The following is a 138,924-nucleotide window of genomic DNA, read 5'->3' as shown; positions in this document are numbered from 1 at the left end:
GAAAATCAATTTAGCACCGGGCATGGTGGCTCACGCCTGTAATCCCAGCACTTTGGGAGGCCAAGGCAGGTGGATCACCTGAGGTTGGGAGCTCGAGGCCAGCCTGACCAACACGGAGAAACCCCCATCTCTACTAAAAATACAAAATTAGCCAAGTGTGGTGCTGCATCCTTGTAATCCCAGCTACTCGGGAGGCTGAGGCAGGAGAATTTCTTGAACCCAGGAGGCAGAGGTTGCGGAGAGCCGAGATTGCACCATTGCACTCCAGCCTGGGCAACAAGAGCAAAACTCCATTTCAAAAAAAAAAAAAAAGAAAAAAAAAGAAAAAAAAAGAAAAAGAGAGAATATTAGTTTAGCCACACCAGCTTTCTTTTTATTGATACTTGCCTGACCATAGCACTTGTAATATTATTATTTTAAACTCCATAAATTAAATGTTTATAATGATGATATATTTATCTAACTACAATAATTATATATTTGTCTAACTAGATATTATTTATCTAGTGAGAGTGTGTTTAGAATTATCCACTCTTAATGATTTCCTTTTTAAAAAATTTTTGTTTATTTTTATTTTTTTGAGACGGAGTCTCACTCTGTAGCCCAAGCTGGAGTGCAGTGGTGCAGTTTGGCTCATTGTAGTCGCTGCCTCCTGGGCTCAAGCAATTCTCATGCCTCAGCCTCCTGAGTAGCTGGGACTACAGGCACACACCACCATGCCTAGCTAATTTTTTGTATTTTAGTAGGGGTGGGGCTTCACCATGTTGCCCAGGGTGGTCTTGAACTCCTGAGCTGAGGTGATCCACCTGCCTTGGCCTCCCAAAGTGCTAGAATTACAGGCGTAAGTCACCATGCCCAGACACTTTTAGCAATTTCTTTATTCACTATTCCTTCTTTTATTTCAGCCTCTCCCTCTGTGATCATTGTCCTTCTTCCTGAAATAGATCCTTTAAAAGCTACTTGAATAGTAGTTTGGCTGGGTATAAAATTTGGGGTTCTCAATTGTTTTCCTTGAGTTGAGGTGTGTTGGTAAACTCTTAATTGTTATGTAACATAAAAATATTTCTAATTTTCCTTTATTATTGAAAGATCATTTTTCTGGGTATAGAATTACAGATGGACAGTTCTTTTCTCTGGAAACTTTGAGGTCTTTAGTGTCCCATTGTTGTTAAGAAAACCACCACCATTCTTTTTTGTTTTGGAGACAGAGTCTCACTCTGTCACCCAGGCTGGAGTGCAAATGGCATGATCTTGGGTCATTGCAACTTCCACCTCCCAGGTTCAAGTGATTCTTCCATCTCAGCCTCCCAAATAGCTGGGATTACAGGTGTACACTACCACACCCAGCTAATTTTTGTATTTTTACTAGAGACGGGGTTTTGCCATGTTGGCTAGGCTGGTCTCAAACTCCTGACCTCAGGTGATCCACCCACCTCTGCCTCCCAAAGTGCTGGGATTACAGGTGTGAGCCACCATGGCTGGCCAACACCATCCTTTTATAGAGAATCTTTCTTTACTATTGTGGCTGTTGTAAACAGATTTTATTATCTACAGTATTCCTCAATGTTACTGTGACGTAACTATGTAGTTTTACTTTCATTTATTCTGTTTGGCATACCTTATGTTTTTGTATCTTCTGTGGATACATGTTGTATTCATTTCTGGGGTTGCTGTAGTGAAGTATCACAAACTGAGTAGTTTATACAGCAGAAATGTATTGTCTCACAGTTCCAGAGGCTGGAAGTCCAAACTCAAGGTGTCAGCAAGGTTAATCCCTTCTGAGGCTATGAGGGAGGATCCTGTGCCTCTCTCATTAATTCTGGTAGCCCCAGGTGTTCTTTAGCTTATAGATGAAATTCTCCCTGTGTCTTCATGCCTTCCGTCTGTACATGTCTGTCTCTGCATCCAAATTTCCCCTTTCCATAAGGTGTCAGTCACACTGGATTAGGGTTGTCAATAAAAAGAGTCAAATTCTGTAAAATATTTGAAGGGATTTATTCTGAGCCAAATATGAGTGACTAATGGCCTGTGACACAGCCCCAGCAGATCCTGAGACATGTTTCCAAGGTGGTTGGGCTACAGCTTGGTTTTATACATGTTAGGAAGGCATAAGACATCAATCAATACATGTAAGATGTACATTGTTTTGGTCTGGAAAGGTGGGACAACTTGAAGTGGGGGCTTCCAGGTCAGAGATGGATTCAAGGATTTTCTGGTTGCCAGTTGGTTGAAAGAGTTATCTAGGCCAGGCTCACGCCTATAATCCCAGCACTTTTGGAGGCCAAGATGGGAGGAACACCTGAGGTTAGGAGTTCGAGACCAGCTTGGCCAACATGATGAAACCCCGTTTCTACTAAAACTACAAAAATTAGCCAGGCATGGTGGCACATGCCTGTAATCATAGCTACTCCAGAGGCTGAGGTGGGAGAATTGCTGGAACCTGGGAGGTGGAGGTTGCAGTGGGCCAAGATCACACCACTGCACTCCAGACTGGGCAACAGAGCAAGACTCCGTCTCAAAAAAAAAGGAAAAAAAAAGAGTTATCTAAAGACCTGGAATCAATAGAAGGGAGTGTCTAGGTTAAGATGATGGGTTGTAGAGACCAAGGTTCTTACTATGCAGATGAAGCCTTCCAGGTAGCAGACTTCAGAGAGAATGGATTGCAGATGTTTCTTACCAGACTTCAAGAGTCTGTTCTATCAGTCTTAATTTTAATCTTTCTGTTTGAATGTTAATGCTGGTCACTGTGCCAGAATTCCAAAGGGAAGAGGGCATAATGAAGCATCTGACCCCTAATTTCCATCACGGCCTGAGCTAGTCTTTTAGGTTAACTTTGGAATGCCCTTGGCTGAGGGGAGGATCCATCAGTCAGTTGGGAGCTTAGATTTTTATTTTTGGTTTACAGGATCTACCCCAATTACTTCATCTTACCTTGATCATCTGTAAACGCCCTATTTCCAAATAAGGCCACATTCACAGGTACTGGGTATCAGGACTTCAACATCTTTTGAGAGACAACTTAACCCGTGGCATGTGTCTTTCCCAATTCTGGAAAATTCTGGCATGATCTCTTTGAATATTTCCTCTGTCTCATCCTTGCTACTCCCTCATTCAGAATCTCCAGATAGACGTATGTTATATGTTGCCACGTAATCTTCTATGTCTATTAACATGTCTTTCACATGTTCTATTCCCACCATGTTCCTGTGTATTGCATTATGGGTAATTTCTTCTCATCTTTCTTATAGTTGACTAATTCTTGTTTTAACTGTGTCTAATCTGCTGTTTAACTCTTTCATTGAGGTTTTGAAAGATCTTTATTTTCAATCACTATAGTTTTCCATATGATGCTTTTCTGACTCTGGCTGTATTCCATGCCATTTTGCTCCTTTTGCATCTTCCAGTACTCTGTCCATCTGTCATTTTTTGCTGGTGTTGCTGCTTGATAACTTTTGGGCTGGGTGCGGTGGCTCACGCCTGTAATCCCAGCACTTTGGGAGGCCAAGGCAGGCGGATCACGAGGTCAGGAGATCGAGACCATCCTGACTAACACGGTGAAACCCTGTCTCTACTAAAAATACAAAAAATTAGCCGGGTGTGGTGGTGCACACCAGTGGTCCCAGCTACTTGGGAGACTGAGGCAGGAGAATGGCGTGAACCTGGGAGGTGGAGCTTGCGTTGAGCCGAGATTGCACCACTGCACTCCAGCCTGGGGCAACAGCGTGAGACTCCGTCTCAAAATTTAAAAATAAAAACTTTTGATGTGAGCTCATATTTGCCAGGCTCTGCTGCATGGGAGCATTGAGGGCCCTGGATTGGAGATGCTTGCCTTTCTGCTTCTGCAGGGGTCACTATCAACCCACAAAACTTTGAATGAATTTCTCTAATTCTTTATTTAGAGATTCTATTTTTTTTTTTTTTTTTTTTTTTGAGACAGGGTCTCACTCTGTCACCCAGACTGGAGTGCAATGGCATGATCACGGCTCACTGCAGCCCCAACCTCCCAGGCTCAAGTGATCCTCCTGTCTCAGCCTCCTGTGTAGCTGGGACCATGGGTGTGCACCACCACAGCCAGGTAATTTTTATATTTTTTGGTAGAGGCAGGGTTTCATCATGTCACCCCGGCTGGTCTCAAACTCCTGGGCTCAAGCAATCTGCCTGCTTCAGCCTCCCAAAGTGCTGGGATCACAGGTGTGAGCCACTGCACCTGGCCTACTTAGAGATTCTTTAATGGTCTGCAGTAACGTGAATGCCAACCCTGAGACCACGTGAAACAAGGGGAGACTGAGGCGAGATACACCCAGGTGGGCTGAGGCCTCACTTTCATCTCTTTACCTGTAGCTCGGTAAGACACTGGTTCAGCAGTTCCAAATGAGGCTAATGAGATAACAAGTTGATATCAAGTCCTGAGATCCAGAAGCTGCCCTTGATAATGAGGCCAGGCAGCACCTGCTGTTCCAGGGTCACCTAGACGTTCACTTCTCCCTTTCCCTTTGAGAGTGCAGAACTCAGGGCTGTGGTCCTTCTCCCTACTTTAATCATGTTTTCTTAGGGGAGGAATGCTAGGACCAGATGCAGACGAGGAGACAGAACAGGAAATCTTAAAGGTTTTGTTATACTTCCTGGGAACCTACCATACAGCTGACAGAAAAAAAACCATTATCTTTCTATGCTGTTAGCGGCTACCTTTATATTTGTAACATGATACTTGACTTTCAGAAGTCTAGACTTCATCTCTCCACCCTTTTGAACAGCAAAAAGGGCTTAGAATGTTTTACTCCAACTGCTTCCTTAGGGATTCTGGCTTTTATTCCTTAGTATTTTAGTTTTCCCTTTAGGTGTAAACTTTCATAGTCATTATAACTTTTTAACATTCAATGATTATTTAGATTTGCCACATATTTACCAATTTCTCTACTCATCATTTCTTCTTGCATACCCCACTTCCTTCTGAATTCCAAATTAAAGGGTTTTTTCTTCCTAAAGTTTATTATCTTTAAGTGATTCTTTCATCATGGTTCTGGTTCTACAGTGGTAAATCAGGTTACCTGGTAATTTCAGGTTTTATTGTCTGAAAATAGCTATTCCTCCTTCACTTTTTTATTTTTATTTTTATTTTTTATTTTTTTTTAGGAAACAAGGTCTTACTCTGTCGCCCAAGTTGTAGTGTTGGAGTGTGGTACTGCTGCTTGATAACTTTTGGGCTGGGTGTGGTGTGATCCTGGCTCAGCACAGCCTTGACCTCCAGGCTCAAGCCATCCTTCCACCTCAGCCTCCTGAGCGGCTGGGACTACAGACACAGCTAATTTTTTTATTCTTTGTAGAGACGAGGTCTCACTATGTTGCCCAGGCTGGTCTGGAACTCCTGGGCTCAAGTGATCCTCCCATCTTGGCCTCCCAAAATGCTGGGATTATAGGCATGTGTCACTGTGCCCTGCTCCCTCCTTCACTCTTGAATAATACTTAAGTTGGGTATTGGCTGTTATATTCTTACAATTTGAGGATATTGACTTCTGAACCATAATGTGACTATGGAGAAATATGCACAAACCTAACTGTTGTTCCTTTGAAAACAGTTTCTCTTATCTCTGTTTGCTTTTAAGGTTTTCTCTTTGTCTTTGGAATTCTGCAGTTTCAACATGATGTGTCCAGGTTAGGTTTATTCTTATGCATTCTGCTTGGGACTTGTGCAGCTTAAACTTAAGGATTTATGCTTTTGGTTATTTCTGTAAAGATCTCAGTCATTATCTCTTTGAATATCGACTGCTCCTATTTCTTTATCCTCATGCTGTAAAACTCATTAAATATATTTTCATTCTATTTTCCATGTCTCATAATCTCCTTTGACATTTTACATGTCTTCATCCCATTCCTGCATCTGCCTAATTTCTAATGATCAACCTTCCCATTTGCAAGTTGTTTCTTCAGCTCTGTTAATTAGTTGGTCAACTTTCCCTGAGGTTTCAATTTTTCACTACAGAATTTTCCTTCTGACCCACAGCCAGGGGATAGATAAGTTTCCTTGCCTGTTCACTGGAGCCACAAGTCAAGTTTATCTGGCCCCTTTCCCTGACCTTTCAATACATATCTCTGAGCAGGATTCTCAATTTCATCTCTCCCCTCTCCCAGCATAAGGCCTCATCCCCTGACTTGGTGGCTGGAACATCTTGGGTGCTTAACCAGTAGGGCTATTTCTGGGCCCATAAACGTCCCAGAGATACTGCAGTGTCAGCTCCCGGCCCATCCTGGCTCGCAGTTCCCACCTGCAGTGTCAGCTCCCCGCCCATCCTGGCTCGCAGTGCCCACTCCATTTCTGGCATATGGGGATTTCCCTTTCTTGCCTATAATGATGTCTAATTTTGATTTCACTTTTAGCTAACAATTCTAGCTGTTTCAAGGGGTAGAGATTAAGCAGTGAGGGTGAGGGGCTGAGAAGTTGGGAGAGGATGATTGCTAAGAGGCAGAAAAGACATACATGATAGATTTGGGTAAACTCACAAGTCTCAGGAGATAGACATTGGCTCTCAGGCCTGCCAGGACCACCAGGATTAGGGTGGAAATTATTCAGAGAATAGAGGATCTGAGAAGAGAGCCGGACTTCCTGTGCTGGTTTCCCTCTTGAGGCAGTGGCTAATTCTCACCTGACATGAGAGTCACGTTTGGCTCAGCTAAGAGACTGAGCATTGAGTGGTTGAAGAGTTCAGTGAAACTTCACTGTATTGTGTCTCGGGGGAAGCAAAATTGAGCCCAGGACTTCCTTCAAAGGAGGAGGGTGCTGCTAAACTCTCCTGGCTTGCAGTTGAGACCCCAGAGGGGTGTGCCCTAGAAGCACGACAAAGAGGTAAATCAGAAGGCAAAAAAGAAGTGGAACAAGTCTTACCATGTCTACAGCCTGTCCTAGACAGCTCAGGCCCAACTTGACTGGTGATCTGTCCCTGCTCTGTGGCAGAGGACAGGGTGGGTCCTCTCTGATGGCCACAATGTCATCCAGAGATTGTACTTTTTTTCCCTAGTCACAGTGTGTTGTTTTAAATCAAGAGTTACCAGATACATTAAAAAATATATAGACCCAAGTGTAAAAGCAGGGGATGAAACTGTTGGAACTTTGAAATGACTCTGATGACTGTGCTCTGAGAAATAAGTGACGAGATGGAAATTTTCACTAGAGAAATGAAATCTAGAAAAAATCAAATAGAAACTCTAGAACTAAGGATAAAATAACCAAAGTAAAGAGTGTGCGCCGGGCGCAGTGGCTCAAGCCTGTAATCCCAGCACTTTGGGAGGCCGAGATGGGCGGATCACAAGGTCAGGAGATCGAGACCATCCTGGCTAACCCGGTGAAACCCCGTCTCTACTAAAAAATACAAAAAACTAGCCGGGCGAGGTGGCGGGCACCTGTAGTCCCAGCTACTCGGGAGGCTGAGGCAGGAGAATGGTGTAAACCCGGGAGGCGGAGCTTGCAGTGAGCTGAGATCCGGCCACTGCACTCCAGCCTGGGCGACAGAGCGAGACGCCGTCTCAAAAAAAAAAAAAAAAAAAAAAAAGTGTGACAGATGGGTTAACAGACTATTAGTGGACAGAACCGAAGAGAGGATTAACGAGCACGAATTGAGGTCAGCAGCCAACAGACGACTGAAGCACACAGAAAAAAATGCACGGAAAATAGCATCAGAGACACACAGGATGCAGTCAACAGGCCTACCACATCTGTCACTCGAATCCCAGAGGGGAGACTGCAAATGGCGCAGAACAATATCTGAAGAGAAAATGAATGCAACTTTTCCAAAACCAATGAAAGACATACCAACTGCATGTGCAAGAAGTACTACACATTTCATGATAAAGAAATACAAACATACTCCTAAGCACATTGTAGTAAAGCCACTGAAAACTCAGTAACTAGGAGAAAATCAGTAACAGGAGGTGGGGCACAGTGGCTCACGCCTGTAATCCCAACACTTTGGGAGGCCAAGACAGGAGGACCCTGTCTCTAGAAAAATAAAAATAAAGTAAACAAATAACAGCCAGGAAAAAACAAGATGCCACCTTCAAAGAGGCAACAGTGAGGCTCTTGACTTCTCCACGTAAGCACTGAAGGCCGGAAGACAATGGAACAACATTCTCTAAGCACCAAGAGAAAATAATACCAACTTGGGGTGCTATTTCAAGCGAAAGAGAAAGGCAAAATAAAAACATTTTCGATCACCCTCCCCAGTGAATTGAGAGAATTCCTCACAGCAAACATGCACTAATAAACAAGACAGATCACAATGGAGGCCTTTGGAAACTGGTCCTGGATGGAAACATGGAAATGCAGGAGGGAAAGAACGAGAGAGCAGCAGAGAAGAAACACGCTGGTGCGTTTCGATGCACGCCGGCTGCAGAAAATGATAAGATATTGTGTGGTTTAACATATGTGCAGAATTGAAATGCCTGAGAATGACAGCACAAAAAGTGGGAGAGAGGCCAATGGATTTGAAGCATCAGAAGGGCAGAGCGCGGTGGCTCACACTCGTAATCCCAGCACTTTGGGAGGCCAAGGCGGGTGGATCGTTTGAGGTCAGGAATTCAAGACTAGCCTGACCAACATGGTGAAACCCCGTCTCTACTAAAAATGAAAAAAAATTAGCTGGGCATGGTGGCACATGCCTGTACTCCCAGCTCCTTGGGAGACTGAGGCAGGAGAATGGAGTGAACCCGGGAGGCGGAGGTTCCAGTGAGCCGAGTTCGCACCACTACACTCCAGCCTGGGCGACAGAGCAAGACTCTGTCTCAATAAATAAATAAATAAATAAATAAATAAATAAAGCGTTAGAATGTCTTTACATTGTCCAGGAAGTGATGAAAGTACACATTTACATTAGGCCCTGATAAGTGAAGGATGAATTTTATAATTGTAAATGATTTTATAATTGTAATTGTATAATTGCCAGAAAGTAGTAAAAGAACAATTCATATTAGACCATAATTAGTGGAGGATTAATTTTATAATTGTTTGAGTAATTGCTACTAGTACAATAAAAGTATGACTAACAAGCAAATTGGAGGATGTAAAATAAAAAATTTTAATCCTAAAAAAGGAAAAAAAGGGAGAAAAAAGAACAAATAGCAGATGTAATATAGCAGATTTAATCCTAAGCACATTGATAAATATAATAAGTGTATACTAAAAATACTCCAATTAAAAGAAATATTGTCAGACTGAATATTTTAAAACAAGCCCCACAAGAAATTTCGTTAAAAGGATAGAAATTCTTTGAAGTGAGTTGGTTTAAATAAATAAATAAAAGGATGGAAAAGATAAATCATGATAACATTAACTAGAATAAAAGCTGGCATGACTATAATAATATGAAACAAAATGGACTTCAGATAAAAAAATAATTACAGAAGACTTCATAATGATAAAACGGCTCATCGACCAGTAAGTTAATAATTCTAAATTGTATGCACCTAATAGCATAGCTTTGAAATACATAAAGAAAAACTTAAAGGCTGGGCGCAGTGCCTCACATCTGTAATCCCAGCACTTTGGGAGGCCAAGGCAGCAGATCACTTGCGGTCAGGGGTTTGAGACCAGCCTGACCAACATGGCGAAACTCCCGTTTCTACTAAAAATACAAAAATTAGCCAGGTGTGATGGCGCGTGCCTGTAATCCCAGCTACTCGGGAGGCTGAGGCAGGAGAATCGCTTGAACCCGGGAGGAGAAGGTTGCAGTGAGCCAAGATCACACCACTGCACTCAGTGAGACTCCATCTCCAAAAAAAAAAAAAAAAAAAAAAAGAAAAGAAAAGAAAGGAGGAAAGAAATTCCCTTATAATTGATAGCTTAAGGAAGAACTTAAAATTACGCCACAGGCCACTCCTGCTTCTGGCCATGAGCGACAGGAGTACAGGATGGGTTCGCCTTCTCACCTGGACCAGTGAGAAAACCAGACACGAGCTTTGCTGCAGGAGGGAAGGCAGGGCAGTCGGGCTCACCTCATTCCTTTCCTTTCTTGGCATCACGGTCCTGTGCTGCCTGCTGTCCAGTGTCTGAAAACTGCCATTTCACATATTTTGTCATTTTCTCACTGTTCAAGGTGAGAAGGCAAATCCATCCTGTACCCGTTACTCACGGCCAAAAGCAGAAATGGCCTGTGGCATGATTTTAAGTTCTTCTTCAAGCTAAATCATGACAACCTTCTCAGTAAAATTTTATTTTAAGCAGAATTTTATATTTGAGAGTAAAAACAGTTTACTATCCTTTTTGGTCATGATTTGACTGGCCATCATTTCTTTGAATTTTTCTGAAAAATTTATCTGAAAAAGAAACCATTAATTTTTGCATGGAAAAGGTGTGGGCTTCATTCTGTCTAACGGTTTCTTATATTTGTCACTAGCAAGATTAATTGGACACAAACCACATGTGTGCTTCACTCACTCCTGCAAATGACCCAAGACCCAAAGCAGGCCCTGAGCCACCGAGCGCCCCGTGTCCCACAGGGATCTCTCTCCTCAGTTCCAGTTCCCTGACTGCATTCTCCAACTGTCACCTGAGCGGCTCACCCACTGACCCCACATCTGGACCACTTGGGCCAGGAGCTGGGCATGTCCTTGGCCCTCTCTGCCCCTCCACCGGGGACGCAGCCTCTTCAGGTTCCACCCTCTCCACGTGGCCCATCTGCCCTCCACCGCCTCCTCCCGCAGCCCCTGTGCCCTTACTCCCAGTCAAAGCCCTCCTCTCTCTGACCAGACAAGAAACGAGAGAAGCTCGCACTCCTTAGGGGAGGTCCTGGAACGTTGAGCCCACCAAAACAAATCTCTGCCCACTGGCCCCCTGGGCCCAGCCCCACCCTAAGGCCAGCGCCCCCCTGAACCTTCTGCAGGCGTGAGCCCTGGGGTGTATGTTCAGGCTGACTTTCCAGTGGGCCCTGGGTCTCTGGGAAGGCCCATTGAAGGGCCCCGCTCAGAAGGCCCTCAGGGGTCTGCTGCCCAGACTAAGGTCTCAGTGACTGGGCCAGCAGTGACCACCTCAAGTGTGGCCCTGGGAGTGGCACTGAGATGGTTCAGATGGCAAGGCAAGGCGTGGAGGCCCCGAGTGGCCGCATGAGCCTGTGGAGCCCCGTCCTCAAGTTCTTGGTGGGCCGCTCGGCTCAACCATCCCCTTGCAAACTCAGATGCGTCCCCAAGGACAGGCAAGGGTGGCATCATAAAGGCAGTCCACCCAGGAACATCTGGCGATCCACAACCATCACAGGGAGTGGAAGGATGAGGGGCTCGGAGCAGCTGGACAGCTGGGCTGCGGAGGTAAAAAGCCCGCCCTGCTACTCCCGCCAGGGTCTCAAGGTCAGCCTCACTGAGGACCTGAGCCGCTGCCTGGTAGCCTGGCAGCCCGACAGCACATCAGTGCCCGTGGGGCCCGCCCTGTGGCTGAAGGTGGACAGCGACCTCCGACACCTCCAGTGACCCGGGTGTGATGGGTGCCAGTGATGTGACGCAATGACGGGCAGTGGGTGTCCTCCAAAGCCGTAGCAGGGAGAAGGAACTGCGGCAGGAGGTGGCGCTCACCGCACGGCGGCTGTGTGCCTGCTCACTGCCTATTTTTATGCAGGATGAGCGAAGTTTTAAACAGCGCTCTCGGCCGGGCGCAGTGGCTGGGCTCACGCCTGTAATCCCAGCACTTTGGGAGGCCGAGGCAGGCGGATCACGGTCAGGAGATCGAGACCATCCTGGCTAACACGGTGAAACCCCGTCTCTACTAAAAAATACAAAAAATTAGCCCGGCGTGGTGGCGGGCGCCTGTAGTCCCAGCTACTCAGGAAGCTGAGGCAGGAGAACAGCGTGGACCCGGGAAGAGGAGCTTGTGGTGAGCCGAGATCGCGCCACTGCACTCTAGCCTGGGAGACAGTGAGACTCCATCTCAAAACAAAACAAAAAAACAGTGCTCTTGGATGCTGTCTCACTGAAGAGTTTTCATAAATTAGTTCTTCTGTTTCTTAGGAGTCAACATCTGGAAATGCTGCTTTCTAGCCCAGGCCGCCCCCTGGTGGCAGCATCTCTGAATTGCAGCCTCCCCTGGTCTGTCCTACATGCAGGGCCCCACCCATCCCAAACACCATGGATAGAGAAGCAAGGCCAAGGTGACAGGCTCCAGCGTGCTGCCATGTGATAGAAGAATGATTTATTAGAACAAATTCCATGACAAATCATATAAAATAACCATTTTCCGAAAGACAGCCACAAGACCACCTGAGAACGAATGTACAGTGAACCCTCCGAGAAGCCTGGCAAACAAGGACCATTCCCAGGCAAAGGCTGGAGGGGGAGGAACAAAGGAGCTCAGCATGGGGAGGAGCAGGAACTTGTGAATTCAAAACATTGCACTGCCACTGCTGAGGGGTGGGAAGGAGCCGTGGATGAAGAGTGACCACTTCATGTCCAGGGGCAGGCAGGGTGGGCAACTGAGGCATGCAGGGGTGGGCAGCAGCCCGGTGGGCCGGACTAGCACCTCCTCCATATAGACAGCAGGCTCTTGGGGCGGGGACCAGGGGGAGACACCTGCCCCCCCGCCCCCCCCCCCACGTAAACATCAGGTGGGCCGCAGGGCTCAGAGGCACAGAACCCGTACACCCAACCCCAGATCAGCTAAAAGTAAACAGGGGACACAAACCACCCATTTCCAGCCTCCAGCCCCCAGCGCCGCTCCCCCACAGCTGGCCCTGTCCAGGTCCGACTCTCGTACCAATGCCAGGTGGGGTATGGAGCTCACCTACGCCAGTCTGGTCCAGGTGGGACACCCCCCACGTCCATCCCCACCAACCACGGCCAATGGGCTCTTTGGCTTAGAGGCTCTGGCAACACGGGCTGCCCCAGCAGGGGCCACGGCAGAGAGGCCAAGCTCTGCTCACCTGCCATGTTCCCAGCTGAAAGAATCCTGAGAAAACAACAGTTCCTGGGCCCGTCCCTGCCCCCATGCCCACTTGAGGCCTGATGGCATGAAACCAAAGGGGAGGGCGTGTAGTGCAGGCCAAGCTGTGAGCTTCCGGAAACCTGGTTTCCAGTCACTTTGGTTGTGCACTCACCCCCGCCTGAAGGGCTGCCACGCACCCGGCTGTGCCCAGGCCCTTGGAAGCCCAAGTACAGAGGCCCATAGCCCCTCACAGGGACATGCCCCACAGTCCTCATGGTGCAGCATGGAGGCGCCTGGACTAGCCGAGTGCATGGGAGTGGGGGGGTATCTGTACCTGTGTGCATGGCTCAGCTCTCAACCAGCCCCTGGTCCACACCCAGGAGGGCTCCACGGGACAGCCCCAAGCTCAATGGGTTTGGCAACTGTGTTGGCACCAAAGGCTGGAAGCAGTGGGGCTCCTGCCTATAAAAGGCCTGGGTCCAGGTGGGAGCCACCAGGGCAAGTGCCCTGCCATCTTAGATAGTCCCAGGACAGGTGAGCCTGCCCCAGCTCCATGTCTGGCACCAAATGACCCCACAGTCGACCTCTCTTCCTCTGCATGGCCGCAGGCCAGTACAAAGGGGTATGGCAGGTTAGTGCCTGGTGGAGCCAGTCAGGCCTGGAGGGGCACCTGCAATGGCACCAACAACTCTTTCCTTTAAAGCTAAAGACAAAAATAACAGTGATGAAGAGGAGGTGGGGTAATGCCCTTGAGGGCTTGACCTTGGCAGCAGCCTGGCCAGGAGCTGGGCCAGAGACCTGTAGGGGGTGGGGCGGGGGTGGGGGTGGCCACAGGGCTGGACAGGGTGAGTAGGGTGCTGGCTGGGAGCTGACGAGGGAGCAAGGGCGTGGGAGGCACCCGCCCACGGGGATATGGCACATGTGGGGGTCTTCAGGGAGAACCACCTGCGGCCAGGCAGGCGGGCGTGCGGCGGACGGGAGGCAGAGACGCACACGCACAGGGAAGCCAGCCTGGCCAGGTCCGGGGCCTAGATCAGGAACCTCTCGGCATCAGGGAGGAAGGTGGGGTCCGGGAGGCTGGGAGGCCCACAGCTGACCCGCTGTGGGAAACTCCTCAGCGGCAGGGCTGGCAGCAGGGCCTCAGCTGAGGCGGGCGAGGGTGGGCTCTGGGCAGCCACACGGCCCTTCCCCAGCCCCGGCTGTGCAGAGCTGGCCAAGCTCCTGTTTCCTGTGAGCAGGTCCAGGCTCCCACTGGGGTCCACGATGGCATTGATAACTGGAGGTGGGGAGGGAGGGTCAGGCTGCGGATCCAGTTCACCTGCTGCCACCCTGTGAGTCAGGGTTCCCCACAAGGCCCTGCCAGCCTCCTTCACTGTCCTGGGCTTGGGCCACACTCACCTTCCAGCTGCTTCTGCACCCGCCTCAGTTCCTTCAGGATGGAGCTGATTTCCTGGAAACATGGCAGGAAGGGAGGTGGAGTCAACTTCTGAGGCCACAGCCCCGCCCCGGGGCTCTGGGTACAGGAGCTGGGACAAGGTTTAGGGCCAGCCGGGCAAAGTGAGGCTGGCTGGGGGTGGGCCCAGGGGCACCGGGCCCCGGCGCTCACCTTGTTAGATGTCTTCAGGATGGGCACCTCGTTCTCAGCGTTGATCCTGGCTTCCAGGTCCTCCCAGGCTCTCCCTGTGTTCTGAAAGAGGATCCTGTCCGAGGCAGGGGAGGCAGAAATGGGGGGACAAGGACAGGGATGACAGAGCTGAGGCACAATTCTCCAGACCTCCTCTGCTATGGTGAAGTTCATCCCACCCCACCTGGGCCTAAGGGGAAAACTGAGGCCTGATGCATGACCTGGGCTAACGGGCACCAAATTCCCATCTGTGTGTCTAACACTGGGCGGTGGGGAGGGCTGGGCCCAGGATGAGGGCTAGGAGAGAAGGGGAGGAAGGGCCACCCTGGAGGCGCTGGCTCCTCTGAGTTCAGGGTCTGCCTGCTGGGAGCCGCATACACGTGCACACAGGAGGGCTGGCTGCACGGGTGCACACGAGTGTACCCATAAAACCACTGCCCTTGAGGGATTCAGCCAGGCCTGAGTCTCAGCTCATGCAGCTCTGTTGGTGTCCGGGCATCCACCTCAGCCGGGAAGCTGACTCACTTCATCTTCTCAGCAAGGTGCTCCGTGTTCTCACGGATGGCCTGCGACAGCTGGGACACCGGGTTCAGCATCAGGTTATCAAAGATCACCTACAAGAGCCCGGCATCAGCATGGCCCCTGCCCTCGAAGAGCCCTGCCCTTGCTCCCCCCGACACCCAGCTCCGTGGCGGCAGTGGGCACCATGCCTCCTCTCGGTTCCGAGGCCGTGTCTTGTTGGCCAGGGCATCCTCACAGCTGTCATTCATGTTCTGGTCAAAGTCCCGAGAGTTCAGTGAGCCAGGAGGCACCTTCTGGAAGTTGAGGCTGGCCTCAGGGATGCGCTGCACCAGCTGCAAAAGGGAGGGCCGGCACCGTGGGCCCCGGGCAGAGGCTCCTGCCAGGCTGTGGCCAGCTGCACCTCCCTGCTCCGGCCTGGCAGGTGGACACAGCACACCCACCTTCCATCTGTGCAGGGTCCCTCCTGTGTCCCTGCCCCGCCATGAAGGCAGCTGGGCTGGGGATGACGGCACAGTCAAGCCTGACTCAAGCGCCGCGAGCTCCCCAGACCTTGAGCTCTCCGGTGGCCGTTTGGGGCGCTGACCCAGGGGGACACGCTCCAGCTCACCAAGGGGGCATGCGCAGCAGGGCCTCAGCCGAGGCATGCAAAGGGCTGTGGGGACCTGGACTGACCTTCCTCGAGGGTGGCTCTGGCACAGGGGCCTCAGAAAGCCTGGGGCTCACCTCCTCCCGGGCAGAGATGGTCGAGGCGGGGGTGCTGGGCATGGTGCTGAGGGAGGCGCTGTGGGCAGGCCCCGAGGAGCCCAGTGTGTCACCGTCCCCAGCCACATCATGGATCTCCCGGGCTAGGATGGCCACGTCCTTCACCAGCGTCTGGCTCAGCCTGCAGCCGGCAGGAAAGACGGCAGGTTCTGCACAGAGGAAGTCGGGGCAGCAGGGGCCAGACAGGCCTCAAAGTCCCTCCCAGCTCCCAGGCAGCTGCCGGCCAGAGGTGGGGCCTGGGGGAGGTGCTCCCCAGCCTGGCCCCAAACACTGGCCTAGCCACTGGTTACACAGGCACTGGCCATGGCCCTACAGGGAGGCCCAACTCCCCTCAGCCACAAGGAGGGATGGTGAGGGGCTGGGATGGAACCTGAAAAGAAGGGTGCACGGAGACCCCTGCTGGTTCTGGGGCAGGCCACACCTCCTCCCTCTCTGGTCCCCCAGGGCCAGCATCACAGCTGCGGGGCCCAAATGGGATGGATGGGACTCAGCCATAGAACGTGTGGGTGTCACGGGCGTCCAGCTCTGCAGGCAGAGAAACTGAGGCAAGGAAGGGAGTGGGCTGAGGTCACAGCAACTAGAGCCTGGCACTCCTCACACTGAGGGTAGGGGCTGGGCAGAGGGTGGGGCAGGCAGATCCAGAGAGGCAGGGGACCCCTTGCAGGTCAGTGAGGCCAGTGGCAGCTCAGCCTAGCCCCCTGCTCAAGCCTTGCCAGCTCAGTCCCCCTAGGATGTGCCGAGGGGGCACAGGCCTCCACCCTGCCGAGGTAACAGACATTTCCCAGTGAGGACAGGGGCCTGCGGGGACCTGAGCAGCTCCCTGCCCTCTGCTGGAGCACACAGCCTTGTCGCCTCTCCTGCCGGCCCCTTAAGCACCTGGGCCACCAGCAAGTCCTGCCCCACTTAGGCCTTCAGCCCAGGCCTTGGGGACCCGGGGTCCCTGTCACTGTCAACCACCCATCCTCATGGGGACAGGCCCTACCCCAAGCCTCCTTGGCCCCCACACTGGCAGTCACCCAAGGAACAGACCACCCTGAGGACCCTCCCCCTCCCCTTGCCAGATGCTGGCACGACCAGAGAAACAGCCCCAGCGCCCTCTGCCCAGATGGCCTTGCGCAGTCCACTGGCTGCCCTGGCCTCACTCAGGACTGGGTCCACCCTTCCACATCAAAACAAAACATGGAAGCCATCCCTACACCTCCGGGTGACACCAACTGGCACGTGCCCCTGGCCCTCGGGCCCCTGCCCAGCACTCTCTGGCCTCCTGCCCCTGGCACATCGCATGCTCCAGCTCACCCACTGTGGAAGGCAGAGAACTCCAGAAACTCACATGGGCCCCCCATGTCCCCTTCTGCTCTCAGGCCTGGAAACCCCCTTCTCACCCAGGTGCAGTGTCTCTGTCCAGAGCCCCAACCCTATGCCCACTTCCTCAGCTGTTGGCAGCCTTCTTCCCTACACTCCTATCAACACCTCAAGCATCCCAAGAGCCCTGTCCCCAGTCCCCATCATTCCAAGCCCCCCAGGTCCTCCCCACCAACTTCATGCTGCTCACAGCCTCAGGTGCCTGCGCCTCCAACCCAGTGTGGGCCACTCTCTAAAGGCTGCCTGCTCCTGGCCACCTCCTTCCAGGTGCCTCATGGGCTTCAAGCTCAGCATCCTCCACAACAAACACTTGCCATCCCCCTGGTCCTGGGACCTCCCCTGCCTGCCCCACAGCCTTTCAGGGCCTGCCTTTGCAGTACTGACCACTGCTTGGCAAAGACCACTCTCACTCCCACCCAACTCCCTACCCCATCCTCCCCAGTGCCTGGCCTGGAGAGGGCCCTGTTACTGAATGACCACATGAAGAAGTTCATTTCTAATAAAAACCATTGAGGAGGCCCTCCACCTCCTGGGAAGATCTGCATCTACCCACCCACTCATCCATTCATCCATCTACCCACTCATCCATCCATCCATCCACCCACTCACTCATCCATCCACCCATCCATCTACTCATCCATCCATCCATCCACTCACTCATCCATCCACCCACCCACTCACTCATCCATCCATCCACCCACTCACTCATCCATCCATCCACCCACCCACTCATCCATCCATCCATCCATCCATCCACCTACCCACTCACTCATCCATACATCCGTCAATCCACCCACTTATCCAACTATCCATCTATCCATCCACCCACCCACCTACCCACCCACTCACTCATCTATTCATCCATCCACCCACTCACTCATCCGTCCACCCATCCATGCACTCATCCATCCATCCACCCACTCACTCATCCGTCCACCTATCCATCCACTCACTCATCCATCCATCCACCCACTCACTCATCCATCCATCCACCCACCCACTCATCCATCCATCCATCCATCCATCCACCTACCCACTCACTCATCCATACATCCGTCAATCCACCCACTTATCCAACTATCCATCTATCCATCCACCCACCCACCTACCCACCCACTCACTCATCTATTCATCCATCCACCCACTCACTCATCCGTCCACCCATCCATGCACTCATCCATCCATCCACCCACTCACTCATCCGTCCACCTATCCATCCACTCACTCATCCATCTATCCACCCACTCACTCATCGATCTATCCACCCACTCACTCATCCGTCCACCTATCCATCCACCCACTCATCCATCCATCCACCCACTCATCCATCCATCCATCCACCCACTCACTTATCCATCCACCCACCCATCCATCCACCCACCCACCTACCCACCCACTCACTCATCTATCCATCCATCCACTCACTCACTCATCCATCCACCCATCTATCCACTCACTCATCCATCTATCCACCCACTCACTCATCCGTCTACCTATCCATCCACTCACTCATCCATCCATCCACCCACTCATCCATCCATCCATCCACTCACTCACTCATCCATCCATCCATCCACCTACCCACTCATCCATCCGTCAATCCACCCACTCATCCATCCATCCATCTATCCATCCACTCACCCACCTATCCACCCACTCACTCATCTATCCATCCATCCACCCACTCACTCATCCACCATCCATCCATCCACTCATCCATCCATCCACCCACTCACTCATCCATACATCTGTCAATCCACCCACTCATCCATCCTTCCATCTATCCATCCACTCACCCACCTACCCACCCACTCACTCATCTATCCATCCATCCACCCACTCACTCATCCACCACCCATCCATCCATCCATCCACTCACTCATCCATCCATCCACCCACTCACTCATCCATCCATCCACCCACTCATCCATCCATCCACCCACTCATCCATCCATCCATCCATCCATCCACCCACCCACTCACTCATCCATCCATCCATCCACCCACCTACTCATTCATCCATCCATCCACCCACTCACTCATCCATCCATCCACTCACTCATCCATCCACCCACTCACTCATCCATCCACCCACTCACTCATCCATCCATCCACCCACTCACTCATCCATCCACCCACTCACTCATTCATCCATCCATCCATCCACCTACCCACCCATCCAACCACCCATCCACCCACCCAGAAACCTATCCATCTACCCACCCACCCGCCCATCCATCCATCCACCCACCCACCCTCCTATCCATTCATCCTTCCATCTATCCACCCACCAACCTCTCCCATCCATCCACCTATTTATCAACCCACCCATCGACCCATCCATCCATCCACTCCCCAACCTCTCCTATCCATTCACCTATTCATCTACCCACCCATCTATCTACCTACCCATCCACCCACCCACCCACCCACCTCTCCCGTCCATCCACCTATTTATCAACCCACCCATTGACCCATCCATCCATCCACCCCCCAACCTCTCCTATCCATCCACCTATTCATCTACCCACCCATCTATCTACCTACCCATCCACCCACCCACCCACCAACCTCTCCCATCCATCCATCTATCCACCTATTCATCTACCCACCCATCTACCCATCCATTAACCCACCCAGCCACCCACCAACCTTTCCATCCATCCTTCCATCCATCCATCCAACCTCCACCCATCCATTCATTCATCCACTTATTCATCCATGCAGCTATCAACCTGTCCATCCATCCATCCTCCATCCAACCACTTACCCACCCAGCCATCTACCCACACAGAAATCTATCCATCTACCCACCCACCCACCATCCTATCCATCCATCCACCCACCTACCCACCCAGCCATCCAGCAACCTATCCATCCACCCACCCACCCGCCCATTCATCCATCCACCTGCCCATCCATCCATCTACCCACTCACCCACCCACCCGCCTATCCATCCATCCATCCATCCATCCAGCTAGCCAGCCATCTGCCGTACCATCTATCCACTCAAGAATGGAGCTCCCAGCCTGGTCCCTGCCCTCAGGGTGCTCTCACTCGAGAAAAGGCACCAGCACTCAGTGGATTGACCCAGGGGATATACTCTGAATGGGTTGCTCACCTGGCGATCTCCGCAATCTCTGCCGTCTGCACGATGAAACCATAAGGGTCAGGTTCCTCCTCATCATCGTCCGTGTCCCGGGGACCAGGGACCCGGGAACGAGCCCGACTGGAGCTTCCAGCCCTCGGGGTCTGAGTGGCTGTTGAGGTGTGGGAGCGTGTGTGTTTGGGGGAGCCGTGGCGGGAGCCGTACTCCTCCTCAGAGGTGGACGTGTAATCCGAGCCCTGCTGCCGGCGCCGCGTGTCTTGGTGAGTGAATTGGTTTCAGAAGCAAGAACAGAACAAAGCAGCACTCAGCACCCTGTGGCAGTCCCAGGGTCCCTGTGGGCGAGGGCTCAGTGCTGCAGGGCTGGGGAGCGTCAAGGCTGGTGCCCCAACCCAGTAGCCCTTCATTGAAACATCAACAGCTGCTGAGCTCCAGGGGCCACAAGGCCCCCACCAGCCCAGGGGCACATGCAGGGAAGGCAGCCTGGTGCTCCCAGGCCAGTGGCTGCGACCCGGGAGCAGTCTGCACCTGATTAGGTGGGAAACCCCCTTACAGGTGGTGGGAAAGCAGTGCCTGGCAGATGCCAAAACAGAGTAAACCTCCCTACCAGGACTTGCTGCGGCCCAGGCTGGACCAGACAGACAGGCAAGGACCAGTCAGAGCCCGAGCAAGGCCACTGCAGCCCCTCCCTGCTGCCTGCTTCAGTTTGTCAGGCCCAGTGCTTCAGGTTCCGCCCCTGCTGGGCGGAGTCCTAGCCTCCTCACCAGCCCTGCTCTGAGAGCCCGGCAGCAGCTGCGCACCTGCACCATAGGTGGGGATGACGGCCAGCCGCATGCTTGGATCAAACATTACCAGTGCACCACGTGGGGTAGGGATGGCAGGCTCCACAAAGCAGGGGTGACCCTCGGCCCCAGCCCACCCCTTCCTCCAGCGAACCCTGCCTCAGCCTCCAGCCACGCGCAGGGCCTGCCCAGTGCAGCCAGCAGTTGGGGCGGGGCCATGGGAGGACCCTGGGAGTTGGGGAAGAGGCTCCACTGGGATCATGGGTGGGTAGGTGGGAGCACAGGGCAGAAGGCAGTAGCAGCAACACCTTGGCCTCAAACCAATCCACTCGCAGGACAGCTCAGCTCCCTCGGCGGGCGGGGTGGGCCCCGCTCTGCAGACGCGGATGTCTGGCCACTCCAGGTAGGAGGCCAGCTCTGGTGGCCACAGAGGACCATCCCTGCTTGCTGTGCCCATGGACATCTGGGGGGCAGGGCTCTGCTCACAGCCCTCCCTCCCTCCCTGGCCATGGGGCCTGCGGACTCAGAAAGGTGTTAGAGCAGCTACCAGCAGGGGGCACAGGTGTACCTGGCACCCTTCACTGAGCCACAGTACTGCAGCAGAGATCCACGGGAGTGCCCTCCCCAGGCCTAGGGCCCCAGGCTCATGGGCAGATGGCGTGGGGACCGTAAGGCACCAGGGGCCTGAGCCAGGAGTACAGAAGAGTGGTGAAGACCCACCCTGGGGGATGGAAGGCCCCCACCACGCCAGAGATGGTTAGGGTGTTCAACCCACATCAGGGCACTACGGGCCCTGCCCTCAGCCATGCACATGTGTGTGTGTACGTGAGTCCAGCAACACATCTACCCCAGCTTTGGGAACAAAGGCTCCTCTCATGCCAGGACCAGGGGCCCACAGCCAACACTCAGCTGGCATCCAGGATGCTGCAGACCTACTGGCAGCTCTGCCTTGGCCCTGGCCTCCCACCTGCCCTGGCACTCACTGGAGGTGTATCGAGCGCTGCCCGAGCGGGCTCTGCTGAAGGGCTGGCGGGGACCCGTGCTGGTGGCTGTGGTGGCAGCCTTCCTGGCGACAGCCCGTGCTTCGGCCATGGTGGGCTTGCGGCTGGCACAGCACAACTCCACACTGCGGCCAGAGAAGCTGGTGCGGGCAGGGGCTGCCTCGGGGTCACTAGTCCCTGTGAAGGAGCCGGCCCGCTTCCGGGGCATGGCCAGGATGTCCAAGCGCGACAGCTTCTTGGCCTGCTCAGCAGCTGGCCGGCCCACAGGCTCAGGGTTGCCCAGGGATCCCCGCTCACCATCCGCGGCCTCAGTGTCTGAAGCGTCCCCCAGCCGGGCCCGCCTCAGCCGGGAGGCCCGTGTGGGGCGAGGGGTGGACAGGCTGTTGGAGCGGGTCAAGGCCTGCGGCCCCTTCTGGGAGCTGGCTGAGCTGCGGCTCTGCTCCTCCCGGGAAGCGGGGGATGGCGGTGGGGCTGCTGGTTTCCGGCGAGACCCGAGCCGTCCTGCCCCGGTGGCCTCAGGGGTTTCATGGTTGGAGGCCATCACCTCTGAGCTGGGTGGGTGGGCGAGGACAGGGCTACGCTCCTCACTGGGCCAGTCCAGGGACCCCCGGGGCCTGTGGCCACGCCTTATGGCTGAGCGCCGTACTGGCTCTCCACGGCCCATGTCCGTCGGGCCAAGTGGGTGACGCTGTCTCTCTGAGGGCTGCTCACGGGCACTGCTCAGGGCGGTGCCTCCTGGGTCCTGTGCAGCTGGCGGGGATGGCGACATCTCCTTCTGTGCCCGCAGGGGCTGCGGGGTTGTGGGGCTGGGTCCGCTCTTGCCACTGCGCAGGCTGACCGTGCTGGCAGTGTCCACGTCCGAGTCCCCAGACATGGCGTCCTCCGGCGGCCTTGGAGTACTGCCCCCCTCACACTCGGCGTCCACAGAATTGGAGAGGAGTCGGGCCTCCAGGGCCGCCAGGGCCGTCTCTGTCTCCTTCAAGATCAGGTGGGTGTCCTGGGAGTGGAAGTCCATGCGTGCGGCCCTGGTAGCAGCCAGGTCCTGTAGAAGTGGGTGGCTGGAGATGTTGGGGGGCTTGCCGGGCGCTGGGGGACCACTGGCTGGCTCCTTAGTGAAGCTCTCTTGCCGGAGGAAGGGTGGGGCAGGGCCATCGGGTTCTGGGGACCGTCCAGGCCGTAGCTGGATGACCATTCTCCCATTGGCACTGACATAGATGCCATCCCGTGCTGGGGGGCTGGGCTGGGCTGCCTGCCCTAAGCCCTCCCCATCCCCTGGAGCCGTAAGTGGTTTCCTAGGTAACACAGCATCCCCATCCTGGTCCCCAATGAAGAAAGAGGTGGGAGTTGACTCCCCGGGGGCCCTTGGTGAGCACCGACCCCTGCTCCATGTGGGCCCCTCCTGGGGGCTCCTGCGTCTGCTGTCCCGTGGCTCCACCCCTGGCTCAGGGCCTCGGCCCCCGTCCGAACCACTGGCATCGCTGAGGCTGTCAGGGTCCAACTCCTCCTGGCCGAAGAGGCGGCCGGGCTGCTCACTGCCCAGCTCCGGTGGCCCAGGCCCACTCCTCCTGCTGCTCTCCGGGCCCGCAGGGCTGTCGGCCCTCTCACTGGGCAGCTGAGGGAGCCGTCGCCGCGTGCGCACAGGCAGGGACCCCTCCGGCTCCCCGCCTCTACGTTCCAGGCCATCCTCTGTGGAGCACAAAGGCAGCTGCTTACAGGGCTGCTGGTCTGCAGGCCCTCCATGCACAGCCTCCATGCACAGGAAGAGGTAGCCTGTGTCCGTGGTCAGTGGCCTGAGCCCCCAGCCTGGCCCCTGACTCCCCTGCAGCACTGGAGCCACTTACCTGTGAGGCCCGGGTCTGAGTAGCTGTCAGCCAGGCTGGCCCAGCGGGACACCCACTTCTGACCCCCAGGGGAGCCTGGCACCGGGAGGCCCTGTGGAGAGGAGGGTGGGAGTGTTTCCACGTGCAAGCCCAACGGTGAGGAGCAGGGGGTGCCAGGGAACAGGAGGGGCATCCAGAGCAGCCACCACCAGCCCCACGCATGCACGCCACCCTGGGCCTGCCGCTTGAGCGAGCACATGCCCCCGCAAAGGCAGCCAGGGGTCCCAGTTGCCTCGCCTGGACTTGCTCCAACGTGACCCCTGCTGGCCCAGCCCAGGCAGCCCCACAGAACTCAGTTCCAGGTTGGCAGAGCAGCCGTGGCCCTGTCCTGACCTCGGAGCCCGTTTTGCCCAGGACCTCAAATCAACACTGGATCTGACACCTGGTCCCGATCCCTCCTCGTGGAAGCCCCCGTTCACCCTCCAGGTGAGCGTGCCCCCAGAGGAAAGTCCAGTCTCGCCCCATGAGGGGTCTACTGTCCCCAGGCCCGGCTTGGACGCTGCCCTCTCCCTGCCCAGCCCCTCCTTGGGGTGGCCATCTGTGCTTGTACCTGGTGCTCCGCCTGGGGAGCCGCACCCAGTGGCCGGGAGGCAAACTCCTGCAGGAGCGCCATCCGCTGGGCCACACCCCCATCACCAGACTCATCTCTGTCCCCTCTGATGACTGGGCGAAAGGTGGCCGAAGATGCCCTGGAGAGTTCAGGGGACTCCAACACCCCAAAGACCTGCCAAGAGGAAATGGTCCCAGGCACTGAGGGCCAGAGAAGCCCACTTCCCAACCCTCCACTGACACCGGCCACCCCCAAGCCATGGGGAGAGCAGGGACCTGGTTGGCCAGAGTGGCTGGTGGCCAGGACACACAGCCTGGCTATCAGCGGGACATGCGGATGGGATATAGACCCAGCCCTGGGAAGGTGAGGGCAGGGCTGTGGGCAGCACCCCAGGCTCCCTCCTGCCCAGCTGGGCCAGAGGCAGGAGCCAGGGCTGGGTTGGAGCAGGACAACGTCCACCCACCTCCACCCTGGTCCCCATGAGGGCTCTCATCCGCCGCCGGGCCGCACCTGGTCGATCATCTTTCGGGCCTCCTCCACTTCCGTGTCCTGTGCCTCGGTCTCGATGGTGTATGTCCCTGCGTCACTGAGGCTGTCGTCCTCCTCCTGTTTCCGTGCCTTGGTCAGTTGGGGGTCGGTAGGGGCAGGCGGTGGGGTCGGGGGACCCACAGGGCTGGTCCCACGGGGTGTCAGGGGAGCGGGCAGCACGGGAGGAACCTTCTCGGGGCTGGGCCTGGCGGCCGGGGAGCTCTCCCGCAGACACTGGGCCATGAAGTCCTGGGCCAGGCGGGAACGGCGCCCCACGCTTCCGAAGGGGCGGGCAGGGGTTCGGGAGGCAGGCGAGGGGCTGCCCAGCCGTTCCTCTGTCTTCTCCCGCTTCAGCGAGCCGGCCCTCTGTGGCCCCGAGCTGCGGCCCCCCGCCTGGACTGGGGCTGGGACACTGGGGCGGTCCCTATCGGCCGGTGTCGGGCCACGGCGCTTGTCGGCCTTGGGGTCCCCAGACGGGGTGTGCGTGAAGGATTGGGACCGCTTCTTTCGGGGCGTGTCCTCGTCGAAGAACTCGATGACAAAGGCCTGCTGGTTATGTAGTAGCTCCTGGGGGTCCCGCTTGATCTGCCTCTGCAGCCGCACCTGCTCCCCGCTGGCCTCCAAGGGCACCCCGGTGGCTGAGGCCGCCTTGGCCAGGGGGTCCTCTGAGTCACTCTGTGTGCCATCCTCGTGCTTGTGGCCTGGGGGGGACAGGGGACCCCACCTTGTCAGCCCAAGAGAAAGGAAACAGCTGTGGATTTCAGACAGCCTCATCACCCCACGCCTGAGCTGAGTTGACAGAGCACCCTAGCCCTCAGGGCGCCCCCACACAGGGCAGAGAAGTACAACGGGAAGACACAGGACCGGACCCCTGATCAGGCAGGTGGCTCTTGGGCAATTAATTGAAAAACGGGAAGTCAACCCAGCTGAATGGGCCCCTCTGCATGGCAACGGTGCAGACCCAGCCAACGCCTGGTCCCCTGCCTGTCCCGGGACTGGCACGGCCGCCAGCTGGGCACTCACCCTTCAGAGTGCGGGTGTGGACAGGCAGGTCGCTCTTGGTGCTGTGGCGGTCGTCCCCAGGGCCAACCCGGTGCAGCAGGCTCGGGTCATTCTGCACCAGCCAGTCGGCCACCTTGGTCTCAGCTGACACCATCTCGCCAGGTGTGGCCTCCTTGCCCGGGGGCCGCCGCTGGCGCAGGGAAAACTTGGTGATATGGTCCTTGATCTTCATCTTGCCGGGGCTGCAGTCATCAAACTCGATGGTGAAGGACGCGTGGCTCTGCACCACAGGGGCCGCTCCGACCCCACCTGCCTCTGCATCCTTCGTGGGCATCTCGTGCGCCGACACGTCGGGGGGCTGCGACGGCTGTGGGGTCTCCTTCGTGGGAATCTCGAAGTAGCTGGGCTCCCGCCGGAACGAGCAGCCCTGAGGCTCAGCGGGGGCACGGAAGCCGTGGAGCTCCCCGTCCTGCTGCACCGGCCCCTTGGGACGCTCTGGTGTGGGAAGATGTCTTCAGACCCGGCCTCGGGGCAGCCACCTGCTACCACCCTCCTCAGCCAGGACCATCAACTCCACCCAAGAGGGGGAGAGAGGCCCCATGTCCCCTGGAGTGGGCTCCTCAAACCCAGGCCATCCCCTTCACACACCACCCTCTGGGAGCCCTCAGGGTCTCACCAGCCTGGCCCCAGGACCAACCTGGGTAGGGCTCTCCCTGGCGCTGGGCGTCAGGCAGCGTGCTACCATCGTCCTCACCCCACCAGGAGGGCTGCCCGTACAGGGGCGTGCGGTAAGAGGCTGCCTCTGTGGAGGGAGCAGGAGTTCAGACCCTGTGTTGCTGGGGCCCCTAGTGTGAAAAGCAGAGAACTGGCACCCCAGGATAGGCTGGACTCTGGGGCAGGCCCCGGCATCGCCTCCCAGCTTGGCCTTGTGGCAGCCCAGGGCCCTACCTCTGTGGGGAATGTTGACTACCTAGAGTTCAGAGGTGGCTCACTGGCCCCTCCCTGCCTGGCCCCACCCTCCCCCACAAGTACTTAAAGGCTCCCTGCCTGCCTGGCCCCTCCTCCCTGCCTGGCCCCTCCTCCCTGCCTGGCCCCTCCTTCCTCCCCTCCGTGTGCTCAAAGGCTCATCCCCTGGGGCATGGTGGGCGCCCCCTCCAACACCATCCTGCAACCATGCCCTAGCCTTCGACCCCAGAGCCCATTGAACAGAGAGGACAGGAGGCCAGGGGGAGCCCACACCTGGGTCCAGCCACCTCCAAGGCTTGGTAAATAGTTCAGGCCACAAATGGGTGGCCCTGGGAGTGGGCAGCCACTGCAGTCTACATGGTCCCTGTGGCGTTTTAGTTTGTTTGCCTTAACAACCAGAGTGAAATTGTGTATTTCAGATGGAATCTGACTTCTGACTCCCTCTGCGAAGCTGGCAGCCCAGCCCTTCCCGATGGCATCAGTGAACAGAAGCAGCGTCCAGTGCCCTCAGGTCAGGGCGCTGGCCCTCATGCCCACAGTCTCCTTCCTGGGCCCTCCACTCAAGCTCTATCTATACTTGCTGGAGCCCAGGGGGCCTCTGCATCATGGCCACCAGCTGCTTACACTGCTGGGTGGACAGAGAGTTGGAGGCCGGTCACCTGTCAGGAACCATGGGCACACTGCGCTGGGGATGCAGGGCCCCTGAGAGGTGTCACACATGCCTTATCCCTCCCTGGGAACTCACCCTTGACCCAGGGTCACGCCCAGGGGCTGCTGAGGCAGGGGCATCTGCTACCAGGCAGTCTCCCCTCTGCTGCCGGCCCTGAACCCCTCCTTGGTCCCCAAAATGTGCTGCCCTCGCTCTAACGGAGCCAAGCAGCCAGGCTGCCCAGCTGGCTGCACCTGTCACAACCTCCGGGACGGCTCCGCACCGCCGTCACCAGCTGCGTGTGTTTCACAGCCTGGACACCGACAGGTGCCCCAGGGAGCTCAGATGGCTTTCTGGAAAGCTTCCCAGTCCCCAGCGGTCTTCCATTCTGGGCAGGCCTGCGTCCCAACCAGACGCCGGCAGCTGCGGCTGTACAACACAGATGTGTGGGCTGACGGCGGAACACGGCAGACGTGGGGCCAAAGCTGGGGGCGGCAGGGTGACCCTTCCTGGACCAAGGTGGGAGCAGGAGAAAGGGCGCCCGGATACACCCCTGCTAACCAGAACTCAAGTCATACACTGGGGCCTCAGGCTTGGATCCCCCACCCCGACCCCTCCACACATGACCAGGCACTTTCTCACTCTCAGCTCCTTCCCCTCCCCTTGTGCCCACTGGACCGATGCAGACCCGGACCCTCGTGCAGCTGCCTTCCTCCCAGACTTCTGCCCACCCGCTGCACCGACTGCCGAAGGCACATATCAGGTCTCGTCAGAAACCACCAACCCCTGAGCCCTGCTGGCTCGGTCCGCAGAATCGAGTCCAAATGCCTGATATTAGGGAGCATAGCCGCACCCCCCCATCCCCCGCCTGTCACCACGAGGGACACAGGGTGCCCAGCTGGTGGTCCACCAACCCCACAAGAACTGTGGGCCCAAGGGGTGCAGGCATGCACAGGTAGGTGTGCACAGGGGTGAGCAGTGTGGGCGTGCATGGGTAGCTGTGTGTGTGGGGTGAGAGGTGAGGGATGTGGGTGTGCACGGGTAGATGTGTATACAGGGGTGGGGGTGTGAGTGCACAGGGGTGAGCAGTGTGGGCGTGCATGGGTAGCTGTGTGTGTGGGGTGAGAGGTGAGGGATGTGGGTGTGCACGGGTAGATGTATATACAGGGGTGGGGGTGTGAGTGCACAGGGGTGAGCAGTGTGGGCGTGCATGGGTAGCTGTGTACAGCAGTGAGGGGTATGGGCATGTATGGGTAGGTGTGCACAGGGGTGAGTGGTGTGGGTGTGCATGAGTAGGGTGTGTATAACAAAGAGGGGTGCAGGTGTGCATGGGTAGGTGTGTACAGGGGTGAGCGGTGCAGGCATGCACAGATAGGTGTGTGCAACGCGTAAGGAATGTGGGTGTGCAAGGGTAGGTGTGCACAATGGGTGAGGGGTGTGTGTGTACAGGGGTATGTGTGTGCAATGGATGAGGGTACGGGTGTGCACGGCATATGCATGCACAGGGGTGAGGAGGGCAGGGAGGCAGGTGCAGGGCAGAGGGCCTGGCAGTAGCCCTGTGTGCGCGTAAAATTGCTCCACACTGCCTGGGCCTACCTGTTCCTGGTCTCCGGTCCCCCTTCTCTGGCCTGGGGTTCGAGGCCTCGCAGTACGGTGTGTGTTCCGGCAGCGCCTCGCTCCTCTTGGGTGCCAAGCCCTTCACACTCACCTGCAGCTGGCTGGTGTACTTCTCGTGCTGTGGGCAGGCCAGGCGGGGTGAGGTACTGGGCCCAGCCTCAGGAGGACCCCACTGGGGTGGACCCAGCCTCTCCTCTCCATCCACAGGGCCCAGCTATGACTTTGCATGTCACAAGCTCTCCCTAACGCTCCCTAAAAGAGCAGACAGAGCCTCAGCCTGCCCAGGTCACACAGCTCGGGTCCAGCTCAAGCCTGGGGAGGGGCAGCTTCCAGGGGAAGCAGGGGCTTGCTTGGGTGGGGCAGGGCAGAGCAGGCCGCAGTCATCAGAGTGGGGGCCGTCGGGTGGGCAGCAGGGCCGCTTGTGCCATCAGACAGAACCTGGCTCCCTTAGGCCCTGCCCCTTGCAGGCTGGGGGACCCCATGCTGCTCAGAGATCATCCAAGGAGTGGGCTAAGCGCCCTGGCCCCACAGGGCTCCTGGGGTGCTCTGAGCCCAGCCCTGAATCTGTGCTCCATAACTCCCACACGAACAAGTGAGGGCGAGGAGACGCCCCTCCCACCTAGGACCCTCGCGCCCCCACAGGGGCCCTGGCCGTGTGTGTCCCCAGCACACGGGGGAAAGGGCACTCAAGGATGCCCACCCTTGAAGGCTGCCACCATCAGCCTCCAGCACCCTTCCTTCCTGCCTCTGGCCACCCCCCGATGGCGGTCTCATCAATATGCTGTGGGCAGCTTTTACCTCCCAAGGGGCTCCGACAGGGCGCCCGGCCAGGGTGGGCTGCGCGGGAGGAGATTGGAGAGACTGACAGGAACTCGGGGGGCCTTGGTCATGCAGCGTAAAACCCTTACAAACCCTCAGCCTAAGACCTTCAGATTTCAGCCTGGGAGACCTCAGATCCCCTCACCCTGAGAAGCAATAAATCCTCTCAGCCTGAAGTGACCCCAAATCCTGCCACCTTGAAGGACTCAAATCCGCTAAACTGGAGGGCACTTAATCCCCTGGGCATGAGACCCCAAAGCACCTCCTCAGCTTCAGAGACCTCAAATCCCTTCACCCAGAGGAACGCCAAATCCTCTAACACGTAGATCCTCAAATCCCCCGAGCCTAAGGAGCCCTAAATATCTCACTCACAGAGAGACCAAATTTCCCCAGCCTCAGAGACCCTAAACACTGTATAGAGACTCTTAATCCCTTCAGCTTCAAAGACTCCAAATAACTGTAACGTCAGAGAATCTAAAGCCCCTTATGAGACCCCAAAGCTCCTTAACCTGAGAGACACTCCCGAAAAGATGCTGGGGGGCTCAGGGGCTCTATACCCTCCTGGCCCTCTGAACGGGGCCCTCTGCTCCCAGGGAGGCTCCTGGCCCCCGCCTCAGCCCCCCTGTACTCTCCTGCAGGGTGATCCCAGCAGCTTCCTGGGCTCTGGCCACCCAGCTCACCCGATGAGCCGTTTGTTCTGTGAGCCAGAGCTAAACCCGCCGGCACCCAACGCCGCAGCTCACAAAGCCCAGGAGCTGCAGCAGGCTGACCATGCAGCCCGAATCCTCCCAGGCCCCTCCCAGAGCCCTGATCCTGCTGCATCCACAACAGTGGCGCCTGCATCCCAGTGCCCCCGCCATCTGTCACTGCAGCAGGCTGGGGGTAATGACTACCTTCCCACCTGCCAGACTGGGCCATCTGGCAGGGCAGGACAGGCTGGCCTGATTCATGGCACCCACAGCCTGAACGGGGTGCCCCAAAGGCCTGGGGAGTGTTTGCTGGGGAGATGGCAGTGGGAGCATGGTAGGGAGGATGGGGGGCTGAGCCCTCGTGGCTGAGTCCCCCAGGCTCGGCCAGCACTAACCTTGAGCGCCTCCTCCGGGACTCGGTGCTGCACACGCTCCAGCACATACATGTTGGAATGTGGACACATGTTAAGGCGAACACGCAGCAGAAGAGCCAGGAGCCCAGCGCGGAAGTCCACGCCCAGCAACAGGTGTGCCAGCTCAAGGGCCCATCGAGGCAGGCAGAGGAGGGGCCTCTTTCTTCCCGGGGAGGCACAGCCATGCCCACCCATTTGCTCAGACAGTCCCAAGGTCGGGCCAGGACTCGGGGCCCCAGGGAGTGGTCACCAGTTCCCCAGACCCCACATGACCTCAGGCTGGGTGGGTGAGCAAGCAGCAGGTGCTGGTGGCCAGGGTGGCCACGGGGGGCCGGGCTGCAGGGACTAGTATTCCCTGGGGTGCCCCGTCAGCAGGGGGAGCCCAGCCCTAGGGCCATCCTCCATGCTCTGTAACCCAGCGGCCCGAGCGGTGACAGCCCTGCTTCTGGAGTAACAGAGCGACCATGGCCCTGGGGACTGAGGAGAAGCCCAGGAGGAGGGGCACTCAGGGGCAGGATATCGTAGCCGAAGCGGATGACGTCATTGAGCTTCAGCGTGACGTACTTCTGGTCCGGGATGCGCATGTCATTCACAAATGTCTGCAGGAAAACAGGTGGCAGGGTGGTGGGGCGGAGTGGGTGGGTGGCTGTGGGCAGGGCCGTGGGGGCACCAACGCTCTGGCGCCCACGGTGAGTGATGGCCTGTGCAGAAGCCCATCCTGAAACCCCCTCCCCAACTCTAGGATGGCTGCTGGAGACACCTCAGGCCACTAACGGCCCCATCGGCAGCCCTGAGGGCCAGGCCCCAGGATTCCTGCCTGAGAGTGCAGCCTGGAAGCTAGAAGCCTGGATCTCCCTCAGGGGGTTCGGGCTCACCTCCTCCTGAACCCTGTCCTGTGCACAGGGCAGCAGCCCCACCTCAGCCCACCCAACACATGGGCTCCACGGTGCCAGAGGGAGCTGCTGCTGTCTTGAAGAAAGGAAGCACTGAGGCCTGGGGCCGGGCTCAGCCCCTCCCTGGCAACATGAGACCTCCCGAGGGGACGGGGTCCAGAAGGGGCATAAAGGAGGGAGCTACTGCCCCTGTTCCCTCTGGAAGGGGCTGAGGTGGCTGGGGGCGGGTGACTTGGATGTCATCTCTGCTGAGGAGTGACCCCCTGGAGGGGTTTCCAGCCTAGACACCTCCCCGCTGCTCCCCTAGCCTCAGACCCCCTGGGCCTCGATGCCTCCTGCTGGACACTTTCCAGGCCCTCTGAGCCCCACCTGCCCCGGGCCTTCCCTGGAGGGCTCACCACTAAGCCCCTCTCCACCATAAATTCCACAGCCACCAGCCAGGGCACCCAGGCACTGGGGCCCACCCACCACTGCAGGGACCGTGATGGAACCCTCCAGAACGGAAGTCTTTGAGCATCTTTGTGAAGTGGACTCCAAGAGATGCTTCCTCCCACACAGCCTCGCCGTGGCCCCAGCTCCCACCTTGGCCCTATAATGCCCTTGGGAACGGAAGAGGCAGGCCTGCCCTGTGGTGCCCCTTAGCCAAGGGTCTGACGCCCCCCTCCAGGCTGCCTGCTGGCAGGGGTGTCGATGCACCAGTCCCACAAGCAGGTGGGAGGCAGGTCTGTGGGCATCACAGGCCTCAGAGGTAGCCAGCCATGCAGGGTCCAGGAGCACGGACCAGGCCGGTGCCATGCAACCCGGGCCAACAGCCCCGGGGACCCTCTCAAAGCCCATGCAGGTGACGCAGCCCACACAGGCAGAGGAGTGGCCACTGCTGGGCAGTCATTCAGGGACAGCCACTTCATCAGACAGGCATGCTGCGGGAGGAGGGAGCTCAGGACAGACCGCAGCAGCCTGAGACCCCCTGGCCGGAGCTCCTTGAGGGGCTGCTGAGGGGCTGCTAGGGCCCCCCAGCTCAGGACTGCAGAGCGCAGTAAAAAAAAAAACCTCCCAGGACACGTTGGAGTCCGCCAAGCTCAGCAACAGACAGAGACACCCAGACAGTGACCTTGGGGACAGATACACGCCCCACAGAGAGGGGCCTCCATCCTTCCTGCCTACTTCTACCCCATATCCCATTCCTTTCACCTGACCCCCACCCTGCTCTTGCAGCCAGGGGTTCCCTCCTGGTTACCTTCCTGCCCCTGCCACCCCCAACTTACAGAAGAAAGGATCACATGGCCCCACCTATACCCAGACTGGGTACCCAAGCATAGCTCCTTCCATCTCAGGGGCCCCATTTCCCAGCCCAGTGCTTCCCTCCCCATCTGCAGGGCCCACTCTCCCTGTGAGAGCAGCCTGACCCTTGGGGGGCCTGAGTCCCCGCCAGGGGGAAACTTCTGGGGAGGCCTGGGGGCCTCTGCAGGTGGGGGTGGGGCCCGATCTGGGAGAGGGGCCGGATTTTGGAGAGGGGCCAGGGCTGGAGGAGGGGCCAGGGCTGAGAGGGAGGAGCCAGGGCTGGGGGAGGGGCCAGGGCTGAGAGGGAAGGGCCAGGGCTGGGGGAGGGGCCAGAGCAGGCAGAGAGGGGACAGGGCTGAGAGAGACGGGCCAGGGCTGGGGGAGGAGCCAGAGCTGAGAGGGAGGGGCCAGGGCTGAAGGGTAGGGCTGTTAAAAGGCCAGGCCAGGGCCTCTCACTCACCCCATTGAGGCTTCCCAGGTCCTTCACCCAGTGCTCGTCCCTGTCCTGGTCGTAGTTGATGACGGCATGCTGCTTGTCCACACTGCGGGACTGGGGAGACACACAGTCGGCCCTCAGGTGCTCCAGGCAAGGAGGTGACACCCAAGAGGCAGAGGCACCCCTGTCCCATCCCCTGCCCCAACCCCTGCCCCCAGCACAACACCAGCAGTGGCCCCCAGGCCTCCGACCACAGAGGTGTGCCCACCCCGTCTCCAGGGCATGATTCACCAAGATGCCAGGGCCATGTCCCCACCCTCTGCTGCCACCCCAGGCCTCCCCCAAAGACCGCCCTCCCCAGTGCTGCTCCCCGTTGGGCCGTGGGAGTGGTGGGAGCCCTCTGGTCATCTGGCACATACTGTTCCCTCCCAAGGTCAGGTGGCAGCAGCCAGGCTGGCAGTGAGGGGGTTGTCTCAGGGAGCCCTCCCCCACTCCTGGCCCAGCCCCACAGGGACACACACAACTCTCAGCCAGTGTCCACACCCTTGGTGCTCCCACCCCTCAGGCTGGTCACTCTCAGTCTGCCATGTTCAGGCCACCCTGGCAGCTGGCCATCACTGCCCCACCACTGGGCACTGTCCTGAAACACTGGTGTGGGGCCTCCCCCAGCAAGGGCTAGAAGCCCTCAGGGCAGGGCCTCCTTCCTCACTCAGAGAGGAGATCGCACAGCAGGGGCTAGCTGGGGGCACGGGCTCTGATGGCCCAGCTTGACTGTGGCCTCCGCAGAGGCGCCAGGGCAGGGAAGCTGCAGCAGGATGGGGCTGGTGGTGGCCAGCAGCCCTGAGAGCCAGCCTCACGCTAGTGCCACTGCCACCCAGGAGTAAAAATGGGCACTCAGAAGCCCTGGGTGCCTGGCTCAAGCCACGGTGGTGGCGCTGCAGTGGAGGACCGGGTGCGGAGGGGTTGGGGGGGACTCCAGTGGTGGACCGGGTGTGGATGGGTTGGGGGGGACTGCAGTGGAGGACTGGTGGAGGACTGCAGTGGAGGACCAGGGGAGGACTACAGTGGAGGACCGGGTGCGGAGGAGTTGGGGGGGACTGCAGTGGAGGACCGGGGAAGACTGCAGTGGAGGACCAGGGACGGTGACTGCAGTGGAGGACCGGGGGTGGGGTTGGGGGGGATGGCAGTGGAGGACCAGGGGGAGGACTGCAGTGGAGGACTAGGGACATACTGCAGTGGAGGAGGACTGAGCGGGGGACTGCAGTAGAGGGTGGCGAGTGGGGTAGACGGGGCCCACACCTCCTGTCAGGACCCTGGGTCCCCCGAGGAAGTGGGCAGGGATGCCAGGGGGGTTTAAAGGGGAGAGTAGGGTCCTGGGTGCAGCCATCCCTGAGCTGCCTGCCTGGACATGGCCCATGCTTTCCCGGGAACCAGGTGAGCAGCTCCACCTGCCCCACATGCCCTCCCTGGGAAGGCGGATCCTGGTGGGGCTCCTGGTGCCAGCTCACCTGCCAGCCAAAGCCACAGGTCTCTGGTAGAGTGGGTCTGACCTTGACAGCCACCACCCACCTCCAGGTCCACCCTGTTCAAATTCCTCCTCCGAAGGTGGCACCCACAGCTGCATGGCTCCTGGCCACCCCAGCAGCAGTCTCTGCCAGAGGGGAAGGGGGAGGATCCTGACCGGGGGGGTGAGGCCAGACGTCGCCTCCTCCATTGGGCTTCCCACCTGTCACCGAGGCCTCCAGACACAGGTGATCCCCAGCACTCGCCTCCTCCAAGATGCCCGTCCTGAGAGCCCCTCCCCAACTCCAGGATGGCTGGAGACACCTCAGGCCACTAACTGCCCCGTCGGCAGCCCTGAGGGCCAGGCCCAGGATTCCTGCCTGAGAGTGCAGCCTGGAAGCTAGAAGCCTGGATCTCCCTCAGGGGGTTCGGGCTCACCTCCTCCTGAACCCTGTCCTGTGCACAGGGCAGCAGCCCCACCTCAGCCCGCCCAACACATGGGCTCCACGGTGCCAGAGGGAGCTGCTGCTGTCTTGGAGAAAGGAAGCACTGAGGCCTGGGGCTGGGCTCAGCCCCTCCCTGGCAGCTTGAGACCTCCCGAGGGGACGGGGTCCAGAAGGGGCATAAAGGAGGGAGCTACTGCCCCTGTCCCCTCTGGAAGGGGCTGAGGTGGCTGGGGGCGGGTGACTTGGATGTCATCTCTGCTGAGGAGTGACCCCCTGGAGGGGTTTCCAGCCTGGACACCTCCCCGCTGCTCCCCTAGCCTCAGACCCCCTGGGCCTCGAGGCCTCCTGCTGGACACCTTCCAGGCCCTCTGAGCCCCACCTGCCCCGGGCCTTCCCTGGGGGGCTCACCACTAAGCCCCTCTCTACCACAGGCGCCAGCAACGCAGGTCTTCCTCTTGGCAGCCCTCAGTCAGCCTCCTTCTCCACAGTCCCCTTTTCCTGCAGGCCCCAAGGCCTCTCCAAACCTTCCTTACCCCACCCAGGCCACAGTCAGGCTTCAGGCAGATGACTCCGCCAGCTCTGGGCATATCACATCCTTGCCCAGGCCTCACCTTCAGTCCAGGTCCCCTCCCCTCCCTGCACCAACCTTCCCCACCCCACCCAGCCTCACACCAGCTTCTGGCTCCTTTGACGCAGCACAGGGTCCTGTTAACACCCACAGCCCAGCTGCCCTGCCCGCTCCCAGGGCTGAGCCTCCCCCCACAGCCAGGGCTTTCTCACCAGACCGGCTCCTGCCAAGCCCCTCCCCAGACTGCAGGAAGCACTGGAGACACATGGGGAACCCCCTTCCAGAAACTCCCCTCTTCAGCCAGAAGCAGCCCCTCACTTGGCCAAGCCTGCAGCCACCCATGAGAAGTGACCCCCGGCCCAGGGCTCAAGACTTAAAACAACAGAAACCGGGGCCTGTGGAAGGAACTCGGTGCAGAAACAGCCAGGCAAACACAGATGTGGGACGTGGCTGGAAGACGCCCCAAACACATGGATTTTGGGGAAAGTGTCTAATAACGTGCACTCACTTTAAAATAAAGATGTTTCCAAAGCTCACGTCTGACGCCCTCTGTGGCAACAGCCTGGCCAAGCTGTGCTGAGTGGCAGTGGCAGCAGCCAGGGCTCTGGGCACACCCTCTTGCCAGCTCACCCGCGTTTCCCATTGGCAGCCACAGGCACCCACAGCAAACTGGCTGGATGTGCTGGGCACAGACGGCCAGGGCCTGCTTAGGCTGTGGTCTCTGGGTCAGCATGCAAGAGTGCAAATCCCGGCTGTCACACACGCTCACAGAGGACACCTCCCCACAGACATGCAGCACACACACGCACAGAACACACATACACAGATGTGTGTACCTACAGACACGCACATGTACACTTACACATGCACACACACACTGCACACCCTGTACCACAGCCTGGGCCACCACAGGAGCGATAGCCACAGCAGGAAGTCCTGCCTGGGTCCACGTTCCTGCATCATTTAACGTCTGTTCGCTGGGAACCAGCTCTGTGCTAGGCTTGCACTGGGCACAAGGACGCTGTGAGGAGCAAAGGCAGGGCCCTGGAAAGCGTAGTCCATGGGACAGCATGTGGGTGGCAGCTCTGCCCGGAACACGACTCCCCCACCAGCCTGCCCGCTGCGGTTCAAGCTACCGTCCCTCTTGCCTAGTGAAAGCCCAGGCCTCGGGGCCGCCACTCTGTTTGTCTCCCCTCCACGTCCCATCCCCCTAGCCCCAGTACAACATAGGCAGGTGTCTGCTGACCGCTCAGTTCCCAGCACCACCTTCTTTACACAGGACTGGACCCTGGACACCTTGCTGGCCCCCCTGCAGTGGACACCAAGGGGGGGCAGGGTCTCTGCTTGGCACCCTGCCCAGTGGAAAGATGTGGTGCTGAAAGCAAGGACTGCGGAGGGGGAGCTGGGACAGGGTGTGGAGGTTCCAGGGCAGGAAGGTGGGTGTGAGCCAGGTCCGGAGAGCCAGGGCAGGTGTGGGGAGAGGTTGGGTCTGGTGGAGGCCTGCATTCCTGTCTGTGCTTGAGGTGGTGGTGGCACTGGATGGAGGGAAGGGGACCCTGGCAGAGACCCAGGTGGAAGGGACGGAGGGTGACAGGTTTGGTTCAGCCACCGAGCTTGGGATGCCTCTGAGAGGCCCCAGTGCAGCAGGAGCCATATCCAGTAGGAGGCTGGAAGCTGAGGACAGGGCAGGCTCCAGGCAGGGGGTGGACGTCTGAGCAGAAGTGGACAGAGCCTCGCAGAAGCAGCAGCATTCAGAAAGGGCCGCTGAGGCCCCTGAGCATGAGCTGAGAGGGCGGGGGTCCTGACGCAGGTGCCAAGGAAGTTGCTGCAGGGAGGGGCGGCAGGTGCAAACATCCTGAGGTGGGGGGCAACAGAGGGGCCAAGGGGCCGGACATGGGGCTATAGGGCGGGGGTGAGAAGCCTCTAGCGCAGCTGCACAGGGAGTGAGGGGTAACAGGGCCGGCAGGGGGCAGAGGTGGGCAGGTTGGAGGCCGCTGCAGGGACACCGGGAGGCAGACAGCCTTCCCACACTCGCCACACCTGCAAGGCCTCCCTAAGCCTCAGTTTCCCCATGGAGATATCTTACAATGGCCACACCACCCATAACAGCAAGGGCCACCCACCTCATGCCCCACCCAGGCCAGGGGCGGCCACGGAGGAGAGCTGGGAAGCCCCCAACGCTCCCGACCTGCTCAGGGCTCCACTGAGAGGTGCAGAAACTTGGAATCGGACCCCAAACTCACCCTGAGCACCCTGCCCCAGCACCTTTCCTCCACCCCAGGGAGAAGCAGGCAGAGCAGGCGTGGTGCAGGGGGTGGGCAGGAAGAGCACCCACACCAGTCCCCTGCCTGCAGGCTGGCTCTGGCTTCTTCCAGAGGCTCCAAAGTGCCACCGCCTCTGAAAAGCCCTCCTGGCCACCCTAGGTAGAGCAGCGCAGCTATCACTGATGCCACCCCTGCAGGTGGACCATGGTAGCAACCCGCCAAATACAGCAGTGGCCCCTGTGAGGCAGTGGGGTATGTGGGGCATGGCCTACAGCCTGCCGCCTGTCTTTGGATGGCCTGAGAACTAAGAATTACCTTTACACTTTTAAATGACTGAAAATCGGCCGGGCACGGTGGCGCTCTCGCCTGTAATCCCAGCACTTTGGGAGGCCGAGACAGGCGGATCACAAGGTCAGGAGATCAAGACCATCCTGGCTAACCCGGTGAAACCCCGTCTCTACTAAAAAATACAAAAAACTAGCTGGGCGAGGTGGCGGGCGCCTGTAGTCCCAGCTACTCGGGAGGCTGAGGCAGGAGAATGGCGTGAACCTGGGAGGCGGAGTTTGCCGTGAGCTGAGATCCGGCCACTCCAACCTGGGCAACAGAGCGAGACTCCGTCTCAAAAAAATAAAAAAAGAAAGAAAATCATCAAAAGGCTATTTCATGACACATGAAAATTATGGGAAATTGATACTTCAACATCCGTAAATGAAGTGTAGGTGCTGCCACACCCACCTTGGCCACCCACGCTCGCTCCCTGGCTGCCCCTCACCACGGCCACAGGGCTGGGCTGCAGTGGATACTTCGTGGCCCGCAAAACCTAAAATCTTTACCAGGCCCTTTGTAGAAAACATTTGCCGACTCCTGCCCCCAGCCACGGACTCTCTCCAGCTATCAGAGGCATGAAGAAAAGAGAAAAAGGGGAGAGAATGTTCCAGATTAAGAAACTTCAGAGCCGGAACAATCAACCATAAGGTGAGAGACCTGCTGGGTCCAGATTCAAGAGGATCAGAGAATGCCTGGGGAGAAGCTGGGATGTCTGGACTGAGTCCATTCCAGCTGCTGTAACAAAATTCCTGAGTAATGTGGAAATGACAGAAATGTATCGCTCGCAGTTCTGGAGGCTGGAAGCCTGAGATGTAGGTGCCGGACGATTTGGTGTCTGCAGAGGGCCCTGTCTCTGCTTCAAGGATGGTATCTTGAATGCTGCATCCTCACTGAGCAGAAGGGGTGAGCCAGCTTCCTCCGGCCTCTTTTTAAGGTCCCTGATCCCATTCCCAAGGGCAAAGCCTCATGCCCTGGACACCTCCCCAAGGCCCCATCTCTTGAAGCTACCACGCCGGAAATGAAGCTTCAACCTCTGAACTGCAGGGGACACAAACATTCCCACCACAGCAGGACACATGGAGCAATATCGGGTGGGACTGCCTTGGGTAGAGGCAAACACTGTCTGCCCCAGCGAATGTGCACATGGCCAGGACCCCTCACCACAGCCTGGGGACTGCCCACCTCGTCAGAGCCTGGCACAGCCCGGGCCTGTGCGGCAGCAGCACATTGCATCCAGGAGGTAATGCCCGAGTGGGCAGGGCAGCTCCCTGCACCTGCAGGCCCCTCGGCTAGACTGGACAGTGCCATCCACCTGGCTCACGGGCCCACGTGCCACGCTGGGGGGTGAGCCAGGATAGGGAGTCCAACTTGTTCACAGAGGAAGGACATCAGGCCAGGATGGGCCTGTGGGTTAGCTCACCACCCCTGCTCTTTGTTCTCAAACAGCCAGATCATAAGCCCCATGAAGCCAAACTCAGACCTCAAACCAGGGTCAGAGAAACTTCTGATAGTCAGTGCTGGTGCTCGGCAGGCTCTCATGCCCTGAGAAGAGCTCCCTCATGCCTGGGGACCACCAAAAGGCACGAGCCTTCACCAGGGTGCAGCTGGGACCAAGATGTTGGGATCCCCGCTTAGGCAGCGCTCATAGCGTAGGTGGGGTCCCCAGACAACAAGAGTATGGACAGACCGGCTTTCCAGGACGTTCCAAAGCCAGGCCTCAGCTCCCTCTCTGCACAAGGACGCCAACTCACGCTTCCAGGGACCCCAACAACTTTGAGAAGCTGACAAAAGCCTAAGCCCCCTCCTGCCAGAGATAGGGATACATACGGGGAAGGGACTCGAGCCTGTGAGCACACACATACCCCTGCACGCGCCCACGGGAGCCCCAGAGCCCTCGGTGCATCTGGGACCCAAGTTAAGAGGCCAGGCCTGGGCTGCATGGCAGCCTCCTCACCGGGTGGCCTGCAGCAAGTGGGGTGGGCACCTTCCTGGCCCCCAGAGGGACTGGACTGCCCACCCCCTACCCCCCTGGCCCCAAGCGCCCCCTGCGAACCTGTAGCATGAGCTCACATTCCTCACGCCCCACGAAGATGAGCTCGCGAGGGAGCCGGTGGCGGGCGCCGCTGCTGCTCACCAGGAACCAGGACGTGGCACTCATCTTGGTGCTGGCTGGGCCCGTCTGGCCCTGGGGAAAAAGGGATTGTTAGAGTGGGGCTCCCTGGCCTGGGCCTTAGCCCCCTGGACACATCCAAGGCCCAGCCCAGATCCTGTCCCTCTAAGGGAAGCTGGCAGCTTCCGGAGAAGCTGGACTCCAGCCTCACCAGGCCACCCGCCCTCCCTGGGAATGGTCCCGAGTCCCACTGCCAGGCCTTTGCCCTCCTGACTGGCCTTCCCCATCACGTCCATCCCCAGCAAAGGCTGCCTGGCCCTCCCTTATCCTCCAGGCCCCTGCACACCTAATCTCTTCTATCTTCCAGGTGTCAGGGGTTGAAGTTCATGGGGACACTGGCGGCACTGCCTGTAAGTGACCCCACATCCATGTGACCCACCAGGAGCAGCTCGTGGGTAGGACCCAGCATGGACACCAGGGTCCCCACGATGCCAGGTCCACAGCACCAGACCCACCCCAGGACACACACTGAACCAGAGGACCCACTCCCCTCAGCAGGACATTCTGAGACTGAGCCCCAAGCAGGGCCTGGGGTGAGGGGCAGCAGGGACAGAGCTGGAGACAGGGGCCCTGAGTCATCAATATGTCTACCACCGAGAGGAGGCCAAATGTCCCTTGGTGGCCATGGTGCAAGGACAGCATCAAGCAGCCCCTTCAGTGCCCAAGAGGGAAGAGAGGCTTTGGTGCCCATAGTCCCAGCAACATCAACAAAAAGGAGGTGGTCTGAGGGGCCGGTGTGGTCAGGGGCTGGTGTAGGCAGGGGCTGGTGTAGGCAGGCAGGGAGCTCTGTGGCAGCCTAGTGGGTAACAGGGGACAGCCTGAGTAATGGCCAGGGCTGATGACCCTGGGCAGCCCTATGCCCAGCCAACGTGCACCCTGCACACCCGAAGCATTCGAGCACACATGCCCTGGGCACTCCACCCCACTGCCCAGCACATCTTGAGTGCTGCTATGGGCTAGGCAGCCTGGGCTGAGCCAGCTGTGACCAAGACCCAGAGTCTCAGAGTCCCCGGGCTCCCTTCAGCAGGGGCCAGGCACAAAGAACAGAAATGGCTTATGAGAAAGTGCAAAGAGGGATACAGGGAACACAAAGGCAGGACACAGAGGGGGGCTCACTGGGAGGCAGCCTCCGGGGCTCCGCAGGACAGGGGTGGAAGCAAGTGATGAACACTTGCGGGACTGCATTCCAGGTAGAGGGAACAGCCGGTGCCACCAGGGCAGAGGGACAGGGCAGAGGGATGGAGGGCCTCACACGCCCCTGGGAGTCCTGTGGCTAGTCCTGCAAGCGGATGAAGTCCCTAAAGGGCCCAGCACTGACTCCATCACTGCAGGGTCCAGCACAAAAAGAAAATGTGGTGCCCTTGTTCAAAACCTGAGAAGGAGAGCTGAGCAAGATGCCAAGGGTGGGGTCCAAGCAAGGGCTCCATGGGGGTCTCCAGGTCACACACCTGAGAGGCCGGCCCCAGAGCTCCTGAGTGGGCATGGGACTCTGACTCAGGAGGCCAGTCAAGAAGTGAGGACAATAACCCAGGACAGGGATGACAGCAGCTGGGGCCCAGTGGAGCAGAGGAGAAGCAGAGGCTGCCGGGCTGAGTGCGTCCTGAGGGCAGGGCCACACCACGTGAGGGTGCCAGGCAGAGGAGTGAGTGGCTCCCTGTCCCTACTTTGCTCAGTGCCCACACCCAAGGTCTTCAGCTTTGAGGCTCTTCACCAGATCTCAGCTCCCTTCAGTGAGCAGCAGGGAGCACCAACACCGGGCTCCAGCTAGTGTGAATGCCCAAGTGACCACGTGCCCCATAGTAAACCCTCACCTTGGGCAGGGAGGTGGGAAGATGTAGAAAAATCCTCACCAGGAGAAGGCAGCTCCAGGCAGCCAGGACCCTCTCACCCTGGGGGCCCTGCCCTTCCTAAGCCAGGCACCCAGGCTGGGGCCAGACAGGCAGGCACTGGAGGCCAAGGGGGTGGGACTTCCATGCCCCTGCAGCCCCAGACAGCGAAGCCCCCAGGAGGCCTCTACAGCCCCACCCTCCCCAGGGCTGCTGGGGGATCACAGGGTGCTCTATTTGGCAGGGCCCACCCCACCACTGCAGCTCCGGCCCCCAGCCAGCCCTCCTAGGCCTCACACTCTGCCATCACCTGCCGCGGCCCGCCCTGAGGAGTCCACAGTCCCTGTTTAAGGCAAAGTGAAGCCGAGCCCCAGAGCCTGGTGATGCCGCTGTACCAGAGCCAGGCCACCCACTGCCCCGGCCGCCCACCCTGAAAAGGCCTGGGAGCCCGCGACGCTCCAAAACGGCCTTCGGCTGCCTCGGGGCTGGGCTGGCCATCGTTGCTAGGAGGAAGAATAATAAACGCCCCAAACTTGCCCCCTCAGCCGCCCCGGCCAGAAGGGCCACAGTCAGAGGTAAGGCGGGGAAAGGTGGCTGGGCCCAGGGGCAGGGAAGGGCAGCGAGCCGGGCGGGGCAGTCCGGCGGTGGAAGGAGCGCACAGGCCGGGAGAGGCAGGGACAGCGGGGAGACGGCGGCGAAGGGAAATGAGGAGAGAGGGGAGGAGGAGGAAGACGGAGGGAGGGACCGCGGGAGGAGAGACCAGGCCAGGAGGGAGGCGGCCGGGCCCGGCGGGGGAGGGAGCGGCGCCTTCTGAATCAGCGCTCTCCGGGGGCGGCCATGGCCGAGCCGGTGCCGGGGCGGGGACCCGGGCGCCCAGGCTTGCCGGCTCCTCCGCAGGCCGCGTAGACACGTACCCGGCCGGGTCGCGTAGACGCGCGTGGGGCGGCTCCTCCCGGCCTGGCGCAGACCAGGGCCGCCTCCGCGGCGGCGGGGACCCGTCTGACCAGGTGCGCCGGGCGGCCCCCCACCCCCGCGCCTTTGTCCGGCCTCGGCCGGGATCCCGCGCCCCGTGAGGCCCCACAGGCGTGCAGGTGCGGGTGATGGGAGGCCCGGGTCGCGGCCAGCGCTGGGCCAGCGCGTCCTACCTGAGGTTCGGGCTCGGTCTCCGGCTCGCCTCAGTCCCCGGCTTAGTCCCCGGCTTGGTCCCCGGCTCGGTCCCCGGCTCGGCCCGGCTCGGTCCCGGCCCGCCCGGCCGAGCGCTGGGCGGGGCCGCCGCCTAGGACATGCCCGGCGAGGCCCGCACGCTCGCGGCAGCCCTGGCCGAGCCCACGGCAGAGCGGCCGCCAGCGGCCTCGCGCGCGGGTCCCTGACGTCTGCGGGACGCCCAGCCCCGCCCCCGGAACGCCCCGCCCCGGGCACGCCCCCGCCCGCCCCGCCCCCGCCGCTCCGCGCCGCGCCCCGCCCCGCCCCGACTGAAACCAGGTTAGGGCGGGTCCGCAGTCGCCAGGTGAGCGCGTCCCGGCAGCCCCGCGCGTGGCCCGGTCGGCAGAGGCTCGGCAGGCCCCCACCCCGCCCCTGCCCCAGGCCCACCTTCCCCCACCGCCCAGGCCCCGCTGGCCTCCCCGGCTCGTCTCGCACCCGGCGCAGACCCCATTCCCTCCGGTCTCGGCCCCGCCCCCCGCTTCGCCTGCAGGTCAGGCCCCAGCTCGACTGGCGGAACCGGGTGCCCACAGCAGCCCGTGCGCCCTGGCCCAGGGCCAGTGGGTTAACGCTTAACTACGCTCCGGGAGCTGTAGGCTCCAGCCGCGCCCCGAGTCCCCAACCTTTGGCCCCGGTAGCCCCAAAGAGGAGCGGACGGTGAAGGAGTCAGGGTGAGTCCCAGAGGCCGCACCCGGATTTTCCCTCCCGAGCCTGGCCAGACTGGGCGTGTGTCCGACAGCTCCACCTCCGACCCCGGGCGCTCTGGGCTGAGCTGGGGGCGAGGGTGGTGGACATCAACGCCGTCTTACCTGGACACCCACAGTGGGCCTGACCGAGGGGTGGGGCTGGGGCTGGGAACTCCGGAGGCGCCCGGGGTTCCTGGGGTAAGTTCCGGCGGACTGCTTGCTCCTTGTCGGGCGCCACAATAGGCGTATCCGGTGTCCCAGGAGCCAAGTGGGGGGAAGGGATCAACGTGGGGGCGGGGCAGCGTGCCCGCAGGGCATTCCTGCCTTCCAGGTGTTGGGGAACGCTGTGAGCGAAGGCGTGGAGATGAGGGGGAATGTGGAAGGCGTGCGCCCGGCCGGGGAACCCCGGGCTTTGTCCTGTGAGCAGCTGGAGCAGCTGGGCATTCCCGGCTGCGACAGCCCCCACCCGGCCCCGCACCTGGGCCTGCTCGCAATCCAGCGGCGCCTCTCCGCATCTGCCTTCACGGATCTCAGCCACAGCAGAGCCCTTGTGCCGGACCCTGGGGCGGGATTGTGAGTTCAGAGGGGGTTAGACGCGCCCTTGAGTATGGCAGGAGCCCCAGCCCAAGCACCTGGTGGAAACTCACTTGCCTGGGGAGAGGGCAGGGCAATGAGCACTCCGAGTTGGCTCCCAGGAAAGACCTTCCGGCGGGAGCTTGGATTGCTAGGTTGAGGAAGAGGCCGGGGAGGGACCTACAGCCAGGTGATCGGGTGCCTGGATTTCTTCCCAAGGATAATGTGAGTTGATGCTGGCTGAGATCTGCTCCGATGAGGGTTTGAAAGAGAGAGCTCCCGGTGTCAAAGTAAGCGGATGGCAAAACATGCCTGGAGGGAGCAACCAGGCATCTGACCAGAGGTCCTGGGCTGGGGAAGGTGGAAGCAGAGGAAGGAGAGAGAAGGAAATTTGGGAGGAAGAGTGGGCACGACCCCAGCCCTGCCCATCTTTTCCTGCCCTACCCAGGGCTTCTCCACCCTCTTGGCTTGGCCTGCTCACACGTTGGTAAATGACCCTTCACAAAAGTCATTTTCTCTATTTGTGCTTTTCTTCTGCCAGGACCCTTGACTTTCTCGATGGGAAGAGGGGGAAGGCAAGGCTGGTGCCCAGTGCTCTGCCTGGACTGGCCAGTGCATGTGGCTGTCACTAGGCTGGGAAGCTAGGCCAGGAGAGCAGCTGCAGCTGTGGAGGTTGGCAGTTGAGAGGTTGAGAGACCTGAGCACACTCGGGCCAGTCCTCCCATGGCATTTGGGAGCCCAGGACAGAGCTAGGGGGCAAGTATGGGCAATGCTTGGAGCCACGGAGTGGGGGTAGGGAATTGGAGGGGTAGAGAGGACAACTCAAACTAAGCCAGGAACCCACAGAGGAGACAAGGAAAGGAAAACCAAGAAGGAGTGAGGCCCCAATGCCTCCAAATTGATCCATACATTGCATGATCCCCAGTAAAAGTAGCTACATGATGATTCCAAAGCCCTTAGGAAACTAAAGGTGCCAGGAGAATGAATAGACAGGTCTCCATAGAAGACACACACTGGCCAACAAGCACATGGGAAGATGTCCAGCATCCTCCAGGAAATGCAAAGCAAAACCACAGTGAGATCCCACCTCCTACCTGCTGGGACTGGGCGGATGCAGTCCTGGCAAACCAACACGAGTCTTGGTGAGAATGGGGGGTGTCAGAGCCCTGCTGCACTGAGATACACGTACACACACACACAACACACAAAATGGAATAGTATTCCGTCTTAAAAAGGAAAGAAATTCCAGTACTGGCTGCAACATGGATGGACTTTGAGGATGTTATGCTGAGTGAAATAAGCCAGTCACAGAAGAACACGTACCGTACAATCTCACTTATGTGAGGTCCCTAGAGTAGTCACTTTCATAGAGATAGCAGCTGACAGGAGGAGCATGGGGAGTGACTGTTTAGTGAATACAGACTTGAAATTTGGGAAGAGGTATAAGTTCTGTAGATGGATGGTGGTGATGGGTGGTGGTGATGGACATTGGAGATGGGCAGTGGACATGGATGGTGATGATGGATGGTGATGATGGATGGTGTAGATGGACAGTGGTGATAGATTTTGGATGTGGACAGTGGACATGGACAGTGGAGATAGAGGGTGGTGATGGATGGTGGACATGGACAGTGGAGATAGACAGTGGAGATAGAGGGTGGTGATGGATGGTGGACTTGGACAGTGGACATGGACAGTGGAGATAAACAGTGGAGACAGAGGGTGGTGATGGACGGTGGACATGGACAATGGAGATAGAGAGTGGAGATAGAGGGTGATGATGGATGGTAGACATGGACAGTGGAGATGGACAGTAGAGATAGAGGGTGGTGATGGATGGTGGACATGGACAGTGGAGATAGAGGGTGGTGATGGACAGTGGAGCTAGAGATGGAGGTAGAGCTAGAGTGGAGTAGAGATGGAGGGTGATGATGGAGGGTAGAGATGGAGGGTGGTGATGGATGGTGGAGATGGACGGCAGAGATGGATGGTGGTGATGGATGGTGGAGATGGACGGCAGAGATGGATGGTGGTGATGAACAGTGGAGATGGAGGGTGAAAATAGTGGGTGGTGATGGAGATGGAGGGTGGATGGAGGGTGGAGGGTGGAGATGGTGGGTGGTGATGGAGGGTGGAAATAAATGGTGGTGATGGAGGGTGGAGACAAATGGTGATGATGGAGGGTGGTGATGGTGGGTGGTGATGGAGGGTGGTGATGGTGGGTGGTGATGGACAGTGGAGACGGACGGCGGAGATGAATGGTGGAGATGGAGGGTGGAAATGGGTGGAGATGAAGGGTGGAAATGGTGGGTGGTGATGAAGGATGGGGATGAAGGGTGGAGATGGAGGGTGGAAATGGGTGGAGATGAAGGGTGGAAATGGTGGGTGGTGATGAAGGATAAGGATGGGGATGAAGGGTGGTGATGGATGGTGGAGATGGACGGCGGAGATGAATGGTGGTGATGGACAGTGGAGATGGAGGGTGGAAATGGTGGGTGGTGATGGAGGGTGGAGATAAATGGTAGTAATGGACAGTGGAGATGTACGGTGGAAATGGAGAGTGGTGATGGATGGTGGAGATGGAGAGCAGAGATTAATGGTAGTGATGGATAGTGGAGATGGAGGGTGGAAATGGTGGATGGTGATGGAGGATGGAGATGAAGGGTGGAAGGAGGGTGGAAATGGAGAGTGGTGATAGAGGGTGGTGATGGATGGTGGAGATTGACAGTGAAGATGAATGGTTGTGATGGACGGTGGAGATGGAGGGTGGAGATGGAGGGTGGAAACGGTGGGTGGTGATGGAGGGTGGAGATGGACAGTGGAAATGGAAGGTGGTGATGGTTGTATAACAATGTGAATGCACTTGATGTCACTCAACTGTTCACTTAAAAATGGCTAACATAGTAGTTTTTATGTTACATATATTTTACTACAATAAAAAAAAACGAAAAACCTATAAAATTCTGAAAAATAAAAAAGGGGGCTTTAGCCCTGCCAGAGAGTAGAATCCATCATAGAACATCTTGCTATGGGCAGTTGACTTGACACACACATCAGAGAAGGTCGGTGTGATTGTTTAGCATATGATTAATGGGGCATTTAAAATCCACAAAAGGCCAGACGCAGTGGCTCATGCCTATAATCCCAGCACTTTGGGAGGCCGAAGCAGGTGGATCACCTGAGATCAGCAGTTCAAGACCAGCCTAACCAACATGGTGAAACCTTGTCTCTACTAAAAATACAAAAAATAGCCAGGCATGGTGGTGGGTGGCTGTAATCCCAGCTACTGGGGAGGCCAAGGTGGGAGAATCACTTGAACCTGGAAGGTGGAGGTTGCAGTGAGCCGAGACCGTGCCACTGTACTCCAGCCTGAGCAACAAAGTGAGACCCCTTCTCAATCATTTATCAATCCATGAGGAAAAGGACATCATTTTAAAAAGGGTGGTGTGGCCAGGCACGGTGGCTCACATCTATAACCAGCACTTTGGAGGCCGAGGCAGGTGGATCACCTGAGGTCAGGAGTTCGAGACTGGCCTGGCCAGCATGGTGAAACTCTGTCTCTACTAAAAAAAAAAAAAAAAAAAAAAGAAGTCCAAAATTAGCCGGGCGTGGTGGCAGGTGCCTGTAATCCCAGCTACTTGGGAGGCTGAGGCAGGAGAATTGCTTGAACCAGGGAGGCAGAGATTGCAGTGAGCTGAGATCGTGCCATTGTACTCCAGCCTGGGCAATGAGCGAAACTCCATCTCAGAATAATAATAATAATAATAATAATAATATTAAAGGGTGGTGGAACAACTGGGCAGCATTGGTGTCTGGAAAAACATGATATTGGATCCTGATCCCACTCTTCACACAGAAATAAATTCCTTATGGAGCAGAAATATAAATGCAAAAACCCAAAACCACAGAAATCATTTGAAAAAAACACAGGAGACTATTTAATAATCTCAGGATCCCGAAGGCTTTTCTGAGCAGGACAAAAAAGCAGATGCCACAGAGAACATTGTTGAAAAGTTTAATTAAATTACAAATGGCAACATTTTGCCTAGACCACATATTTAAAATCGAAGGATGTGCAACAAGCTGGGGAGAACCCGTGATAACTCAGGGTTTAACAAAGGGCCGATTCTCCCAACAAAGGGCTGCTATCAATCAACGAGGAAAGGTCCAGGCCGCCGGACACGCTGCACAAAGGAAGCCCCAATGGCTGCTGACTGCAAGATGCTGAACCTCCATTGTAATCAGGGATGAGCAAATTGGCCCTACCCGAAGATGGTATTTTCACCTGTCAGACGTTTTCATGAGAGACTGGGAGGGGAGGAGCAGGGAGACAGGCACTTCCCACAACTCCCAGCAGGTGTATGAATTTGGGGTGTGGGGGGTTGGAATTTTGTTTCCACTGTAGCCTGGTACTGCTAAAAGGTTTTAAATGAGGACACTAGCTATACTAACAATTACAAAATTCACAGTACTCTGTAGGGGAGAGAGGGTCAGGAGGGGCATGGGGCCCCCTGTGCAATGTGGTGGCGCCAAGGGAGTGCCCAGCAGGCCCCTTGGGCTTAAGGACAAGGATGCCAAGGTTTTGGGGCCTGGCAGGCCGGAGTGAGTGCCTGGAGCTACAGGCAGAAGGTGTAGGTGCCCCCTTCTGTGAACAAGGGTGAGGCCCAGGGGGTGAGAGGAGGGAGGGAAAAAGTCGGGTGCGGTGCGGGTCAGAGGCCTCCCTCCCCCGCACAGCTGACCCCCAGACCCAGAGCCCTGCTTTGCAGCCACAGCACTCAGCAGACTCCACCTGGGGCTGAGATTCTGACCACTCTCAGGGACATGGGTTCATGTTCCCACCTGTCTGTTGAACCCATGCTCTGCAGGATTTGGTCCAGGGCTCTGGTGAAGATGGCAGGAGTTTGCCTGCATCAGCGCCTGACCCCGCCTTCCACAGCGAGCAAAGACCGTGGGACCCCTGATGTCCCTTTGCATTTGCATTTCTGTGCTTAGCTGCCAGTCTCAGGCAGCGAAAGCTTCAAGCCACCTGCAGAGTCCTGGAACTGGAGCATTTGCTCTAACAGGAAAAGGAGGCTTCCTGCTGGCGATACACCATGACAGGCCACAAAAGACGTGCAGGTCCCCACAGTCAGGCCCTGACACCCACTCTTCCTGCCCTCTTCTGTCTGGGCCTTTCACAACTCTGCAAGTGACCAGGAGCCACAGGTTAGCCGAGATCATCTGTGGCTAGGAACAGGGGCTTCCTGGAGGTGAGGACAAGCTCTGCTTCCTCTGGGAGCAGGCACTGGAGCAGACCGGCTCCCCTGTTTTACAAGTGTCCTCTGCGTGGCCGCCCAGGTCTGTGCAGGCCTGTCCAGCCCACGAAACGACAGAAGTCATCTGTAGCCTGGGCCCCTGTCAGCCCCAGGGAGAGGCCCTGGTGGGACTGGTCTTTCTCTGCCAGTCGCCAGCCTGTGCACCTGGGGCAGAAACAGGACTCAAAGAGGGAAAGCGGCCCGGGCAGGCCCTCCCCTCAGGCCTCCCCTCTCCCTGGCTGCTCTCCCAGGCTTCCCTGCTTTCCCTTCTGAGACCCGGACTACTGGACCCAGCCTTACTGCCAAGATAATTATCCACAACAGCAGGAGCGCCCAGGCCCATAAAGATAATCGCCTGCCCGGCACTGTGTCCACATCCAATTATTCATCCCAGCTGAGACCCAAGTGCAGCTGAGGGGTGTGGGACACCCCTCTGCTCTAGAATGGTGCCAACAGCCCCTCCAGGGCCTGGCTGGGAGCAGCTCAGTGCTTCCTAGCTCTGGGGCTGTGTTCCCTACATCCCACTTGGAGCTTCCCTGCTGAAGAAAGCAGTGTCTGCCTGCACCCTTCTTAGAAATCACCCTGACACAGGGTTACAAAGAGCAGAGAGCACAGCAGCCTTCCCAGACACACACCAGCCCCCACCCACTGCATTCAAGCCACCACTGCCCACTGCATTCACCTCTCTACTCGCCCCTCCATTCATCCCTCCCCCCCCCTCCATTCATCCCTCCACTCCCCTCTCCATTCATCCCTCCACTGGCCCTCCATTCATCCCTCCACTCCCCCTCCATCCCTCCACTCCCCCTACACTCATCCCTGCACTCCCCCCTACATTCATCCCTCCACTCCCCCTACATTCATCCCTCCACTCCCCCTACATTCATCCCTCCACTCCCCCCTACATTCATCCCTCCACTCCCCCTACATTCATCCTTCCACTCCCCCCTACATTCATCCCTCCACTCCCCCCTACATTCATCCCTCCCCTACCCCCTACATTCATCCCTCCACTCCCCCCTCCATCCCTCCACTCCCCCTACATTCATCCCTCCACTCCCCTCTCCATCCCTCCACTCCCCCTACATTCATCCCTCCACTCCCCCTACATTCATCCCTCCACTCCCCCCTACATTCATCCCTCCCCTACCCCCTACATTCATCTCTCCCCTGCCCACTCCATTCATCCCTCCACTCCCCCTACATTCATCCCTCCACTCCCCCTCCATTCATCCCTCCACTCCCCCCTACTTTCATCCCTCCCCTACCCCCTACATTCATCTCTCCCCTGCCCACTCCATTCATCCCTCCACTCCCCCTCCATTCATCCCTCCACTCCCCCTCCATTCATCCCTCCACTCCCCCTCCATTCATCCCTCCACTCCCCCTACATTCATCCCTCCACTCCCCCCTCCATTCATCCCTCCACTCCCCCCTCCATTCATCCCTCCACTCCCCCTACATTCATCCCTCCACTCCCCCCTCCATTCATCCCTCCACTCCCCCTACATTCATCCCTCCACTCCCCCTACATTCATCCCTCCACTCCCCCCTCCATTCATCCCTCCACTCCCCCTACATTCATCCCTCCACTCCCCCTACATTCATCCTTCCACTCCCCCTACATTCATCCCTCCACTCCCCCTACATTCATCCCTCCACTCCCCCCTACATTCATCCCTCCCCTACCCCCTACATTCATCTCTCCCCTGCCCACTCCATTCATCCCTCCACTCCCCCTACATTCATCCCTCCACTCCCCCTACATTCATCCCTCCACTCCCCCTACATTCATCTCTCCCCTGCCCACTCCACTCATCCCTCCACTCCCTCACTCCATTCATCCCTTCACTGCCCCCTCCATTCGTCCCTCCACTGCTCCTGGCTGCCGCCTGTGGAGCAGTGCTCTGTGTCCCATGGCACAGAGTAGGACAATGATGAGGAGGCAGAAGAACAATCGAGTGGAATTTCCGAGTGTATTGTTATAACCCTGGGCTGAGAGTGGATCCCATCTCTGCCCAGGTCCTGGATCTTTGCCATCCAGCACCCACACCCCCTAAGCTCTGCAGGACCCAGGGTGGACAAGATGAGGAGAACTGAGGTTGTCATCTCCTTCCTACTTCAGTGGGAATCCTTTCTATGTGGTTCTTCAGGGAAAATGGAATTTTTTTGCGCGCCTTCTACAGATCAGCTCTCCAGCGTGACAGGCACTGTGGGCCGCCTGCCTCGAAGCCTTTCCTCCTTGTTCCAACAGAACCAGGGACTTTCAGCCATCTGTGGTGCTCTCTTGATCTCGGGGAAGGGGCCAGGTCCAGGACTGAGCAAGGGCACATGACCAATTTGGAGCCAAGGAGATATGAGAGGAAGTGTGCTGTTGCAGGGGAGAGTGTGGGAAAGGGTGCTTCTAGGAATGCCATCCTTCTGTTAAAGAGTTGGTGTGGGGTACGACACTCTCTGCCTCCGCTCACTGCCTCTGCTGGGTGAGGACGTGATTCTTGGGACTGCAGAGCCATCTTGAGACTAAGAGAAGACCAAGAGCAGAGCAGATAAGCTGACCAAGATCCCTGCCACAGCTGAACTGGGCCCAGCACCATAGACTTTAATCTTATGAAGCAGATCAAGCTAACAAACTTAAACGATGTTGTTTAAGCTACTTTGGGTTGGATGCTCTGTTAATTACAGCTGAATCACCCATGTAGCATAGGATGTTTTTATTTATTTATTATTTATTTATTTTAGAGACAAGCTCTTGCTCTGTCACCCCCGCTGAAGTGCAGTGGTGCAATCACAGCTCACCACAGCCTCAAAATCCTGGCTGCAAGTGATCCTCCCACCTCAGCCTCCCAAGTGGCTACAGGTGCACTCTGCCACACCAGCTAATTTTTAAAAATTTTTGTAAATATGGGGCCTTACTATGTTGCCCAGGCTGTTATTGAATTCCTGGCCTCAAACGATCCTCCTGCTTCAGTCTCCCAAAGTGCTGGGATTACAGATGTAAACCACTGTACCTCGCCCTGCACATGTGCTTAGATATGCTTTCTCCAAGTTCTGTTCTTTGGAATATTGGTAATAAATATTTCTATGAGCCAGGAGCGGTGGCTCATGCCTGTAATCCCAGCATTTTGGGAGGCAAAGTTGGGTGGATCATCTGAGGTCAGGAGTTCAAGACCAGCCTGGCCAACATGGAGAAAGCCTGTCTCTACTGAAGGTACAAAATTAGCTGGGTGTGGTGGCGAATGCCTGTAATCCCAGCTACTCAGGATGCTGAGACAGGAGAATTGCTTGAACCCGGGAGGCGGAGGTTGCGGTGAGCTGAGATCTCGCCATTGCACTCCAGCCTGGGCAACAAGATCGAAACTCCATCTCAAAAAAAAAAAAAAAACAGGCCAGGCGCGGTGGCTCAAGCCTGTAATCCCAGCACTTTGGGAGGCCAAGACGGGCGGATCACGAGGTCAGGAGATCGAGACCATCCTGGCTAACACAATGAAACCCCGTCTCTACTAAAAATACAAAAAAATTAGCCGGGCGAGGTGGCGGGCGCCTGTGGTCCCAGCTACTCGGGAGGCTGAGGCAGGAGAATGGCGTAAACCCAGGAGGCGGAGCTTGCAGTGAGCCGAGATAGCGCCACTGCACTCCAGCCTGGGTGACAGAGCGAGACTCCGTCTCAAAAAAAAAAAAAAAAAACTTTTTTTTTCAATGAAAAAAAGTCTATTTTGCGAGATATGTGTGTGTGTGTGTGTGTGTGTGTGTGTGTATAATTTAAAAAAAATAAAAATGTGTTGCTCCACGCCCCCCCCCACCTCCACCCCTACAGTCAAAGCCACTGACCATGGAGTCAGGAGCCACCCAATGAGGTGTCTTTTCTCTAAGGATGGTGAAGTTAGAGAAGGCTCCTTTAAACCTCCTTCACCACATGCCAGAAACCCAGAGAACACTCATGGGGGCCCTGAGCTCTCAAGAACCTTTGTGCAATGCTCATTCCAGCAGCCATGCACATCGCATGGCCAGGGCAAGCCTAGGAAGGAAGGGCAGAGGACGACACATTCGAAGTAAGCAGGACTTTCTGTGTGTCCACCCTGTGGAGCTCTTCTTTGGAACATCACTGTGGACACAGGAGTTAGAGGTGAACGAAGGCACTGAGAGGGGATGGGGCACTGGCATCGGAGGGGTGAGGAGCACCCAGCCATCCTCATTCGCTTTACTGCTTTTGGTGGTTTTTGTGTTTGATGTGTTAATTCATGCACACGCTGCATGCCAGCCGCCACTGATGGCCACTCACCTTAACGACAGCGCTGACCACGGCTGCTTTGTCAGCATAAATGAAGCTGTTGAAGCGCCTCTCCCAGGGGCCTCTGGTGGCACTGCCCATCTCTTCCCTCGGACTCTCCTGGGTGAGGCCTGCTACAGGGTTTCTGAGAGTTCCCTCAGGAAGCAGCAGAAGGGAGCTAATGCCCGAGGTCAGGTGCCTGAGACCTGGTGGCATTTGGACACACTGGTAACCTTTCCCATGGTCACGCAAATTCTCCTGAAACTTAGGCAGGGTCTGAAGAAACACAAGATGGCACAAGGCTGTCCCCAGAGCCGTGGGTCCCACATCGTTAAATGTGGAAAACACTCACTGAGGGTCATGGAGGAAAATAGTTGCTGGAGACCGGGTCTTCCCATTGAATGCCGAGACAGTGACATCTACAGGTGTTGAGTGGCTAAAAAAATGTATTCCTTGCAATGCCCCACAGACGCGGTAATGTACGCACACACGCGTAGTGGCCTGCCAGGGCTGGTAAGATAACAGAACATCCATTCTATATTCGGGGAGACAGAATCTGATCTTTTTTTTATTTTTTCGGGGGAGGGGTACTGGGTCTTGCTCTGTCACCCAGGCTGGAGTGCAGTGGCGTGATCTCGGCTCACTGTAACCTCCGCCTCCCAGGTTCAAGTGATTCTCTTGCCTCAGCCTCCTGAGTACCTGGGACTACAGGTGCCCACTACCACACCCAGCTAATTTTTTGCATTTTTAGTAGAGACAGGGTTTCACTGTGTTGCCCAGACTGGTCTCAAATTCCTGAGCTCAGGCAATCCACCCACCTCAGCCTCCCAAAGTGCTAGGATTACAGGCACGAACCACCACACCTGGCCAGGATCTGATCTTTTGATGGATAGTTGCAGAAAAGTCTTCTGCTATATTCCTAATCGAAGTCTTCTTAGAATATTGAAATATCACCTTTTTAGTAAGCGAAATGCCTTTTCATTTTATCCAAAACAACACAGATAGAACTGCTCGTTTCATGTCTCAGATTTCATATTCCTTTCATATCACTACATTTCCCCCTGTGTTTTTTTACTCATGCACATGCAGTCTTTGTACAATTTTTTTTTTTTTTTTTTTTTTTTGAGATGGAGTTTCATTCTTGCTGTCCAGGCGGGAGTGCAATGGCATGGTCTTGGCTAACTGCAACCTCCGCCTCCCAGGTTCAAGTGATTCTCCTGCCTCAGCCTCCTGAGTAGCTGAGATTACAGGTGTGTGCCACCACGCCGGCTAATTTTGTATATTTAGTAGAGACGGGATTTTCAAGTTGGCCAGGCTGGTCTCCAACTCCTGACCTCAGGTGATCCACCTGCCTCTGCCTCCCAAATTGCTAGGATTACAGGCATAAGCCACCGCACCTGGCCTGTGCCTGGCTAATTTTAAAGTTTTTTGTAGAGATGAGGTCTTGTTATGTTACCCAGGCTAGTCTTGAACTCCTGACCTCAATCGATCCTCCTGCCTTAGCCCACAACTGCTGAAATCACAGGTGTGAGTCACCACGCCTGGCCCTAATTTTAATAATTTCTTATATCAATCAAATCATCCAGTGGATCATTCTTCCTGTCTACCAGGCAAGTCTATAAGTACACATTATCATTTATTAGGCCATTTAATTTTTCTTTTTTTTAAAACAGTTTCGCTCCTGTTGCCCAGGCTGGAGTTCAATGGCGGGTTCTTGGCTCACTGTAACCTCCACCTCCCGGGTCCAAGCGATTCTCCTGCCTCAGCCTCCCGAATAGCTGGGATTACAGGCATGTGCCACCACGCCCAGCTAATTTTGTATTTTTAGTAGAGACGGGGTTTCTCCATGTTGGTCAGGCTGGTCTCAAACTCCTGACCTCAGGTGATGTGCCCACCTCAGCCTCCCAAAGTGCTGGGATTACAGGCGTGAGCCACCGCACCCGGCCCATTTAATTCTTTATAGTAATCAGGAACCTCTATGCACTCAAAAATAAAGCCTCCCACAAAGCAAAAACTCCTACTTGTGGCTGTGGTGAATAACAAGTATCGTACACCAAAAGCAACTCTAAAAACTAGGTTTAAAACAACAGGCCGGGCGCAGTGGCTCACGCCTGTAATCCCAGCACTTTGGGAGGCCGGGGTAGGCAGATCATGAGGACGGGAGTTCAAGACCAGCATGACCAACATGGTGAAACCCCGTCTCTACTAAAAATACAAAAAATTAGCCAGGCGTGGTGGCAGGTGCCTGTAGTCCCAGCTACTTGGGAGGCTGACACAGGAGAATGGTGTGAACCCAGGAGGCGGCGTTTGCAGTAAGCCAAGATGGCGCCCCTGCACTCCAGCCTGGGCGACAGAGCGAGACTCCATCTCAAAACAACGGCAACAACATCAACAGCTGTTTGAAGGCATTGGCGAGCAACCAAGTCGGCCAGGACTTGAAGGACTGAGAACCTGAGACGAGGGACTCACATTGAGATGAGCCTGGCATGTGCTTAGAGACCAAGCGGAAAGTGGCAGCTCAGAGCTTCTGGGATTCTTACAGGCCTGGGGAGGCAAATATTGGCATTGGAAGCTACCGTTCAATCTTCTGTGCTGCTTTTCCCCTCAAGATATTTGCCAGTCTCTAAGCTGTTTTGGGTAGGAGGTTACAAAGTCAAGCAGAAAATGGCAGCTGAAAGCCCATGAAATTAAAGCTTTAGCTGTCTGATGGTGTTAGGGAGAAAGGAATTGGAGTCCAGGCACCAAGGAGAAGGGACCCTGTAAAACACTCAGCCTTTCAGATAAGATCCCTGGAATGTGACACTTCAGCAAACTAGGAACCAAATAAACCATCCCAACCCTATTCAATTTCTCATGCACAGGCCAGGCGCAGTGGCTCATGCTTGTAATCTCAACACTCAGGGAGGCTGAGGTGGGAGGATTGCTTGAGTCTAGGAGCTTGAGACAGTGAGACCTCAAGACCTCATCTCATTTTTTAATCTTTTTTTTTTTTTTTTTTTTGAGACAGGATCTCACTCTGTCACCCAGGCTGGAGTGCAGTGGCGTAATCTCGGCTCACTGCAACCTCTGCCTCCTCGGTGCAAGCGATTCTCGTGCCTCAGCTTCCCGAGTAGCTGAGATTACAGGTGCACGCCACCACGCCTGGCTCATTTTTTTGTATTTTTAGTAGAGACAGGGTTTCACCATGTTGGCCAGGCTGGTCTCGAACTCCTGACTTCAAATGATCCAACTACCTTGGCCTCCCAAAGTGCTGGGATTACAGGCATGAGTCACCATGCCCAGCCATGAGACCTCATCTCTACAGAAAATAATAAAATTAGTGAGATGTGGTGGTGTGCACCTGTAGTCCCAGCTACTTTGGAGGCTGAGTCGGAGGATCCCTTGAACCAGGCAGTTCAAGACTGCAGTGAACTATGTATGACTGTGCCACTGCACTCCAGCCTGGGCCACACAGTGAGACTGTGTAAAAAACTAGAGGCTCTAACCACATGTGGCTACTGCACTAGCAGCTGGTGCCTAAAAATTGAATTTTTATTTTTATTTAATGTTATTAACTTAATTAAAGCTTTAGCTGTCTGACGGTGTTAGGGAGAAAGGAATTGGAGTCCAGGCATCAAGGAGAAGGGATCCCGTAAACCACTCAGCCTTTCAGGTAAGGTCCCTGGAATGTGACATTCCAGCAAACTAGAAACCACCTGTAACTAATGACTACCAGAGTGAACAGCACAGCTCTAGCTTCCACAGTGTCACCGTAAACCTGCAAAAGCAGCAGGGATCTGCTACCCAACATTCAGTTGCGATCCCAAAACTGACGACGTCGCACACACCAAAAAGGTGTGAAGAGGGTTATGACTCACACAATGGAGGTGGTGCAGGAGAGCAGGGCAGGCCTTGCAAGCAGGTACAAAATGGCTTGTGAGAGCCAAGAAAGGAGACAGGCCTGGGTGGCTTTGGAGGCTGGGGCTGGGGGGTGGGGCCAGGTGAGAATTCACACAGGGCAGCAGCTCGCGTGGTTTGACTCTCCCGCCTGCACCAAAGGGGGAGAACCCAGGCTGTCTTATCAGTTTGTCCAGGTATGGGCTCAATGGGAAGAGGGAGGGGTGAAACTGAAAAGTTGTCTGTAGCCAGGTCAGGCACGGTGGCTCACGCCTGTAATCCTAGCACTTTGGGAGGCTGAGGCGGGCGAATCACGAGGTCAGGAGATCAAGACCATCCTGGCTAACACGGTGAAACCCCGTCTCTAATAAAAATGCAAAAAAATTAGACGGGCATGGTGGCAGGCACCTCTACTCCCAGCTGCTCAGGAGGCTGAGGCAGGAGAATGGCGTGAACCCAGGAGGCGGAGCTTACAGTGAGGCGAGATGGCGCCACTGCACTCCAGCCTGGGCAACAAGACAGAGCGAGACTCCGTCTCAAAAAAAAAAAAAAAAAAAAGCTGTCAGTAGCCAGACGTTAAGAAATTGAGTCCAACTCCTCAATACAAACTACCAGCTTACAGGGAATACAGAGGCACGGACACATGTTAAACAGCAGCAGGGGGCACAGTTGGCAAAATCCACACTGGTGAGCTACAGGGGAACAACCTGGTTTCCTTTGCTAGAGGGGAAAAAAGAGTGAATAAGAAAAATGTAGATTAAAGAAGACCTGACTTACCAACCAGTCATAAAGTGTCAAAATTTTTTGGGTTCTGATTCAAACAAACATTTATAAAACAATTGGAAAAGTGAACATTGACTTGATATTTAATAATATTGCCAGGCGTGGTGGCTCGTGCCTGTAATCCCAGCACTTTGGGAGGCCGAGGCAGGCGGATCACGAGGTCAAGAGATTGAGACCATCCTGGCCAACATGGTGAAACCCCGTCTCTACTAAAAATACAAAAAATTTGCTGGGCATAGTGGTACGCACCTGTAGTCCCAGCTACTCAGGTGGCTGAGGCAGGAGAATCACTTGAACCCGGGAGACGGAGGTTGCAGTGATGGTAAAACCATTTCACAATTATAAAAGGGTCAATTGAATAGGAAGATCTAACAATCATAAATCTGTATACACCTAATAACACAGCCCTGAAACATAGAAAACAAAATCTGATAGAACTAAAAAAGTAGCAGCAAATCCACAACTACTGTGGGAAATTTTAAAACATCTCTCTCAGTAACTGATAGAATAAATGGACAAAATACCAATAGAGATACAATATATTTAAACCACAAGTTTTAACAAACTTGATCTAATTTACTTACATAGAACACTTCATCCAACAACTGCTGAATACACATTCTTTTAAAGCATGTGTAGAAATTTTACCAAAATTGACCATATGCTGAGACATTAAGCAAGTTTCAACACATTTTAAAGGACTGAAATAATAAAATATGTCCTCTGATTACAGTGAAATTAAGCTTTAAAAAACTAACAGATAATTAGAAAATTCCTGAGTATCTGAAAATTAAGCAAAAATACTTCTAAATAAACCACAGGTCTGGAATTAACCACAGTAGAAATTAGAAAATATTTTAAACTGATAACAAAGATATGTTATAAACTGTGGGATGGATGGGGATAAGCATGGTGGCTCATTCCTGTAATCCCGGCACTTTGGGATGCCGAAGTAGAGGATCACTTGAGGCCAGGAGTTCAAGACCAGCCTGGGCAATATAGGGAGACCCTCACCTCTACAAAAATAAATAAATTAGCTGGGAGTCATGGCGGGCACCTGTAATCCTAGTTACTGAAGAGGCTGAGGCACAAGTATCACTTGAGGTTACAGTGAGCTATGATTATGCCACTGGACTCCAGCCTAGGTGACAGAGCAAGACTATCTGTAAAAAAATAAAAACTAAAAGAAAGTGGGATACAAGGATACCATTAAAGCCATGTTTAGAGGGAAGTTTATAGCCTTGAATAGTTATATTAGATAAAAAGAAGAGCCAAAAGTCAGTCATCTAACAAGGGCTTTTGGACTACTAAAAATGTTCTGTGTCTTGATCTGGGTGCTGGTTACATGTGAGTGTTAGGCTATGAAAATTAATTGAACTGTACATTTGTCTTGATCTGGGCGCTGGTTACATGTGAGTGTTAGGCTATGAAAATTAATTGAACTGTACATTTGTCTTGATCTGGGCGCTGGTTACATGTGAGTGTTAGGCTATGAAAATTAATTGAACTGTACATTTGTGGTGGTTCTGCTTTTCTGAATGCACATTTCCACGGTCAGTCTTGGGTTGTTCTCCTTCTTCTCCTTCTCCTTCTCCTTCTCCTTCTTCCTTCTTCCTTCTTCCTTCTTCCTCCTTCTTCCTTCTTCTTCTTCTTTCTTCTTTCTTCTTTCTTCTTCCTCCTTCTTCTTCTTGTCTCACTCTGTCACCCAGGCTGGAGTGCAGTGGGGTGAGATCTCAGCTCACTGCAACCTCCGTCTCCTGGGTTCAAGAGATTCTCGTGGCTCAGCCTCCTGAGTAGCTGCAATTACAGGAACCCACCACCACACCTGGCTAATTTTTTGTATTTTTGTTAGAGATGGGGTTTTGCCATGTTGGTCAGGCTGGTCTTGAACTCCTGACCTCAAGTGATCCTCCCACCTCGGCCTCCCAAAGTGCTAAGATTACAGGCGTGAGCCCCCGCTTCTGGCCCTGGTTTTTCTTTTTCTTTTTTTCTTAAGAGACAGAACCTTGCTCTGTTTCTCAGGCTGGAGTAAAGCCCTGATTTTCATGTTTGGTTTTCAACTGTTGTGTTCTCAAATGGTCTGGGAAACTTCTGCATAGACCTAGACCCTGAAATGTCCTCCTTCCCCAATCTGTCCCTCTAGGGAGCTTATGATGGTTAATTTTAGGGGTCAACTGAGCTAGGTTGAGGGATGCCTAGATGGCTGGTGAAGCATTGTATCTGGGTGTGTCTGGGAGGACTTGTGAGTCAGTGGCCTGAGAGAGGAAGACCCATCCTCAGTGTGGACAGAATACTATTCCATCGGCCGGAGGCCCAGCTGGAACAAATGGGCAGAAGAAGGGGGATTGACTCTCTCTCTGCTCTTCCTCTCTACCTTTCGGAGAGGAGTGCTTTTTCTCCTCCTGCTTTTGTACATTGGACTCCAGGCTCTTCTGTTTTTGAACTCTGGGACTTGTGCTAGCGGCCTTTTGGGAGCTCTTGGACCTGAGCTGGCTTCCCTGAACCTGGCTGGCTTCACTGGTTCTGAGGCTCTGGAAGTTGGACTGATCCATGCTCTGGTTCTCCGGCTTGCAGACCACCTGTCATAGGACCTCACCTCTGTAAGCCTGTGAGCCAGCTCCCCTAATAAACCCCCTTCCTTATATCCTGTCTTTCTGGAGAACCCTGAATAACAAAGAACTCAATTACATTTTTGGGCCAAAAAGGGCAAATCTCCCATTTGGCTGTTATTAGTCATCTGTTGACTGCGTTGGGCTTCGGAGCACAAATGTGCTACAGCAGACTTGGCTGGTGGCCAGATTCCTGGGGCCCTTCCCTCAGCTGTCCTGCCTGTCACCCACCAGCAGCAACATCTCATCACCTAGAGGCTAAATCCTGGGAAGGAAAGGCCCCTGTGGTTCTGCTCAGGACTGGAGGTGGAGATTTGGCACCTTGGAGAGTTCTCAGGCTGGAAGTTGGTGTATAAATACCCCAGTTCCCTTCCTCCTAGCTCTGCATGTTTTACATTTTTCCCAAAATTCCCCTGGAGGTTATACTCCAGTTGTCTACCATAGCTACCTCTCCATCCCCATCTTAGTCATCCACCACCTTCTGGCATTGCTATGACAAAAAACCCACAGACTGCACAACTTATAAACAACAGAAATTTATTCTCATTGTTCTGGAGACTGGCCCAAGATCAAGGCTCCAGCAGTATCTGGCGAGGGCTGCTTCCTGGTCTATAGATGGGGCTTCTCACAGTGTCCTCAAATGGTGGGAGGGATGAGGGATCTCTCTTGGGCCATTTTTATAAAGGTACTATTGCCATTCCTGAGGGCTCTGCTCCCATGACCAAATCACCTCCCAAAGGCCCTACCCCCTAATACCACTATCACAAGTGAACTTGGGGAGGGACACACACATTTAGACTGTTAACTTCTCAGTGTGGGCTCCAATCCTTGTCTGAGTCTGCTTCTGGAGAAATCTCACAGACCCAGAGTGTCCCCAACACCAGGGGGTCCTCACTGTGGGAGGGGTGGGGTGGGGGACGGGCACAGGGTGTGGACCTTCCACTGCTCAGCTCTTTGGCAGGGTGACATACAAGAGGCTGGACAGGCCTGGCTTGTGGGAGAGGAGGCAGCTCCAGGGACATGGGGAGAGGGTTGTGGGGTGGAGGATGGGCCCTGCTTTCTCCAGAATGCTCTGCTGCTTCTACTTATCTGAGATCCCTTGAGAACATTCCAAAGGATGGCCACTTACCCCCCAAGTCCTGGGGTCCTAGGTAAGCAGGTGGCAGCAGGGACCAGGCTCCTTTACCCCTTTTCCCCAGTCTGTGTCCTGGCTCCTGCCTCCCCCCAAAACACAGCCTGGCCCGCGTGCCCCTCAGGGTCAAGTCATACAGCTCAGCCCAGCTTGGGAGAACCACCTGCACCAGACCCTCAACTCCCGCCATCGCCTTTGACTCTAACTAAGCTCCAGGCCACCACTCTTGACTCTGAGCTTTTGCACATGCTGTTCCTCTCCCTTCCCTTCATGGGTTGGGTGCCATGTGCCCTTTTTTCTCAGCCTAAATGCCTTCTGACCCCAACTCTGCTCTTCCTCCATAACCCCTCAGTGTGCATTTGTCACACCGTATGGTCCGGGTTAGTGAGGCCCTCAGCCTGTGTAGGGCTGGGTGAGGGGGAATCTGCAGGGGAGGGGTCAGCCAGCCAGCAGTAGGCAGCCAGGGCGCTCTGAGCACCAGTGAAAGTCCCTCTTTACGCGCTCTGCTCTGAGCTGATTTCCAAACTTGGAAAAACAGAGACCTTAAGTTAAGAGACCTGAACGCCGGACACATCCGTTGCCAGCAAGAGGCGCTTGGCTGGGCGCGGTGGCTCAAGCCTGTAATCCCAGCACTTTGGGAGGCCGAGACTGGCGGATCACGAGGTCAGGAGATCGAGACCATCCTGGCTAACACGGTGAAACCCCGTCTCTACTAAAAAATACGAAAAAACTAGCCGGGCGAGGTGGCGGGCGCCTGTAATCCCAGCTACTCGGGAGGCTGAGGCAGGAGAATGGCGTAAACCCGGGAGGCAGAGCTTGCAGTGAGCTGAGATCCGGCCACTGCACTTCAGCCTGGGCTACAGAGCGAGACTCTGTCTCAAAAAAAAAAAAATTAAAAAAAAAAAAAAAAAAAAAAAAAAAAGAGGCGCCCGGGAGTGAATGAGTTTGGCATAAGGAGTCTCACTGGGCGCGGTGGCTCACGCCTGTAATCCTAGCACTTTAGGAGGCCGAGGCGGGTGGGTCACAAGGGCAGGAGATCGAGACCATCCTGGCTAACACGGTGAAACCCCGTCTCTACTAAAAAAAAAAAAAAAATTAGCCGGGCGTGGTAGCGGGCGCCTGTAGTCCCAGCTACTCAGAAGGCTGAGGCAGGAGAATGGGGTGAACCCGGGAGGCAGAGCTTGCAGTGAGCCGAGATCACGCCACTGCACTCCAGCCTGGGCGACAGTGCGTGACTCCGTCTCAAAAAAAAAAAAAAAAAAAAAAAAAGTCTCCGTGAAGACAGCCATCTCCAGGGCCCGGGCCTCCAGCAGGTCTGGCGGTTGGGTGGGAGGCTGTGCAGGCAGAAATCCTGCCTCTCGGTCTCCGAGTGGGCGAATGCGCGCCACCGTGGCTGCACCAGGCTTGTCGGTGATTTGGGGAGAGTTACATGGCCCCTCTGAGCCTGAGTTTCCTCACTTGCATGGCCTGAGGACCCCAGGGAGAGGAAGCGGGCCCGGCTGGGCCAAGCCAGTTCCTGTCCGGGGGCTGCCGGGCTGGAAACAGCAGGAGCAGAGAGCAGCTTCCGTGGCACAGGAGGCGCGGAAAAGTGGCACAAGGAGGTGGGGACGGATGAGAAGATTTTGAAATGCGTGCCTGGTTTCCCCTATAAGAGTCGAGTTGCAGAATCTTATTTTGAGATACAGCCCCCTCCCACCCCTGGGGGACTAGGAAGCCCAGCGGACCAGCGTCGCATTCTTCTCTCCTGAGTTCCGGAATCCACCTCCGAGAGCGCATTCTCCAGGCTTTCACAGCCAGGCAGGCGCTGGGCGAGAAGGGTTTCTGGAATTCGAGCGATGCGCCTTTGCTCACTAAGGAGCCAGCCCGGGGACCCAGAACTTACTCCTGGGACCCGGCGGGCGCAGGGCACCGGTGGGGACAGGAATTGTCCCCCACCCAGGAGGCACTGAGACCCTGCGGGAGGCGCGCGCGGCCCCAGGGGAGGGGAGGCAGCCGCCACTCGTGCCCGCGGGGAGTTGGGAGGCGGTCGTTTTTAAAAGGAGGCCAGGGGAGCTTTGTGCTGAACCGGGAGGGCCAGATTTACTCCCTCGGGCCTTCCGGAGTGGCTGCCCGGGAACGCGTGCCTGCCCCGGCTGGGCCCAGACGCGCCTGTGCAGAGAACAGGTGTCCTGGGGGACGGAACGCACTGAGCGCGGATTCTGGGAATATGTGCGCGTCCCGGCTCCTGGTAACAGAGCAGCCGACAGCACCCGCCAGGGAAAGCAGGAAGGGACCGGTCCGCTGGGCGGCAGGGCAGGCGAGCCCGGGGGACGGAGGCCAGGAGGGAGGGGACAGCGGGAGCGACAGGGCTTTCGTTTGGCTTCACTTGCTTTTTAGGATGAGGAAGCCGCAGGGGAGGGCCAGCGGCCAGGAGGAGGCCGCCAGGGCACTGCGGCGACCTGTGTACCTGCCCCTGCAGGGCCCCGGGCCTCCAGCACCGCCTGCACTTACAGGTGAGTGTGGGGGGCTTGGCGTGCTGGGCGGGCATCCCGGGGTGCACGTGTGCCCAAGGTGGCCCGCTTGACTCTTTCTCGAAGATTCTTCCTCTCGCCCCCCAGGCCTAGAACTTGGGGGCTCACACCCACAGACCATCAGTCAAAGAGCCTGGGCCGCCCCCAAAGGGCCTCCTGGTACCTCATCTCCCAGGACCCCAACCCCCAAGGTTGCAGGGACAGAGGGTTCAAACCTCTGCTTGGAGCGAGCACCTGGTGTTTCCAGCAGGGCCCGGCCCAGGCGATGAGCAAAGGCAGTGAGGAGGAGAAGGAGCAGGGCTCTGCTTACCTGCAGACAACAGACAGGTCTGACCCAATGCACTTATTCCACAACATAGGGAAAGGCGGGAGCTCCCAGCCCCCAATAATAGATGGTACAGAAAAGGAGAAGGTGGTCACTCACTTGTGCACATAATAAAGGTGAAATAATTGGCACAAACATTGGAAAAGAAGGATTTCAGAGCTTCCCCTTCTTTTTTTACTTTTACTTTAACTTTTTTTTTTTTTTTTTTATAGAGATGGGGGTCTCACTATGTTGCCCAGACAGGTCTCAAACTCCTAGGCTCAAGTGATCCTTCTCTATCCGCAGCCCAAACTTCTGGGATTATATGTGTGAGCCATGGCACCCGGCCAAGCTCTCCTTCTTGATGATGATATGCTTGAATACCTGAACGAGGTAAGAGACTCAAGTAGAAACTACTAGCCTTAATAAAATAATCTGGTAAACTGGCAAGAGAAGTATGTTCAATGATCAATCTTTCTTTCCATTCCAATAATGAGCTTCTGGCAAAGGCAATGGGAAATCTATTCCATCCAGAAGAGTGACAAAGAAATATTAAAAGCTTAAGAAAATCACTAAGGAAGGCACAGAACCTATAGGAAGAAAACATGGAATGATATGAAACAATATCCGGACAAAAGAAAAGCAATACCAGGTAGAACCCCAGATCTTTTCAATGACTAAAACTATCTTAAAGTGTATATGGAAGAATAAATGCTGAAGAACAGTCAAGAAAAGAACAAAAAAGCAAAGTGTGGCCAGGCGTGGTGGCTCCCGCCTGTAATCCTAGCATTCTGGAAAGCTGAGGTGGGCAGATCACTTGAGTCTAGGAGTTTGAGACTAGTTCTAGCCTGGGCAACATGGCAAAACTCTGTCTCTACAAAAAATACCAAAATGAGTCATGTGCGATGGCGCACACCCTTAGTCCCAGCTATTTGGGGGTCTGAGATGGGAGGATTGCTAGAGCCTGGGTGGTTGAGGCTGCAGTGAGCCATGATCGTGCCACTGCACTCCAACCTGGGTGACAGAGCAAGACCCTGTCAGAAAGAAAGAGAGAGAGAGAAGGAAGGAAAGGAGAGAGAGAGGGAGGGAGGGAGGGAGGGAAATAGAAAAATGAGCAAAGGGTATAAATAAGCAACTCATAGAAGAGCAAAATGAAATGGTTGACAAACATTTGAGGAGGTTCTAATTCACTAGTCATCCGAGAAGTGTCAGCTAAAGCACTGCTGACACAGGGATCTACCCCCAGGTGCCAGACATAGAAGACAGCCTAGCACCTAGTGCTCCCAGAGGTGTGAGGGCCCAGGGACCCTCATTTGCTGATGGCAGAAATGAGAATCATTACAACAATCACCTTGGGAAGCAGTCTCTCAACTGCAAACACAATTAAGAAGACAGATGGACATTGACCCAGCAATCCCTGAGGCATTTTTTTGTAGTGGCAAAAGAAAAACAAATCATAAATAAAGAAAATGCCAATATTAGTTAATGGTACCTTCATCATTAGTGCACTCAACAAATATGTACTAGACCATGTGCCTGACACTGTTTTAAGATCCCAGACTAAGGCAATAAGCAAATAAAAAACCTTTAGCCCTTATGGAAGATTTATTCAGTAAATGAGACAGAAATAAACAAATAAATATATTTAAAATGTTAGGTAGTAGCAGGTACTAACATAAAAAAAAATCCAGGAAAGAAAAGAAAATTAAGAAAACAACTCCATCTGCATGCAATAGCATCTAAGATAATTAAGTACTTAAGAATAAATCTAACCAAAGAGGTGAAAGACTTAGATGCTGAAAACTATAAAGCATTGCTGAAAACAATTAAAGAAGAGAGAAATAAATGGAAAGATATTTCATATTCATGGGTAGAGAGACTAAACATTGTTAAGATGTTGCTACTACCCAAAGTGATCTACAGATTTACCTCAGTCTCTATAAGAATTCCAACAGCCTGGGCCGGATGTGGTGGCTCATGCCTTTAATCCTAGCACTTTGGGAGGCCAAGGCAGGCAGATCACTTGAGGTCACAAGTTCGAGACCAGCCTGGCCAACATAGTGAAACCCCATCTCTACTAAAAATACAAAAATTAGCTGGGCATGGTGGCAGATGCCTGTAATTCCAGCTACTCAGGAGGCTGAGGCAGGAGAATTGCTTGAACCCGGGAGGCAGAGGTTACAGTGAGCTGAGATTGCACCACTGCACTCCAGCCTGGGGTACAAGAGTGAAACTCCATCTCCAAAAAAATAAAAAATAATTCCAACAGCCTTTTTTACTTTTTCAAAAATAGAAATTTTCCTCAAATTCATATGGAATTGCAAGAGACCACAAACAGTCAAAATCGTTTGTAAAAAAGAAAGATAAAGTTGGAGGACTCACATGTCTTCACTTCAAAACTTACTACAAAGCTACAATAATTCAAACAGTGTGGTATTGGCATAAGGAATGACATATAGACCAATTGAGTAGACTAGAGAATCTAGAAATAAGCCCTCACATATTTGGTTAAATGATTTTTGGCAAAGTTGCCAAGACCATTTAATGGGGGAAGACAATCTGTTCAACAAATGGTGCTAGGAAAACTGGATATCCATATGCAAAAGAATGATGTTGGATCCTAACCTTATGCTATATACAAAAATGTACTCAAAAATGGATTAAAAAACCTAAACTTAAGAACTAAAACTATAAAACTTGGCCGGGCACAGTGGCTCACGCCTATAATCCCATAATCCCAGCACTTTGGGAGGCTGAGGCAGGTGAATCACCTGAGGTCAGGAGTTCGAGACCAGCCTGGCCAACATTGTGAAACCCTGTCTCTACTAAAAATACAAAAATTAGCCAGGTGTGGTGGCACGTGCCTGTAATCCCAGCTACTCAGGAGGCTGAGGCAGGAGAATTGGCTTGAACCCAGGAGGTGGAGGTTGCAGTGAGCCAAGATTGCACCACTGCATTCCACCCTAGGCAATGGAATGAGACCCTGTCTCTAAAAATATATATTTTTTTAGAGTAGAATAAGGCCGAGTGCAGTGTCTCACACCTGTAATCCTAGCATTTTGGGAGGCCGAGGCGGGCAAATCATGAGATCAGGAGTTTGGGACCAGCCTGACCAACATGGTGAAACTCTGTCTCTACCAAAAATACAAAAATTAGCTGGGCGTGGTGGCACGCGCCTGTAATCCCAGCTACACGGGAGGCTGAGGCAGGAGAATTGCTTGAACCCGGGAGGGGGAGGTTGCAGTGAGCCGAGATCACGCCACTACACTCCAGCCTGGGCGACAAAGTGAGACTCCATCTGGACACATAAACCCTCCCAAGACTAAACGAGGAAGAAGTTGAATCTCTGAATAGACCAATAACAGACTGTGAAATTGAGGCAATAATTAATGTCTGCCAACCAGAAAAAGTCCAGGACCAGACAGATTCACAACCGAATTCTACCAGAGGTACAAAGAGGAGCTGGTACCATTCCTTCTGAAACTATTCCAATCAACAGAAAAACAGGGAATCCTCCTTAACTTATTTTATGATGCCAGCATCATCCTGATACCAAAGCCTGGCAGAGACACAACAAAAAAAGAGAATTTTAGACCAATATCCCTGATGAACATTGATGCAAAAATCCTCAATAAAATACCCGAATTCAGCAGCACATCAAAAAGTTTATCCACCATGATCAAGTGGGCTTCATCCCTGGGATGCAAGGCTGGTTCAACATATGCAAATCAACAAACGTAATCCATCAAATAAGTAGAACCAATGACAAAAACCACATGATTATCTCAATAGATGCAGAAAAGACCTTCAACAAAATTCAACAGCCCTTCATGCTAAAAACTCTCAATAAACTAGGTATTGGTGGAACATATCTTAAAATAATAAGAGCTATTTATGACAAACCCACAACCAATATCATACTGAATGGGCAAAAACTGGAAGCATTCCTTTTGAAAACCGGCACAAGACAAGGATGCCCTCTCTTACCACTCCTATTCAACATAGTGTTGGAAGTTCCGGCCAGGGCAATCAGGCAAGAGAAAGAAATAAAGGGTATTCAATTAGGAAATGAGGAAGTCAAATTGTCCCTGTTTGCAGATGACATGATTGTATATTTAGAAAACCCCATCGTCTCAGCCCAAAATCTCCTTATGCTGCTAAGCAAATTCAGCAAAGTCTCAGGATACAAAATCAATGTGCAAAAATCACAAGCATTCCTATACACCATTAACAGACAAACAGCCAAATCATGAGTGAACTCCCATTCACAATTGGTACAAAGAGAATAAAATACCTAGGAATCCAACTTAAAAGGGATGTGAAGGACCTCTTCAAGGAGAACTACAAACCACTGCTCAATGAAATGAAAGAGGACACAAACAAATGGAAGAATATTCCATGCTCATGGATAGGAAGAATCAATATTGTAAAAATGGCCATATTGCCCAAAGTAATTTATAGATTCAATGCCATCCCCATCGAGCTACCAATGACTTTCTTCACAGAATTGGAAAAAACTACTTTAAAGTTCATATGGAACCAAAAAAGAACCTGCATTGCCAATACAATCCTAAGCAAAAAGAACAAAGCTGGAGGCATCACGCTACCTGACTTCAAACTATACTACAAGGCTACAGTAACCAAAACAGCATGGTACTGGTACCAAAACCGATATATAGACCAATGGAACAGAACAGAGGCCTCAGAAATAACACCACACATCTGCAACCATCTGATCTTTTTTTTTTTTTTTTTTTTTTTTTTTTTTTTTTTTTTGAGACGGAGTCTGGCTCTGTCACCCAGGCTGGAGTGCAGTGGCGTGATCTCGGCTCACTGCAAGCTCTGCCTCCCGGGTTTACGCCATTCTCCTGCCTCAGCCTCCCGAGTAGCTGGGACTACAGGCGCCCGCCACCTCGCCCGGCTAGTTTTTTGTATTTTTTAGTAGAGACGGGGTTTCACCATGTTAGCCAGGATGGTCTCGATCTCCTGACCTCGTGATCTGCCCGTCTCGGCCTCCCAAAGTGCTGGGATTACAGGCTTGAGCCACCGCGCCCGGCCCATCTGATCTTTGACAAACCTGACAAAAACAAGAAATGGGGAAAGGATTCCCTATTTAATAAATGGTGCTGGGAAAACTGGCTAGCCATATGTAGAAAGCTGAAACTGGATCCCTTCCTTATACCTTATACAAAAATAAATTCAAAATGGATTAAAGACTTAAATGTTAGACCTGAAACCATAAAAACCCTAGAAGAAAACATAGGCAATACCATTCAGGACATAGGCATGGGCAAAGACTTCATGACTAAAACACCAAAAGCAATGGCAACAAAAGCCAAAGTTGACAAATGGGATTTAATTAAACTAAAGAGTTTCTGAACAGCAAAAGAAACTACCATCAGAGTGAACAGGCAACCTACAGAATGGGAGAAATTTTTTGCTACCCATCTGACAAAGCGCTAATATCCAGAATCTACAAAGAACTCAAATAAATTTACAAGAATAAAACAACCCCATCAAAAAGTGGGCAAAGGATATGAACAGACACTTCTCAAAATAAGACATCTATGCCACCAACAGACACATGAAAAAATGGTCATCATCACTGGTCATCAAAGAAATGCAAATCAAAACCACAATGAGATACCATCTCATGCTGGTTAGAATGGCAATCATTAAAAAGTCAGGAAACAACAGATGCTGGAGAGGATGTGGAGAAATAGGAACGCTTTTACACTCTTGGTGGGAGTGTAAATTAGTTCAACCATTGTGGAAGACAGTGTGGCGATTCCTCAAGGATCTAGAACTAGAAATACCATTTGACCCAGTCATCCCATTACTGGGTATATACCCAAAGGATTATAAAGCATGCTGCTATAAAGACACATGCACACATGTTTATTGCAGCACTATTCACAATAGCAAAGACTTGGAACCAACCCAAATGTCCATCAATGATAGACTGGATTGAGAAAATGTGGCACATATACACCATGGAATACTATGCAGCCATAAAAGAGGATGAGCTCATGTCCTTTGTAGGGACATGGATGATGCCGGAAACCATCACTCTCAGCAAACTATCACAAGGACAGAGCACCAAACACATGCATGTTCTGACTCATAGGTGGGAACTGAACAATGAGATCACTTGGACACAGGGTGAGGAACATCACACACTGGGGCCTGTCGGGGGTTGGGGGGCTAGGGGAGGGATAGCATTAGGAGAAATACCTAATGTAAATGATGAGTTGATGGGTGCAGCAAACCAACATGGCACATGTATACCTATGTATCAAACCTGCACGTTGTGCCCATGTACCTTAGAACTTAAAGTATTATACAAAAATGAAAAAAATTTAGAACAATAAAAATAATTTAAAAAAAGAGTAGAATGGCAACTCACAAAATGAGTTATTTGCGAATCCTGTATCTGATAGGGTATTAATATGCAGCATATTAGAATTGCTATAACTCAGAAACAAAAACTCCCTAAACAACCCAATTTACAAATAAAGGACTTGAATGGACCTTTCCCCAAAGAAGATAGATAAATGGTCAATAAGCACACGAAAAAAGATGTTCAACCTCATCAGTCACTAGGGAGATGCAAAATAAAACTACAATGAGCTACCATGTCACACCCATTGAGATGACTATAATTTTTTCAAAAGAAGTAAAATAAATGGTAAGGGTATTAAGAAATTAGAACCCTTGCACATTGCAGGTGGGAATGTACAATTGTAAAGCCACCATAGAACACAGTTTGGCAGTTCCTCAAAAAGTTAAACATGGAATTACCAACGTGAGTCAGCAATTCCACTTCTACGTACATTCTGAAAAGAACTGAAAATGAGGAATCACACAGATACTTGTGCAGCAATGTTCATAACAGCATTATTTACAGTAGCCAAATGTGGAAACAAGCCAAGTGTCCATCAACAGATAAACAAACAAAATGTGGTCTAAACACATAAATGGAATATGCTTCAGCCATAAGAAGGAATGACGTTCTGATGCATGCTACAATATGGAAGAAGCTTGAAAACATTCTAAGTGAAATAAGTCACACATAAAAGTTCCAATATTATATGATTCCACTTATATGACACATCTGGAACAGGCAAGTTTATAGAGACAGAAACTAGAATAGAGGTTACCAGGCCTAGGGGGAGAGAGGGAGAGGGAGTTATTGCTTAATGGGCACAGTTTGGGATGATGAAAATGTTCTGGAAATAGTGGTGCTGATTATGTACTTAATGCCACTAAATTGTACACTTAAAATGGTTACAGTGGGAAATTTTTGTTTGTTTGTTTTGTTTTGAGACGGAGTCTCGCTTTGTCACCCAGGCCGCAGTGCAATGGCACAATCTCGGCTCACTGCAGCCTCCACCTCCTGGGTTCAAGCAATTCCCCCTGCCTCAATCTCCCAAGTAGCTGGGATTACGGGCGCTGGCCACCACGCCCGGCTTTTTTTTTTTTTTTTTTTTTTTGGTATTTTTTAGTAGAGATGGGGTTTCGCCACGTTGACCAGGCTGGTCTTGAACTCCTGACCTCAGGTGATCAGCCCACCTTGGCCTCCCAAAGTGCTGGGATTACAGGCGCGAGCCACCGCGCCTGGCCAAATTTTATGGTATGTAAATTTTACCTCAATAAAAAATAAATTCGAAAATGTATATAGTAAAAGAAATAACAAAAGAATTAAACGGAGGCTGGGCGTGATCAGGGCAACGGCTGTTGGTGCTGGGGCCCAAGACCCAGGAGGGGTTCAGACAGCACTTGGGGCCACACAAGACAGTGCCCTCCCCAGGACGTGAGTCCACCCCAGGGCTTCAACGCCAGCCTGTGCCCGCCCCACGCAGGCCTTTTTCCGCGCTCAGGTGCTCCCTGCACCCCAGCCGCAGCGCTGGTGCTGAGGTCACCGCCCTGCCACTGTCACTGTTCACTGATACCAGTCCTGGGCGCCCTCCTCGCAGCCCCTGCCCCACTCCACACCAGATCCACCACCAAGGCCTCTGCCTCCTACGCATCCCCAACGCCTTTTCCTTCCTTCCCGCGGACCCTGCGGGGCGGGTCAGGCCTGGCGTTTTCGAGCTGGACCCGGGCAGCCTCCCGCTGACTCCCCTGCTCTTGCCACCTCCTTATTCTCCACTCAGGAGACAAAGCGACCTCCCCGAATGCAAATCCGACCAGCCGTACTCCTTAAAATCCTTCGACGCTTCCCATTTCTCCCAGGGAAAACTCCCCCACTCCTCCGCACCTGTGTCTGCGGCCACTGCGGGACTGAGCGTCCGAGGTCTCCGCGCCCTGCCAGCTTCCCTGGGAGCCCGGGGCCATCCTCCGAGCCCACCCGCCCCCTCACCCCCGCAGACCCTGGCAGTCCCCTGCGGCCAGTCTCGCTTGCGGATGAAGCCGGGGCTCCGAGGTCTCCGCCCTTTGAGCTTGCGCCCCCATCCCCGGGGGCCCCCAGCACAGTTCCTGGGGCAGGGCTGGAGCTCAGCAGCCCCGGGACGGAAGGTTAGATTCCCAGGATCCACCGTGTCCAAGGGTTGCATTCCCACTCGAGCCCCGCCCCTCCCGCAACCCCGAAAAGCAGAGCGCGGCGGGAGCCATTGCGAAGCTTGCCGCCAGGGGGCGCGCGGGGAGCGGGGCGCAGGGCGGGCGGGGAGTGTGGAGCAGGGCGCGGAGAGCGGGCGGGAGGGGCGCTCCTCCCGGGATGCCCAGGGCGCCCAGCGCCGCGGGAAACGCGCCTCCCCAGCAGGACGCCAGGCTCTGGGGCTAGCGCTCCTCGCCGCAGAGAGAGCTCGGGGCTGGCCACGGGTGGCCTGAGGATGACTTGGGATCCCCCCCTTCCCCGCTCCAACCCCAGCTGTCGCAGTCTGCTCCTCTTCCCTTTCGCTTAGGGACTTCATTTTGGGAACTCCCTTTAAAGCGCTTCATTCATGCCGCAATGCCTTGAGGGCGAGACTTGGCCACACCCTCCTAGGGACAGTGCTCACCCCGGCCTGAGCTTCAGGAGTTCCCCAGCCTCGTCAGACATCCCACCTAGCCCTCCCAGCCCACACCCCGCATATCCCCCTGCTCTGTGGTCTTGCGCTGCTGCAGCGCTCCCACCACTGCCTTGCCCGTGTGCCCTCCAACCAGGGACCAGGGGTTGCGGTCAGAGTTCAAGCCCGATCTGGTCTCCCCGGGGATCAAACCTTCCTGCAGCTCCCATCTCACTCGGAGTGAACATCCAAGACCCCAGGACAGCCCCATAAGGCCTCCGCGCCTTCCTCTCCCTCTGGCTGCCCTCCCTGCCGGCGGTGCTCCGAGCTCTTCTGTCGCTTCCCTGCGCCCCAGCACGCTCCAAGCCCCACGTCAGGCTTCTGCTCCTGCCAGTCCCTCTGCTCCAGCCATTTCCTGCCTCTGCTCAAATATCCCCAGTCAGGGAGGCCATCTCCACCAATCCTCAAACTGTCGGTATCTGTCATTCCAATTCTTTACTTTTCTATTGGCTTGTTAAGCCGGGGAACCTGCCACCTGCCTTCATGAATCCCACCCAGAAAAGTCCTAGGGCCTTCTAGAATCATCTGGAGTCCACAAATAACCATCTCCATCAGACACCAGAAATCCTGCAGAGTGCACCTCCACCCAGTTCCTTGCTTGTGCCTCTGCATCTCTGTCCTCAGAGCGGCCCCTACCCCTAAAACCAGCCTGGGTCGAAGCCTCTCCAGTCTTGACTTCTCACCCACAGGACAGGCCCACAGACCCCTGTGATCAAGATTTCCAAACCTCCTCGTGTTTGCTCAGGGAGCAACCCTGGGGGATCCTCCATCCATCCAATCATCTTCCTATCCAACCATCTTTAAACATTCATCTTTCCACCCACCTATGCATCTGTCCTTATCCCCATCATATCATCTATTCAACCATCTGTCCAACCATCCATCCATCCCTCCAACCATTCATTCAACTGTCCATCCATCCTATCATCTACCAACCATCTATCCAGACATCAATCCACCATCAATCCATCCAACCATTCACCCATCCTACCATCCATCCATCAATTCATCCAACCATTCACCACCCAACCATACATCCACCCACCCAACCATGCAACCATCCACCAGTCTACCATCCATCCAACCATTCATCCAAACATCCACCATCTTACCATCCATCCATCAATCCATCCATCCAACCATTCACCATTCTACTATCCATCTAACCATTTATCTAACCACCTACCATCCTACCACCCATGTATCCATCCACCGTTCTATCATCCAGCCAATATGCATTCATCTAACCCTCATCCATCCATCCATCCATCCATCCAACCATCCACCATCCTACTATCCATCCAACCATTTATCTACCCATTTACCACCCTACTATTCATCCGTCCATCCAACATCCATCCATCCATCCATCCTACTATCCATCCAGCCAGTCATCCACCATCCACATCCTACCATCCATCCAACCATCCACCACCCGAATATTTATCCTACCATCTAGTATCCATCCATCCATCCATCCAGTATCCACCCATCCAGTGTCCATCCATCCACCCATCCAACCATTCATCCATCCCTGACCCATCCAATCATCTGTATATATATGGGGTTTTTTTTTTATTTTATTTTTGGTGGGCTTTTTTTTTTTTTTTTTGAGATGGGGGTCTCTCTCTGTCACTCAGGCTGGAGTGCAGTGGCATGATCTTGGCTCACTGCAACCTTGCCTCCTGGGTTCAAGCAATCCTCCCACCTTGGCCTCTGATATGATTTGGCTGTGTCGCTACCCAAATCTCAGCTTGAATTCCCATGTGTTGTGGAAGGGACCTGGTGAGAGGTAATTGAATCATGGGGACAGGTCTTTCCTATGCTGTTCTCATGACAGTGAATAAGTCTCATGAGATTTGATGGTTTTATAAGGAGGAGTTTCCCTGCATAAGCTCCTTCTCTCTCTTGTCTATCACCACGTGAGATGTGCCATTCCCCTTCTGCCATGATTGTGAGGCCTCCCCAGCCACATGGAACTGTAAGTCCAATAAAGCTCCTTCTTTTGTAAATTGCCCAGTCTCATGTATGTCTTTATCAGCAGCATGAAAATGAACTAATACAACATCCCAGTGAGTAGCTGGGACCACAGGCACGTGCCCCATGCCCAGTTAATTTTGTATTTTTCTTTTCTTTTCTTTTCTTTTTTTTTTTTTTTTTTTTTTTTTTTGAGACAGAGTCTAGCTCTGTCGCCCAGGCGGGAGTGCTCTGGTGCCACCTTGGCTCACTGCAACTTCCGCCTCCCAGGTTCAAGCGATTCTCCTGCCTCAGCCTCCTGAGTAGCTGAGATCACAGGCATGTGCCACCACGCCCAGCTAATTTTTGTATTTTTAGTAGAGACAGGGTTTCACCATCTTGGCCAGGCTGGTTGCGAACTCCTGACCTCGTGATCCACCTGCCTCGGCCTCCCAAAGTGCTGGAATTACAGGCATGAGCCACCACACCCGGCCTTTTGTATTTTTCATATAAATGAGGTTTCATCATGTTGTCCAGGCTGGTCTCAAATACCTGGGCTCAAGCTGCCCACCTTGGCCTCTCAAAGTGCAGGGATTACAGGTGTGAGCCACCATGCCTGGCCCCATACCTGTTTTTGGAGGCATCTCAATTCCTTGGGATGTAAACTTCTTGTGTTCTGTCCAATTCCTCTTCCTCTTTGCATCCTGTAATTACATCTCAGGCAGTCCACAATGTTAAGATATCAAAACAGTCCAGTTAGTTTAAAACATCCATCTCAGATCCAATCTAAACCCCTATCCCTCACTAATCCCTCATTGCTGGCCACATCTGTGACTCAGTGGACCTAAATAGGAGCAGAGGTGTGGTCTGCTCATTCACTCTAGCACCTTAGATGAAGAAGGAGAGCAATGGATCTGCCTCTGGGACAACATTTTTACCTTTTACCTTCCTCTCCTGGGCCATGGGCCTTCTTGGTTGGGGGCAAGGAAGTGGGGGAAGGGAGGCAAAGACCCTCAGAGTGGGGCAATGTCCCCACTCTTGCCCTGGCCGGGCCACTTTTCCCCACGATGTGATAGTCTCCATGTAAGCGGAGGTCATGTTTGTGTCAGGACAGAGACAGCTGCAGCTGAACCCTCAGTTCCTGAGACCGCCCAAGAGCAGCTGCTGCCTGTTTCCTCAGGACCACCAGCAGTCCATGGCTCAAGCTCCTCTCCAAGATGAGTGTCCTTCGGCTGGCCTGATGCCCCATGGGGTCTTGTTTTCTGGCTCTCCTTTAACCCCTTGCTGCTGCACATGGAGTCTCTGCCCAGCGTGCCCTGGGAGGCTGCCTGCTGTAGACCACTCCACTTGGGCTTCCATGCCAGCTGGGAGACACCAGCAAAGAGCTGGAGGGAGAGAATGTATAGGTGATTTAAATAAGTTTTCTAGCTCCCTCCAGCATTAGTGCCAAGTTTCTCACAGCACCCACAGCCGTCCATGAGAACAACCTTCACCGGGCAGCCCTCCTCCATGGCCCAGTTCTCAGTGGGCTCTGGAAACATTAGTTGGTGCCTTTAGTCTTTCAACCCTAAAGACAGGCATGGTTTTCTGCTTTTGAGAGCCTCTCAGAGCCTCACCGTGCTTCATCTGCCTCCCAAGGCGTCCCCACACCTCCAGAAGTCATCCTTTTTGTAGTGTCTGCGTTTGAACGGTCCGGGGTGGGTAGTGCTTCCTGACAACACCTGACGGATCCTGCCACTGATGGACCTTGCACTGGATGAAAGGAACAGGCTCAGGAAACAGATCTTCCAAATGGGACCTGGGCACTGCAGTGTTCACCCATCTGGTGGCAGCCCAATGTCCTCCCTAAGGGGCAGTGGGACATTGATAACATGACACGCAGCAACAACCCAGGCATTCAGATCGTCTACAGCCACAGGCAGACCGCTTCCTCAGACCCACCGCTGTCGCTGCTGCCTCTAGGCCAATAGCAAGGGCAAATCCCAGCATAGCCCAGGGGAGAAGTGCCAAATCTGCTCAGGGAGGAAGAACTTGTTCATTTGTATTGGGCAGAACCTACAGGTTAATTGTATTTGGGAGAATAGTTTTTTGTTTTTTTTTTTTTTTGAGACGGAGTCTCGCTCTGTCGCCCAGGCTGGAGTGCAGTGGTGCGATCTCGGCTCACTGCAAGCTCCGCCTCCTGGGTTTACGCCATTCTCCTGCCTCAGCCTCCTGAGTAGCTGGGACTACAGGCGCCCGCCACCGCGCCGGGCTAATTTTTTGTATTTTTAGTAGAGACGGGGTTTCACCGTGGTCTCGATCTCCTGACCTTGTGATCCGCCCGCCTCGGCCTCCCAAAGTGCTGGGATTACAGGCGTGAGCCACCGCGCCCGGCCTTCTTTTTTTTTTTTTTTTAGGCGGAGTCTCACTCTGCTGCCCAGGCTGGAGTGCAGTGGCCAGATCTCAGCTCACTGCAAGCTCCGCCTCCCAGATTTACGCCATTCTCCTGCCTCAGCCTCCCGAGTAGCTGGGACTACAGACGCCTGCCACCTCGCCCGGCTAGTTTTTTGTATTTTTTTTTTAGTAGAGACAGGGTTTCACCATGTTAGCCAGGATGGTCTCGATCTCCTGACCTCGTGATCTGCCCGCTCGGCCTCCCAAAGTGCTGGGATTACAGGCTTGAGCCACTGCGCCCGGCCGAGAATAGATTTTTAAAGGGATTGGACCAAGGAAAGGAAACACAAGATTGGGTCGGAACAAATGTGTTCACATGGGTGCACTCATGGAGGACTTGACTTAATCTTGTGATTGAACAGCTGGGAGTGGCTCTAACAGTTCACTTGGTTGGTTAGTTGCAGCAGAACCCTGACTCTAGCTCCCATCCAGGGAATGCAAGACTCTCACCCACTTCCTAAACCTAAGGCAGTTCATAGAACCAAAGCTCCTTAAGTGTGTCACTCTGAGACAGGATGCTACAACAGGGCCGTAAGTGTCTGCTGTAAGTCTTTCTCCAATCCCTCCCCAGAGGAGCAGTGGCCACTCACAAGGCGAACTGTGAAATGGGAAAAGAGCACAGCCAGGTCTTCAGGGGTTACTGCATACTGACTCTGACTTGATACTCTTCCCGGGGACTCAACATGCCACCATGGGCAGAGTAGAGGGTTATGGAGGTCAAAGAGCTTGTGGGGTGGTCCAAGTCCATCTTGTGGCAGGTCCTGCAGGTCTGTGGGCTTGTCCTGTGGTTATTTCCCCAGCTTCCAAACGTATTGAGGGGAGACACTTGGCACTGGCATAGCTTCCATATTGGCTCCGTGACTGATGGAATGAGAGTTAATAAGGTAGGAAAGGCCAAGCAGAACACCCTGAAACTGCGCCCCAACTTCGCCCAAATTCTACATTTCGCTAAAGAAATAGATCCCTGGGGGAACTGAAATTAACATCACCATTAAAGACACCAAAGTCACAGGGGTGGTGTTTCTTCTTGCATCCCTGGTAGCTAAATGATGGCCCCCAAAGAGGGCCATATCCTAATCCCCAGGCCCTGTGAATGAATTACTTACTTGGCAGAAGCGGTGTTCAGGTGTGATTAAAGTCCTTGAAATGAAGAGAGGATCCTGGATGACTCATTTGAGCCCAGTGTCATTACAAGGGTCCTTACAAGAGGAAAACGACCAAGGTGGGAGGATCCAGAGGCTGCAGCGAGCTGTATTCACGTTCCAGCCTGGGTGACAGAGTGAGACCCTGTCTTAAGAAAAAAAAAAAAAGACCGTGGCTCACACCTGTAATCCCAGCACTTCGGGAGGCCGAGGCGGCCAGGTCACAAGGTCAGGAGTTTCAGACCAGCCTGGATAACATGGTGAAACCCCATCTCTACTAAAAATACAAAAAATTAGCTGGGCGTGGTGGCGGGCGGCTGTAATCCCAGCTACTCAGGAGGTTGAGGCAGGAGAATTGGCTTGAAACTGGGAGGTGGAGGTTGCAGTGAGCCGAGAGATTGCACCACTGCACTCCAGCCTGGTGACAGTGAAACACCGTCCCCGCCCCCGCCAAAAGAAAGAAAGAAAGAAAGAGATGTGGACTCTGTATGGGCCTTTGGTGAGCCCTCTTAGGAGATTCCCAAGAAGCAGTGAATGAGCTCATGCTGTCATCTGCCAAAAACTGTTCTCCACTGAGAAGCCCCTCCTGGCTTGGTTACCCGGCCCTGAAGAGCTGATCGGAGAACATCAAGGGACTCCATGAGCAGCCCGCCATGAACCTGGTGATGTTCAACACACAAACATAAAATTACACACACATGGCTGCCTTCCTGTCATGAAATAAAGACAGCATGTATGAGACGGGGCCGAGCAGGGCTGGGAGGTGCCGGGATTCGCTGGAGCAGGTGCTTGCCGTTCCGGTGTTCCTTGTGCCTTTGTGTACGCCCCTGGCCTCGCAGGGCTGCGCCCGACTCACTCATAGAAGAGAAAGCAGACACTGAACTCGTTCACCTGCGGGTGCCTGTGTGGTGAACTGGTGCCATAACCCCTGCACAGATGGCCTGGAAAACAGGGAGCGGCCATCTCAGCGGGGGTCAGACGTCCAGCAGCACCTCACCTGGAGGGAAGGGAGGGCCTGGAGGACAGACTTACGTTGATTAGGCCTCGCTCACAGGCAGGAGATGGCTCTGTGGACTGGGGAGGGGAGCTAAGGAACTGCTTGAAAGGGCAGGGGCTGAAGACATTTGTAATCCACGAAAGTGCTGGAAGCATTCCCTTCAGAGGAGGGGCTCAAAACCAGGGAGGCCTTCGGTGGACAGACACGTCATGGCCTTGCCATGCCTCTGCAGTGCTATGCACAAAGTGGCCGAGGTCACAGGCATGGTGGCCGCACCGGCTCCGTGGCCTGTTCACCCCCACCAGACCCTTCCAGCAGCATGGACAGCTGGGCGCCCATCTTTCCAACGGCAAGGACGGTGTCTGAGCCCCGATCTGGCACCACCCCCTGTGGGGAGGGCAGCCAGCCTCCAGGAAGCAGGCAGAGCACATGGTGTGCCTTCTGTCAAGAGCCAGTCCGCGCACGGATGGGTCCTCGCAGAGTCCTCTTGCCAACATGCCAACCTTGGCCTCCTTCACTGCCTTGGGATTCCAAAATGACATTTGTAATCCAGGGCCTTGTTTCAGAGGAAAACCAGTGTGGCGATAAGCTTGTGTCCATCAATTCCACTGGTGTCACTCCACACCCTTCACCCAGAAGCAGGCAGTCTGACAGACTGGTGGAATGGCTCCAGCAGGGAGGCTGCACCCCTTAACACTGAGATGCGGGCCGGTGGGGGGCAGAACAGGCTTCTAACCTGGACCGACCTAGATGGCCGTTTCCTCACCGCCAGAATGCCGAAGTGGAGGTAGCCATGCCTGTGAGAGGCCTTCTGTGGACGGACGCCAGTCACGGCCTTGCCACGCCTCTGCAGTCCTTACACAGAGTGGCCGTGACAGCTAATCAGCTACTGAGGAATTTTTCTTTCCCACTCTGGTAAGGTGGGGTCACAGGAGTGGCAGTCCTGGCTCCCGGTCCTCTGGGGAATGTCGGTCAGCTGCCCAGACACAGGAGCAGAGATGCCCTCTGGCCATGTGGGGCTGCTTGCTGCCCAGCTGACCGCTGGAGAAGGGAGCCGTGCTGGCCACAGATCTCTGCAGAGGAATCTCCTCGGAGAAATCCCTGCAGGAAGGTGGGAATGCTGCCTCAGGTGGGGAGGAAGCACTGTGTCAAAACCCAGGGATTCTGGGGCACTGCTTAATATTCCCACGTCACCTAATAAAGGTCAGTGGAAAATGAGGGCAGCTCCCACAGACAGAGAGGTGAGGCTCATAGCTGGCCTGAGTGAGGACTCGGGTCAAAGCGCCTCGTAGAGACCCCAGCCTAAGCGTGGCAGAGGGAGGAGCACATCGGCTGCGTGGGGAGACAGAGCTGTTATGTGTTGAATTGTGTCCCCTCAAATTCACATGCTGAAGGCCTAACCCCCAGGACCTTGGAATGTGACCTTGTTTGGAAATAGGGTCTTCGCAGATGTGATTCATTAAGTTAGAATGAGTCATCCCGGGAGTGTGGGCCCCTAATCCTGTGTGACTGTGTCCTTATAAAGACGGGGAATTTGGACACAGCTCACAGGGAGAACGCCATGTGAAGATTCGGGCAGAGATCGGGCCGCTGCCTCCAGCAGCCAAGGAACAGCAAAGATAGCCAGCAAACCCCTGGAGAGTGGAGGAGAGGCCAGATTCCCCGGCACCGCCTCAGAAGGAACCAGCCCTGTGGACAGCTGGAGCCTCCGGAACTGTGGGACCACACGCTGCTGCATTCATGCCCCGTCGGTGGCACCTCCTTACAGCAGCCCTAGCACACGAATGCAGGAGCTGTTCTCACCAATGCAGACCCCTGACCTGCTCCTGCAGTGCGGGCTGGCACTGCCCCGACCCAGGAGCTCTGTCCTGAGGCCCATGCTGTAGATCCCTGGGGGAACTGAAATTAACATCACCATTAAAAAAAGTCACAGGGGTGGTGTTTCTTCTTGCATCCCGTGGTAGCTAAATGATGGCCCCCAAAGAGGGCCATATACTAATCCCCAGGCCCTGTGAATGGATTACTTACTTGGCAGAAGCAGTGGCTCGCTCTGGCCTCCTCCAGCTCAAGGGACATGGCCCCTCAGCACCTAACCCCTTCCCTCTAGGTTGCTGCCCACACAGGCCTGAGCCTGCTTCCTAGATGGCAGGCCTCTTCCTGGGGTCTCCCTCCTGGGTGTACGCTGCCACTGCGTGCACACATCTAGGCTCAAGTGGTGGCTGTCTGTGGTGGGCAGTGGACAGAGCTTGGTCGTCAGGCTGGGGTTCTGACACACCTCCGGGAGAGCCTCCGTGGTGCAGGGATGAGGAGTGGGCCAGCCGCAGCAGGAGCTTCTATTCCCACACGCAGCGCAGCATATTGCAGGTTAATTTACCATTTCCTTTGATCCTCTCCTTCCCTGCTACCTCTAAGGAGGGATTAGTAGTGGCTCACAACACAGTTCCAATTTCTGTGGGAAGTGCCACTATAGTTTCTTCCCTGTTTGGGGTGAGAAATTCTTTCTGTTAGTGAAGGATAATCACCGAGGACAGGATGCAGAGTGCAAACGTGGGCTGTGCCGTGGTCCTCCGCTGGCGCCCAGCACTGTGCTCTGCCTGGGACATCACCCTCTTCCCGCCAGTTCCTGCAGGAAGTGGCCAGTGGGAGCTGCTGGCAGGAGACTGAAAGGCAGGAGGCTGCTGGGGCCTTGCTCGCCACCCCTCCCTGCTCAGGCGCTGCCTCTGCCGCCAACCTGCCCTGCAGCGCCCACGGGGTCCTCGCTCTGCTGGGATCCAGGCAGAGGTACACGAAGGTTTGCGGGTCCCAACAGGCACATTTTTAAAGCTCCTCTTTAAGGTACAAGGATACACACACACACACAGTGCGTATTTTAATATAGAAATATGTTTCATTGGCCGGGCGCGGTGGCTCAAGCCTGTAATCCCAGCACTTTGGGAGGCCGAGACGGGTGGATCACGAGGTCAGGAGATCGAGACCATCCTGGCTAATCCGGTGAAACCCCATCTCTACTAAAAAATACAAAAAACTAGCCAGGCGAGGTGGCGGGCACCTGTAGTCCCAGCTACTCGGGAGGCTGACGCAGCAGAATGGTGTGAACCCGGGAGGCGGAGCTTGCAGTGAGCTGAGATCTGGGCACCGTACTCCAGCCCGGGTGACAGAGCGAGACGCCGTCTCAAAAAAAAAAAAAAAAAAAAAAGAAATATGTTTCATTTCTTTACTTTTGGCGAAATTGTGTCCCTGCCCCCACCAAGTCATATGTTGAAGTCCTAACCCCTATCCCTCAAAACGTGACTGTATTTCAAGATGGGGTCTTTACAGAAGCAATTAAGCTTAAATAAGGTCACTAGAGTGCAAGGTCCCTAATCCCATCTGACAGGTGCCCTCATAAGAGATCAGGACACACACAGGGAAGACCACGTGAAGACACAGGGAGAAGGTGGCGTCTATAAGCCAAGGAGGGGGCCTCTGGAGAACCCAAGCCTGCTGACACCCCTTTTCAGACTTCTGGCCGCCAGAACTGTGAGAAATACAGTTCCATTGTCGGCCGGCCGTGGTGGCTCACGCCTGTAATCCCAGCACTTTGGGAGGCCGAGGCAGGCGGATCACTTGAGGTCAGGAGTTCAAGACCGGCCTGGCCAACATAGTGAAACCCTGTCTCTACCAAAAAACACAAAAACTAGCCAATCGTGTTGGCTGGCACCTATAGTCCCAGCGACTGGGGAGGGTGAAGTTGGAGAATCACTTGAACCCAGGAGGCAGAGGTTGCAGTAAGCCAAGATCATACCACTGCATTCCAGCCTGGGCAATAGAGTAAGACCCTATCTCAAAAAAAAAAAAAAATTCAATTTTTTTTTCTTAAATTGTTTTAAGTTAAGCTACTCAGGCTGTATTTTGTTTTGGCAGCCCTGGCAGACTGTAGATGGATAGATGATATGCAGAGAGATATTTATTTATTTAAGATATATAAATTATCTAAGTCACATGACTCTGCAAGTATATTTCTGGGGTCCCTCCCAGGGCCTTGAGAAAGGACATGAAGGTGAGGGGCCCTGACTCTCAAACCTCACCAGGCTCACGGCCCCACATGGTTGGTTTCTGGGCACCTCGGCCCCTGGTCTACTCCCTGACCTCTGCCTGCACCTCTGAATGAGTTAGAAGGAGGGAACTCCAGTTTCTGCAGGCTCCGCCCAGGGCATTCTCACCCCAGGCCTGCCACCCTGCCTGCCTCCTTACTAGTTTGGTGCCTGCTGCTCTCACGGGCTCCCAAGTTCAGAAATACGCAGGGTGGTGGGCATCGTCTCCACGTTCAACTGGACAGCCCACCTTCGGGGACGATGAGCCCAGTTCCCCAAGGATCGCTTTGCTCCCAGGTGGACAGCAGGGCTGTCTGCAGGGAATGTAGCTTGGCCGGCTCCCAGCTAGGGGGTGAGATGCCGGAGTCCTCACCTGCAAGTATGTTAAATGCACAATCTCACTGCTTCAGGGGTGGGAATCACTGCATTTTGCCTGTCAGGCTGTGGGCTCTGAATAGCCTCCCTTCCTGTAGGCAGGACAGGGGACGGTGTGACATGAGGCTGCCAGAGCCGTGTAGCTTATAGAGTTCTCCCTCAGGCTGGAATACAGGGGTGCAATCTTGGCTCACTGTAACCTCTGCCTCCTGGATTTAAGTGATTCTCCTGCCTCAGCCTCTCAAGTAGCTGGGATTACAGGCATGTGCCACCACACCTGGCTGATTTTTTTTTTTTTTTTTTTTTTTTGAGATGCAGTCTTGCTCTGTCACCCAAGCTAGAGTGCAGTGGCGTGATCTTGGCTCACCGCAAGCTCTGCCTCCCTGGGTTCATGCCATTCTCCTGCCTCAGCCTCCCGAGTAGCTGGGACTACAGTTGCCTGCCACCATGCCTGGCTAATTTTTGTATTTTTAGTAGAGACAGGGTTTTACCATGTTGGTCAGGCTGGTCTCGAACTCCTGACATCGTGATCTGCCCGCCTCGGCCTCCCAAAGTGCTGGGATTACAGGCGTGAGCCACCGCGCTGGGCCAAGCTGTGTAGCTTGTCACTTCCTTGAAAGCCCAGGGGTGGCAGCCTGAGCCCTTGGTTGGATCTCTCTTTGGAATGTGGGAACCTCATCACCAAGCAAAACCCAACTGTGGGATCCAGTTGCTTGTCTGCCCCCCTCCCTCCCACTCGCCCAGAGAACTGTGGTCGGGGCTGCGCTGGGGTTCCACTGCCATAACAAAGGACCAGAAATTGGGTGCTACAAATGGCAGACATGTATTCACACAGCTTCGGAGGCTGGACGGCAAGCTGCCACAGGGCTGCGCTCTCTCTGAAGGCTGAGCGGAGGACCCTCCCTCGCTGCTCTCCCAGCTTCTGGTGTGGGCCCGCAGTCCTGCTTTCCTTGGCTTGAAGCTGCAGCACTTCAAGCTCTGTCTCAGTTGTCACATGGTCGATGGCTAATTTTATGTCAACTTGACTGGGCAAGGGGATGCCCAGATAGCTGGTAAATGTGATTTCTGGGTGCATCTGTGAGGGCATTTCTGGAAGTTGGCACTTGAATTAGTCTAGTAGACTGAGTAAAGCAGACCCACCCTCACCAGTGTGGGTGAGCACCATCCAATCTGAGGGCCTGAAAAGGACAAAAAGGTGGAAGAAGAATTTGCTTCTGTTTGAGCTGGGACGGCCATCTTCTCCTGCCCTGGGGCCTTGGATTCAGACTAATGGCACCATGGCTGTCTTGCTTCTCCAGCGTGCAGGCGACAGACTGACAGATCATGGCACTGCTCAGCCTCCATAATCACGTGAGCCAATTCCTATAGTAAATCTCCTCATAAATGTATTGGCTCTGTGTATCTGGAGAACTCTTAATGCACATGGCCTTCCTCATATATCTGTGTCCAAATTTCCTCCTTCTTATAAGGCCAGCGGCCATGTTGGATTAGGGCTCACCCATACGACCTCATCTTAACTTGAATATATCTGTAATCAATTACATTCCTAAATAAGGTCATACTCACAGTTACTGGGGCTTAGGACTTCACCATAGCTTTTTTGGGGACACAATTTGATTCACAACAAGTGCAAACAATCAAACCCAGTCTGGCTAGTTTAAGTAGAAGTGGATTTCTGAAGAGCTGTAGGATGGCTGACAGATGAGGCTAACTTTCTGGGCACAATGCCAAGATTCCCTGCCAGAACTAAGGTCTGAGTAAGGGGTCGGCTGCCCCCACCAGCCCCAGAATTGCTGTGGCAGGAAGCTGACACAACCAGTGTGAACTCCCGAAATACACTGCTTGGTTTGCTGGGACCAAATTTAGCAAAATGGTTGCCCCACCAGCTGGCCCATGGGTGTCCCGGCATGGCAGCCTCTGCCTCATCTCCCGTAGTGGCAAAGGGGGGCAGATCAATGAAATCCTGAGTTCTAAGTGGGAATGACAGGATTCCCCTTGAGAGAACTATCAAAATGGAAAGAAGATATTCAAAAGATGTTGGGCAGTCCCAATGACAGATGTCCACCACCACAGTTCAGTCCACGCTCGCCTCCCCAACTCCCGTTCACTGCAAACACTGGGAACGCTTAGTGCCAACTTCTCTAAGCTTCACAGCAGCACTGGGCACATGACTTGCTTCTGGCCAGTGAGATGTACGTAGAAGCCTACTGGGGAGCCTCTGAGAATTTTGCTTTCATGATAAAGAGATAAACATCTCTGTAACTATCATTTCCCTGTTCTTACAGCCAGAACATGGTGTGCTGTCTGGAGTTGGGGCAATCCTTTTGTGACCATGAGGGAAAGTCACAGAATTGCAAAGCCTGGCCCTGCAATTGCTGGCCCTGACACCACTGGGCTGCTGAAGTAATAATGCCAGTCACATCTACCTCCCGGATTCCTGTTATGGGAGAAAAATAAATCCCTATTGGTTCAAATCACACTTGGAGTTTCTGCTGTGAAGCCAAAAGTGCTTCTAACTGATACATTATCCGTCTATGTATCCATCCTATAGTTAACAAAGGTTTATTTATTTGTTTTTTAGAGATGGGGGCTCACTATGTTGCCCACCCTGGCTGGTCTCCCACTCCTGAGCTCAAGCGATCCTCCTGCCTCAGCCTCCTAAAATGCTTAGATTATACATGTGAGTCACCACACCTGGCCTAGATTTTAAGCAAATGAGTGACATGGTTTTTAGAAAGGATTGGAGGAAGCCAGTGTGGTAGCTCATGCCTGTAATCCCCTTTGGGAGACTGAGGTGGGCAGATCACTTGAGGCCAGGAGTTCCAGACCAGTTTGGCCAACATGGCGAAATTCCAACTCTACTAAAAATACAAAAATTAGCTGGTGTGGTGGCACGTGCTTGTAGTCCCAGCTACTTGGGAAGCTGAGACATGAGAATCACTGGAACTCAGGAGGTAGAGGTTGCAGTGAGCCGAGATCACGCCACCGCACTCCAGCCTGGGCGACAGAGTTAAACCCTATCTCAAAAGGAAAAAAAAGCCTCTGATCCCAGCACTTTGGGAGGCGGAGGTGGGTGGATCACTTGAGGTTAGGAGTTCAAGACCAGCCTGGTAGGCCGGGCGCGGTGGCTCAAGCCTGTAATCCCAGCACTTTGGGAGGCCGAGACGGGCGGATCACGAGGTCAGGAGATCGAGACCATCCTGGCTAACACAATGAAACCCCGTCTCCACTAAAAATACAAAAAAATTAGCCGGGCGTGGTGGCGGCGCCTGTAGTCCCAGCTACTCGGGAGGCTGAGGCAGGAGAATGGCGGGAACCCGGGAGGCGGAGCTTGCAGTGAGCCGAGATCGAGCCACTGCACTCCAGCCTGGGCGACAGAGCGAGACTCCGCCTCAAAAAAAAAAAAAAAAAAAAAAAAGACCAGCCTGGCCAACATGGTGAAACCCTGTCTCTACTAAAATTACAAAAATTAGTTGGGCGTGGTGGCAGACGCCTGTAATCCCAGCTACTCGAGAGGCGGAGGCAGGAGAATCGCTTGAGCCCAGGAGGCAGAGGTTGCAGTGAGCCAGGATCATGCCACTGCACTCCAGCCTGGGCAACAGAGCGAGACTCCATCTAAAAAAAAAAAAAAAAAAAAAAAAAATTAAGGATTGGAGAAAAGAATAGAGGAAACATAAAGGGAACACAGGTGGAGTTTATTCCTAAGGTGTCAGCCTGTAGGAAGTTGTTAACTGTTAGCAGGATTAAAGAAATTAAAGTGTTGAGGGATTCTCAGATTTGCACCAAACCAAGCTCTCAGCCCTTTATAGTAGTGATATTTTTCCCCCAGACCTGGCATATCTTGACCTTTTGAGACGGGGTCAGGATTCTCCCCCATCCCACTGCTGCCTCTAAACCATTCTTCTGCCATCCTGGAGAGAAATCCATGTTCCACCTGGGCATCATGCCACTGGTCGCCTCACCTGGGCTGAGGGCCAGGGTCAGTCCAGCCAGCAGACAAAACCAAGAAGGTCTTCCCCAAAGCTGGGCCCAGTCAGGCAGGTGGACGGCTCTTCTCCACAGAGGCCTGGCAGAGCACAGAGGTTAAGTGCAGACTCCCTTGGGCAATGCCGAGGGTCGGGCAGGAGCACCCCCGGCCCGTAACCAAGAAGTGAGCAAGGCCTGGGGAACGCGGTCGATGGTCACCCGCAGGGATGGAGGAGACGCGCCACAAGGCAGCGGCGGGGCTCAAAAGAGGGCGGGAGGCCTCAAGAAGCTCGCAGACCTCCGGGAGGGATGCGGCCCGCGGCTCCCTACAGGTCCCCTCTGCCCGGCCCTGCGGCCGCGCTGGGTGGCCTTGGCGTCCGGGAGAACAGCCCCTCCGAGCCGGCTCCGTGTTCACGCCTCAGCGTCAGTGACGGCGCCAGGCACTAGCAGGGACGCAGGGAGGTTCGCGTGGGGCTCGGGATCACCGCCGAGCTTGCGTATCACACCAAGTAACGCGCAGCGGGCAGCCCCGCGACACAAAGGCGGGGAAATCGCCGGCGGCGCCGGTCCTCGCGGCAGCGCTTTTGGGAGGGGAGAGCGACGACACGGACACAGAAGTCTGCACGCAACGACTCCCGTGCGGCGCCGGTTCTAGAGCCTGGCCCAGGCGGAACCCCGCTCCGCAGCTCACGTTTCCGGAGGGGCGTTTCCGCGAGTGGCGCCACTCGCGGCCCCACGTGACTGGCGAGCGCCAGGAAGGGGTGCGCAGGCGCGCCCTCCACTCCCGCCCTCCGGGTCCCCTGAGTCTGGCGGTCGGGGGCGCGTCTGTCTACTCCGCGGACAGGTCACGTTCGGCAGCAGGCCTTTGTCGCGTCCGTCCGGCCTTGGCATCAGCTCGGAGAAGGCGGGTGGGAGGAGTGGGCCGCGATAGGAAGGAGGGGAGGCCCAGGAGCCGGCGCTGACCCTTAAGAGCGGGGCAAGGAGCCCGCCCGCCGCCACGAGCAGGCGCCCGGGACAGGGAAGCCCCGGCGCGCTGGGGCCTTGGGGAGGCGAGGTAGGAGGGAGGCGACCCGGGCCGCGCGGGAGCAGGGACGGCCCAGGGCTGGGGCGTGGGAGTTGCGCGGGCGGGATTCGAGGCGGGCTCCCGGCGGGCGGCGTCAGTCCAGCGGCATCCGCGAGAGATGGCTGTGACTGCAGAGGGAGAGGACCACGCTTCCTACAGCGCCGCCGCTCCCGAGGAGAGCCGTGGCCCGAAACCCGAGGAGCGCCGGCAAGTGGACAGGAGGAACGAGACTGTCTCAAAAAACATAAAATAAAATAATAAAATAAAATAACACGTTGTGATGCTCCATGTGGTCCAGTCGCTTAGCATGGCTGCTGACGAATGCAGACACAGCAAGGGAAGGGAAACGCCTCCACACGTGGAGGAATTTATATGTGAGATTTGCTCCCAAGTCAGCACGGGTAGTAAGTGACGTTGCTCTGCCGGGTGCAGTGGCTCACGCCTGTAATCCCAGCACTTTGGGAGGCCAAGGTGGGTGGATCACTTGAGGTCAGGAGTTGGAGACCAGCCTGACCAACATGGTGAAACCCCATCTCTACTAAAAATACAAAAATCAGCCGGCGTGGTGTTGGGCGCCTGTAATCCCAGCTACTCAGGAGGCTGAGGCAAGAGAATTACTCGAACCCAGGAGACGGAGGTTGTGGTGAGCTTACACGGTGCCACTGTACTCCAGCCTGGGTGACAGAGTGAGACTCCATCTCAAAAAAAAAGTTCCTATATGATATGGAAAGATCTCTACAATATCTTGTTGCCCTGTCGCCCAGGCTGGAGTCCAATGGCGTGGCCTCTGCTCACTGCAACCTCCGCCTCCCGGCTTCAAGCGATTATCCTCCCACGGCCTCCCGAGTAGCTGGGACTACAAACGCCTGACACCATGCCCGGCTAATTTTTGTATTTTTAATAGAGATGGGATTTTGACATGTTGGCCAGTCTGGTCTGGAACTCCTGACCTCAGGTGATCTGCCTGCCTTGGCCTCCCAAAGTGCTGGGATTACAGGTGTGAGCCATCACCCCTGGCCTACAGTCTATTTTTAAGTGAAAAAAGCAAGGTGCAGAACAACATACATGGTATGCTGCTTTTGGGGTGGTAATGGGGGAAAATATTTGCCCATAGTTGCGAGAAGAAACATTGGAGAATACACAAGAAACTAATAGTGGTTCCTTGAAGGCAGGGGAAAGGGAGTGGGGATGGAGGTACAGGGTAGGCAGGGAACACAGGCCACGGGGAGTCTCAATGTCTGTTTTTTTTTTTAATAATAAAGGATAAAGATTAAAACAATACTTAGGAAAAAAGGAAAGAGAAAGAAAGTACGCTGAAGTGGCCAGTCATGTGAGAACTCTTACTGGAAAGGAGAGAAAAGTGGAAGGAGGTAAGGGATAAAGGAATAAGTTTTGAATTTTATTTTAATCTATTCCATTGAATTGATAATTAGTGATTGGTAACATGGTTCAAAAGTTTGAAAGTTACCCTCTGTCATTTTCCAGCCACCGCGTTCCCTCCCCACAGACAACCAAACTTCTTTTGATCTGTCCAGAAATATTTCATACATGTAAAAACGCATACTGTGTTCAGGTGCATCCAATTTCCCTTTACACCACGGGAGGAGAGGGTGCAATCATACTCCCTATTCTTCATACGCTTTCATACTCAGGACCCCATCTAAACCTAATGACCTCCCACAGGCTGCAAGAGAGTGCCTTCGTTTTCGTGACTAGAGTAGTCTGCTCAATGGATGGACCAGGATTTATTAGCTGGTCCCCTGCCCGTGGACATTCAGCCTTTTCCAGTGCTTTGCTGTACTGAACAATATTCTCACAAATACCCTTATACCGAGGTCGTATTGCTTATGTGCAAGTTTATAGGATAGAATTTCCAGAACTGCTGGGTCAAAACACTTATGTAATTATAATGTGGACAGCAGTGATCAAATTGCCATCTGAATTAGGCGTGTGCCCATTTATACCTTATCAGTAATGTAGTAGAGGGTGCTGTTGTGCCATAGCTCCCCCAGAAGTATATGATTCAAAGTTATGGACTGCATGTTCGCGTCCCCCCAAAATTCATAGGAAATCTTACCATCCAATGCGATGATATTTGGAGACAGGACCTTTGGGAGGTCATTGGGTTCAGGTGAGATCATGAGGGTGAGTGACTGATGTTCTTACGGGAAGAGGAGGAGACTGGAGCTTGCTCTCTTTGCAATGTGAGGGCACAACAAGAAGGCTGTCCCCACCAGACACCAAAGCCGCTGGCACCCCTATCTTGGACATGCCATCCTTCTTTTTTTTTTTTTTTTTTTTTTTTTTTGAGACGGAGTCTCGCTCTGTCCCCCCGGCTGGAGTGCAGTGGCACGATCTCGGCTCACTGCAAGCTCCGCCTCCCGGGTTCACGCCATTCTCCTGCCTTAGCCTCTCGAGTAGCTGGGACTACAGGCGCCCGTCACCACGCCCGGCTAATTTTTGTATTTTTAGTAGAGACGGGGTTTCACCGTGTTGGCCAGGATGGTCTCAATCTCCTGACTTTGTGATCCGCCCGCCTTGGCCTCCCAAAGTGCTGGGATTCCAGGCGTGAGCCACCGCACCCGGCCGACATGCCATCCTTCTGAACTGAGAGACACATTTCTGTTGTTTAAGCCACCCAGTGTGGTATTTTGTAACAGCACCATGAACTAAGACACAAAGTGTTTATCTTTGCCAGTCTGATACCAAATAGTATCTTTATATTTTTTCGTATAAACATTTTATTAAGGAAATTTTTTTGTTGTTTGTTTTTGTTTTGTTTTGTTTTGTTTTGAGACAGAGTCTCGCTCTGTTGCCCGGACTGGAGTGCAGTCGCGCGATCTCAGCTCACTGCAAGCTCTGCCTCCCGGGTTCACACCATTCTCCTGCCTCAGCGTCCCGAGTAGCTGGGACTACAGGTGCCGCCACCACACCAGGCTATTTTTTTTTGTATTTTTAGTAGAGATGGGGTTTCACCATGTTAGCCAGGATGGTCTTGATCTCCTGACCTCATGATCGCCCACCTCGGCCTCCCAAAGTGCTGGGATTACAGGCGTGAGCCATCATGCCCAGCCTACTAATTTTTGTATTTTTAGTAGAGATGGAGTTTCACGATCTTGGTCAGGCTGGTCTTGTACTCCTGACCTTGTGATCCACCCGCCTTGGCCTCTCAAAGTGCTGGAGTTAAAGGTGTGAGCCACCGTGCCTGGCCTCTTTTTCCTTTTTTTTTTGAGATGGAGTGTCACTCTCATCCAGGCTGGAGTGCAATGGCACGATCTCTGCTCACTGCAACCTCCGCCTCCCAGGTTCAAGTGATTCTCCTGCCTCAGCCTCCCGAGTAGCTGGGATTACAGGCATATGCCACCATGTCCAGCTAATTTTTGTACTTTTAGTAGAGACGGGGTTTCGCCATGTTGGCCAGGCTGGTCTCAAACTCCTGACCTCAGGTGATCTGCCCACCTCGGCCTCCCAAAGTGCTGGGATTACAGGCATGGCCACGCCTGGCCAAAATGCATGAATCTTAACTATAAATTCTGAAAATGGCTGCACCTGTATAGCCCCCTGCCCAATAAAAATCTAAGCGTGTCCATTACTCTAGAAGTTCCTTTGTGTCCCTCCCTCCCAGTCCCTGCTCGTGATCTTACCCTGAGGCAGCTGCTGGTCTCCTCTTTTTCCGCCATAGATGAGTTTTGCCTCTGCGAGGACTCACTAGTGGGCACTCTTGCAGCAAGCTTCTCTCCCTCAGGTCAGGGAGCTTCATCAACATCAGGTGCACCACCAGCTCCTCTCTTTCATCCACGCATAAGATCCCATTGTATGAATATTCTGCAGTTGGTCTGTCCGTTCTCCCGTGGGTGGGCATGGGGGTTGGAGGAAGCTCCTATGAGCATTAGAGGACACATCCTTTGTGGTCACACCTTTCACTTCTTTTCTGGATGACACCTGGGGATAGAATCTTCAGGTCAAGTGGCAGGTGCATGTTAACATGTTAACAGTGCTTGGGGTTGTCAGTCTTCAGAGCCGGTGTGTAGTGATATCTTGTTGTGGAACTTTTTTGTCTTTTGTTTTGTGACAGGGTCTCTCTCTGTCACCCAGGCTGCAGTGCAGTGGCACAATCATGACTCACTGCAGCCTTGATCCCCCAGGCTCAAGCAGTCTTCCCACTTCAGCCTCCCGAGTAGCTGGGACTACCGGTATGCACCACTGCACCCAGCTAATTTTTTGCTTTTTGTAGAGACAGAGTCTCACTATGTTGGCCAGGCTGGTCTTGAACTCCTGGGTTCAAGCAATCCTCCCACCTGGGCCTCCCAAAATGTTGAGATTACAGGCATGAGCCACCACAACTGGCCTTGGTGTGGGTTTTTTGTTTTGTTTTGTGTTTTTGTTGTTGTTTTCGAGACAGTGTCTTGCTCTGTCATTCAGGTTGGAGTGCTGTGGCATGATCCCAGCTCACTGCAACCTCCTCCTCCCAGGTTCAAGCAATTCTTCTGCCTCAGCCTCCTGAGTAGCTGGGATTACAGGTGCATGCCGCCACGCCTGGCTAATTTTTGTATTTTTAGTAGAGATGGTGTTGGTCAGGCTGGTCTCAAACTCATGACCACAGGTGGTCTATCCACCTCGGCCTCCCAAAGTGTTGGGATTACAGGCGTGAGCCACCGCGCCCAGTCTCTTGGTGGGTTTTGAGTTGCGTTTTCCTGTGACTAATGATGTTGAGCACTTTTTCATGTGTTTATTAGCCATTTGTGTAACTTCCTTTGTGCAAAGTCTATCAGATCTGCTGCCACAGAGACCTCACCCGCCGCAGTTTGTTTTCAAGGGCAGCCTCCTCTCCAGCTTCCGCCTGTCCTCACCCGCTCTCCAGTGCCTTCCAGGAGGTTTTTTTTAACGTGCCTATTTTTGTTCAGAATCTATCTTTGTTATCCATGGGGGGTCAGTCTGCCCAGGCTGCTCCACCATTGCTCCCTGTGGGGCGAGTTTACTTGTTAAAAGTATATTTATTATGGATGGTGTGGAAATGCTTGCCCTTCCTTTTCTGTGACCTGTGCAGTGAAGGGAATGTGTGGGTTCATCCAGGTTGGGTCTTGGGAAGTAGTCTGATAGAAAAGGAGGGGACAGCTCAAGGCAGGGGCTGGGGGTCAATCTAATGACGGCCAAGGCACTGAGTCGAGAGGCAGGCAGGAGAGGGGAGGAGAGAGACTCGCGAAGGTGGCAAGGTCAAGAAATGGAAAACCACGAAACGAAGGAATTATTGTACAGAGAAATCACCTGCTTGATTAGGTAAACAGGAAAATAGGAGCTTGTGTCATGAGTGAGGATGCCTGAAGCTCAGATTCCAGTGGGGCCATGGCTGCTGGAGATGACCTGGGAAAGACCACAGGCCCAAGAGTAGGGGGCGGGGGTGGGATGGGAGATGAAGGATATGAGGTGCCCAAAGCTGCAGCCTTGAGCAAATATGGGGGAGACGGGGTTGGGTCAAGAGTCCCGCAGAGAGGAGGAGGAGGGTGTGAGCCTCTGAAGAGCTGGGCCTGGGTATGCGGGAAGGGGTCAGGGATGCCCACACCTTCCTTCCTGACCTGTTGGTGGTGCAGGCGGATTTCTTCAGGGGAGCAGTGTGTGGGACAGCAGCGGGGGCAGCTGAGCGTCCAGGAGAACAAACACAAAGGAGACCTCGACTGTCCCACACCCCAGTCTGCTCTGGGGATGCAGGGGCGGGGTGAGCAGCCAGGGAAGGGTGCTACTGGGAGGGCCTGGGCAATGGAGTCACCTGGGTTTTCTTGAGGGTGAAGCTGTACTGCCTGACTGTACCCAAGTGTCCATGAGTGTACCTGGGATGTTGTGGGACAAAATGGAAACATCAACAAATTGTACTGATGAGAAAACTGCAGTGGCTGGCCCAGGACTGGCAGAGCCAGGATGGGATCTGGGCCTCCACGTTCTTCTGAAACATCAATGGTTATGGACTGAATTTTGTCCCCAACCAAATTTGTACATTGAGGTCCTAACCCCCAGTCCCTCAGAATGTGACTGTATTTGGAGATAGAGCCTTTAAAGAGGTGATGAAGGTAAAATGAGGTCATTAGGGTGGGCCTTAATCCAATAGGACTTGTGTCCTTATAAGAAGAGGAGATGGCCGGGCGCGGTGGCTCAAGCCTGTAATCCCAGCACTTTGGGAGGCCGAGGGGGGTGGATCACGAGGTCAGGAGATCGAGACCGTCCTGGCTAACACGTGAAACCCCGTCTCTACTAAAAAAATACAAAAATTAGCCGGGAGCAGTGGCGGGCGCCTGTAGTCCCAGCTACTCGGGAGGCTGAGGCAGGAGAATGGCGTGAACCCGGGAGGTGGAGCTTGCAGTGAGCTGAGATCCGGCCACTGCACTCCAGCCTGGGGGACAGAGCGAGACTCCGTCTCAAAAAAAAAAAAGAAGAGGAGATTAGGGCTGGGCATGGTGGCTCACGCCTGTAATCCCAGCACTCTGGGAGGCCGAGGAGGGTGGATCACCTGAGGCCAGAAGTTCGAGACCAGCCTGACCAACATGGAGAAACCCCATCACTACTAAAAATACAAAATTAGCCCGGCGTGGTGATGCTTACCTGTAATCCCAGCTACTTGGGAGGCTGAGGCAGGAGAATCACTTAACCCCGGGAGGTGGAGGTTGCGGTGAGCTGAGAGTGCACCATTGCACTCCAGCCTGGGTAACAAGAGCGAAACTCCATCTCAAAAAAAAAAAAAAAAAAAAAAAAAAAAGAAGAGATTAGGACACACACAGAGGGAAGACCATGTGAGGCTGCAGGGAGAAGACCGCCCTTTGCAAGCTGAGGAGACAGGGCTCAGGAGGAAGCACCCCGCAGATACCCTGAGACCTGCGAGACAATAAGTGTCTGCTGTTCAAGTCACCCTGTCTGTGGTACCTTATTATGACAGCCAGAGCCTACTACAGCCAATAAAGAAACAGAAAACGTACCCCAGCATCTGCTTCAGAAGGCAAAGGAAGGTATGTCTTGGGCCGGGCGCGGTGGCTCACACCTGTAATCCCAGCACTTTGGGAGGCCGAGGCAGGTGGATCACGAGGTCAGGAGATCGAGATCATCCTGGCTAACACGGTGAAACCCCGTCTCTACTAAAAATACAAAAAACTTAGCTGGGCGTAGTAGCGGGCGCCTGTAGTCCCAGCTACTTGGGAGGCTGAGGCAGGAGAATGGTGTGAACCCGGGAGGCGGAGCTTGCAGTGAGCCGAACTTGCACCACTGCACTGCAGCCTGGGCGACAGAGGGAGACTCTGTCTCAGAAAAAAGAAAGGGGGGGTGCGTGTTTTGACTTCAGACTCCTGCTAAAATTAGTGAAAACAAAACCAGGAGAGTTCCACAGAGGGAGATGAGCCCCAGGCCCCCCCCAGATCCACTGTCACCTCTGATACCAGGGCTACAGCTGGGCCAGCAGCAACCTCGGTACTCAATCATCCCTGCCTGGCAGGGGACAGTCCTCCATGGCCTGGGACCTTTCTGAATGGCCACCCTCTCCGCCTCAGCCACAGGCTCTGGCACAGGCTCCAGAGGCAGCATTTTCTGCTGCTGCCAGCCTGTGTCGGGAGCGGCCCAGCCCTCCAGGCTGCTGTCCCTGGACTCCTCACTGCAGTGGTGTACCCCACCATCTTCTGCAACAGCTGGAGGTGAAGGGGTGTGGAGGGAAAGCGGGATGGGGAGGGGAGCAAGAGGCTGGCCGGAGCAGGGGAACAGAGCCAGGCCAGGGCCCAATTGCAAAGGTCCACAAACCAGCAATGCCCAAGCACACCTGGCACCCCGGGGAGCCTGGGGACGCTCTGTATGGCTTTGTTGTCCCGGGGAGCCTGGGGGTGCTCCGTGCGGCCTTGTTGTCCCGGGGAGCCTGGGGGTGCTCCGTGTGACCTTGTTGTGCCGGGGAGCCTGGGGGTGCTCCGTGTGACCTTGTCCCGGGGAGCCTGGGGGTGCTCCGTGCGGCCTTGTTATCCTGGGGATCCTGGGGGTGCTCCGTGCGGCCTTGTTGTCCCGGGGAGCCTGGGGGTGCTCCGTGCGGCCTTGTTATCCCGGGGAGTCTGGGGGTGCTCTGTGCGGCCTTGTTGTCCCGAGAGCCTGGGGGTGCTCTGTGCGGCCTTGTTGTCAAAGGCTCCTCACCCTTGGTTCCCTTCTGACCTGGCAATGGCCCCAGAGAGAGGCAGGTAGGTGTTACACTTGTCAGCAGCAACGCTGCCAACACTCAGTGTGGATGTTACCCTATTCACCTATCAACAGTTGTCTGCCGTTCCCATTTCACAGGCGAGAATGCTGAGGCTGAAGAAAGGAAGTGACATGGTTACGAGCACAGGACAGGTGGCTGACGGGACAGGCACTGGTGGCCTGTGTGCCATGAAAGTCCTGGGACTTGCAGGGGCAGCCTTCCTTCTATGCTGCGTGTTCAGAGGTGCCAGTGGGTGTGCATGCAGAGGGGTACAGACCTACTTTCACAGAGATGCAGACTTTCCTTCTTGTGTATATGGAAGGGTAGCAGCGAGAGGGAGGAGGTGCAGGGAAACTGAGGAAAATGCTCTGGAACTAGCCAGGCTTCATGGCTCATGCCTAGAATCCTAGTTACTCAGGAGGCTGAGTGGGGACGGTCACTTGAGTCCAGGAGTTCAAGACCAGCCTGGGCGACATAAGACTCTGTCTCAAAAAATAAAAATAAAAATCCTGGAACTTGAGGGCTACAGAAAAGGGAAGTGCAGATATTGAAGCTCCACTGCATGAGGAGGGCAGACATCACCCCTTTCTCCAACCGCTTCTCAGCTAGAACATAATCAAGCTCTACTTCCTCAGCCTGGAAGCCGACCTAGAGCTGGCTCAATTTTTGTAGGGATCTTCCATAAAGGTGGTGGTGGTGGTGAAGGTGGAGGTGATGGTGATGGTGAAGATGGAGGCAGAGATGAAGGTGATGATGGTGGAGGTAATGGTGATGGAAGTGGAGGCAATGGTGCTGGAGGTGGAGGTGATGGTGGAAGTGGAGGCGGAGATGATGGTGGAGATGATGGTGATAGAGGTGGAGGCTATGGTGGGGGTGGAAGTGATGGAGGAGGTGGTGGAAGTAGAGGTGATGGAGGAGGTGGAGGTGATGGTGGATGTGAAGGTGATGGTATAGGTGGAGGTGATGGTAGAATTGGGGGTGATGGCAGAGGTGGAGGTGATGATAGTGGAGGTAATGGTGGTGGAGGTGGAGGTAATGGTGCTGGAGGTGGAGGCGAAGATGGAAGTGGAGGCGATGGTGGAGGTGGAGGAGATAGCAATGATGGTAGGGGAGGTGGAGGTGATAGTGATGGAGGAGGTGGTGGAGGTGATGGTGGATGTGAAAGTGATGGTATAGGTGGAGGAGATGGTAGAATTGGGGGTGATGGCAGAGGTGAAGGTGATGATGGTGGAGGCAATGGTGGTGGAGGTGGAGGTAATGGTGCTGGAGGTGGAGGCGATGGTGGAGGTGGGGGAGGTAGTGATGGAGGTGATGGCAGATGTGAGGGTGATAGCAGAGGTGGAGGTGATGGTGGATGTGATGGTGGAGGAAATGGTGATGGAAGTGGAGGCGATGGTGGAGGTAGAGGAGGTAGTGATGGAGATGGTGGAGGTGATGGTGGATGTGAGGGTGATGGTAGAGGTGGAGGTGATGGTGGAGGTAATAGTGGTAGAGGTGGAGCTAATGGTGCTGGAGGTGGAGGCAATGGTGGAGGTGGATCTCAGGGTGATAGTGGATGTGAGGGTGATGGTAGAGGTGGAGGAAATGGTGCTGGAGGTGGAGGTGATGGTGGAGGTAGAGGAGGTAGTGATGGTGATGGAGGTGGAGGGATGGTGGATGTGAGGGTGATGGTAGAGGTGGAGGTGATGGTGGATATGGAGGTGGAGGCGATGTTGGAGGTAATGGTACTGGAGTTGGAGGCGATGATGCAGGTGGGGGAGGTAGTGATGGTGAGGGAGGAGGTGGTGGAGGTGTTGGTGGATGTGAGGGTGATGGTAGAGGTGAAGGCGATGGTGGATGTGGAGGAAATGGTGCTGGAGGTGGAGGCGATGGTGGAGGTAGAGGAGGTAGTGATGGTAATGGAGGTGGAGGTGATGGTGGATGTGAGGGTGATGGTAGCTGGATGTGAGGGTGATGGTAGAGGTGGAGGTGATGGTGGATGTGGAGGTGGAGGCGATGTTGGAGGTAATGGTGCTGGAGGTGGAGGTGATGATGAAGGTGGGGAGGTAGTGATGCTGATGGTGGAGGTGATGGAGGTGGAGGTGATGGTGGAGGTAGAGGTGACGGTGGAGGTAATGATGGTAGAGGTGAAGGTAATGGTGCTGGAGGTGGAGGCGATGATGCAGGTGGAGGAGGTAGTGATGGTGATGGTGGAGGTAATGATGGATGTGAAGGTGATGGTAGAGGTGGAGGTGATGGTGGAGGTAATAGTGGTAGAGGTGGAGGTAATGGTGCTGGAGGTGGAGGCAATGGTGGAGGTAGGGGAGGTAGTGATGGTGGAGGAGGTGGTGGAGGTGATGGTGGATGTGAGGGTGATGATAGACGTGGAGGAAATGGTGCTGGAGGTGGAGGCGATGGTGGAGGCAGAGAAGGTAGTGATGGTGATGGAGGTGGAGGTGATGGTGGATGTGAGGGTGATGGTAGAGGTGGAGGTGATGGTGGATGTGAAGGTGATGGTAGAGGTGGAGGTGATGGTGGTGGAGGTGGAGGTAATGGTGCTAGAGGTGGAGGCGATGGTGGAGGTAGTGATGGTGATAGTGAAGGTGGAGGTGATGGTGGTTGGAAGTGATGGTAGAGGTGGAGGTGATGGTGGAGGTAATGGTGGTAGAGGTGGAGGTGATGGTGGAGGTGGAGGCAATGGTGGATGTGGAGGAGGTGGTGATGGTGGTAGTGGAGGTGGAGGTGATGGTGGAGGTAAAAGTGGAGGTGATGGTGATGGAAGTGGTGATGGTGGTGAAGATATTGATGGTGGAGGTAAAGGTAATGGTGGAGGTGACAGTTGTGGTTCCATGGGGTAGGGCGATGGTGACGATGACCGTGATGACAGTGCGGGATGTGTTCACTGAAGAAAAATGGGACTGAGGTGGGGATGAAAGAAGTCATAGAAGACCAGGGCAGAGCTTCTGGGGTTTTGGAGTTCACCCGAGAGCTGGGACGGCCAGGATTGGAGCCATGTCTGCACTGGGTTTGTTTGTTACCATACTCCCCAGGGGTGTCTGTAGAGTGGAGCCTTCCATACCGGGAAGGACTCAGCACCATTTAGGAACACTAGAAAGAGGTAAGACCAGGTGTGCGTGGGAGTGGGCAGGAGCTGGGGAGGTGGCGGGAGGGGCCAAGGCTGCCGACTCACCTGCTTCCCACTTGCAAGGCAGCCTCCCCAGGGTGGTATCCACGCACCTGGGCTGACATGACCGGGCCTCTGTGGAGTGCCGGCCCCTGCCTGGTGCCTGTGTCCGTGTTGTCCACTCGCAGGCTCCTGAGATGTCACCCTTCCTGGGGAGCCTCCTGGGATACCTCCTCCACAGAGTCTGACCCTCTCCTTCCCTCTGGCCTCGTCCTTGCTGCCCCAACCTGCCACGTGCCTCTGACAGCGTTGGTGCCCTGTGCCCAGCACTGTGGGTAAATAGCTTAAGGTTCCTGGAGTTGGTGGAAGGAAGTCCTGGATTTGCCACCAACTGGCTCTGGGACCATGGACCAGTACTGGTCCCTTCCATGTGCCTCAGTTTACCATCCGGCCAAGGAAGCTGACTGGATGGCCTCCAAGGAGGGTTTCAGAAGGCCCACCCTGGCCAGGAGTGGGACTGAAAGCTTCGGCGACAGCTCTAGCAGTCAGCTGAGTGTAAGCACAGTGTGGCACAGCTGGGCAGGCTGGAGGGGCCCCAGGAAGCCCCATGCACCCTAGGGGACAGCAGACCATCCTCCTTTTCTGCATGGTTGGCATAGCAACAGCCTCCTCCTCTGGGTTGAGAAGGCCTGGGCTGAGTCATGAGCCCAGCGGGGAACATGAGAGGGCCTCCCTGCAGGACAGGGCACTGGTCCAGGCTCAGCAGGAGGCAGGGTGGGTGTGGGGGGTGGGTAGGGGAGGAGCCAGCACTACCTCCCAGAAGGAAGGACCTGTATTTGGGGTCAGGACTGGGAAGGTGGCAGGAGCTTGCCCAAGAGGGGCAGGCCCTTGCACACCAGCTCAGCCTGACTTTGAGGACCCTCTGGCCAGCACCATCCCCACCCTGTCCTGGGCCTGGGGCTTACCCTGGCTCTTCTCAAGCCAAGAGGGCACTGTGTTGACGCTTACAGCACATGTGGAGGCCCTGCCCCATCTGGCCTGGAAAGGAAGGCCGTGCTCCCCTCAGGGAGGGCTCAGGGCTAATGACCCCCTGCAAGGTCTCTGGAGGGAGCAGGACAGAGGAGGCGTGGAACTGCCCACCCCAGCCTCATCAGCCCAGAGCCCAGCCCAGCCTGGCACAGGGCTCTAGAAATTTCTTCTCCCACCTGCCAGAGGCCCAAGGGCGTAGGGTAGTGGGGAGGGCCATGGCATCCCCAGGTTCGCAGGTTTCCTCCAGGGTCCAGCCTCCTTCCCCAGGGCAAGAAACCACTGTGGCCTCCCGTGCCCAAGCTGGCCTGTGTTCTGTACCTCCCTGACAGATGTGCCTCCCTGGACTCCCCTTCCCCAAACACTGGCAGCTGGGGACAAACCTGGGGAAAGAGGGGGTGCCACCTCAGCCCTGTCCCAGCCTCCCCCATCCACCAGCATGAGCACGTGGTGGCATCTGGGACACCTATCCCCACCCGTCCCCAGGAATAGTCACTGCTGTTTCCACTGGAGGTGGGCTTTATTACTGTCGCCATCATGTGAAAAGAGGAAGACAGCACCCATTCCCACGCCTCCTAGACACTGTGCACCAACAATTGTCTGCTGGGGTTAGCCCGGAGCTGTCCCCAACCCCCGGGGTCAGAGCATCCACAGGTGCTGAGCTGGCCCAGGAGACCCCCACCCTGCTGACTCTGCTTGCCTTGTGTCTGCACAGGCCTCTACCAAACTCTCCCACACAATTAGTGTCTTAAATATATGTACATGTATATATTTCAACACAACTGTGTCAGTTATAAAATTAAAACTGACCACTTCTCCTTACATTATCTTCACAGTAGCTGTGCGGAAGACAACAAATCCAGTGTTGATAGCTCAGGGCAGGCTGCCCACCCCAGCAAAGGGAAGTTCCCCCATGGAAACCACTGGGGGAACCAGTGCTGCGGCCACATCTCCGTGCTTGGGCGACAGTGTAGCTGCCCATCTGCGGCGTGCCGGGTTGGCTTGGGCCTTGCCATGTGCTAGACGCATGGACACACACACACACACACACACACACACACACACACACCCGATTATGGAGCACATCACACCGAGCCCTTGCAGAGGTAGGGGCTAGGGCCCAGGACAATCAGAAGCAGGCCCCTCCCCCAGCTGTCTTGAGACCAAAGCCATCCAGGGCCTCTGAGCCTGGGGGCATCACCTAGAAGCACTGGGCTCCCAGGCTGGCACCCAGCACACCAGGAGCCCAGGGCATGTGGGAGATGCACTAGGGATGGTCTTTCACTCCAGACCAGGTTAATAAATATGACATCCAGTGTTGTCAGAAGAGAAAATAACGTAGACTTGGCTGCACTCTGCTGTCAAGGCCATTCCCAGCCACAGAGGAAACATCCCAGGTGGTCTCCAGGTGTCCAGGTGGCTCTGCACCTGCTGACCCCCAGAGGCCAGTGAGGTTCTGGCAGCAAGATTTGCTTAATTAGGCAGGCAAAGCAGGGCGACCTGAACCAACGACATGTGCGGGGGTCGTGGTCTTCATATTCTATTCATGTGCAAGGAGTGTCAGTCTAAGGCTGTGGATGGAGGCCAGGGTGCTGCAGGCCAGGGTGCTGCGACTCCCACTCCTCGCCTGCCCCTACCCCTGATGCCATGGCCACTTTCACCCATGCCTCGCCGTGGGGAAAGGAAGGCCCGCAAACCCTGCCCTTGGCGGACAGGGCAACCTTTGCTTCTGCTCAGTCAGTGCATGGAAATGCCCACAGCTCCAGGGAGACCCTCTAGCAGGCAGAGTGACCTTCAAGGTAAGGCCCACGGTGGCCCAGCAGCAGTACAGAGCTCAGTGGCCCAAGCCCCACCCTGGGGGATGCCCAGAGGCGTCCTAGACCTGCACTCAGGCAGAGAAGCATGTGGCTGGGCAGCCACCAGCAGACATCTGGCCGCCTCGGGAGGCTCTTCCTGGGTCTAAAGAGAATCCAGTTCCAAATTCCCACTTTCTCTGCCCAAAGTTACAGTGTGGTCATAATTGCACTCTCTCATGGACCCACATCGCACCCAAGTGACAGTGACACCACAGCCACTCAGCTTCTAGCTGGCTCTACTTCTGCTGCCTTAGGATCCCTGCTGGGGCTGCACCCCCCCCCACCCCGAGACACCAGCTGTGCCCAGATGGCCCCTGCTGGCACTCACTGTGCCCCAGGCCTTCCTGGCAGGGGTTCCTGCTGCCACTCCCCAGGAGTGTCCTGTTCCCTCCCAGCGCCCCATCGGGATGCACACCAACAACTTTTCTGACATGTGCCTAATTCACCTAGCGTGGGGCCAGGCTCATGAAGGCCTCCCCAAGCCTGCCAGAGAGGTGGTCAGGGAAGCCCCGGGCCGGGAGATGATGTGCCATCTCACACGGAGAAACCGGGGCAGAGCCAGGTGCTGGTTGGACACCCCTCAGAACTTCGCTGGAGGGGACGGGACAGGAAGATAGTGTCATAGCCTAGGCAGGGCACAGCCTGGGGGGCCGGAATGAGTTGGGGAGTGAGGGGAAAGAGGCAAGGCGGGAGGAAGGCTGCCCAAGTCACCAAATCTGAGGCCAAGTTCCGGGAAGCCGCAGCATTCTCACTGCCAGGCGGGCGGAGCCATCCCGCCCGAGCAGGGACCTCCACCTGGCCAGGCTTCACACCCCATGCAGTGTCCCACCTGGGAGGGCCCATCCCTTCCCTTCCACCCCACCCTCAGGACCCACAGGGATGCATCACACCAGAAGGGACTTGACGAGGCCACAGTGAAACTTGCGGACATGGCGGTAGAGGTCCCCAGACTGCGTGAACCGGCGGTCACACCACTGGCAGGCATGCGGCTTCTCTCGAGTGTGCACCACGGTGTGCCGGCTCAGGTTGTGGGAGTACTGAAAACTTTTGCCACACTGCACACATGTATACGGCTTCTCACCCGAGTGTGTCCGTTCATGCCTCTTCAGTGTGTATGTGCACGAGAAGGTCTTCCCGCAGAGCGGGCAGGTGGGTGCCGCGCCCTCAGGGGAGAGCCGGGCCCGGGTGCTGTCTCGCTCACGGAAGTGGGCGCTGAGGTGCAGCTGCAGCACGTGGGAGCTGGGAAACAGCTTGCTGCACAACGGGCAGATGCAGAGGGGCCCACGAGGCCCCAGCTCGTCCTCACTCGCCAGTCGTCCTACATCCAGCTCCAGCTCCCGGCTGCCCTCTCCGCTGACAGGCAGCGGCTGCAAACCCACCACCGGGCCCTTGGCTGCAGGAACAGGACGTGGCTTCGGGGGGCTGTGGGTGCTCCTACAGCTGCTGCTCTCCTCCTGTTCGGACAGTGAGTCCCGCTCATCCTTCACCAGTGGCTGGGCCCCTGGTTGCACCTGGCTGCAGAGAGGTGTCTGGAGGATGCACGGTGGGTGGACCCGCTCCTGCCTTGGGCCAGGCTTCAGCGACAGGTCCAGGACCTGGTCTGACTCTTCTGGGACCTGGCAGGGAGGAGGCCCAGATGCTCGAGGAGGGAGGGCAGCCTTGACCCCAACCGGGGGGAGCTTGGCCTTTGGGGCAGCTGGGCAGAGGTCCGCGGTCCAGACAGGCCAAGGGCACAGTGGCTGACCAGGTTCTGCCCCTGGGGCAGGGTTCCCTGGGTCCAGACTTCGGTCCTTCTCCTGGAGCCTGCCCTTGCAGACCTTGACGATGTCATACATGTGCAGGTAGCTTGCGGCCGCCAGGACGTCCTCGACAGGCAGGCTGCGCAGGTCCAGGCGGCCCTCGTACATGAAGTCCAGCAGGCGGCCGAAGGCGGGCGCCGTGACGATGTCGCAATTGAGCCGCACCGTGTCGCGACTGCCCGCGGGCCGGTCCCTGTAGAAGAGGTGGAAGTAGACGCTGCACGCGGCCAGCACTGCACGGTGGGCTGGGAAGCGCGCGTCGCCCACCAGCACGGTGCAGTCGCATAGGAAGCCCAGCTCGCGCTGCTGCCTCAGGCGGCCCAGCAGCCGTCCGCCGTGCTCAGGGAACTCCATGCCGCCGCCGTCATCACCTGGGCACAAACGGGACGCCCGTCAGCGCGCCTGGAGACGCCTGCGAAGCGCCCTTCCCAGCTGCAGGCAGCGCGGAAAGAGCGGCGCGGGAATGACGCGCACAACCGCCCGTCCGGAGCCGCCGCGGGCACCTGCCCCGAGCAGGAAAAACTCGATCGAAAGTAAACAGTAGCCACTCCGCCGCGGGGGCGGGTCCCGGGACTCTGGCGCAGGGGCCGGAGCCGCGCAAACCTGCGCGCGTCCCCGCCGGGCGCTCCTGAACTTCACTCCCGGGCGGCCCCTCGCTTGCAGCGTCCCCGACGCCCCGGTGGCTGCGCCGCCGCCCGCCCCACGCCTCCGCGCCGCCTCCAGCTGCCGCCCGGCCCACCAGATGCAGCCGCCGGCGGCCCCATTTATGGCAGCGCGGCCGCGGGGAGCGGGCCGGCGGGCGGGGCGGGCAGAGCCGGGAGCCCGCCCCCCGCGCTCACCTCCGCCGCCCCGTGCTCCTCTCCGGTCGCTGCCCGCGCCGCGCGCCCTCCCCAGTGCGGCCCTGGCGCTCGTGGAGCTGCGGGCAGCGCGCCCCGGCGGGGAGGGCGCGGGGACGGCGAGGGCGCCGGGCGGGGCGCGCTCCAACTTGGCTGGCCCAGCGCCGCCCGCCAATCGCCCCGCCCCGGAGAGAGCGAAACTCGGGGCGGGGGCCGGAGGGGGCGGGCCGAGCTACTTCCCGGAGCGGCGGAACCGCTGAGGTCACTCTCGCCCCCCCTTCCCCGCCGGGCCCCGCGCGCAGCCAGCAGGGGCGCTGGGGTGAGAGGGGGGTTTAGGGCACTGCGCGGGGGCTGGGGGTCTCTCGCGATACTTGGCGCGTTGGCCTGGGTCCCCCACCTCCCAACCTTTCCAGGCATGGGGTCCTCACTGCGCCAGTCTGCAAAGGGAACCCTTCCGAGGGTCCGCTTCTATCCCAGCGCGCGTTGGGCAGTCACCCAAGGGTAAACCCGGGACCCCGGCCTCCTGCCACCTCGCAGGGCGCCGGCCTTGGGATGGGGTAGGGGGTGCGTGGATTGGGGGTCGTTAATTTTGCAAAGATGACACCTCCTTCCTTGAAAGCCTCTTTTTGAATTTAATTCAGCTGGGACCCTCTTCCAAACATTCAAGCAGGATCTCGATCCTGGAGTCCAGAACGGGGACTTCCACCCTCTCCACAGACCCCAGCCCAGCGTCTATGGGGGACCCAGCGCAGAGAGGCACGGAAAACGGGCACCTCCCAGCAGACATCGTGGCATGGCAGGGACAAACGCCATAACAGAGGGAGTCGGAAGCCCTCCAGAGCCCAGGGTAGACAGGAACGTGTTCAAAGAGGAGGAGACTCCGGACAGGGGCTGGCATGGGAGTGGGGGTAGGGACGAGTGGGGGAAAGTGTTCAGGGCAAAGAAGCATTGAGAAGATGTGAGGGGGACGCCTGCTTCTGGGACAGGGAAGTCGCCAGAGAAGTAGAGTGTGTTTGTCGGGGCCAGGGTCTCTCCCCGGCAGGTGGAGCCTTTTCCCAGGGGCGCAACCTGGGCTGCCCTTGACTGAGCAGGTTTCAAGGTACTCTAGACCACCCGATCATCTTCACAACAGTCCCATTAACTAGATGCTCTTATTTTTTATACCTTTTTGATGAGAGAGGTTAGGTAAGATACCCAGGGCCATATATTAGGCAGTAAGTCACTGAACCAGGATTTGAATTCAGCCAGTTTCATTCTGCTCTGCCTTGGAGTCTGGGAAATGGAGGATGTAGTGGAGGAGTCACCCTGGCCAAGGCCCTGCAGTGGGGTGGGGGTGGTGCTGGAAGAGGGGCTGGATCACAAAGGACAGGACCCAGCCAGGTATATGTGTGCAGGAGGAGTGGAGCCCACAGTGGGATCTGAAGTCTGGGAAGGAAGGCCTCGTTGTTATACTAAAATATCATTCCTTGTTTCACTGGATGGCCTGCATCTTTATTTCCTAAACCTGGCAACTGCAGCTTGGACCCCTGGAATGACACTGCACTTACAGCCACTGAGACCAGCTTACGGACAGCAGAGGCCTGGCTCCCATCGCTGCTGGCCACCCACCCTGAGGACCCCTTCCTGAGGAAGGCCAACTCCCCTCCCTCCACCCATTTAAATAATCATCTGCCTTGCCCCGGCCACCAGCAGGAATAGCTGAATTCAAGTAAGCTAAGGGTGAACCCAGATGTGACTGCTCCCTTCCTGCCCTGCCTAGATCAGAGCCCTGCCCTGGCCCCTCCCAATCTTGAGCACGACCAAACTTTTAACCTCTTTGAACCTCAATAACCCTCATCTGCAAAATGGGAATCAGAGTGCATCCCGGGGTCTTTGTGAAAATTAACTAGAGGGCCTGGCACTCAGCAAGCTCTCAGGTTCTGGAATGTTCTTCCCCAAAGAACCCTTCACTGGCTTCTCTTCATTCCTGTCTCTGCTCAAAGTCCACTCCTTAGTCAGGGTGGCCGTTCCTGCCCACCTTAGCTAAGCTCCCTCCCAATCCCTTGGGCTGCATACCTTCCTCTCCAGCCCATTCTTGGTGTCCTGTGATTGTGGGATATCCCATCTCCTTCCAAAAGGGAAGGGCTGTTTTGTTCACTTGGTGCTAAAAAGTTGGCAGGATGCAAGTGGGTGTTCAGTAAATGTTTGTTGAGTGAATGCATGATGGTTGCTTCTGTGAGTGATAACCAATGGTCCCACCATCCCCAATCCTGACTCCTCTGTGGCAGCAGTTCAGCCCTGCCTGCCCACACCCCCAGCCGCTGAGCCTTCAGAGCAAGTAGGGGTGGCCTGCCACCCTGGGGCTCTGGGCAACAGGCTGACAGCTCCCCACTCTAGGCTGGCAGCAAACACCCTAGCCTGCCCTGCCTGGCTGGCGGGACAGAGAGAGCCTGGACACTTAATGGGGGTTGTGGTACACAAGGAGGGTCAGGATGCTGTCTTCGGGAGCCCAGGGTAGGACCTGGAAGGTGGGCCCAGCTAGGAATGGGTTAGAGGAGGGGGAGTGGACAGTGGGAGAGAAGCTCCTTGTGCCTCTCAGGTCGGGATGTCTGGGTTCAGGTCCCTCCTGCCCCATGCTGATCAGGGAAGGGGGGCTGTCCCAGGCAGAGAGCGCCCAGAGTTGGTACTGGGATCCTGGCCAGCCTGCAGTCCTCAGAGCCCCTGTGACTGGCTGAGTCTCAAGTGTAGAATGACAGGACACTGTCACACGGCCACTGTCACGGCGGTGGTGGTTCAGGCAGACCCTCTCCAGACATAGGCGGCCATCTGGCCTGTGAGCTGCCCTGGGGCCCCGCCCTGCAGCTGCTGCCGGGACCTACACAGCCCAGGGCCCTGCAGTCCTGCCCCCGGCCAGCAGCTGCAGAAGGTGACAGGGCAGGAGGCCCCTGAGCTCTGGGAGGAGGCAGCCGGTGGGCCCTCCCCTGGTGCAGCAGTTTTAGTTGGAAACATCTGGCCACAGAGCTCCTCAGCAGTCCCAGCAGCAGCCATGGGACTGGGTTCTCTCCTGGCCATTCTGTCTGGGGTGGGAGGGGGTATTCTTGAAGAGAGGACTCTGCTTTCCCTCTGGGAGGCCAGAGGAGAGGGAGCTGGCCCTGCCCACTGGGAGATCCCCGTCTTGGGGGAGGGCAGTTCACGCCAAGGTGAAGACAGGACTGGAGTGTGGGGCCCACAGCGGGTTGCAGGCACCAGCGGATGCCAGGGCACCAGGCTGGGAAGAGTGGGAGGCCTTCTCGGAGACAGCCAGTGCAAAATAAGCAGGAGGTCCGACCCCTTCAAGAACAGCCCGCGGTGTCACTGCCTCTTCCATGAGAGGGTGCCCTGCTCCCTCCCACACCCCCCAGCCTCGGCCACTTGCTGGCCTCCTCTCATGGCTCTCTCATCCTCTGCTTCCTCCCTGAATTCCTTCCTCTATCCTTGCATGGCAGAGCCGAGGATGGTGGGCGGATACCAGGAACTCTTCCAGGGGGAGCAATGGGCAGGTGGGACAGTCCCAGAGGGAGCCCCAGGTGGCCCATGGTGCAGGTTTGCTGGGTGAGAGACAGACACCAGACGCCCGGGCTCTGGGGGCAACCCTTGGGTCAGGTATCCCACCCAGGCGGCACAGACCACTGGGCCTCTGACTTGGCCCCCTGGAGGTCGGGCCCTTTCTGGGGTTACAAAGTCTGAGCTGGGAGGGAGCAGAGGTGCTCAGGGGAGAGGCAGGAATGGGGAGTCCCCTGCCTGAGGAGCCAGTGCCCCCATGCAGCGGGAGAGAGTCCTTCTCTTGGTCAGCCCCAAGAGGCAGGGATGAAGCCCCAGTTTTGGCTGCAGACTCTGTCCTGAGCACTGGGCCGAACCTGCTGCCTCTGTCTACATCTCCTCCCACCCCCTCCCCTGCTGCCAGCTGAAGTCACTCAGGCTGAAAATAAAAATGCTCCCCCCACCCCAATACTTAGCCTCAGGAAGGTTAACTCACAAGAGTCCCTCTTTCACAAAAGGGTTATTATCAACTGTGGGCCTCTGGAATGGGGGAGGGGCAGTTGTTGGAGGAACTTCTGGCTGGGAAGGGGTCGGGGTGGCAGTCACCTGCATCGTCCTGTGAGTGTGCAGGAGAAGGGGGTCTGTGTCCCATTCACTCACTCCATACCGGGGCCATCTGCCTCCCAGTGGACTTCGGACTGGGTGTCGGGGCTGACCAAGTCCACCCAGCAGGGAGGGTCCTGGGCTCTCAGCTGTCACAGCCCACCCTAGACACCGCTCCTCCTCTGTCTGGTGTCTGCTCCCAGCTCGAGGTGGGACCCAGGCAAGGTGTGCCCCTCTTCTCCCACTCCCCAGCAAAGTCTCCCTTTTGTGAGTGTAGCTGCCAGTACCTAGGTGAATGGTTGAGTCCCCTCGGAGCCTTCCCGCTCCTTGGAGGCACACCTCCAACTGACCTCCGCACTTCCCCCAGAGGCACAAGGTCCTGGGATTGGGCCTTTTAGGACACTCTTGGCCGTCCCTCCACGCCCCCCAGAGTGGGGCAGTGCATAGGTGGGGCACGGCCTGAAAGTCAACCTAACCCACCCCCGCCCCGCGCAGTGGAGGCAGAAGTCCGGGATTCGTCCCTGACCGGTCTCGGGCCTGGTCTAGTAGGGTCAGGGCAGAGCGAGTCCAGAAGCGCCGGGTCACTTTACAGATGGGGAAACTGAGGCCAGAGAAGGCGTGGCCCCGGGACGGGCTGGCTGGTGGCCGGGCTCCGTTAGCGGCCCAGCCCAGGCCCTAGGCCGCCGGGGGCCGCCCCTCAGCCCAGCCGCGCGCTTCCCGGGCGCGCTCCGCCCTCGCCGCGGGCCCGGGCGGCCGCGCGGTGGGGACGCCCCGGGCGGCGGAGGCGGATGTGGGCGGGCGGCTCCGGGCGCGGGGCGGGCGCGGGGCGGGGAGAGGGCGGGCCGGCGGCGGCGGCAGGACCGAGCGCGGCAGGCGGCCGGCCCAGCGCAGCCAGCGCGGCCCGAAGGACGGGAGCAGGCGGCCAAGCACCGAGCGTCGGGCACCGGGCACCGAGCGGCAGCAGCACGCGAGGCCCGGCCCCGAGCAGCGCCCCTGCCCGCCGCGGCCTCCAGCCCGGCCCCGCCCAGCGCCGGCCCGCGGGGATGCGGAGCGGCGGGCGCCGGAGGCCGCGGCCCGGCTAGGCCCGCGCTCGCGCTCGGACGCGGCGGCCCGGTGAGTCCCCGCCCGCCGCGGCCGCCCGGGCCCGGATTTCCTCCCCGCGGGCCGGGCCGCTTTGTTCCCGGCCGGTCGGGCCGGGGCGCGAGCCGCGGCGCCGCCAGAATGGAGGAGCGGGAGCAGGAAGTGGCCGAGCGGGCCTGGGCGGGGAGGGCGCGGGGCGCGCGGGCCCGGCCAAGGGAGGGCGGCCCCACGCCGGGCGCCAGGGGTGCAGGCTGCCGGCCCCAGCCTCCCTCATGACCTTGGGGAGGCCGCTCCACCCGGCGAGGCCGGGGCCCGGGAGAAGGGGCGCTGCCGGGCCTGGGGCTGGGGCTTGGGGTGCCCCTGCGGGCCGTGGGGCTCCCCGGGCGTTGGGCCAGCGAGACAGCCGGCGGAGGTGCCCCGGGGTTAGGAGAAAGGCTCGCCGCGGCCGGCCTTCAAGTTTGTGGGAGGGCCCCGGAAGGAGACTTCATTTCCCACGGACAAAAAGTTGTACGTGGTGGCGGGGTACCCAGGCTAGCCACAAAGGACTGACCCTCCTGGGCCCCGGAACTGCTTCCTGTCTTGGGTGGGCCCTGGAGGTCCTGCCTGCTCGTCCCAGAGGCCGAGGCTTAGAGGGCAGCTGGGGCTTGCCCCTTAGATTGAGTATCCTGGGGCGCTAGCGAGCCTTGGTCCTGTCGGGACGGCCCCTGAGTGCTGCTGTGGTAAGCGGGGTTGGCTTGGGCCCCTGCTCTGTAGCCAGAGGCCGCCCCACATTCACTCCTGGGTCTCTTGGCCTTGCTCCAGGTGGCCACTTCTTGACTGCTTTGAGTCCCTCATCCAAGCAAAGGGCGGAGTGCATTGGTGGAGGCCCGGTTCCCTCTCCCCGGAGCTGTATAGACTTATCATACACCAGGGTTCTGGAGGCAGATGGAGGAACCCTTTCGAAACACAGAGTATTTTTTTTTTTTAAGTTGTGACTTAAATAATAACAGTAGCAAGAATATGTGCTTATGGTAAAGGCAGGTGGCAGGTACGGAGGCTGTGGGAAGTTGGGGTCCCTCCGCCTCCACAGGCAGCCCTGTACTGGCCTGGTGTATACGTTTCTGTGCAGACGTACACCACCCTGTGTGTGCACAGATGTATTTTTACACATGGCTCTGGACAGCTGTCTGACTCTGTCAGCAGCAGGCCTTGGAGGGGCGCAGGCCCTGGTGGGGGGTGGGGGGACATCCAGAGGTCTTTGAGTCCAGCCCTCTGCCTCCAGGCCACGCCCACTCTGTCGTCAGAGCCCCCTGTGCCTGAGGCGTGCGCGGCTGGGAGCCCTGCCCTCCTCAGGTCTGGCCTGCTTTCCATCCTGCTGAGTACTTGGGGCATTTCCCTCTTTGAGCAAGGTGTAGTCTTCCCTGTCCTGGCATTAGACACGAGGCAGTGGGCCTTCCTGCCATTCTAAATGTAGCTTAAGACAGTCAGTGCAAAGCACCCCTCTGTGGGTGTCCAGCCCAGGCCTCAGGAGGCCAGAAAGGTTGCCTGGCGGGAGAGCATCTTGGCTGACTGTGGAAAGACCCATGTTGGGGTCCATTCCACAGAGGTCGTCAGGTATCTCTGCCTGGCCTGGAGGTCCCAGAGAGGACCCTCCTCCCCTCAGGAAGGCCCGTCTGGAAGGGTAGCAGAGGACTGCTCACAGGAAGAGCATGCCAAGTGCTCTTTCTCGGGATGCCAGGGGTTGGTGATGTGGGAACTGGGTTTTGAGGGATGCCTAGGAGTTCATCTATCAGAGGGGAAATGAGGAAGCCATGCAGGATCAATGGATAAAGTGTGCTCAGGTGAGGGCTGGCTGGTGGGCCACTGCAGGGTAGGGGCCTGTCCAGTGCTCCCCCACTTACTTGCTGCCTCCCAACTGCTGTAATTATGGGTCTGTAACCACCCTGGACTGGGTGCTCCTCACTGACCGACTTGTCTGAACCTCTCTTTGTCTCCAGCGCCCAGCACTGGGCCTGGCAAAGCCAGAGACGCCTGGTACACGTTGGCCAAATGAATGAACCAGATTCAGACCGGCAGGGGCGCTGTGGTTTAGGAGGGGCCTGGGGTTTCTCCCAGGAGGTTTTTGGGCTCGCCCTGGAGGGCTCTGGGCTGCCGTTTGCGCCAGTGGCCTGCATCCTGGTCCAGTCTTCTTCATGTTTGAATTTCTTTGCTTTCCTAGTCTGGGGAGCAGGGAGGAGCCCTGTTCCCTGTCCCAGGATCCATGGGTAGGAACACCATGGACAGGGAGAGCAAACGGGGCCATCTGTCACCAGGGGCTTAGGGAAGGCAGAGCCAGCCTAGGTCAAATAAGTCTCAAAGGGACTGCCTGGAGGAGGCAGCCTGTCAGCTGGTGCATCAGGTTAGGCAGGCTGGGAAGGCCTTTTGGGGATGGGGATGATTTGTCCAAAGGCTCAGGGAGGTGGGAATGGGGAGGTGAGCAAGGCAGCAGCTCTCAGGGCCAGGTTGTTGAGGGGAGTGGTGGCAGGGGCTGGGGACTCAGCCTAGAATGAGGAGAGGCCCAGGTCCAGGGAACTGTGTTCAATTACATGGATTTTACACTTGGCAGCCATGAGTGTTTTGGGGGGAGGTAAGGCAGGCCGGCAGTTGGGGGTCAGAGAGCCTAGAGGGATGGCAGCCCACCTGGGAAGGCAGGTGCAGGTGGAGCCCCCAGGCACGTGCAGTGGGTCTCCGACTCACCCTGGGCGAGGAGCTTCCCTTAGCCTGGCATGGCCTCACACTCAGCTTCGTTTGTTTCTCCCAGAGGCTGTGGCCAGGCCAGCTGGGCTTGGGGAGCGCCAGCCTGAGAGGAGCGCGAGAGCATCGTGGAAGCCTCGGGCACCATGAGCGACGTGGCTATTGTGAAGGAGGGCTGGCTGCACAAACGAGGTTGGTACCCGCTGCCCGGGCTGGGCCTGGGGAGGGAGGGATGGGGGTGGCCCCAGGGTCTGTGAGTGCCTGTGCCCAGGCCTGCTGGGTGGGAGGGACTGCCTCCCCTGGGAATCCTGGGCTGGCCTAGGGTGAGTGTCCGGGGCCCCATGTCTTCCCATGGCATGGAGGGCACGGCCTCGGGGAGGCCAGGAGGATGAGGCCCCGTGCAGGGCTGGCCATCTGAATGGCTTCCTGGTGCGGGCCCTGGCAGGCGGGGGAGCTGCTGCCAGCCTCTCTCCTGGCTTTCCTGGAAGGCGGCGAGGACACTGGGCTGTTCCAGGGTCTGGCACGCTGGCGGCCCGGGGCACTGCCCAAGGGCTCCTGAGGGCAGGGCAGGGCTGCTTGGCTTGGCTTGGTGCCTGCTTCAGGCCTGAGCTTTGGGGGTGGGGGGAATCCGTAACCGCCTGGGCGCAGGGCATGTTTGCCTTGGAGCTACAGAGCTGGCTGAGCCCAGGCCCCCCAGCCCCTGAGTCCCCCTCCTCACTCATTTGGCCTTGCAGCCTATGGAGGGGGTGCTCCCCAAGAAGCCTGGCCAGGAGCTGGTGGGATGGAAGCTGGGGATATAGCCCCACCCCTTCCAACCCTGTGCAGGCCCTTCTGCCTTGCCCACCCTCCATTGCTCAGGGGGGTGCAGTGGAGGCTGCGTGGCTGTTTTGCTCCTCTGTCCTGCTGGGGTAGGCTTCCTATTCAGGTTCAGGTCCTCTGGCCGAGTCACTCTCTCCTGCCCCAGGCGGGATCTGTCTGCTCTCTCCTGACTTCTTTTTCCAGACTTGTTCCCTGCTAAGTTCTAGTGATCTCATGCCAGCAGCTCCCCACTTTACGTATACCCTTTAGCAGATGGGTTTCACATCTGGTAGTGGGGAGACCCCAGACACAGCTGGAGCAGACAGGGAGGTGTGGCAAAAGTGGGTGTCACAAGATGGGGCATTGTGGGATGTATAGGAGCTCACAGAAGAGCAGGCATGAGGAGCTGCAGGAGCCTGGGGTTGGGGTGAAGGAGTGCCCAAGATGAGATGCTGGGGGATCAGGGGTGTGGTTGGCTGTGTGTTTGGAGCATTCGAGTTGGCAGCTACCAGTGATGTCACGCGGGGTCACAAGATGAAGACAACGAGGCTGCAGAGGCCTGTAGTCCATGGGGAGCTTCTGGCACGGCTTCCCCCGAAGGCCTCCTGCCCCAGCCTGCCTTCTCCATCCCCTCCTGTGTGCTGTCCCCTACTTGTTCCCCAGGAGTCCTGCCACCTGTGCCTGGAGGTGCTCTGTTACCTCATCTCCCAGCCCTCTTTGGTGTCAGGGACCGCCCCCCCACCGCTGACCCTGGCCCGGTTCCTCTCTGTGCCACACACAGTCTGCTGCCTGGGGCCGCTGCTTCTTAATCCTTGGCAAATGTTTGTTCATTGATAGACTGTTGGATTTAGGGTTGACCCAGGAGATGTCAGGGCCTTGACTGCCCAGGGGCCCAGGCCCCGGTTACTGGGGTGCCCGTCAGCCAGCTGGGCCCAGGTGGGAGTGCTCCTCCGAGGCCAGGGTGATTTTCAGGTTGCTGCTGCTGTCGTGCCTTCGGGAGGGGCCTGGCAGGGGCGGGGCATCAGGCCCAGTGGGGTGTCCAGAGAGCTGAGTTTGAACCCTGGTTAGCCACTCCATCACCATGTCCCTTTCCAAGGGCAATTTCATTGAGCTCCTTGGGCCTCAGTTTCCCCATCTACACTAGAGAGCAGTAGTGGGAGAGAGACCTGGTGGAGTGGAGAATGGCTTATGGGGGGCCCTGAGTTGGGGTCCAGCCAGCCTCAGCAGCCTCCGGGCTCTGTCACCTGACCCCTAGCCTCAGGCCAGGAGACAGGGTCCTGTACCTCTACCCCTGGCTCTTCCTTCTCCATCCCCAGTGCAGTGGGCGCTGAGGATGGGAGGTGGCGTGGGTATGACATATGCCCTTGGCAGGCATAGCCCCTCTTGTTGCCGAGAGCAGGTGGGCGTCCACCCACACAGCTGGTCCCTGCTTGCGGAGGAAAGCCTCTTCTCCAGGGCCTGCCGCATTTCCCCACTCCCGTCCCCGGGTCCCCTGTGTGTTGCAGATGTGCTCTGCCACCCTGCTGGCTGGGACAGCCCTACCCATAGCACTGGTTGGAGGTACCAGCTGCCTCCCTGTCCCCAGCAGGGCTGTGCTGGGCTGACCCCACCCCTGCTTCACAGTGCTCAGGCCTGGCTGGGGAGGGACGCAGTGACTGTCCTCCAGGCCCGGCCGCAGCCCCTTGCAGATGCCCTGTGCCACTCCCCGCCATTCCTTGCTCCTGCAGGTTAGGGTGCTGTCCTGGAGGCTGGCCCACACCTGTCCCCTTTGCCAGGACTCCCCACGGCCATGGCCTGGGGCACTTTGGTTCTCAGCTGAACCCCCAGGTGACAGTCCCACCAAGGCTACTTGGGCTGGCCACACATCCCGTGATGGTGCCTTCAGGGGTGATGTGGTCATCGAGATGAGAGGGGATGGGTGTGCCCTGTGTGTGAGGGGCAGGGTGGCAGTGTCTGCCAGGCCAAGGCTCCTTCTCCTGCTCCTTGGGAGGTGGGCGTCGTCTCTGGGGAGTGGCCCAGCCTGCTTTCTGTTGTTCTGATTTGTGTGCTCTGGGTCAGAGGAGCTTCAGAGATAGAAGGGACCTGGCACGGGGACACAGGAGTTCTGGCTACAGGCCTGTGTGGACCTGTGGCTGGACCCAGGCAAGGCTTCTGGGTCTGCGCATCTAACAGGAAGATGGTTCCTGGAGGGTGAGCTCAGGCTGTTAAGGGCAGGAGCTAGCGAGGAGGCTGGTGGGACCTATAGGGACAGGGGGCCAGATGTCCCCTACTGTTTCGGCTGTCTCACTGGATAAGCAGCCACAGCTCAGCTCTGGCCATTGGTGACCTGGTGGGCTCAGTGTTGCTCAGATGTTTGCGTTTTCAAAGATTTGTTCTGTTGTGTGAAGTCTCCGGATTTTTGAAGGTTGACAATTTAAAAAAATCATCCCTGGGCCAGGGCGCAGGTCTGGCTGAACTCAGCTTCCAGCCTGCAGTTTTCCTTCCTTTGATAGCTCCGTGCCAGGCTTTGGCCAGAGGCTGTGTGGCTCTTTTGAGGTACTTTTCCCCAACGACTTGCTCACCTTGCCCCCTTGCGCCAGTGCTCCTGGGGCCATGCACCAGCCTGGCTACAGCCCAGCCCCATGGAGAGCTGCCCCGGTGCAGCTCCCGGCCTGGGGGCCTGTCCTTGTCCACTTGCGGTTGTCTTCCTGAGCGTCCCCCCGTCCACTTGGCCGGACCAAGTGGGTCAGTAGAGGGCCAAGGTGGGTGGCCGGGGTGCTGGGACCCAGGATGAGGGGCTCTGGGCTCTTGAGAAAGGGCTGGGCCTAGGCCAGGAGTGGGTGCCAGCCACAGGGGCACCTCCTGGACTCCCTCAGGCTGGTCACTGAGAGGGAGCCCGGGGAAGAGCCGCAGGCCTGGCTGCCTTTGGCAGGCTGTAACCCAGCAGGCCAAGGCCGAGTGGGCGTGGCTTGAGGGAAGCTGCCTGTGATGCGTGGGTCTATGCTGCAGATGCTCCTGAGTGCACATGGCGGCGTGTCCAAGCCGCGGATCTGGGTGCCTGGCCGGGCCCAGGTGACATGGGACCATGTGTCCATGCAGCTCATGGAGGGTCCAGTCTCCGGACATCTGAGTCCTTGCCGTGCCCCACCCTGGGCCCATGCTTGGCACAGACCCCCAGTCCAGGCCTCAAGGCAGCGCCCTAACCACTGCTGCTGAGTGAGCCCCAGGTGCCCCGGTGGGGAGTACGGAGGCTGCTCTCTGACCCCAAGCAGGTGCCCAGGCTGGGCCTCCTTCCCACCGCCTCTCTCCACCTTGAGGTTCTGCCACTGGCTGTCCCTGCAGGGGGCCCCGAGGCAGGGAGTGGTTCCCTGAGGGTTCCTGAGTGGTTCCACCCCAGTGTGTGACTTCGCATTGGTGAGTGACACAGACCCTCTCTGCATCCCAGCTGCTGCCCAGCCATCCAGCTGGTCCTGGGGTCTCTGTATGAGGTGGGGGACCTCAGCAGGTACAGCCCACTCCCCTTCATCTTGGAGGAGGCCTTGACTTTGCTGAGTAAACACCCATAAGAAGAGAGGTCTGTGGGGGGCTCCGAGCCCACTGCGGAGAGCAGCTGCCATGGAGGGCCCCGCTGGGCTAATTGTTTGTGTGCAAATGGAGGCTGCTCATTACCCTGCCAGGATGAGGGGCCCAGCAGGACCCTGAGGGAGGGAGCCCGCAGACTCCCTTCAGCCTGTGGGAACCTTGTGAGCTCCAGGCCAGGGCTGTTTGTGCTTCCTGGGCCTCAGTTTCCCAGGCTGTCAGGTGAGGGTCAACCCCAGCCTGCGTCTGGGGGGCTTCAGTCTGAGTCCCTCGAGCCCTGGGCTGGTTAGTGCCAAGCTCCGCCTCCCCTGGGGGAGCACTGAGGGTCCAGAACGGCCCCTGTGGGCGGGCCAGGGACAAAGATAGGGAGGCAAGTGTGCTGGCTCCTGATGGGAGGGCTGGGCAGAGAGTGGGGGTCCCGACAGCCCTGGGCCCACCCGGGTGAGGGACAGGAGGCACAGGCTGGTGGAGGTCATGGCACGGCTGTGGTGGAGGCCGCCGGCATTGGGGAGGTTCCTGTTTTGGGAGCTTGTTGAGTTCTCACTTCAAAAACAACAAAAGAGGAAGCCGAGGTGGCCTTGAGTGGGGGTGAGGGGTCACTGCTGGCCCCAGCCCTGGACCTCAACCCCACGACTGGTGGCTTCTGATGGGCAGCTCTTCTTCCCGTCTGTTTCTTGGTTGCTGGCCCTCTCTGGACAGGGATGCCCTATGGGGGCCTGGACTCCGGGAAGGGAAACTGAGGCCCAGGAGAGGGGACAGAATGTGTGTGGAATAGTTCCTGTGCTGGCGCCCAGACCCCTGCATACCTTCCGCTCTCAGGAGAGGCCTGGCTGGGTTACATCAGGCCGGGTTCCTAGAAGTCCTGCGGGAGGCTGAGCGGAGGGAACTGGCGCGGCCCCTGCTGGCGTCCCCTCTGCCTGGGCACACCCGGTCCGGCTTGGGGCCAGCACCCTGCCCTCGGGCCCTGCCATAGCTGAGCCTGGCGGCTGTGGCTCTGGGCCTGCTCCTCAGGCCGCCCTGGGTGGGCAGATGCCTGCTGCTTCTGCCTGCTTGGACCACTGTGCCCAGTCCCATTGCCTCAGGAGAAGGTTCCCCCAGCCCAACGCTGGAGCCCCGGGCAGGTTGGCAGAGGGCCCTGCGGCTCTAGGCCAGGATGGGGCTGTTGGGCGAACCCTAGGCCCCTCACTTCCCCATCCCCAGTGGGAGTTCCCTTCCCTGTCATGCCGCCTTCAGGTGCGTTTTCCTTGAACCTTAAGAAATGATAGGTTTGGATTTCAGAAACATTGGAATTGAGGGGTTTGGGAGTTCATTGTTGACTCTACCACCAATGTTGGGGGCTTTGGGGTGGGACCCTTGGGGTGCTGTGTTTGGGCTCACACACTCCCCAGGCAGTGACCGCAGACCCCACCCATACCCTGTAACCTGGCGGGCCCACCTGCCCAGGCCTTTAGCTGTTTGTCCAGCTCAGGGGTGGAGACACCCCCTGCGCAGGCCTGGCGGGGAGGCGGCTGCTCCCGGGGCCCGGAGAACGCAGAGGAGCCCTTCGGCTGGCCACGGACTGGCTGGCTTCCCCACAGACTGCGGCCGGGGCACAGCAGCCAGGTAGGGCGTGGAGATGCTGAGCTGCACAAGCTTGGTGGGGTGTGGGGGTGAGGCCACGGGGGTCAGGGCTGCAGTATCCCAGCAGGCCAGGGGATCAGAAGGAGCACCCTCCTCAGCTGGCCATGCTCTGGGGGCCCTCTTGCCCCAGGTGTGGCTCCAAGTTAGGGCAGAAACAAGAGCAGGCCGGTGGTGGGGAGGTGGGAGGCCACTGGTGGGGAGGTGGAGGCCGGTGGTGGGAGGTGAAGGCCCCTCTCTGGGAGGTGCTTCCCATGGTTGGTGTGGAGGAGGAGGTCCCTACCGCTTGGTTCCAGTTTCCCCTAGCAGTACAGGGCACTTTTTCTGGGATGTCAGGGATCGAGAGGTCAGCACTGGAGCCCTTCACCCGCCAGGGGCCCTGCCCGAGAGAGACGGGAGAAGGGAGGGGCTGTGGGCATGGCTGTGTGCCCCCGACCGAGCCCCGGAAGGAGCCTGTGCCCGTGCCCACTTCCTTTCCCGAGGGCAGTGTCTACACATGGGACACTCTGGCCAGCCCTCCCTCGCATCAGGCACTGTGTGCTGTCCCCATGCCCTGCTTCCTCCCACGCAGGGAGTGAGGGTGAGGGCCCTGGGAACCCACTGGGTGGAGGGCACCTGGCAAAGCCTGCTGCCAGTTACGGGGAGAGTGGGCGGGGGCAGAGCAGGAGGTGCCAGGGAGGGGCTACAGCCTCATCTGCAGGGGTCCTGAGTAGGCAGGGTGGGCCATGACATGGGTGGGGCTTGCTTGGGGGAGACCAAAAGTGAGGTGGGGGACAGGGACAGGGCACAGGGCCAGATCCACAGGGTCTTGGGATGTGCCCCTGCTGGGCTCTGCGATGGATGGGTGTGTGGCAGGTGGGGTGCCTTTGCCAGCCTGAGGGGTGGCTGACGGGCAGTGTCTGTGGGGGAGGACGTCCAGGCTAAGGTGTCTGTCGGGGCAGCGCCAGGAGGAGGCCCAGTACCCCACCCCAGTAGAGCCCCAGGGGAATGGAAAGCTGAGAGCCAGGCGCTGCCCTGGAGCAGCAGGAAGAGGGGCCCCAGCACCTCCAGCTGTGCCTCAGTGAGGTGGACGGGGTCATGGTGGTGCCCCCTGCCCGCACCCACGTTCCTCCCGGTGTGTGTGTCAGGCTGAGGCCTGCTCGGTGGTGGAGCAGAAGGCGGTGAAGAATTTGCAGTTTGTGTCAAGTTACAAACCCTGCTTGAGCGGCAGGACCTGGGGTCTCTGGTTGTGATCTGCGTCTCTGTGACCTTCAGGGTCACCTCCCCTAAGTCTCAGTTTCCTCAGGGAGCTGATGGGCATGATGAACCCTGCCCGCCCTGCCTGCCAGGTGGGCTTTCTGGGAGAGCAGAATGGGTCCTGGGCTGGGAGAGGCCCAGGCAGGTGGAGCGCCAGCCCTCTGCCTGGCGGGAACAGACACCTCTCCTCGTGCAGAGTGGCCGCTTGTGCCCCCTAGAAGGGCTTGTGCCGGGAGGAGCAGTGGATGTATTTCACCCACAGACCTGGGGGCTCCAGCCGAGTGGGGTCAGCTGGCCTCTGTTGTGTGGCCCCTCCCCTGCTCCCACCCCAGCCTGGTTGTTTACAGGGTTCGAGGGCTGCTGGTAAAGGGATGTGGACTCTCGGGCCCGGGCAGAGGCCTGGCAGGCAGGGAGGGTGGGTTGTGGGCCCCTCATGGGCTGCCGTCAGTGGGGCCGTCTGCTCAATGTGCTGGAGAAGGTAAATGGGCCCCCGGCAGCTGTCGGGGCGATGGATGTGTCGTCAGTGGGGACCGCGGTGGCCGCTGTCAGCTGGCGCCCGCTCCCAGGGCCTGCTGGGCTCACTTCACTGTGGAGAAGCAGCTCGGTGCCGCCTGGCACCCTGCCAGCCGCTGCCACCACCGTCTCTGCGAAGTGTTTATCCAGCAGTTTCCTGAGAACTGGGGACTTTGAGAAAATGTTCATGGAGCTGAGGACGTGGTGGCCTAGAGGGGCTGACACACCTGGTGGCTCAGGAGGACGTGTGTCAGTCCTGGGACATGGACCACCCGCCAGCTGGCCCTCAGGAGCCCACCCAGTCCTGCCCGTGGCACATGGGTCCTGGTCCCCATGTCTTCGTGGGTGCTGCCTTGGGGGCCCTGACCCACAGTGTGGCCTGGGATGCGTGTGCGAGGCGTGGAGAGGGTGTGCTGCCTGTGACTGTCCACACGGCCCTCGTGGTGGTGGTGTGGGTTGGGGGAGGCCAGGCAAGAGCAGCTTCCTCTCAGAACCCTGGTATTTGGCCCAGGAGGACTTCTGGGAAGGAACCCCCTTTCCTTGGGGGTGCTCCAGCCCCTTCCTGGGGATGAGCAGGGTTAGGGATGGAAGGTCACTCCTGCCGGGGAGCCACCAGGGACATGGGGATGCCAAAGGGACCAGGGCTGGGGGTTGTGGGGCCTCGGAGGTGCAGGAGGAGTCAGGGCAGCCTGGGCTCCGCTGTCCCTCTGGGCAGGGCACAGGCGTCTGGCCAACTGCCTACCCCCCACCAAGGGCAGCCACCTCCCATGCCTAGAGCCCTGGGCCATGGACTTGCTGGCTGGCGGGGGGGTTATGGGTTTCATCGGGCACAGGAGCCCCCCTTCCCTTGTGGCTTCACAGGACCCGGTCTTGGATAGGTGCAGTGCCACAGGGTTAAGGGTCAGGGTGGCTCTCACCAGCCCAGGGCTGGCCTTGAGAGAACCCTAGAGGATGGGACTGGAGCTGCTGCTTCCCCGCTGCCGTGGGGACCAGCCATGGGGCAGGAGGCTGGGACCGGTCCCGTGCCGTCCTCCATGCGGTCCCCACTCAGTGGTGTGGGGTACCCCATCCGGACTTGCTGACATTCCTGAAGGGGCACGGAGCCCTCTTTGCTGCTAGATCCTGAGGCCCAGGCCGGGGCTGCGCTGGGACCCTGCCTGCTCCAGGTCCCAGGTCTGAAGCATGTGCAGTGGTTGGGGACTTGGGGGTTCTCGAGCCAAGAATGGGGGTGTGAGAGTTAGGGATTGAAGAGGCCCGTTAGGGACTGGGCCTGAATGCCAGGCGGTCTCCGCTGCCCTTGGGAGTGGCTGCTGGCAGGAGATGGCTTTGGCTGTGTGTGGGTTTCTGCTCTGTGGGGTGGGGCGTGCCCTGGGCTCCCCATTTGTTTCCTGCCTGTACCCATCTGGAGTGAGGGCCTGGCGTGGCAACCTGGGGGTCTGTGCCCACTCTGTGTTTGGTGCCCTCAGCTGTGCGGGCAGGTAGGTGGGTGGAGTGGAGTGGGGTGGGGTTGGGGGTAAGTGGGGTGGGGTCGGGGGGACGCCAGCTGGCTCTACGCGTCTCCAAGTGGATTCTACTCCTTCCTCGAGTGGGGGCCATCTGAGGACCACAACAGGGTGGGGAACTCAAGAAAGGCCTGGATGACAGGTTCCAATTCCCCTGGGGACCCTCAGGACAGCGAAGGAGAAGATCCCATGTGGGCCGGTCTCTTGGTGTGGGGGGTCTGTGGGGCGGCCCTGACTGATGTGTCTGTGCTCCCACCCTCCTGAGGGACCCGGAGGAGGCAGGTGCCAGCCTGCAGGTGTCCCGTGGCCGTGAGGACAGTGATGCTGGGCCCCAGGTGGCTGTCTCCTCCACCTGCCCTGTCCTGTGTCACCGCAGTCCTGGAGCAGGGAGTAGTGGGGCCCTGGGGCATCTGTTGTTGGGGCTGGCCGCCCACCCAGCATCCTGTCTGAGCTGAACTCGTTAAGATGCAAGCCCTGGCCCCGGCCGTAGCTGGCACCACCCCAACTGATCGCCTGGCTGACCCTGTAGGCGGGAGATGAAGAAAAAGAACTGTGTGTCTCTGGACCCCTTATCCTGGTCCCTGGGGATCCTGCTTCTCCCCTGGAGGGGTCTGTGTGCTGGGCCAGGCTTCCGAACATAAAGGCCAAGTGAGGCTCCCTCACTCACACCTGTCTCCCGGGCCCGCCCTGGGCCAGCCCTGATCCCTGTCCATTCCCTGGGTCTGTGGGGCCAGGCGAGCGGAAGGCACTGAAAGCCCAGGGCCCAGTTGGGCCTCTGCCCCCCCCAGGACTCCCCAGGAGTGCTCGGGTCTGGGCACCTGCCCTCTTCCACCCCCTACGCCTGGTAAGTGCCGCCCCTGGGCTTGCCCCTCCCGCACTCCCAGATCCAGCTCCCAGAACCCCCCAGATCCAGCTCCCAGAACCTGGGGCTTAGCTTGTGGCAGCAGGGACAGGGGCAAGACTGGGGTTGGACACGGGGGCTGCGTGCACGGGGGCAGCACGGGGCCATGCTGGGCACAGTGGGGGCTGGCAGCAGTTGGTGGATCAAGATGGGTTTCAGGGGTGCCGGGCCTAGGCGCTCATCAGTCTTCCCGCTCAGTTAGCGTCCTGGGGAGTGGCAGCTGGCAGGATGGGAGGCACTCCATCAGGGGCCGACAGCTCCAGACTGGCACGCAGGCGGGTGGGCGTGAGCGGCAGGGTGGCCTAGGATGGGGGACGGGTGGAGTGGGCTGTATGCAGCCCCCGAGCCTGCTCTGCTCTCACTGAGAGCCCCTGCCTGCCTGCTGCACCTGCAGGGGTCCTGTGGCTGGGGGAGGGGACCTGGGAGGTGAGGTGGAGCTGCGTGGCACGTATGTGCGTCTCTGTGCACACTCGGGGGTGTGCGTGTGAGATCCCAGGCCAGGGACAGGAGCCGGCGCCCAAGGGTGGCCGGACCACGCCTGCCCGGCAGCCCACTGGCAGGGGCATGGAGGGCTCAGTGGAGTGGGTGGGGTCCCCTGATGAGTGCTCTTGGGCTTGGGGCAGATTCTGGGCCCTAGACCCTCCTCCCCAGATGGGCAACTGGGTGTTGGCCATCCTCCAGGGGTGTCAGGCACCTGTGAGTGGGCTGTGGCTGTCCCCTCCCCGGTCCACCCCAGACCAGACAACAGCCTCTCCCCACACTCAGGCCCTGCTGGGTGGACTGTGGCTGTCCCCTCCCCGGTCCACCCCAGACCGGACAACAGCCTGTCCCCACACTCAGGCCCTGCTGGGTGGAGTGTCCCCACCCCCACCAGCATCCCCCCAGCAGCCCTGGCTTGGGCAGAGTGAGGGCTGGTCCTGTGGAGACCACACCCCATGGTGCTGGTGGGAAGGGCATCGGGTAGCTGGGACTGGGGCAGGAGGGAGAGGTCACCTGGCCGGGGGGTGGCCATTTGTCGAGCCTTGGTGACTCACCTCTGAAAGAGCTCGCCCGTGGCTCCCTGGAAAGTAGAATGCCTTGCCCGCTGGGATGCCCACGCCCTGTGTCCTCTGAGCTCCCCTGGGGCTGCTGCCCTGCTGGGACTTCCCTGTGCACCAGGGAGGGCTGGACACGTCTGGGCTCACCATGCAGACCCAGCAGGACCAGGTGGTGGGTGGTCTGGTGATGGGACAATTGCTTGTCCCCCACATCCCTACAGGTGTCCCGGTCAGGGGCTCAGTGTGGCAGGAAAACCCAGGCCCCAGAGCTCAGGGACCCCAACCCCTTACCCTGGCCCCCACCCCAACCCCTGCCCAGTGGCCCCTCAGATGAAGCAGTTGCCTAATTAGTAAGTTCCCTGTTGTTCAAACTCCTTGCTCGGCAAAATGTAAGTGGAACATTTTTTTCCAAGTGTCAGTATGAAAAATGGTAGTTGCTGGGCTATCACCGAGGACAGCTGCTCTGATTCTGAAGTGTGAACGCCCGCGCATGGCTGATGCTGCAAAACTTGAGGGAAAACATTCCCGTGTACCTGAGTGACCCATGGGTGGAACACAGCAGGGCCGACGACGGCAGGGCCTGAGTGTGGGTCTCAGCCTGGGGACTTGACAGCCTCTGTGCCCCGGGGCCCCTGCCCAGCTGGCTGGGCCACCTCCGTGTCTGGCTTCACTGGCAGTCCCCAGGACTGTGCTCCAGGCCCCTAGACAGGGAGTGCTGTCCCACGGCAGTGGGGCAGTCCTGTCCCGCAAGCCCGGCCCTCAGTCTGAGTGATGCTGATCTCTCACTGCTGACGCCATGCTCCATCCTCTTGGTGGGTAGCAGGGGTCGGGGGGCGGCCCTGCTGGACAGCCCACACATGCCACTGTCAGCTGCTGTCGCCACCTGGCCAACCCTGGTTGATTGGGGAATGCTCTCAGCCCTGCAGCCCCTGTGGCCATAGCTGGTGCCGGAGCTGCTGCTGGTGCCTGCTGGGGACTGGCTGGTTTGGTGCTGCCTCTTCCAGGAAGGCTGTGCAGATTGGCCCAGACCTCTTCCCAGCCTCCTGTCAATGGTACTCCATCCCCTGCGTCCAGCTGGCCCAGCCCGTTTTCACACACAGATAGGGGTGGCTCTTCTGAGAGGGGCGCTGTGGTGGGGCGAGTCTGCCTTCCCACTGACCCAGGGCTGTTTCTGTCGCTTGCCCTAAGAAACAGCTCCCCCACTGCGCCTGCCCCCCGGGACTCAGGCGTCCCAGGCACATCTGTCCTGGCACACCAGTTGCTACCTGGCTGCCTGGCGAGGGTCTGACGGGTAGAGTGTGCATGGCCCTCACCACCTGCACGTCCGTAGGGGAGTACATCAAGACCTGGCGACCACGCTACTTCCTCCTCAAGAATGATGGCACTTTCATTGGCTATAAGGAGCGGCCGCAGGACGTGGACCAACGTGAGGCCCCCCTCAACAACTTCTCTGTGGCACGTAAGTGTCCCCTCAGCCTTTCGGGATTCAGATTTGGGGTTGGCTGGAGCCCTCTTTGCCCACCAGGCCCCCCGATGGGGGTGCCCTGGAGCCTCCATGTTCTGGGCCAGCAAGCAACAAGCACGGGTTGGGTGGGGGTCTCTGGGCTGAGTCCCGAGGCTGGCTGGGCAGGGGTCTCCAGGCTGAGTCCCAAAGCCGAGGCTGACTGGGTGGGGGTCTCCAGGCTGAGTCCTAAGGCTGAGGCTGGCTAGGCGGGGGTCTCTGGGCCGAGTCCCGAGGCCGAGGCTGGCTGGGCAGGGGTCTCTGAGCTGAGTCCTGAGGCTGGCTAGGCGGGGGTCTCTGGGCCGAGTCCCAATGCTGGCTGACTGTGGAGCAGTTCCCTGGTGCCCATGCTCTGGAGGCTGGAGGGTCCAGACAAGTGGTAGCAGAGCCTAGCCTCAGGGTGGACAGCTGACCCGGGGGCCCCTCCTCCAAGCGGGGCAGATAGAGCCCACCTGGGTCTCTAGCTCTGAAGCCTCCATCACTCGAGGAAGAGCTCATGCCTCTGCCCGCACAGGCGCTCGGTCCCCAAACCCCGTGGTGGAACCTTTGCTTCCCTCTGTGAGGCTGCAGGCTGGAAGCCTCCTTGCCCACGAAGGGGCGGGTGCAGAAAGGCCAGCGGGGGACCTTGGCCAGAGCATCCCACAGAGATGAGAGACGTGACACTCCCTGCTTCGCCCTGCTGTGGCTTTATTTCCTACCTGTAGCGGGGGCAGGTGCGACCCTACCCATGTTAGACGGGAACCCTGGCATGGAGACCCAGGCGCCCTGCTAGGTGGGAGGCTGGGGGCACATGGGCCTCCCAGCATGGTCCCCATTTTCTGTGTCCCTGTCCTGGAGCCCAGCTCTGCCCGTGGCAGCCAAAGGTGTGATTGAGTAGCTAAGTAGGACCCAGTTGTGGGCCATCTGTATGTGGCAGGGCTGCGTAACTTGCCCCACGCCCTCCCCAGTGTCTCCTTGGTTGGGGCTGGCGGCTTCAGGGATCAGGGAGAGGCTGGATACTCGCTGTGTGCCTGGTGGCACCTGGGACAGGGCCTTGCTGGGGACGGGTGCTGTGGGTGTGCTCGCCAGGCCGAGGCATCAGGAAGGAAGGAAGAGGGGAGCTCTCTGGGGAGGCACACGGGTGGGTACCAGCTGGGGTGGTGCCTGAGCAGCCGGCAAGGCTGGGGCCTTCAGATGAGGCCATAGGTGGGTGGTCTGGAGTGCCTGGCCAAGGAGCAGAGCTGGGCAGGGGCCAGGAGCTTTTCTCCGGGGAAGGGTTCCGGGGCAGTGGGCTCGAGACCCTGGCCCTGGGGATTGCATATTAGGGCAGATCAGACCATCCAGGAGCAAGTGGGAGGTGGGTGTGCCGGGGCTTCACACTGGTTTCCACTTCTCTGGCCTGTGTTGACACAGGCCACCCTCCCCACCAGGCTGGTCCCGAGCCCCCTCCTGGCCCCCAGGCCTGGAAGACAGCTCCCTCGCTGCCTGGCCAGGCCCCCTTGTGGTTGCCAGGGCCTCGATGCTGGAATGTCAGAGGCCCCCTACTGGCCCCTCAGCCCCCTCCTGCTTTGCACAGGCTGGGCCAGAGCCTGCCAAGGAGCCCCAGCGGCTACACACTGCACTCACTCACACCTCTCAGGGCCCCGCACGTTCCCACAGCCCTCAGGGTGTATGTGCAGTAGGAATGGCTGTGCCCCACGTATGTGTTCCCCAGGTGTGTGTGCGCTCCAGGTGTGTGTGTGCCCCAGGTGTGGCTGTGCACCAGATGTGGCTGTGCCCCAGGTGTGTGTGTGCCCCAGATGTGGCTGTGCCCCGAGTGTGGGTGTGCCCCGGGTGTGGGTGTGTTCCAGGTGTGGGTGTACCCCTGGTGTGACTGTGTGCCCCAGGTGTGGCTGTGTTCCGAGTGTGGCTGTGCCCCACATGTGGGTGTGCCCCGGGTGTGACTGTGCCCCAGATGTGGGTGTGCCCTGGGTGTGACTGTTCTGGGTGTGGCTGTGCCCCACATATGTGTGTGCCCCGGGTGTGGGTGTGCTCCAGGTGTGGGTGTGCCCCAGATGTGGGTGTGCCCTGGGTGTGGGTGTGCACCAGGTTTGGGTGTGCACCAGGTGTGGGTGTGCACCAGGTATGGTGTGCCCCAGGTGTGGCTGTGCCCCAGGTGTGGCTGTGCCCCGGGTGTGACTGTGCACCAGGTGTGGTGTGCCCCGGGTGTGGTGTGCCCCAGGTGTGGCTGTGCACCAGGTGTGGCTGTGCCCCCAGGTGTGCGTGTGCCCCCAGGTGTATTTCCCAGGTACTCAGGGTGAGATTGGGAAAATAGCAGGACATTTCTACACTAGGTGGGACAAGCTGCTTTCTGGGGTGGCCCCCTCATGCCAGCCCCTCTGTGGGATCTCCATATCCCTCATCCTCTGAGACCTGGTGCACGGTGGGGCTCAGTGACTGAAGGAAGGGGACTGTAGGAGGGGACGATGCGGGGGGGTTGACCTGACCTTGGGCCAGATGCCCTTTGGGGCTGCCTCAACCTGGAATAGAGTGTCTGAGCTGGAATGGGGGTCCTAGCCCCACTCTATGAGGCGAGAAACTGAGGCTTGGAGAGAGGAGGAGGTGGGGCTTCCTAGGACTTGTGGGTGGTATGCAAGGGGAGCTGGCTGGTGCGGTGGGGACTGTGGTGAGGGCCCTGGGAGGGGCAGGGGGATGCATGCAGACAGAGGCTCTGCTTGCCCACAGAGTGCCAGCTGATGAAGACGGAGCGGCCCCGGCCCAACACCTTCATCATCCGCTGCCTGCAGTGGACCACTGTCATCGAACGCACCTTCCACGTGGAGACTCCCGAGGAGCGGTACGTGGGCTGCGGCGGCCAGGCCGGGCACTTGGGCAGCCCTAGCGCTTAGGAGGGACATGGGGATGGCGGGTGCTGGGCGCCTCTGCCTATAGCCATCCTTACTCCCCAGTGATCCCAGGCCCTCCCCAGAGCCCGGTTTGGAAACTGGCCCAGTCCTGTGGGGTTGGGTGGGGAAACTGAGGCTGGAGATAAAAACTGTCTAGGGACCGGGCACAGTGGCTGACATCTATAATCTTGGCATTTTGGGAGGCTGAGATGGGCAGATCACTTGAGACCAGGAGTTCAAGACCGGCCTGGCCAACATGGTGAAACCCCCGCCTCTACTAAAAATATAAAACTTAGCTGGGTGTGGTGGTGCACACCTGTGATCCCAGCTACTTGGGAGGCTGAGGCACAAGAATTGCTTGAACCCAAGAGGCGGAGGCCGCAGTGAGCCGAGATTGTACCAGTGCACTCCAGCCTGGGTGATAGAGCAAGCCTGGGGGGCGGAGTCCTGCTGTGGGCCTGGGTCCTGCTGGGGGTTGGAGTTTGCCTGTGGGGACAGAGCCCTGCTGGGGGCTTGAACCCTACTTGGGGGCTAAGCCTGCGTGTCCCTCAGGTCCAGAAGGGCTTTCTGACCCTGAGTGTGTGTGGCCAGCCCAGGTCAAGGGGTGGCCTCCTCAGGGCTGTCTCTGGGGACCCCGCTTGTGAGGCTGGAGGGTGGGTGTAAGCTGTGGGGTGGAGCTCCTGACCTCATGGGGTGAGGTGCAGGGCTACAGCCTCACCTGACCTCCTGCAGGGAGGAGTGGACAACCGCCATCCAGACAGTGGCCGATGGCCTCAAGAAGCACGAGGAGGAGATGATGGACTTCCGGTCGGGCTCACCCAGCGACAACTCAGGGGCTGAAGAGATGGAGGTGTCCCTGGCCAAACCCAAGCACCGTGTGGTAAGGCCTGTCCCCCTTTCTGCCTATGCCTGGGGCTACCTTGGGCTGTGGAGAGCTGGGTGGGTCATGGGGTCCCAGCTTGGCCCAGGAGACACTCAGCACTCCACAGCATCCCCATCTAGGCCGGTTTTCCATGTGGGGCGCAGCTGCTTCCCAGGTGGGTCCTCTTCCCTATGTCAGAGAAATAGTGGGGCTGCTGAGCCCTGCCAGGCTTGGGCAGTGTTACCCCACCCTTCCCCGAACCCCACGCTCTGAGCTAGGGCTGCACCGTGTGTTCCCTGTAAGTCCGGACTCCCCGCTGAGCCCCGCAGGCCACCAGGTGTGAAGCGGTCGCCTCTCCTGGCTCCGCCTCCAAGTCTGCCAAGGGTGACTCTGGGGCCCCCATGCCACCTGACACATGCCGACCAGCTGGGCACTGTGGGCAGCGCCCCCCGCTGACCCTGGTGCCTGCCCACAGACCATGAACGAGTTTGAGTACCTGAAGCTGCTGGGCAAGGGCACTTTCGGGAAGGTGATCCTGGTGAAGGAGAAGGCAACGGGCCGCTACTATGCCATGAAGATCCTCAAGAAGGAGGTCATCGTGGCCAAGGTGGGGCCGGGGTGGTGGGGCAGGGTGGAGACGAGGATGCTGGGCGGCAGCTCACCCAGCCCTGCCTTACAGGACGAGGTGGCCCACACACTCACCGAGAACCGTGTTCTGCAGAACTCCAGGCACCCCTTCCTCACGGTGAGTGGGAGCCCAGATGGGGCTGAAGGGCTGGGGTCAGGTGGCGACTCCTGGGGCTGTCTCTAGGGAACGATGTCCTGTCTTCTTGGGCACGTGAGGACTTTACGCACTGCGGATTCTGCCGCTGGTGACAGGCCTGCCCCGGAGGGTCAGGCTGTGGAGGTGCCCGATGTGGGCTGGGGGCTGTGCTCGCCGCTCCTGTGTGCAGGCAGGTGGGGCAGGTGGCCCTGGTCGTCTTTGCACTCTGCCGAGGCTCCGGGAGGCCCCAGCTCCCCATGCCCTGCAGCCCTGCCTGCCAGGCTTCTGTTGAGGCCCGGGCTCTGTCCTGGGGAGCCCGTTGTGGGGACTCGACCCAGGAGGTATTTACTGTGAAGGGGGCCAGACTCCAGCCACGTGGTTAGTTCCAGGTCACTGTGTTTGGGGATGATTCTCCTGCAGAAGGGGCCTTTGCTTTAAAAGCACAGCCGCCTGTGGTGGAAGGCAGGAAGGTGGCTCTGCCTGGGAGGGTGCATCCTCCCTTGCCAGGGCTCTGGTGCTGGGAGCACTGCCCCCTGTTGAGGTCCCAACCCGCCCTGGAGACCTGAGCCCAGGCCACTTTGCTCACCTTTCAAACACTCCTTGGCACCTCAGGGGCTGCCAGGGCCCAGCCTGATGGTGTGGTGTGGGGGTGTGGCATGAGGCAGTGTGATGTGGGGGTGTGTGGTGTGGGACAATGTGGTGTGAGACAGTGTGATGTGGGGGTGTGTGGTGTGGGACAATGTGGTGTGAGGCAGTGTGATGTGGGGGTGTGGTGCGGGGCAGCGTGGTGTGGGGCAGCGTGGTATCGGGCAATGTGGTGTGAGGCAGCGTGGCGTGGGGCTACGGGTGGCATGGTATCGGGTGGCATGGTATCAAGCAGCATGGTATCAGGCAGCGTGGTGTCGGGCAGCATGGTGTGGGGCTACGGGTGGCATGGTATCAAGCAGCATGGTATCGGGCAGCGTGGTGTGGGGCTGCTGTCCTGCCCGTGGGGCTGCAGTTCCAGCTCCGCTTCCTTGCAGGCCCTGAAGTACTCCTTCCAGACCCACGACCGCCTCTGCTTCGTCATGGAGTACGCCAATGGGGGCGAGGTAGGGGCTGGGGCTGTGGGGGATGGGCCTCACGGCCTGTGGACCCAGCCCTGGCAGCTGGGCCACCCATAGTGGGGCTGGTCCTTCCCGGAACCTCGGCTACTCTCCACAGCACCAGACGGTGCTCCCTGCTGGGTGGGTGGTATGACGCCTGCCCAGGCAGCTGCCTGCTGTGGGGTGACTTGTTCCTGCTGAGTTAGGGCTTCTGAGACTTTCCAGGCCCCCGTGCCCTCTGGGGGCTGGTCCCTTCCCTGTGCCCAATGCCCTGAGCCCCTGCCTGAGAAACCCCAACCCTGCAGGCTGTGGGGGCGGAGGCCCCGGCCACAGCTGTGCCTCAGGTCGCGCTTCCCACAGCTCTTCTTCCACCTGTCCCGGGAGCGTGTGTTCTCTGAGGACCGGGCCCGCTTCTATGGCGCCGAGATCGTGTCAGCCCTGGACTACCTGCACTCGGAGAAGAATGTGGTGTACCGGGACCTCAAGGTGCGCCGGCGGGCACTCGGGGTGGGGGCAGGGCCCTGGGAGCCTGGCGGCACTGACCTGAGGCCACCTTTCCCCTAGCTGGAGAACCTCATGCTGGACAAGGACGGGCACATTAAGATCACAGACTTCGGGCTGTGCAAGGAGGGGATCAAGGACGGCGCCACCATGAAGACCTTCTGCGGCACACCTGAGTACCTGGCCCCCGAGGTGTGCGCCCCACCTGTGTGCATACGCGTCGCTGTGTCCCCACGTCCCGAGCACACGCAAAGCTGTGTCCTCTCTGTGCCCCAAGCACGTCACGACACCTCCCCCGGACACCCCCTGATGCCGAGTCCTGCCCATCTGCCGCCCGTGCAGGTGCTGGAGGACAATGACTACGGCCGTGCGGTGGACTGGTGGGGGCTGGGCGTGGTCATGTATGAGATGATGTGCGGCCGCCTGCCCTTCTACAACCAGGACCACGAGAAGCTTTTTGAGCTCATCCTCATGGAGGAGATCCGCTTCCCGCGCACGCTTGGTCCTGAGGCCAAGTCCTTGCTCTCAGGGCTGCTCAAGAAGGACCCCAAGCAGAGGTGAGGGCCACCCATCCCGGCTGCAGGCTCCACCTCCATCCCCTCACCCCCAGGCTGCACCTGCCCCTGTGCCAGGCGGTCCTGGCACCTCCCAGACTACACTGATAGCCAGAGCTTGATGTCCTTGGCCAGGGCTGATCCCCAAAGCCTCAGGCACAGGCAGAGTGGCTGGGTAGGGCAGGGTCAGTTGGGCCTCCATCCCCAACCCTGCAGCCCCCACACCCCCAACTCAGGAAGCCCCTGCCTGCCGTGAGCCCTGGGGTGCTTTGCTCCCCACAGCTGCTCAGGGATGCTGCACCACCGGTTGCCCTCCCTGGCCCCAGAACGTCCTGTCCGGCGGGCCCTACATCACAGGAGGAAGGGGTCTGAGCCTGGGGCCTGGGCGGGTGGCAGTACCGACACCGTGGCCTTGTTTGCTACCCGCAGGCTTGGCGGGGGCTCTGAGGACGCCAAGGAGATCATGCAGCATCGCTTCTTTGCCGGCATCGTGTGGCAGCACGTGTATGAGAAGAAGGTGCGGCTGCTTCCCGCATATCCACACTCACGCATGCACGTGGCATGCTCGCCGGATTTCCCACACACCTGCCCTCACCTCGGGAGCCTGCTGCAGTCCTGGTACAAGGAGGGCCTTGCTGCAGCAACCTCAGTGCCTGCTGCTCAGAAGCTCTGGCACTGCTGGCTTCCTCCAGGAAACTGGCCTGGTCCTCCTCATTTCCTCCTCCCCTCAGAGATGTGTCACACTCTGAGTGCCAGCCTTGGGGGTCCCTTCCCTGATGCTGTGCAGTGAAGGCTGGCTGGCGGTGGACCAGGGGTGCTGCTCCTTGCTCTCTACCAGTTCCTCCTGTTGTCTGATCTCAATCCTTTATGCTGCAAGGAGAGCCCAGCCCTACTTTCTGGCTGTGCAGGGACGGGACAGCACCTACTTTCCTGGCACATGGGGGAGTCCGCCCTGGAGGGAGGCAGCTCTGTCTACATGAGTCGCCATCCTGGGTGCTCATCTTTCAGGAGCCCTGGCCGTCACCCTGGCTGATGGGGTCTGCTGGCTAGGTTCAGAATCCTGCACTCTGAGGTGCTGGGTGCCCTGTCACCAGGTGTGCTTCTGCCCAGTTCCCAGCCTGCCCCTCCCCTGAATGCCTGTCCCAGGCCATGTGCAGCTGGTCAGGCTGGGCAGCCCTGGGACCCAGCTGGGCACCTGTCCTCCCATTTAACACAGGGTGCCCTGGCCCTGGTCCCAGTTCCTGCCCTGAGGCCTGCCACCCTCCAGCCCTGCCCTGCCCTTCAAGGGTATGGGGGGCCTGGGCAGTGCTCAGCCTCTGCCCAGCCTTGACCAGAGACCTTGCTAATTGACAATGGACAGTGCTGGTGCCCAGGCCAGACTTGGGTGGGGCAGTGCTTGAGGGGATCCTTGACTGTGGGACCTGAGGGGCTCTCTGGCAGCTCCTCACATGTGCACATTGCCTTATAGTCACCCTTGATCCTGGGTCATCGAGAGTCCTCTCTGCAGCCAGATGCCAGGAGGCTGCGATCCTGTAGTCCCTGAGCCATGGAGGCAGGGTGCGCTCATCCTGTGCACCCTGTTCCACAGTCTCCCCCTTTCCCAATTTACAAGAAGACTAATAAAAATAAGAAAACAAGAAAGAAAAAGCAAAAATAAAGTCATCACCTACTGGTAGCAGGGAGGGTCTCAGAGCTGGGCCGCACTACCTCCTGTCGCCTGCTGGGCTGCTGTGAGGGCAGCTTCGCGTCTCAGCTGATGAGGGTGTCTCCGTGTTCCTGCACCCCTCATGTCCCTCCCTCCCAGAGCTGCCTCCGTGGGGGGCTGGTGGCTTGCCGCTCTCTGACATCAGTGCTGCCTCGAGACCCCTTAGAGATCCAGGTGCTTTGAGGGTCTGGGTGTGCTGGGAGTAGGGAGCGAAGCTCGTGACTGTCCCGTCTGCCCACCTCTGCAGCTCAGCCCACCCTTCAAGCCCCAGGTCACATCGGAGACCGACACCAGGTATTTTGATGAGGAGTTCACGGCCCAGATGATCACCATCACACCACCTGACCAAGGTGAGGGGCCACTGTGCCTGCCCCCGCCCACTCCCTTTTCTCTCCACCCTCAGAGGCCTGCAGTGTTCAGCCTTTTTGGTTTCAGATGTTTTAAAATCCAAATATTTAAAAAGGTTCCCTTTGGAGAGTGCCAGTGATGAGGGTGGGAGGCAGTGCTCTGAGGGCCCAGGTCCTTGTGTCAGTCTGTGGGGTCCTGCCTCAGTTTCCTGGCGGCATGACAGCGTGCTGGCTGCGTTTTAAGAGGTTGCCTCCTTACTGGAGCTGTGGGTGGGTGGAGGTGGCAGGGAGGTGGGGCGCCCGGATCTGAGCTGTCTACACCCACAGACGACAGCATGGAGTGCGTGGACAGCGAGCGCAGGCCCCACTTCCCCCAGTTCTCCTACTCGGCCAGCGGCACGGCCTGAGCTGGCAGTGGACTGCGCTGGACAACAGCTTGGAGGGATGGAGAGGCGGCCTCGTGCCATGATCTGTATTTAATGGTTTTTATTTCTCGGGTGCATTTGAGAGAAGCCACGCCGTCCTCCGAGCGCAGATGGAAAGACGTTTTGGTGCTGTGGGCAGCACCCTCCCCCGCAGCGGGGTAGGGAAGAAAATTGTCCTGCGGGTTTTAATTTATTTCATCCAGTTTGTTCTCCGGACGTGGCCTCAGCCCTCAGAACAATCCGATTCATGTAGGGAAATGTTAAGGACTTCTGCAGCTATGCGCAATATGGCGTTGGGGGGCCGGGCAGGTCCTGCCGCTGCGTCCCCTCTGTCAGCCAGCCGCCCTGGGCTGTCACCAGCTGTCTTTCATCTCTCTGGGGCCCTGGGCCTCAGTTCAACCTTGTGGCACCAGATGCAACCTCACTATGGCATGCTGGCCGGCACCCTCTCCTGGGGGTGGCAGGCACACGGCAGCCCCCAGCCCTAAGGCTGTGTCTCTGAGGACATCATCAGGCTGGGCCCCTGGGATGGGACCAGGGATGGGGGATGGGCCAGGGTTTACCTAGTGGGACAGAGGAGAAGGTTTAAATTTGTTATTGTGTATTATGTTGTTCAAATGCATTTGGGGGGTTTTAAAAAATCTTTGTGACAGGAAAGCCCTCCCGCTTCCCCTTCTGTGTCATGGTTCTTGGTGACTGTCCCACCGGGAGCCTCCCCCTCAGATGATCTCTCCACGGTAGCACTTGACCTTTTCGATGCTCAACCTTTCCGCTGTCGCCCCAGGCCCTCCCTGACTCGCTGTGGGGGTGGCTGTCCCTGGGCCCCTCCACGCCCTCCTGGCCAGATGCTGCCGCTGCTGCTGCACCACGGCGTTTTTTTACAACATTAAACTTTAGTATTTTTACTATTATAATACGAAACTTTCCCTCCAAATTCTTCAATAAAAGTTGCTTTTCAAGTTTTTGACTCACTTTGCTGGGTGGAGGAGTGGGTGGCCAGGGAAGGAGGGGGGCCTTGGGAGGGAGTAGGGGGTCCCAGGAGGGAACCAGCATCCTCAGAGCAGCTGGTCCTCCCCAGCTCCTGGTGGGCACCGCCACTCCAGCAGGTTTGGGGACAGGCTGTGTGGTGGGCTGAGGCAGGAGTCTGCAGGTCTGTGCCCCGGGGCAGCCTCCTGTGGAAGGTGTTCCTCCCCCATCTCCAGAGGCCTGGCCTGAGGGGAGATGGGAGGCCCTGGCTGGCCCTGCCCTATTGGGATCCACCTTTTCTTCCTTTGACCCTACCCAGC

The 138,924-nt window shown here is 56.9% G+C and overlaps 3 protein-coding genes and 5 long non-coding RNA genes across 15 annotated transcripts; 4 read left to right on the top strand and 4 right to left on the bottom strand.

The window, feature by feature from the left end:
- Positions 1 to 8,968: 8,968 nt before the first annotated feature.
- Positions 8,969 to 10,114, bottom strand: LOC141407343 (uncharacterized). The gene is made up of 2 exons (XR_012416187.1): positions 9,982 to 10,114; positions 8,969 to 9,071 (listed from the first exon to the last, which is right to left on the bottom strand). It is a non-coding gene; the product is annotated as an uncharacterized lncRNA (long non-coding RNA).
- Positions 10,115 to 12,141: 2,027 nt separating this feature from the next.
- On the bottom strand, positions 12,142 to 45,016 carry CEP170B (centrosomal protein 170B). Of its 6 annotated transcripts, none has more exons than XM_005562353.4 (19): positions 44,889 to 45,016; positions 40,937 to 41,068; positions 33,800 to 33,889; positions 31,686 to 31,764; positions 31,148 to 31,206; positions 29,224 to 29,362; positions 26,710 to 26,814; positions 26,034 to 26,507; positions 24,993 to 25,711; positions 24,483 to 24,656; positions 23,894 to 23,984; positions 22,035 to 23,738; positions 20,285 to 20,528; positions 15,711 to 15,921; positions 15,227 to 15,370; positions 15,042 to 15,130; positions 14,499 to 14,592; positions 14,291 to 14,342; positions 12,142 to 14,168 (listed from the first exon to the last, which is right to left on the bottom strand). In XM_005562353.4, the coding sequence occupies exons 2-19, from the start codon at positions 41,039 to 41,041 to the stop codon at positions 13,921 to 13,923; spliced, it is 4,821 nt and encodes a 1,606-aa protein (XP_005562410.3). In that variant the 5' UTR covers positions 41,042 to 41,068; positions 44,889 to 45,016; the 3' UTR covers positions 12,142 to 13,920. The 6 variants fall into 6 exon arrangements, with proteins under 6 accessions (XP_005562410.3, XP_073854487.1, XP_045253037.2 ...); XM_073998386.1 differs by having other exon boundaries at positions 15,762 to 15,921; XM_045397102.2 differs by lacking the exon at positions 44,889 to 45,016 and adding an exon at positions 44,025 to 44,254.
- LOC141407344 (uncharacterized) lies at positions 44,700 to 45,845 on the top strand. Its single transcript, XR_012416188.1, has 2 exons — positions 44,700 to 44,750; positions 45,558 to 45,845. It is a non-coding gene; the product is annotated as an uncharacterized lncRNA (long non-coding RNA).
- Positions 45,846 to 77,175: 31,330 nt separating this feature from the next.
- Positions 77,176 to 90,762, bottom strand: LOC123574653 (uncharacterized). 2 transcript variants are annotated; one of them, XR_010576972.2, is made up of 3 exons: positions 90,099 to 90,762; positions 80,656 to 87,314; positions 77,176 to 80,410 (listed from the first exon to the last, which is right to left on the bottom strand). It is a non-coding gene; the product is annotated as an uncharacterized lncRNA (long non-coding RNA). The 2 variants fall into 2 exon arrangements; XR_010576971.2 differs by having other exon boundaries at positions 77,176 to 87,314.
- A 79-nt stretch (positions 90,763 to 90,841) lies between these two features.
- On the top strand, positions 90,842 to 91,448 carry LOC123574652 (uncharacterized). The gene is made up of 2 exons (XR_006699723.3): positions 90,842 to 91,156; positions 91,300 to 91,448. It is a non-coding gene; the product is annotated as an uncharacterized lncRNA (long non-coding RNA).
- A 12,538-nt stretch (positions 91,449 to 103,986) lies between these two features.
- Positions 103,987 to 108,149, bottom strand: ZBTB42 (zinc finger and BTB domain containing 42). Its single transcript, XM_045397101.2, has 2 exons — positions 107,980 to 108,149; positions 103,987 to 107,511 (listed from the first exon to the last, which is right to left on the bottom strand). The coding sequence occupies exon 2, from the start codon at positions 107,492 to 107,494 to the stop codon at positions 106,226 to 106,228; it is 1,269 nt and encodes a 422-aa protein (XP_045253036.2). The 5' UTR covers positions 107,495 to 107,511; positions 107,980 to 108,149; the 3' UTR covers positions 103,987 to 106,225.
- A 56-nt stretch (positions 108,150 to 108,205) lies between these two features.
- On the top strand, positions 108,206 to 109,684 carry LOC107130504 (uncharacterized). 2 transcript variants are annotated; one of them, XR_012416185.1, is made up of 3 exons: positions 108,206 to 108,295; positions 108,618 to 108,823; positions 109,494 to 109,684. It is a non-coding gene; the product is annotated as an uncharacterized lncRNA (long non-coding RNA). The 2 variants fall into 2 exon arrangements; XR_001492729.4 differs by lacking the exon at positions 109,494 to 109,684 and having other exon boundaries at positions 108,618 to 109,447.
- A 3,221-nt stretch (positions 109,685 to 112,905) lies between these two features.
- Positions 112,906 to 138,597, top strand: AKT1 (AKT serine/threonine kinase 1). The gene is made up of 14 exons (XM_045397100.3): positions 112,906 to 113,190; positions 115,937 to 116,061; positions 128,362 to 128,490; positions 131,236 to 131,347; positions 132,129 to 132,276; positions 132,734 to 132,865; positions 132,938 to 133,003; positions 134,044 to 134,112; positions 134,467 to 134,592; positions 134,671 to 134,799; positions 134,950 to 135,164; positions 135,591 to 135,678; positions 137,114 to 137,216; positions 137,541 to 138,597. Exons 2-14 carry the CDS (start codon positions 116,016 to 116,018, stop codon positions 137,618 to 137,620), a joined length of 1,443 nt encoding a protein of 480 aa, XP_045253035.1. The 5' UTR covers positions 112,906 to 113,190; positions 115,937 to 116,015; the 3' UTR covers positions 137,621 to 138,597.
- The last annotated feature ends 327 nt before the right edge of the window (positions 138,598 to 138,924 follow it).

Source organism: Macaca fascicularis, chromosome 7, assembly GCF_037993035.2.
Source record: "Macaca fascicularis isolate 582-1 chromosome 7, T2T-MFA8v1.1".
In the NCBI taxonomy this organism is placed as follows: domain Eukaryota; kingdom Metazoa; phylum Chordata; class Mammalia; order Primates; family Cercopithecidae; genus Macaca; species Macaca fascicularis.
This window is presented reverse-complemented; position numbering and strand designations above follow the sequence as displayed.

Bases quoted from the DNA above. Each gene is read 5' to 3' on its own strand.
- AKT1 (XM_045397100.3), top strand. From the start codon at position 116,016: ATGAGCGACGTGGCTATTGTGAAGGAGGGCTGGCTGCACAAACGAG. The intron at 133,004-134,043 runs GTGAGTGGGAGC...GCTTCCTTGCAG, and splicing joins CCAGGCACCCCTTCCTCACG to GCCCTGAAGTACTCCTTCCA. The intron at 134,113-134,466 runs GTAGGGGCTGGG...CGCTTCCCACAG, and splicing joins AGTACGCCAATGGGGGCGAG to CTCTTCTTCCACCTGTCCCG.
- ZBTB42 (XM_045397101.2), bottom strand. From the start codon at position 107,494: ATGGAGTTCCCTGAGCACGGCGGACGGCTGCTGGGCCGCCTGAGGCAG.
- CEP170B (XM_005562353.4), bottom strand. From the start codon at position 41,041: ATGAGTGCCACGTCCTGGTTCCTGGTGAGCAGCAGCGGCGCCCGCCAC. The intron at 23,985-24,482 runs GTACAAGCACAG...TCCTCTCCACAG, and splicing joins CTCCCCAGGCGGAGCACCAG to GGCCTCCCGGTGCCAGGCTC. The intron at 15,922-20,284 runs GTGAGCAACCCA...TGCCGGCTGCAG, and splicing joins GAGATTGCGGAGATCGCCAG to GCTGAGCCAGACGCTGGTGA.